Consider the following 144,179-nt stretch of genomic DNA (forward strand, 5'->3'; position numbering starts at 1 on the left):
ACTGAGTCACTCAGATCAAACGAGTACCCAAGCAGGCTTGAAACTCATTCAAATTCAAGTGCTTCTATTTGTTGTCTTGATTGTTTCCCACTCATTCCATTTGGTTTGGGGAACCTGTCAAAATCCCATGCCGATAGAATTTCAGATAGTTTGCGAGAAATGCCCAGTGGACAGCCCAGTAAGGGTAAGGATCAGCAGTTCCACACTACTCAGAGAATTTTTATTTTCAGGGATGGATTTTTAGCCCACTTCAAATTGAAGAAAAGTGGTTTAGTGAAAATCGCAGAAAATTTTTTTTCAGAAAATCCGGGGTGCCTGGATGTCGCGGTTCACCACGCGACAGTTGTATTCCAAAACTGAGTCACTCAGATCACACGAATACCCAAGCATGCTTGAAACTCATTCAAATGCAAGTGCTTCTATCTGTTGTCTTGTTTGTTTCCCACTCATTCCATTTTGTTTGGGAAACATGTCAAAATCCCATGCCGAGAGAATTTCAGATAGAGTTTGCGGAAATGCCCAGTGGACAGCCCAGGTAGGGTAAGGATCAGCATTTCCACACTACTCAGAGAATTTTTATTTTCAGGGATGGATTTTTAGCCCAATTCAAGTTGAAGAAAAGTTGTTTCGTGAAAATCGCAGAAAAATTTTTTTCAGAAACTCCAGGGTGCCTGGATGTCGCGGTGTACCACGCGACAGTTGTATTCCAAAACTGAGTCACTCAGATCACACAAGTACCCAAGCATGCTTGAAACTCATTCAAGTGCAAGTGCTTCTATCCGTTGTCATGATTGTTTCCCACTCATTCCATTTGGTTTGGGGAACATGTCAAAATCCTATGCCGAGAGAATTTCAGATAGAGTTTACGGAAATGCTCAGTAGACACCCCAGGTAGGGTAAGGATTCTCATTTCCACACTACTCAGAGAATTTCTATTTTCAGGAATGGATTTTTAGCCCAATTCAAGTTGAAGAAAAGTGGTTTCGTGAAAATCGCTGAAAATTTTTTTTCAGAAACTCCGGGGTATCTGGATGTCGCGGTGCACGACGCAACAGTTGTATTCCAAAACTGAGTCACTCAGATCACACGAGTACCCAAGCATGCTTGAAACTCATTCAAGTGCATATGTTGTCTTGATTGTTTCCCACTCATTCCATTTGGTTTGGGGAACATGTCAAAATCCCATGCCGAGAGAATTTCAGATAGAGTTTGCGGAAATGCCCAGTGGACACCCCAGGTAGGGTAAGGATCAGCATTTCCACACTACTCAGATAATTTTTATTTTCAGGGATGGATTTTTAGCCCAATTCAAGTTGAAGAAAAGTGGTTTCGTGAAAATCACTGAAAATTTTTTTTCAGAAACTCCGGGGTGCCTGGATGTCGTGGTGCACCACGCGACAGTTGTATTCCAAAACTGAGTCACTCAGATTACACGAGTACCCAAGCAGGATTCGATCTCATTCAAATGCAAGTGCTTCTATCTGTTGTCTTGATTGGTTCCCACTCATTCCATTTGGTTTGGGGAACATGTCAAAATCCCATGCAGAGAAAATTTCAGACAGAGTTTCCGGAAATGCCCAGTGGACAGCCCAGGTAGGGTAAGGATCAGCATTTCCACACTACTCAGAGAATTTTTATTTTCAGGGATGGATTTATAACCCAATTCAAGTTGAAGAAAAGTGGTTTCGTGAAAATCGCTGAAAATTTTTTTTCAGAAACTCCGGGGTGCCTGGATGTCGCGTTGTACCACGCGACAGTTGTATTCCAAAACTGAGTCACTCATATCAAACGAGTACCCAAGCATGCTTGAAACTCATTCAAATGCAAGTGGTTCTATCCGTTGTCTTGATTGTTTCCCACTCATTCCATTTGGTTTGGGGAACATGTCAAAATCACATGCCGAGAGAATTTCAGATAGAGTTTGCGAAAATGCTCAGTGGACACCCCAGGTAGGGTAAGGATCAGCATTTCCACACTACTCAGAGAATTTTTATTTTCAGGGATGGATTTTTAGGCCAATTCAAGTTGAAGAAAAGTGGTTTCGTGAAAATCGCTGAAAATTTTTTTTCAGAAACTCCGGGGTGCCTGGATGTCGCGGTGCACCACGCGACAGTTGTATTCCAAAACTGAGACACTCAGATTACACGAGTACCCAAGCAGGCTTGAAACTCATTCAAATGAAAGTGCTTCTATCTGTTGTTTTGATTGTTTCCCACTCATTCCATTTGGTTTGGGGAATATGTCAAAATCCTATGCCGAGAAAATTTCAGATAGAGTTTGCGAAAATGCTCAGTGGACACCCCAGATAGGGTAAGGATCAGCCTTTCCACACTACTCAGAGAATTTTTATTTTCAGGGATGGATTTTTAGCCCAATTCAAGTTGAAGAAAAGTGGTTTCGTGAAAATCGCTGAAAATTTTTTTTCAGAAACTCCGTTGTGCCTGGATGTCGCTGTTAACCACGCGACAGTTGTATTCCAAAACTGAGTCACTCAGATTACACGAGTACCCAAGCAGGCTTGAAACTCATTCAAATGCAAGTGCTTCTATCCGTTGTCTTGATTGTTTCCCACTCATTAAATTTGGTTTGGGGAACATGTCAAAATCCCATGTCGAGAGATTTTCAGATAGAGTTTGCGGAAATGCTCAGTGGACACCCCAGGTAGGGTAAGCATCAGCATTTACACACTACTTAGAGAATTTTTATTTTCAGTGTTGGATTTTTGGCCCAAGTCATGTCGAAGAAAAGTGGTTTCGTGATCCTAGCTGAAGGTTTTTTTTCCGAAACTCATGTCAACCCAGATATCTTCAGATAGAGTTATCAGAATTGCTCAGTGGACACCCCAGTTAGGTTTAGGGTTAACATTCACACACTACTTAGACAAGTTCAGGTCTTGATTTTGGGGCCAAGATCAGTTTTAGGAAGAGTGTTTTTTTTGCTCCTAAGTGACATTTTTTTTTCCGGAAACTCTCTGGGGCCTGGATGTCGCAATGCACAAATCAACATCTAATCAAAGTTTATTTATCAAATGCACACCAATACAGCATGTAGCAGTAGTTGCTGGCAATGAAATGTCTGTTCCACGAGCTCACAAAAATTACAACAATCACAGAAATCACAAAAACACAAAAATCACAAAATTGAGGTTATGAAAATAAGTTTACATAATAATAGATGTAATAGTAATTGAATAAAACTCAATATGAGTAGAGCTGCTATGTGTCCATGGTGTATGCAATATATACAAGTAGTCCGGTTATGCTGAATACAGTGAAAACTGTGTGTCCATGTAGCAATTACAGGTGATTTACTAAAGGAGCTGAAGGTTGTCTATTTAGCAGTCTTATTGCCTGGAGGTAGAAGCTGTTCTGTAGTCTGTTGTACTTGGACCGAATGCTTTGGTACCGTTTACCAGACGGTAGGAGGGAAAACAGTTTGTGACTGGGATGACTGGCCTTCTTCAGACATCTAGCTGAGTAGATATCCTGGATGTTTGGTAGCTCACAGCCGGTAATGAGCTGTGCTGACTTCACCACCCTCTGCAGTACTTTGCGATCCCGGGCGAAGCAGTTCCCATACCAGGCAGTGATGCAACCAGTCAGGATGCTCTCAATAGTGCACCTGTAGAAGTTGGCCTGGATATTTGATGGCATGCCAAACCTCTTTAGCCTACTGAGAAAGAATAGGCGCCGCCGTGCTGTTTTGACCACGATGTTGGTGTGGTGGGTCCAGGTTAAGTCCTCTGAGATGTTAACTCCCAGGAACTTAAAACTGCTGACCCTCTTCACTGCAGTCCCATTGATATAAATAGGTGTGTGGTCTCCTCCCTGGTGTTTTCTATAGTCCACAATCATCTCCTTAGTCTTACTGATGTTCAGAGAGAGGTTGTTCTCCTGGTACCATGCTGCCAGGGTTTCAACCTCCTCCCTGTATGCAGACTCTTCACCATCTGTGATCAGGCCGATGACTGTGTATCGTCCGCAAACTTAATGATGGAGTTTAAGTTACGCCTGGCGACACAATCATGAATAAATAAGGAGTAGAGGACAGGGCTAAGCACGCAGCCTTGGGGGGCTCCAGTGTTTAGAGTCAGGGTAGAGGATATGTTGGTGCCCACCCTCACCACCTGTGGACGTTCTGTCAAGAACCATGCGCTAATTGTAACCCAAAAATGACTCAGATCAAAAGTTGTAACCAAGCATTATTGAATCTCTTTCACTTGAAAGAGCTCTGATCGATGGTTTAGATTTTTTCCCATTCATACTTTTAGGTATGGGGAACATGTCAAATTCCGATGCCCAGAGAAGTCCAGATAGAGCTTGTGGAAATGCTCAGTTGACACCCCAGGTAGGGTTAGGGTTAACATTCACACACTACTTAGACAATTTTTAAGCTCAGGCATGGAATTTGGGGCCCAAATCAGTTTTAGAACAAATGTTTTTTTGATCCTATCTGAATTTTATTTTCGGAAACTCTCTGGGGCCTGGATGTCGCAGTGCACCGTGCGCTAATTGTAACCCAAAAATGACTCGGTCGGATCAAAAGTTGTAACCAAGCATTCTTGAGTCTCTTTCATTTGAAAGAGCTCTGATCAATGCTCTTGATTGTTTCCCACTCATACTTTTTGGTATGGGGAACATGTCAAATTCTGATGCCCAGAGAAGTCCAGATAGAGATTGCGGAAATGCTCAGTTGACACCCCAGGTAGGGTTAGGGTTAACATTCACACACTACGTAGATAATTTTTAAGCTCAGGGCTGGAATTTAGTGCCCAAATCAGGTTTAGGATGAGTGTTTTTTTTTAACTCTATCTGAAAATGTTTTTTTCAGAATTTCTCTGGGGTATGGGTAGCGCAGTGCATTGCGCAGTAATTTTATCCCAAATGTGATTCAGTCCAATCAAAAGTTGTAACCAAGCATTATTGAATCTCATTTAATTTTAAGGGCTTGGATCAACAGTTTTGATTCCCATCATACTTTTTGGTATGGGGAAAATGTCAAGATCCGATGCCCAGAGAGACTCCGATAAAGATTGCTTAAATGCTTAAATGTTTTTTTTCAGAATTTTTTTTCAGTCTCTGGGACCTGGGTGGTGCAGTGCACTGCACTGAAACTGAATCCCAAAACTGAGTCAGTCTGATCAACAGTTGTAAACAAGCATTCTTGAATCTCTTTCACTTGAAAGAGCTTTGATCAATGGTTTTGATTGTTTCCCATTCAGACCTTTTGATTTGGGGAACATGTTGAATTCCAATGTCCAGAGAGGCTTAGTTGACACCCCAGGTAGGGTATCTATACTCAGACCTGGATTTTGGGTCCCACGTGAACTTTAGGACGAGTGGTAATTTGCTCGTATCTGAATTCTTTTTCTGAAACTTTTCTCTGCTTATATTTTATATTGCACCGTTCAGTAGTTCCATTCCAAAAGGGAGTCAGACCAAAAGTTGTCAGAAAACATGTTCTACTCGATAAACTCTCTTAGGTTTGTTATTTAATGTGCGGATAGATGTATAGCCGGAGTCAACATTTAATCTTTTTTGTAATCCAAATGATGCTCTGGCCTGAAATGCTTACTCATGTAAATATCATTTTCACAGCATTCTCAGTAGACTATAAAACATTTTCAAGGAAGATATGGTATTGAAGAAAATACATTTACAATACTTTTTTTCAGTAGTTCTAATTGTTTGTCTCATATGTCCTGGTTTGAAGAACTTTTTAACATTTTGTAGAACAAAACTGATAATTGTAGGGCTTCATAGATTCATTGTAGAATTTCTCTGTAGGTATTTAAATTATTCTAAGTTTATAATTGTAAAGCATCTTCCACAGTAGCTATTTCAGGACAAATATCTTAACCAGGTGATCTGAAGCCCACGGCTACATGTGAACTGAATGTTACAACTCTTAGCAATGAAAAGCTTGCTCACACCATCTGAAACATGCATGGGAGAAGTACCAAAGATGAGGGGCTGTCAGGGAAACACCTCATCTCAGATCCAGTTAGAAAATAGTCTCTAACCCATCTGAAAGATAAAGGAGCATTTGGGAAGTTTGCCAAAAAATGTGTTTTAATTCAATAACATTGTCTTTTTTAATTATCATATATTTCTTTTATCTTTCTCACCTTATTTTACCTTTTTACATATTGTATATTTTCTTACTCCATTCTTGTTTTCATATGTATTTTTTCATTGTCCTTTGTATTCTTACCTTATATCCTTTGTCTTTTATAACATATCTTTCTTATGCAAACAAACACCTTCTTAATAGAAGAGTTTTCTATTATTCAACAGTTAATCAACCACAACAGTGGTTACTTTGATTAAAAACATGCATTGCAGTGATTATAGTGAGGATATATGGGGACAAATGAACATTAAGTTAACTAACACTACCACAATACAAGCATGACCAACAGTCAGGCTACAAAATACCAAAGGAACTCTTGAAATCAGCAACACCAGGATGTGGTTAAACAGAGGGAGAAACAAGCAAGTTACAAAGAAAATTCCATTGTTTATTAAAACACATGCTAGGTAAAAACATTACAGTCATCTGTTGCATTGAGGGATTCTAATCTACCAAGTACATACTTCCAATGATTAGAAAAAAGATAGAGAAAATGTAGCTGTTTACAGTGCAGAACAGTAAAAAAAAACAATCAAGAGTAGTATTTGTACTAAACCACATTCCACAGCAATACCAGGAGAAGAGATGAGCATTGAAACAGGCTTTAATTTGCTAAGCATATTTAGGTTAAGTATTGCAGCCCGAATAAGGGCAATTTTCACTATGAAAAACACAATCTTCATAGGTACACCTTTGAAGAAAACATAACAGGAAAGACAACAGTATTTCATATGTTGTAGATAGTTACAGTTTAAAGTGAATTTCTCCAGATGCTTACAAAACACTGAAATTCAGTTTTGCATTAATAGTATGTCAAGGTCCTCACCAAAATCATGTAAAACGGCCTACCCATGATGGGCAAGAGTGCTATTAATTAGCAACTAACAAATTTCAAAAAGGTTAAATTTAACAGTATTGAAGTATCTTCACTGGTAAAATACAAAACATTGGGTCTAATACTTCCACAAATGTTACCAAATCATGTCTGTTAATGACGTTTTAAAGTGTTGAGGTTACAGGTTCTGCTAGATGGATATTAACAGCACACAACACAAGTTGAAAAGAATGTGCCAGGCTAACAGTTATACGAGATACCAGTATGTTTAAAAAAACATTCATGATTCCTGCAACTACTTTTCCTTGTGTATACTAAAGACATTTTTATTTTCCTTTAAAGACTGCAAATATTCCATTCTGGATATGAAATCTTAAAATGAGTATTTTTATTTTATAAAACTGGCACCCAACACCTAGCCAGTGCTAAATAATTTTAGCACTAAAATGTCTGTGTGTTATTGTGAAAAGTGTGCATTATTTGTGCACTCTGACTGCTTTCAAAAGAATCATTCCAAACTGTAAAAAACAAATTAAATCAGTCCTTAGAAGTCATTAATAGTGTGAAATTTACCAATCTGTAGAAAACATCTTCTGTGTGCTCACACTGAGGAAGGTCCAGTGAAGAGGACATGAAGTAACTTAAATGCTAGCAATTATCTTTGTGCTGAAAGTGAAAAATGAGTTCCAATCAATATCCACATTAAACATAAAAATATCACATATAATTTTTCTGTCACACAAACTCAGTTACACGGTCATACCAAACTGTGCTATTAAATTACCAATCCAAAAGACCTTTGTGTGTGCACCTTGACTGCTTCCCCACTCATAACAGAGTGCCGTTAAAACGAGGTATGTTTCGATTTTAAACTTTCTGCCTAGATCAAAGCAGATGAGACTTTGGTAAAAGTAAAATCAGACGCTAAAATAATAGTTTAATTGCAAAGTAAAGTTTCACATCATTTTTCTTGAGCAGCTACAGCTGTAGCATATTAGAAAACTTGGTGCTGAGACATATTGTGAAGAGCAGTGCTTCTCAATGCTGAGCAAGAATTAAAGACCTGTTAATACGAAACTGGCTCCTGCTGAAAGCTTTGCTAATTTATTCCAAAATGCTAAAGTGTAATATAAAGGTTTGAATCCTTGCATTTCTCTTCAGATTTTCATTAAAACCACCCTCTTAATTCGCATTCAGTATATATATATACACACGCATGCTGTGGATCAGAACAAATGTGCCATTTACAAAGCACTGATACCAACCCCAAAGGCCATGTCACACTAAAATGAGAATTATCCTTCTTACACATTCTGCATAAAATGTAATTTCTACACCCACATACAGAGGTAATCAATTCACCAAGGGATTAGAAATATTTGTCGACAATTTACCTTAACTCAGTTTCAAATTGTAGCTAGCCCTCTTTTGTAAGTTGCCATCATAACTCCATTAAGAATTACCTCTGGACTGAATATTGAATGCTAAAGTACTTAAACATGGTTAGAATACATTTATGAAGCCATTCCTATCCAAGAAAGTGTTTTGAACCGTATTAGGCAACAACAATACTAAAATTAGGAAAATACTTTGTGCATTGGAATGGACAGTGTAGCAATTAGTAGCATATTTTATGCCATTATGATACCTCCAATTACCTGATCCCTTCTATATCTGTCGTTACTGCCATGAAAAGCCCTGGGTTACAATACACTGACACTAATTTTGTTTCTTGTGGTGGAGATAAGAATTATATAGCTGAATACTCACAGGTTGCTGCATCTAGCAGTTTGAAGGTATATTCAATAATGTAATTAATACTTTTAGAAAAACTATGTGCCAACACTAAGGGGCCTTCCAGAACCACATCACATGATTTTAGAGAGCCCTTTTTAATTTATATTGCTACTCAATTAGTACTGTATATCCATGTGCTTAGTGACTCTCATGTCAGTTTTTTTCAGATTCATTCTGGATTTCTCAGTGATTAAACAAATGGAAAACGCCCAGCGATTAAACAAATGGATTCTACTGTAGCTAAACCAGTCGCAGGATGAGTGCAGATCTCCTGACCTTCACATGACATTATACTCACTCCCTCACCATTCCATACAAACTAGAACTGCTAATTTAGGATTATGCACAGCTTCTCCTCTTCTGTAATACAGGAATCCTCTCAAAAAGGACTCTTGAAATAAAAGATGCAGTGCTTGAATACCTGTTAGTCTTTGAAACAGTTTTATAAAGCATCACAAACACTTGAAAGTCACATGTTCATCACACCTGAAGCAGCCAAGTGTCTTTCTTTTCTTTACCTTTCAGCACGGAATGGGCTGTTACCTATTCCTTTGAGCCTACATGTGCGGACACAGCTCCATACCTGAATATCCCAAACGCTTATTGTATTTGCATTTTAATGGCTCCCTATTAAGTAAGTGATGAGTTCATAGATGTCATTACTAAGAATGCTCTTGGGAATGAAGTGTAGGCATACAGAAATGAAAAATCAGCCTGACGGGAGCAGAGGCTTGTGTTTCTGTCCCACAGAACATATTGTTTTCTTTTCAGCCTTGTTCATTGGTTGGCTTATATTCCAAGCGTATTTTCTTCTCAGAACCACTGGCTGTTCAGAGCTCACCAAGATTCTTCAGGGGAGACGTTTGATCTCAAATGCTGGGCTAATCCACTGGTACTCAGCTGTCTGAAAATATACTTTTCAAAGAATATTGTTTAAAGATAAGTTATGCTACTTCACAGATTACAACAGAAACATTTGGAGAACACATTGTCCCAACTGTACACTCAAAGGGCATCCCTTAAAGGAATCCTCTACTGCAATATACATATATATAAATAAAATCTTAAAACTCTTTGTTTGCTACATAATTACTCCACTTAAAGGACAGTCTATGGAGTGTACAGTTTTGACTTTTGTTCATGCTGAAGAGTCCTGTAATCTCTTAATACTGCCCAATGCTTCCTGATCCAAAACACAAGTTCCTTCTTCTTAGGGTTACACCTGAAGAATTTGTTCAGGTCTTAAAGAAGATGGTAGCTCAAAACAAAATGATGACCTCGGTCAACATAAATGTAGACATGGGATAATCACCAAAAAGGTGATTAAAATCTTCACCTCTCACTTCCTTTTCAGTGACCTATTTTCATTGTGCACTGTACATAATTGCATGTCCTTTTGAGACCTTTTAAGAACGATAAAAATATCAAGTATATATAAATTTGCACAGTGTCCATTAAAAAGATAAAAGATTAAAAACAGATTTCAAGATAAAGTGCAAAAAAAGAGCACCATAGAAAGAAAAAGAATAGGCAGTTCCTATGGCTTCTTCAGATCCGAATTTGGTAGCCAACATCATTCAGGGTGCTGAGCTCAGCAGGTTTCCTATCCAGTGCCGCAGGCCTGCAAAGAAAACATAATTCACTATGTTTCTGGATTTATCCAGCAGCCATATCACCCAGCAGCCATATCACTCTGCAACTCACAACTGGCAACCCACTGAAGCTAAGCTGAGCCTGGTCAGTACCTGGATGGGAGACCTCCTGGGAAAAACTAAGGTTGCTGCTGGAAGAGGTGTTAGTGGGGCCAGCAGGGGGCGCTCACCCTGCGGTCCATGTGGGTCCTAATGCCCCAGTATAGTGACGGGGACACTATACTGTAAAACAGGCGCCGTCCTTCGGATGAGACGTAAAACCGAGGTCCTGACTCTCTGTGGTCATTAAAAATCCCAGGGCGTTTCTCGAAAAGAGTAGGGGTGTAATCCCGGTGTCCTGGCCAAATTTCCAATTGGCCCTTACCAATCATGGCCTCCTAATAATCCCCCTCTATGAATTGGCTACATTACTCTGTAAAGTCCGCATTACCTGTAAAGTGCTTTGAGTGGATTGTCCAGAAATTATTAATTATTCATCTAATTTCACTAGAATGGTAGCTGCAAACTTATTAGGACGGCTATGAGAAGGGCATATCAGAGTGGGCTATCAGAGTGGCCAGTGGGTCAAAGGACTCAAAGCCTCTGGAAATCAAAGCCCTGGCAGTGCTGCTCACAGACTCTAGACCCTAGATGGAGCTCAATAGTGGCAGCATGAATGGGCAAAAGGCAATCAAGATCAGGTAGGAGTACAGCCAAATGGTTAATCCTTCACTTGCTGAGTAATAGTGAAGAATGCTGACAGTAAGTGGGTGTCTGTGGGTTAATGCTATATTTAAAGGATAAATGTAAATCTAAGAACACTGCTCCAGAGCAAATACTAGCAGATCTTGTCAGAAACAAAGTGTGCCTCTACTGCTCAGTGCCAATATGCTAGTAAAAACAGCAATTAGCAATTTCACAGGGGTTTTAAATGCTATTTTTGATACATAAAATAGAAATAAAAAGGAACTACAGAATTCTGTGAATCACTACTTAATCCCCTGGACAAAATCATAGCCCCTTATGGCAGGATCCACTCTGCTTTGTGTTTTCAAACACAGAGAATTGAAGAAAGTTCATTGACTGTAGCAGGTTTCCAAATGGCATAAAGACAATACAGTCTGCTGTTCTGTCACATGAGAAAATCTCTGAATCTTTTTTTTTTGCTTACTGGCCTTTTGTAAGCCTAGATTCCACTTTTCCATGAATATCTAATTTCATTCATGAATATGAATGAAAAAATGCTATATTCATCATCACATCAGTATAGATTAAGAGTAATGCTACACTTTGATCTGAAGTCCTTAAATTATCTCGCCAAACAATAAAACAGAGAGCAGTGCTGAATGAAAGCCTTAAAAGTTTACTTTTTCCAGCATACCCTTCAGAGAAATACTATTGTGTTCTTTTAATTGAAGGAAAATATTTTTCTGTGACAGGTAATCATGAATTGTGACTTGTAATTAATCATCTACTGTATAGATCCTGGAAGACAACTGGAGTTTTAATCAGAGCCAAATATATTAAATATTTTTCTCCCCTGTAAATTTTGTTCACCATATTCATCTCAGTTCAGAGAATGAGCAGAGTGAGAGGAATTTTCCAGCTTCTCCCACCTGCTCCTCCAATTAAAATAAACTAAGTAAAATTTAAATAAGATATTTAGAGCACTGCAATGGCAAAAGAACCATCAAGGATGAAGTCACATACTGTGTATCTAGGAGCACAATGTAAGACTTCTAAACAATGAAAGGGAAACAGCTGATATACTAAATGTGTATGTAATTCATGAGTTCCTTCAAGGAAGAAGTCAATATGTCTCAGGCAGGGGAAGGACAAAAATATGTATTAAATAGTTTTGGCACAGAACAGGCAGACATGTTTTGGGTACTAATGCACTAACAAAGTAAACCCATTAGATTTCTTAAGAATAAACAAGGTGAAAAACAAACCAGAGGGCACAAGTGGAAATTCTGAAGAACACAATTTAATACTGAAAACAGGAATACTTCTTTATCTAAAGGGATGTGGGAGTGGAACAATACCCAGACATGTTGTTGAAGCCGATACCCTAGCATCTTTCAAGAGATTGCTGTGTAAGATCCTTGGATGAATTAACTGCTAACCAAAACAAGCTAAATATGTAAAATGGCCTCCTCTCATTTGTAAACTTTCTTATGCTTCTTATTTTACTTTATAATTATACTTCTCAACTGCTTTCCACTGTACAAATACTGAGGGACTGCTCAGCAGAAACAACCTGAGACAAAGATATACTGGTATCCTCCTTTTATAAACCTAATGACTCATAAAAATAGGTCTATGTTGTCAAGGTGCATAATCAATGGCTTTATATATCCCCTAATAATTGCAGCACTTATAAGCCTTTTAATGTAAGCAGTTCTTCAGTGGGCACAAATTCATTATATATTCCATTACTCATTTCTCTTCCCTGAACATTTTTAGACATTAGTTTGAATGAAGCTAATTTGAAATTGGTCATCCTGCAGTCAAAGACCACAACTGATTGTATTAATGTCTGTTTCCACACATGCGGATGTCATTCCCGAATTCCACTGTAAGGTGATTCATTCTTCCTTAGAGGGTCACCTCATTGCTGAGGGTAAGCTCAGTACAGCAGGGGATTTTCTAGTTTCTATCACCCCATTCCTCTCATTTCCAAGAGGAACCAAGTGAATGTTCTTTTGTTTCTTGTTGACCAGGGAGGATATGACAAGATACTGTGGAAAGCAGCCCATGTCTATCTATGTGGATGCTTTGGGACACTTGGGAAGTGGAAACCAAAAGAAAGAATGTGTCATGCAAGACAAAGGCCGCCAAACAACAATTTCCCATCCGAGGTCAAAATGAAACAGTGTCTTTGTTGTGGAAGGCTGGTATTCCCATTGTCTTTTTTCCCCACACTGTTCTAGACTGTTGACCCAAAGTAAAGCACAACATTCTCACTCTGCACACAGCCCCTGAAGCAGCTGTAAGCAGTAATGCACTGCAAAAATGTCACAGAGCAGACAGACCTGGGGCTGACTCAGCTCTGCTCACTCTGCCATAGATTAAGACTAAAGCAATCCTACTATTCTTGCAAACAGGAAAAATCCTTTCTTTAAGAAGAAGTGTGTGTAATACAAAATCAAAAACTTTGATGCCTCTTTATATTAATCCAAGTGAAAAGCCAAACTGCATTACACATATGATTTGGTATTTTTTCATGAAAACTTAAACCTAAAAGTGAACTTTAATTGTAAAAAATGAGGTATAACAATTTAACTGTACCTGACATTAGCTGTATTTTACAGAAACAAACTCAAGTGATAAAAAACTGCAAGCTGCTAAACAGTGCCACAGAGCACACACCAAGGCTATGCCCAATTAACATTATCATCATTCAGCTGTCCTTACAACTGACTAACAGCAGTTATGTTCTTTAAACCCAAGCGATGCGTTTTCTAACTATTGAATCTTCACAGCTGATCCCAAAGGGACTTTTAAGAACACCGCAACTATACATTTTGTCATTTTACAGAAAGCTATTCTTAGCATTTTTATGAACTGGTTTACACATATGATTTGATATTTTTTCCATGAAAACTAAAACCTAAAAGTAAACTTTAATTGTAAAAAATGAGGTATAACAATTTAACTACAGTTGTCACTTGTGCTAAAATACAATGTGGAGGTTTATAAACATGTTTAGAAACTGCAGTCTACTACGACATTAAAGTGAAGCCCCAGTGAAAGGTGCAGTGCTGACAGCTTGGTATTAAATAAATCTGAAGACTGGAGCCTGCAAGCCAACAGCTCCCAAAGCAATAGTCTGGCTCATGGCACACTCTAAAACAAAAAAGCTCCTGAAGGATACTCATGCCAGTTTGGAAACCTGAGCAAACCTGAGATTTTAAACTCTTTTCTCTTAAACAAAATTATTTTCTCACTGCTAACATAAGGATATAAATAAGCACGTGTTGTTGATTGTTGCCTCTCATGTGAGACTCTTCTATTGTTTTCAAGCAAGGCTCAAGCAGAACAGAGGTAAAACTGAAATTTGACCCAGGTTCTTATTTTGACCATAACAATCACCTGTTTAAAGTGCAGCACACTAACCAAAGGGATAAAGGCCAAGTTGGTTCGAAGTTGGCAAAGACTTATCAATAACCGTGGATTGTAACAAAAGAACCATACCAGAGACTAACGGAAACACTACCATCTATGCTTCAAGAGCTGCTTGGAAAATAAAAGAAAGAAACCTTTTTTCATAGTCTAACTTCGGGATTCGTTTCTGTAATGGCACAGTAAGGGAATGATGTCTCAGTGACTGTCTGGGACTCTGCTTGCACTGAAATAATGTATTATTAATGAATGATTACACAGCATTGCCCTTGGCTGCATTAACAGCACAATTTCAAATGCTGGCAACCTACATTTTAATACTCTACAATCATTTGAAACGACATCTGTGTATATTTGTACTAGTAAGGGTCATAGCAACACAGAATCTATCCTAGAAACACAGAATGCAAGGAATGATTACACACCGCTCAGAACACCCGTCCAGTCAGTTAAATACTGACATGGAGTTTATGTTCTCCCTGTGTTTGCATGGGTTTTCTCCAGGTGCCCCAGTTGCCTCTCACAGTCCAAAGACATACTGGTAGGTAAATTTGGTTCTGGGAAAACTGGCCCTGATGTGAATGTATACATGTCTGTGTGTGCCCTGCAATGGACTGGTGTCCCGTTCAGGGTGTATCCCAACTTGAACCCACTGCTTGCTTAGTTAGGCAATGGCTCCCACAAGCCTGCTTTGGATAAAGTGGTTAGAAAATGGATGGATGGAAGATGAGTGTGGAAGGTGGGAGGAAACCAGAGCTCTTAGCAACAAACCTACATGAGTACCATACAGACGCACCAGCTCTCCAGGACTAGGAATACCCATTCCTGTTTTTTAGCGAGTGTCCACAAGACTAGGCTCTAAACTGAAGCACAGGTTTCAATGTGACCACATGCTCGCATTCCTTCACACTTTTAAATATGAAACACTGACCACTACCCATGTTCCTTCCTTGCCGTAAATATCAATGGAGGTTTTTGTCAAAGTCTCTCGATTGTTTCCAAAACTCTCAACAGAGGTGACAGCTGATTGAAAAATTAAATACTACAATTATTTCATTCACTTTAACATCTTTTCTTCCTACATCACTTTGAATGCCTTTTCTTCTTCTCATAATACATTTGGAATGTACTGTATCATATCCTGTACCTGACATTAGCTGTATTTTACAGAAACAAACTCAAGTGATAAAAAACTGCAAGCTGCTAAACAGTGCCACAGAGCACACACCAAGGCTGTGCCCAATTAACATTATCATTCAGCCTCCCTTACAACTGAGTAACAGCAGTTATGTTCTTTAATCCCAAGCGATGTGCTTTCTAACTATTGAATCTTCACAGATGATCCCAAAGGGACTTTTAAGAACACTGCAACTATACATTTTGTCATTTTATAGAAAGCTATTCTTAGCATTTTTATGAACTGGTTCATGTATTAATAGCATCCATTCTACCCAAATGAAAAGCTCAAAATGCTTTTCGAGCTCTAAAAACAATTCTGAATTGCTGATAGACTCCTTTCATTATGTATTTTTAATTCGAAAAGCATAATTGCTTACAGGCATGTTTTGTACTTTTTAAACTGTTCCAGCAACACAGCAATTATGGACAGTAGGGTAATACTAAACCACAGAACAAACAAAGTGTAAAGATTTACAAACAGCCAGAAATATTTATTGTTTTCAGTTTTCTGTACATTTCTTGAATCCCAACTCTTCATGATATATTTTACAAAGAAGTGTATTTAGTGTCTTAAGTCTTGAGGCAAGGTACTAATGACAGGTAACTTCGAACCTGGAATTAACTTGAAGATGATGCCCAGCTGGAAGCCAGAGTTTTAAAGAGGTGAAGATTTTAGAGTACTTGTGGGGGAAAAAAAAGACTGCCTGTTGATTAAAGGGGATGCAGCTCTTTTGTGACATCTTGCTTTCATGCCTGAGCTATGATTAAGTGGGCTCAAATTATCTCCCTAATTAACATCTCTGAAAAGATGGCAAGTGGAATGCTTAATGTGTGTTGAAGAATAGCTTATAAATAATTACAAGCAGGTGGGGAAGAAGGAGACAGTCACAGACTTCGGCCTCTTTGTGCTATCTAGCATGGCGAGGTACCATTAACGTGGCATCACTAGATTGCTGGGACTGCTACCCACTAATTTTGCTGTCAGCATCTGAGAAGTATATGTCTCTGTTTTGCGATTGCCCCCATTATTGTAATACACTGTCCGTATCAGAAACCACTGAAGAACACCACTTGGACGAGTTTCAGCAACTAGCAATTATATGTGCACTGTACATCTCTTAACTCAAACCTGCAATAAAAGATTTAGAACTGCAATGAATGAATTAACTACCATCAAGCAACATGTATTTAGCTCCTTGGGGAAAAACAATGAAGCATTCCTTTCAGGCATTACCTGTACACTGTGACCCACAAGTGTAGTGTGACCCACAAGGCTAAAAGGTCTAATTGGGACTTGACTAGTGACATTTATTGCAGCTTGTAAATACTACTGCTGTACTGGAGGACAGCATGGTGGAGCAGTGGTCAGAGCTTGAATATTTCAAGCTCTGCAATTTTTCAGTTTAAAAATCCTCAAGTTCATCAACTGTTACATTCTTGACATTCCTTTAATGCAACATCCTGTATTTGACGTAACTTGTTAATGCTAAAGTCAATTCCTCACACACGTACTGATGTTCCAAGCACTAGACATGCATGTGTGCAAACATTAGCATAGCAAGAACCCCAACGCCCAACTCCAGGCACCCTCTTCTGGCCTTGACCTCCCCGGGTCTCCACCCTGACCTTCATGGACATGACAGACCGAATGTAAGACATAGAAATTCAAGAGTCTGAAGTGAAAAGCAGGAGAACAAAAAAAACAGCTACAAAGGAAAGGAGTCGATCGGCCCATCTAGCTTGTTTAGTGGTTAATCTAGCCAATAATCTCTTCCAGCTGTTTCTTGAAAGAAGCCAGGGTATCGGCTTCAATAACATGACTGGGTAGGTTGTTCCACATTCCAACAACCCCTTGGGTAAAGGTGTTCCTCCTGTTCTCATTTTTAAATGCACTCTGCATTTAGTTTCCACTTGTGCCTTCTGGTTTGTTCATGAATGCCCTCATCTACAAAGAACGGGTCTGAGAAAAATTCTCATTTGCATTACCATATAAAACAAACAAATGATCACCTATTTGTGTTTGATTTTTCCCCTCTGTAGTTTTGTCTGCAATAGTGAAGTACTTAAACCTAAAAAACACTAATAATACTGCTATATGCTTTAATTTTCCAAATCACATTAGATGTGTCTAAATTTAATGAGAATCTGACAAATGTAAATGTCTCCATTCATTCCGAAAGCAATGTAATTTATAAGAAATAAACTGACTCACAGAAAACTCACTTTATACTTTAGGAGCAAGAGGGTTGCTCATAAATAATGAATTTCAGTGCCTGTGAGCCATTTGTTTATTTAATTTAGTATTCTCAAAGACTGAAACACCTGAAATCAGCGGTGAAATGACTTACGATTTGTCGCGCCTGTGTAGGTGGCGTCTTTGGGGGCTTAACTGCCTCCGGCATGGAGACAGAGACTTGCCTCTGGTACGTTCTTTGACTGGAGACTGTGCTATGGAGGACTTCAGGATCTGTCAGGGAGAAGAACAGGTGCTTTCAGCAAGTCCCCTCACACGTCACGACGAGCCGAGGAGAACGCTAGCCAACTCCAGTCCCCTCACTGCAGTAGCGCAGGCTTCACGGCCACAGACGTGCCTCAGGCTTGCACTTCAGATGAACTCGCATTTCCCTGTGCTTCAATAAAGCTTTACTAGAAATTAGTTTCTGTCTTAAAGGGGAACTGCAGCACTATTTTCACATTTCAGGGTTATAATGAATCGGCAATGATGAGTGCATTTCAGACCACAATGAAACTACCAAGTACACAGTAATGTGTACAACCACAAATTTACATCACAAGTAACGAGCTGACGAAAAGGCTAGAAGTTTCAATGAGTGCATAATGCCATATTGCTGTCATTGCCTCCTATTCAGAATAAGAGTACACAATTTCCAGTGATGTGAAAGCAGCCCTATTACATTGTAAACATGCTTTAGACCATGCATATTTTGCTGCTATATTGATAGTAAATTATTTTCATTAATCAACACAAAAGTATCTAAAAAACATGTCTCCTTGTATAAGTATTATAAAAAAGAGCAATCACCCAAATACACTCAAAATAATTAACATTGTTAGGAAACTTCATTTGCTTACAGCGACTAGGGAGCAGGAAGGGCTGCTTTCACGTTGCAATTTGCGAGAACTGTTGCTCTCATCCAAACATGGTGACCATACAGTACTTTCACAAAGTTCACAATTTTACACTTAATTCAAAATTTGTAAAATTTTGTGACATCATCTTTTAATTTATTTTGTTACCATGATTTAATAACTAGTCTGAGAAATTGGGACCCTTTTAAGATGTTTGCTTACTAACAATCGTTCTGTAAGCACAGTCAATTAAAAACCATTGTACGCTTAAACAATCCAGTCAAGAGCAGTTCCTAAAATGAAGATATCAACCTCCAGATTAGATCCAATATGAATGAAACAAAAGTAAAGGATGAGAGAGAGTTTTTTTAAAACTCGTCATTGACAAAACACCACGTTTTTCTGTGTGGAGCAACTGGCCCTGAGCAAGCAGAAACATATGGATGTCTGTTCTATATTAAAGAAAAACAAAAACAAAAAGGTAATATATATTCATTCTGTGCTAATTTTAGGAGAAGCTTGCTCTTTTTTATTGCATATTGGGGGGAGAAATGAAAAAAGGTATACACCCTCTGAGATGCTGAGAAAAGTAGAAACCTTAAGAGGAATTTGCAATATACCAAGGAATTTGTGAAGTTATTTGAATTTATTGTTTATGTGGGAGTAAATGAAGATGTGAAGATGGCTGACAAATACAACCTAGACCTCCAAATTCATCACTCTAGTGTGAACATTAGAATGCTAGCGGTATACACATGATCCTAATAACACTCAACTGCAAGATGAAAAATCGCCTGGGGAAAAAATTGATCTGTTTTGGATGCAAAGTGTTCAATGGAGAGACATTTTCAAAAGGCACTTGTATCGATCAGCCTTAACATAAAAGTTTCCTCCATACTCAGCAGTTAACCCTGGAATTAAACCAAGGATAATTTGAAATTGCACTACAAAACTTTGATTCCTTGCTATTTTCATCAGGAATAACCGAGTTTGCTGTTACATTCCCCGACCCTTAGAAGGGCTCCCTTACCATTACCAAATTCTGAGAGCTTGGAAGTTTGTCAGCAGTTTGACAGTTAATGGCCGATATACAGTGCAACAGTACTAGCAGGATTTGTTTTGCTAGCAAGAAACAAGCAGCAGCCCAGAAATGACAGCTTACCACTCAATGATTTGTTAATCTAAAATAAACTGTGAGCTTCAAGTTACCTTCCTGAAGACAGCTGGCACTAGGCAGCCACTGAAATATGTTTCTGATGATCATTATTTGCCGGAAGCACTTTTAAGAGTCATCTAAGAATCATTGGAATTTGAGGATTTTTATCAAATAGATATTAAAGCAGTGAATGACATGACAATTTCATGACTGACTTAATGAACAGACTAAAACCTGTATGTTTTATATTTTGGGATTCCTGAAAAAACGCTGCATCTCAGATGTTTTAAGGAGCCATTGAATTGCCCAGGTCTTTATGACTTCAAAAACAATTATTTAAAATGAATGGATATGTGTGATCATAACATATTTTCAGATAATCATTTTTCTTTTTCAGATACCTTTGGAGAAAATCTTCTGTATTCCCCCACTAGCACCCCTTTGATGAATTACTAGGTAAATACTTTTTTTCTGAAAACAAGAGGGTTTATCCACAAGCTAAGAAGAGCTCATGCACTGGCAAATAAGCATCTACAGAGACAAGATCTTAATTTGCTGCAAGATTTGCTTTCATTTAAACCAATACGTCACAGCTTTTTTAGTTCAAAAGTTCATCTGCTATACTAATATTCAATGATGGTGATGAATGTGCAAGAAACAAAATTGCTTTTCTCTGGTGGGGAAAATGAAAACATGATAACTGCAGTCTTGGGGTTTATATATAACCAAAGTTGAACAGAACCATCAAAGCCACTCCTGAAAAACTTCCCACAAATTCATACCTCTCTCTATTTTTCTCTGGTGGCAAAGTCTCACTGACCTTCATCCTCATGTCCCTGGCATGCTTCTCCAGCTCCTTGCGCATGTCCTCCCGGCTCACCTTGCTGGAATTGAGCACCAGATATTTCCACTCGATGGGCTGGAAGACGTGGGGGTCATGAGGCACGTAGAGGCCGATCTTCACCTTCTTGACCGTGTGCAGGTAGCGCCGGTAGGACTCCTCGAAATCAAAGACTAACTCGGACAGCGTGCGGAAGACCAGGGGCTTGTCCATCAGGTCAGCCCGCCGGCTCATGCCCAGAGACCCATAGCGCCCGTTGCAGTACACGCCCAGCACCACGTGGTGGAAATAGTTCCCTGAGAACTGCGTCTTGAAGCTGATGGGGAAGCGCTCCACGGACGTCAGTCCATTGGTCAGGTAGCTGTCAGTTCATCAGGGTTAAGGGTTTCATAAGCCTTCTGTGCGCGAGGATCAATCGACTGAACAGCATGGACAATAAGAACACTGTACCAGCAACTAAAGAATTGTAAAATGAGAAACTGAATTAAGTAAAAAGGGTGCATCATTCTGTATGCATTAAAGGTCTGGCTTTTGAAATATTTTTATGATTGCAGTTTGAGAGGTGGTCAGGAAAGTTACTGGGATTGATTATTGTTATGACAATCAAATTGAATACTGTATTAGCTTCAAATAGTCTTGATTATTGATATGAATTCTCAGTCCTGGTTCTGTTGGTTTTGTGCCCCTTGGCCCTATAATCACCACTGCTAACTGATGCCTGTAATTGATATGCATGCTTGTTTAGGTTTTTGTGCACCCAGGCCTGGGCTTCAGAAGATGTTGCTCCCTTATATAAATGGACATAGATAGGAATTATAAGAAGTATCTGACATGTAGACAGGGAGTATGTACTTTTGCTGAAATCCAGTGAGCCACATTTTAATTAACACTCCTGAATGAGGACAATAATGAAATGGATTAATACATTGGGATTTTGCTGACACCAACCACAAATCCCATTCACCTTTTTAAGAAATGAAAATAAATTACTCATATGGAAAACTGAAGTCAATTTGCGTGCAATTAGGAGCTCAGCTAGTGCAACAGAGATAACCAAGTCCTGAGTACGAGCTCCAATCTATGCCAGACTGAGGAGTTTTACAAACTCTGAAGTCCAGAAACAAAGCGGTGGCTCTGTGGCTAAGGATCTGCGCCTGTGGCTGGAAGGTTGCCAAATCGTATCCCGCAGCCGGCAGAGGAATCCTACTCCGTTGGGCCCCTGAGCAAGGCCCTTAACCCCAGCTGCTACAGGGGTGGTGTACAACAGCTGACCCTGCACTCTGACCCCAGTCTTCTTGTCTCTGAGTCTCATGGAGAGCAAGCTGGGGTATGTGAAAAGAAATTCCTAATGCAAGAAATTGTATAGGGCTAATAAAGTGATCTTATCTTATCTTTGTTCTGTGTCTGAAACCTGATTAAAGACCTGCTCTGGGAGTGAGCTTTTGTAAAAATCATAATTAAAGCAAAAATGTATTGGGTTTGTGATGAAACATCACCTCTAACACAAGAATATATCAAGAGCAACAGCCATTTTATAACAACCCAGTGGCTTCTCAAACTTCATCTCAGCAACACGAGACAGGGGACATGTGTGTTGTCTTTTCCTAACTGGCACAGGTTTCCAGGAGCAAGATGGATTAAAAAACAATTAGCTACTCTTAACAGGGAGTGTTAAAATAATTTGAAATCTTTTGGTCTTTGAGCAAGACTATCTCATGTTCCACTCGCATAGAATGGTGATTCCAGACAGAAGGCCTTCAACATTCCTTATTCACTTCTAGTCCTTTTCACTGCCTTCCCTGCATATCAACAATTTGAGACCATAACAGCAATAGCTCCTCAGCAATTTTGAATAACCATCTGTTCATCAGGCTGAAGCCATGCTCCACAGAACCCCTTCCCCCACAGAGACTCCAAATGGACGCCTTAGTGTACTGACTTCCAGATCTCTTTATTACATCATGCTCATTAAATAATTATACCAAAGAAAGAATGCACAGTAAGATAAGGAAGAGCCCCACGTGCAAGTAAAGAGCTGTTTTGAATACTGCATTGCAGGAGACAATGGAAAGCACAAAACAGTAGCTTTTTCTTCCTCTTCATGTAGTCAGCACAAGACATTTTAAGACTGAAGACGTAATGCCTAAGTCTATGTGTAGAAGTGTGATACAGTCTTCTGTGGGTAGGTTTAGCACCACATGGAAATAAAACTTCACATAGATAATTGTTACCCTACAAATAAGGCTATTTATTCCCTGGCCTTCAAAGTTGTTGTTTCCTGCAATGCATCTGTATAAACACACAGCCAGTCAGGGAGACAACTGAGTATTTTTACTATTATTTGGCACATATTCACTTGCTTTGTAATTTTTGTTGTATGCTTGATGCCATCGTTGCCATAGCATACACCTAGAATTACAAATTCATTAAAAAAAAAATTGAAGGAGTCAGTCTGGTTAAAGTTTTAACCCATTCAATGTGAAGCTGTCCGATGAAAACCAATGGGGACCTCAATCATCTTTTAAAAATGTTAGACTATGACAAAGCACAGAAGGCTGATAATTACAACTACAACTATAATTACAACACTTTAACATTGAGCTGCAACAGGTAATTTACATTGACATTTCCTAATTTGCAGTAAGAATTCCTATTTCACTTTAAGCTTATTACCCTTTTAAATAAATTATCAAGTTACTGTGCACACTCTTGAGGGGCAGGCAAGTACACTGTGAAGGTTAGCTTGCCTAATCACATGGAATAAAACAGGAACTCTGAAGAGAAGGATGCACACTCTGATACACTCACATTAGAAATCCCCATTTTGAGAGAGGTCAGAGCTCTCTTCGGTAATGCGTTGTAGCTCTATTTCTCTGAGAAAGCATAGAGTTGAGTGATGATTTTAGGACTTCTAAAGTTCATCCGCTTCTCTGCTACTCATTCCTGATCCTGGAGTGCTGCTGGGCCTTCTGTATTACATTCCACCCTGATGACTTCATTTACATTGATTGTTCACTTAGCCAATTCATATTAGTTCTGGTCTTTACTCAATTGAGGATTGTGAGTTACCTAAAAAACTGGTGGACTGGGACGCTTTGGGCCCTGGAGTGAATATCACTGATCCACTATCTTTGAAACCATATCAATTCAGTGGTAATTTTAATTTCAATCAATCAAATTTTTATCTTGTACTGACATTCACAAACAGTTTCCACAGAGTCCATTACAGAAATGTGTACAGCAGATGTTTTAGGTTCAGATATCATAAACCAACCATTTGACAAACAAACAAACTCCCAAAGGGACAAAATTAATCTTTGGCATCCAAGGCTCCATACATTTCAGTTTGCCATAGAGGGTCCAGAAAATTGGCAACCTAATGCCCTTTAAAACAACTTTCATAATCAAACTTTTAACTTTAGATCATCAACCCTGTTTTATCTAAATATTTAAGAGTATATAAAAGAAACGGCAACAAATGTAACTCTGTTCTTAGAGCATTTGTCATGAGGTTGGTGATTAAGCAGTAAGACAGCAAAAACAGCTGTCTCAAAATGCAGCAGCTGTGAGAAACCCGTTTAGTCACTGCTATCAAATTAGTTGCATATGATTTGACTGAACTGTATCACAATACATACAGAATGGTAATCAATGTGTAAGTGTGAATGGTGGAACAGATATCTAAAGAGTTTGAATTCTAATCTGCCAAGCAAGGGCTATGTTACCTGGAAGCAATGGAGTTGCCACGGAAACGATCTTGAAACTGCATGGACTAGAAGGCCAAAATAATTGAGAATGTCTCCATATATTAAAAGGATCTTGAGGTGGTCTTATTCTGACAGCTGAACTTTTCTATTTCAAAGCAAGTAAAATAGCACTACATGTTTCCAGTTCATTCTTCAAAACAAAATCTGGTTATTTTGTGGGAATGTGCTGTGGGACGTCTTGCACAGAGATGAAGAGTGCATCTGTGAAGTCAGATGAGGTAGTGCCTATTGTAGAGAAGATTGGCTCACAACTGACATCTATGCCTCACAATTTATGTGCAGGGTCGAGTGGTTGGATACCAATTTACACTCGACACACCATCTGTTTCAATTCTCAGAAAAGGTTGGTATATAAAGATACCAAATTTTAAATTATAACTTTTAAATTATTCATCTGTTTTTGTAAACATCACAGCAGACAGCAGTGCAGAAACCTAAATATGTAGTTCTGACCTACATAAAACTTATTCAAATATTAATGCTGTAGAAAATCAGTAGTAGACAGTAGTAGATACAGTAGTGAGTATAGTCTTAAATATGAACTGAAAATGCAAACCATGATAGTAACTTCAACAGAAAAGTCCAAACAATGCAATGATATTCAACAAGTCGGTAATCTGTGTCACTTCAGAAACAAATGTCTCATGCTTGCGGATTTAATATTCTGACTCTTGGTTTCCTAGCAACCAAGAAGCCTGTCACGGGATGTAGACTAAATGGATAACATCTACCAAATCCGATCGGATTTTCATTCAATTTAGAAGCTGTACCAAGAAAGTACTCTCCCCTTTGAAAACTTGTGGCTTCTACAAAATGAGTTAATGGTAGAAGCCTTTCTTTTTTAAAACAGCAAAACTTACCTTTCTCCAGAAATGAGCATTAAAAGTCCAGCACAGAAGAGGCTGTAAAGGTTTGTCCTGAGCCATATAAAACAATCAGTGAAATATATGGTTACAGAAAATGACATATGCATAAATTTGGCCAACAATCCATTTTCTAACCGTTGATCTAATTTAGAGTCACAAGCAACAGACACAAGGAAGGATACATTCCAAGAATAACAGCTTCAAGGCATTTAATTGGGAGGGATTCTCTGGTCATCTCTCTTGCAGTCTCCATTAACCTGGAAAAATAATATAAATGTGATTGTGAATAATAACATACCACTGTTCGCAATATTGTTGTTTAAAAAATGACTCAAAAGATACATAGATCCTAACTATTAACACAATTTATTGAACTTGTGGGCTTGCCAAGTTGGTGTTAAATGAACACTTAAAGGAATAGACTACATTACAGGGCTGTAGACAACACACTTAGGCAGCTTTGTAAAGCTGTTATTCCTTGAGATTAAACAAAGCAGTTAACATGCAGCAATAAGATCACTACAAGCAAGTACTGGAACACTACATTCATGTGATTTTTTTAATATATTATTTTATATTTAGACATTCTTGCTTAACATTTTATTTTCACACAGGCAGGGCATTTAAGTGTTAGGAGCCATCTTAGTTGGAGGTTACAAGAGATACAGGTTTTCTACGAACAGTGTTTGAATGATTTGCTATATTGTAATTCACTGTGAATAGGGGCATCAGTTTAGCAGACAGATCAGACAGGTGGACAGTAACTGATATAATCAAATCACGGGGCACTGTCAGTCGTGATTTTCACACATTCATTCATTATGGCTTGGCAACAAACGAGGAGCTCAATTAAAATGAGACTTGAAATTACTCCTTTCCCTCCAGATTTTCTTTCAATGCGCCACTCCTAGATAAACCACAGAACTTCATGGGCCTAAGAACAAAATGAAAATGCTTACAACCAGGGAAAACCCTCTTATTTTAAAGATTTCACAATCAAATATTTGGAGTAGTACCTATCAAACTGAATCCCTTAATGCTGTTCGGATTGAGGTTTCCCTACTATAGAGAATTTGCACTGCCAGTGAAACCAATACATTTGATAAGAGAGATGAATGCACTGAAAAGGCCTTACTCACCCACTGAGAGGTCTCGTCTTTCTAATTTCAAAGAACTGCGTTCCTGTGTGGTTGTATCTGTCAGCAGAAAAGCTAAGGAAATTAAATACATCGGGAAGCAAGCCATTTTACTGCCAATTTCACAGGGTCTCAGTTATAAAAGTTCAATAAGAGTGCCTCTCCAAAATATTCAGACCCTTGCAGTTTTTACGTTTTGTTGCTTTAAAGTCTGCAGTGACACTTTAAAAGTAGCAACTAATTTGTTAGAAAACTTATACTCTATGCAAGTTACACTCTACAGATTCAAAGCAAAAAACGAAAGACAATTATGGAAAAAGATAAGAATGAATACTCAAACCCTTTGCAGTGACAAACCTAAATGTAAGTACACAAAATTAGCATAAAGAGCCGCACAATTAGCTGAGTAACCTGTCTGTGTGCAAACATGGTGGTTCCCTGATTTCACAATGTCATGCATGGTTTCATGTTTGCAGAGCATGTAAGGCAAGCCTTAAGAAAGAAGACAATTCTGTCACCAAACCATTTCTGGCGATATAATCAATGACAACAGAAAAATCAGATTTCTGGAATTAATTATTTTAATTATTTAGCTCACATACAAATTGGAGGTAAACTTCCTATAAAAGATTAAACCTCTGCACTAGGACTAGATTTTTTGGTTTTCACTTCTGATATTGGAGCTTTTTTAGAAAAATAATTTTAAAATTGAGTTTTGCAAAACTTAGTAAAAGAGATTAAATGTGAATAGGTGTAAATTGTGAGTTAAGGACAGCAGTGTGGCACAGTCGTTAGGGATTAGTAACTGGAAGGCTGTGGCTTCAAATCCCAACTGTGACACCACTGTTATAACCTCGACCAAGGTACCTCACCCACACCGTTCCAGTAAAAACCCCAGCTGCGTCAAGTTTCTTGCCACAAAACCAAAACAAATTAGGAAAAGGACAAAATGAAGCAGGGCTATGCATGAAATCTTCATGAAACTGGCTAGAGGGAGTCGGTGAAGGGTCAATTTATTATACCACTGAATTTATCAAACATCAATGAGTCAATAGCCTTAAACTCCTAGTTATAAGAATTTGTCAAATTTGATAGCACCCAAATAAACGAACTCCAAGCAATATATCAATTCAATCTAAATAAATTAAGGTATTCACACAAAATCCTTGCCTTTTCCTCAAAGTTCCATAATGGTCAGTCTAGAATGGTAAGTCTGGAATGAACAGATGAGAAACAGTGCAAAAAGGATACTGCAGCATCTTCATGTAATTCTGGATGGCCTGCAGCCAGTCTGGGACAGACATAGACGGCTTGAAGTTCGGTACCGATGGCACAGGAGGCTGCAAGAAAAGAAGGACTCCAGTAACTCTTTGCTCCATGGACACAAGCAGAACTTTAGATCTGAACATCTGCTTAGGTACTTGGGAAATCAGTAGTAAATTCTTGCTCAATGTAGCATCTCAAACCACAATCGGTGTGCCAAGCTTATTTACTGGTATCACTGTCAAATAAGCATAGTTTAACAGATAATATAATTACACTGAGATTAATTAATAACATGGTTTAAGTGGGAGATTGGCAATACTGAGTTCTGTTGCTATATATACACATGCACAATGAATTAAATGGTACCTATATACAGTACATTATTTTCTAAGTAACACATTTACAGTGTAAAGAAGATTATTTTTTTTTCATTTCAGGCTGTTGGATCACAAACTGTTACTTTGGACAGGGTGTGTAGACTTTCTGCAGGCACTGTATATTCTAAAACCTAAAGACCTCGAAACAGTGGCTAAAAAAAAAGGTTAAAGAAACGAACAGGAATGATTCCAGTATCTCACTGCAAACATCACTCTGAGCAAGACAAATCAGTTTTGATGGAAGATATCAGAACACAAATAAACCAGTTACTGGAAGAATTTTTTTTTTAATGTTATTAAAGCAACTTCGTCAGGGTGATGATGAGTGTTGCAACAGCACAGCACCAGAAACACATTCAGTGCTAACACACTTTCCCAATATAGCACATCTCCCGATAATTCTATTCCTTCCCAACAGATGCTTCCTTTGGCTTGAGTGTCAGCTATTAGATTTAAATATTAACCATTTCCTTCCTCTGGCTGCATGCAATTTAAGTGACATCCTGTAGACAGTAAACAGACTGGCAGGCTCCTGTGAAAACAGTGTCAAGGCTATGATTTCCTGTGAAGCACACAGCAGTGTAGGAAGCTCGTTTCAGGATACTATTTTTATGCAGCAAATGAAAGTGAATGTCTGAAATGTACCAGAGAGAGTGTTCCTTCTTTTGTACAGTTGTATGTATTATTCCAGGGTAGAGGGAGAGTTTTTGTCCAAATCTCCACACTGATGATAATTTGTTTGTGGGATACTACATTATGTAAGAAAAACATGTTATGCTTAAAAAAAACCATTAGAATTCTTTTACCCTTCTCATCAGGTTCTGTATTGTTTTATTTTTGAAGGATTTAAATAAACCTCTTTAAATCTCTGCACAATGCAGGTGATGTGAAGTGGAAAGACTTCTTTTTAACAGGATACCTTCTAGGAGCAGATTTTACACAAGTGGAAACCAGATGAAAGTGCCCTGGCGATAGGGAGAACGGAAGGCACTTCTTTACCTAAAGGGGTTGTGTGAGTGTGAAATGAACTACAGTCATGTGGTAGAAATCTGTAAAGCAGTTTAAAGTGCAGAAAAAGTGTACAAGCAAATCACAATTTTTTTAAAAAAAATGAGGAGCCAGAGGAGAGGTGAAGCAGTGCATTGGTTAAGGCTCTGCACGGTGAAGATTCAGGCCTGGATCAAGTCCCCGTTCCGCTAGTGATTCAGTTTTACCGAGGAAGGTAACAGAACCTTCTCTAAGATATAACTGAAAAAAATCAGAACGAGCACAGCAGGAGAAAAGCAATAGTAGACGAAGGAACCTTCAATATGGATATATCATGTTTCCTTCTCTACACCACTCTCTAAGCATTGTAGAAGAGTGGTTAAGATCTGCAAACCTATGAGCTTTTCATGAACACACAAGATTTCTTACTTCCTATGTATTGTCATGCTTTGGGTCACGTCACACTCAGCAGGTAACAAGGAGTGAATCAACGGGACACAAGATCTTGTGTTCTCCACATAAGAAAGCATCAGAATCAAAAAGGTTAATAATTTGTTTCCTTAATAAACAAAGGGGAAAGTAGTGGTGTACTTCTAGAGTGGTCCAACAGACAATGGTGATACATTCCATTTCCCCAAAAGATAGTATACCATCACTGGGTATAGTGTATTTGGACAGATACTGTTGGTCTAACCTTGAATGAGGTACTTCACACCAGTTGTTCCAGTCCACCCAGTTACAAAAATGGGAACTAGAGTTGCTGAGGGGTAATTTCATGCAATGCACCAGCAACCCATCTGGGAGCCACATCTCTCTAGTCCACTAAACGCTGCAGAAACCTCTATGTGCTCTGACCTAGTGAACCAGTGTGGCTTCTTAAGACATCCAGAAGGTCTGTCCATTGAATTCTTAAAAGCATACAACTTATACAGCACCTACAAGATTGAATAATATGCCCAATGAGGTAGGAACACAAAACAGCTGTGATCATAAAACTAAACAATAATGCCTTTGCTTAAAATAATTAAATTGTTCAACCTCAATCCGAATAGCATCGCACAGGGTAAAGTCAAATGTCATTAATATATTATAAAGAAAGAAGCTTCATCCTTGAAACAAGGACATGAAACCCAGGGTGGCAAGAAACACTTGCCCCCACTTCCTGCAAAGTTGCTACTCTATAAAGTTGCTACGCCTTTTTTTAAGTAATGGACACTAAAGTAAAACGTAGCACATTCAGTTTTGTGTAAATTCTGTTCTAGCCATCTCACAGTTTATAGAGATCCAGACTTTTGTCAAACATCTATGAAGCACTAACTGCCTAATCATGATGAGCCACGTTACTAATTTATGTCTTCCATGTGTTACCTCTTTCCATACCCCAGGGAAACAGGAAACCTTCGGGGCCTTTATATGGTTCCATTGCACTTTCAAAGAGCTGGATTATTATTCACTGTAGATTTATTTTGGTAGGAATTTTGTTTTAGCAGTATGTAGAAGTGTAAATAAATGTAACCCTGGGTTTTTCTGGAATTCATTATAATAATAACTGCTTACACTTACAAAGCGCTTTTCTGGACACTCAAATCAAAGCGCTTTACAGGTAATGGGGACTCCCCATTTATGACAAATGACCTTGCCCTGTGCAATGCTATATTGAATACAATGCAAGATTGCTTGTATTGTTTTTAAATTTATAGAACTCATTCTATTAAATATGTTTTTGTTCACATTTCATTGGCAGTATGAAACAGAGGGCACTTTACATGTACAGTATATAAAACATACAATATCTGTGTAAAGATACAGTAGAAGCAGAAGTTCATACACGAATGGTTTCCAAATTAATTACAGTAACTGAAAACAGGCTTCTTTCGGCAGAGTGTGAACTAATTTATCAAACCTAAGATACAAAAAAAAACCAAGAGATTTTAAAATCTACAACAGAATACCTGCTATTTGTTTTAACTGTTTAGCATCAGTCCAGTATAGTTTAAATTTTGTATTCTCAATTCCCAAGCAACAAATACTGCTCCTCTGCAGTTAACAAGACTCAAAGAGGCGAGACAGACACTCTGCAGAGATGAGAACAGCACTGAACTTGAGCCTGATGGTGCTGTGGACTATAATTTAGATTAATAGCATTTGGGGGGGAAAAAATCTCAGTTTCCATTACAGAACACATTAAACATTATCATCTTTAGATGGGAAACTTCAGTGGAGCACAACTGCTGAGCACATTTGAGTTTTTGATACCTCAGCATTCCTTTGAGCTATAAATGGTTTAAACATGGGCTCTTACATTTGGACTGCCATTTGCAACACAAGTGCTAACCCCAGGCACTGCCCAGTGATATCCGAGTATTTCTTTTGGGGTCTCCGGCTGTTTGGAATGTGACTCTCTGCACTTCAGCATGTCAGTGCTGGAGGTCATATCCATGTCCTTTTGAGCTATGATCTAAAGCGAGGGTATACATTACCCAGGCAAAATCGCTAAAATCAGAGAATGACATACTGGATGAACAACAGCCTGACCAGGCACAAATTGACTCTGATATTTGATCAAACTGCCACTATATACAGTGGCTCACTTCGCAAAACAGATACCACTTATTCGCAGTTGGTTCACTTGGGTCCTGTCCCATGTGACCATATGCACTGTAAAAAACCCAACAGATTCATGGAATGTTCAGATGGTTCTGTGGCATAATGCGTCAGCTGGTAACACTGGAGAACGCCGTAACGCTGGAGTAGTCTCTTATTAAAAGAAACAGGCATGTCCAAATGATTTTCGCACAACAAGCACAAGTCTCGTTTTTCTCTTGTTGCCCTCTTCCCTGTGGATGCCCCAGTCATTAGCTCACACCCAAGAGACAAATATTTCCTGGAGTAGAAAGGCTCTCTTGCGTTTCACAAATACAAAACTAGCCCTCTGAAACAAATCCATAATTAGCTGGGTGAATACTAATTTAATTCTCTCTGAATGGGTTGAAATTACTCTTGCCACCAAGAGATTACTCCATTTTAAACACACAAGTTAGGAAGCCGTTCAAGTACACTGGATGTTGCTGTCCCCATCATTTAACCGTGGTTTACTTCAAACAATAACTCACAAGATTATAGGCTCCGTTTGCATGAATACAATATATACCTCTGACCGATGCATTTTGTGCATATAATTAAACACATAAAACACTCCTGTACCTGTTTTTTATCCGCCAAAACATTTTAATTTCCTGTCGAGGTCAAAATGACAGCCCCTTCTGAACGTTTTAACCTTTTTCCACCTTTTTCCTATTCTAGTATTAGTTTATACTATATTATTATTAGTTTTTTCACCTTATTTTCATCTTATTGTTCATCCTATTAATCTAATAATATTCTAAGCAATACAATAATCTTATCTATAATTGAAACAGTAAAAAATTAATTTCAACTAACCACGACTGTGAACTGAACTATAAAGTTAACTTGTTAATTTCCTAGATACCTACACGTCATGTGGGGTCTTAAGGCACTGGCATTCCTGCAGTTTCCACAGGAAAATCGAGGAACCCAACCCCCATCCCCTAAGGCAAGTCCAGTAGCTCCAAAGCTGCAGAAGGATCTCCCTGTCCATATCAGATCTCTCAGCAAGGCAGTCAGCACTTTCAAAAGCCCCACCTTAAAACCCATTTACACTATATACACGTGTTTAACATCTTTTAACTCTGTTTACTGTTTGTCTACAGCCATCTCTTTTATTATTTTGTCATATAGTACCTTGAGATGATACCGTAAAAGGAGATATACACTGAGTGGCAACTTTATCAGGTACATCTACCTAATAGCGAGCTGGTCCCCCATTTGCCCTCAGAAAAGCCTGAATTTGTTGGAGCATGCACTCAAGCTGTTGAAAGTGCGGCACAGGGATGCTGGCCCATGTCGACTCCGATGTGTCCCATAGTTGTTGCAAATTAGCTGGCAGTGGATCCCTACTCTAAACAGCTTATTCCGTCTCATCCCACAGATCCTGTGACTGGGGAGGCCACTTCATTAAGCTGAATTTACGGTCACGTTACTGGAACCATTCCAGGGTTTTCCTAGCCTTGTGGCATGTAGCTAATCTGGCTGAAAAAGCCCCTGCACAGATGGGCACACTGCTGCCATGAAGGGATGCACCTGATTAGCAGTGATGTTCAGACATCCTGTGGCACTCAAATGTTGCTCTACTCATATCAAGGGACCCAATATGTGCCACAAAAGCACAACACACATTATCACACTGCCACTATCAGCCTGCATTGTTGACCCTCAGCAAGATGGATCCTAGTCTTCTGATCAGTGAAAACAGCAGGAACATCATCAGACCAGATAATGTTTTTTCAGTCATTGAGTGTCCAGTGTTTGTGCTCCTTATCCCACTGCAACTGCACCTTTCGTTTTTCCCCGAGAAGCAGAACCTTGTCAGGTTATCAGCTGACATACAACATCTGTGACAAAGTACTACAAGTTGTACATTGGCTCCACTGTAGTATTTAGCTGTTGGTTGACTGACTGTAGCCCATCTGGTACTCTGCACAGGCTGTGTCAGTCCCATCAGCCCCTTTTATCAACGGTCTGTTTTGAACCACCGGGCCGGATGTTATTTGGGTGGTGGCCCATTCTCGATACACCTGTGACTCTGTCATTCATGAAGACCCCAGCACTCGTGTTCCTGATGCATTCATGCCAGCACGTCTTAAACACAGTATCATGACGCGGTCATATTGCACACACACACGACCCAAATGAGTACATTTCAGACTACAATAACAGTAAAATGTACACAGTAACTTGTAAAACCTCCAAACTACATCACAAAATTGATGGAATTTCCAGGTACGTGCGGCGCCAAGTTCTGCGATTCAGAACTAGGCAACAAAACTTCCATTGATGTGTGCGACATTATAAACAAGCAGGCTTGTGAATACATCTTTTAAATCAATTGAAATATTGCCTTTGATTTCGAGAGTTGCGTTAACATGGTGACTTACAGTGCTTTCACAAAGTTCACAATTGTGCTTAATTCAAAACTTGTATTTCTTTTTCTATAACATCAATTAATTTGTTACCAAGATTTAAGAACCAGTCTGAGAAATTGGGACTGCAGTTTGCCTTTAAGGCTGATGATAAAGGCCAGTGACTGGGAGGTACAGAGTGTTACACCCACTGCTTTGCCTCCAACTCAACCAACTGGCTCCAGGACAAGACTAATTTTCCTCCTCACAGCACTGTTGCAAAAGACAGATTCTGATATTCAAGAACAAAAAAAACAAAACTAGACAGAGCATAAAAAATTATAAAAATAGTAACTACATTGTACATTTCCATCTTTCCTGCACAGAAGTAACATTGTTAACTAATAGAAGTTAGAATAACATCCATTTTCTAATTGCTTTATCCGATACATGGTCATAGGGCGATAGGGTACAGCCTATCCCAGCATGCAACTGGAACGTGGCAGGTTACACTCGGCATGAGCCCCCAGTCCATCACAGGGCACACAACGACACAGACATTCATACCAGGGGCAATTAAGCTACCAGTGTCTTTGGACTGTGGGGAAACCGGAGTACCCATAGGAATCCCACAAGAGCACAGGGAGACATACAAACAGCACCCCAGTAATTGAAACCAGGGCCCCAGCTCTGTGAGAAATAACTACTGCACCACCATACTTGTGGGAATTCCATTTCTCACAATTCATTACACTCTCTTTTCATCCGTCTTAAGCTTCTTCAATAATCTTAATATGTTCAATCCTTGAAACCTCTAGCTCACAGACCCATAAATACAAACTCATTACATTCCTTAGAAAGGCCAGAACCTTACTTTAAGTTTGCTGCTGCAGTCTGTTGCCACTGATTTTCCAAAACAATGAAAGATCTCAACTGGGATTTTAAAACAAAATGATCAAAGTGCACTGACCTATTTTTTCCTGGCTGCGAAATTTCCATTTGAAAAAAAATGTATAAAGACATAGCTGACTGTAAGAAATGTTTGTTAAACTGGGTTAAATAAGCACATGCTGATGCAAAACATTTAATCCTCTACAACCACACAAAAACACAAACTTTATTTAGGATTTAAGAAGAAACATTCTTTTACAGACATGCATAAAGGTGGTTTCCCCCCCTAAGAAACGTGCTTAACAAAATAATAAAACACTAATGATTAAATAAAAATTAGACAACACTCTTTTAAGATGAAGCCCACAACAGTAATTTGTTTATCCTCATTGTTCAACTTGATCAAATGTGTTTAAACCAGATTATGACTTAAATTATCTGACTCCTAATGTCAAGTTACTGTGCTCTTCCCAAACGCCACTAGTAATGTCAAATAAAACAAAAGATCTCAGAGTGGAAGGCCTTATGTATCTTCATGAAAATGTTGTAGGGAATTAGAAAGACTTAGTCCACAAAGCAGTAAATTAATCTTCACTGGAGAAGCAGGTGTTTGAATTACTAACAAGTTAAGGCACAGGTATTCATTCCAAGTCCTGTGGGGCTGTAGTATCTACTGGATTTTGTTCAGTTCCAGGATACTTCATGATGTGATCGGAATCAACTGTTTAATTGGGCCATATCACCAATTTCCTGGTATTTATTCAATAAGACCTGTATGCATTCCATGCTGGTGTTTAAAATGCATCTATATCATTCATGCCCTCTCACAATCTGTGTGTAAATGTACAGTGTCCTTGCCCTAAAAGTGACATTCATTGCAACAGAAGAGACTGACCATAGCTGTGCTTGAAAATGAGTAGACAGCGCATATGTTCTGCCCTCTGGGTGGCCAACCAAACCAGCCTGCTTCAAACCACCAGTGAGTTGTGCTGCGACATCCAGCATCCCTACATTAGTTACCTATAAAATCTGGTGGACCGAGTTCCTCTGGGACCAGGAGTGAAATCACAGCAGTAAGGCTTAATCGTGGATTTAAACAGCTCACACAGAAAAGCGCTCTACAAACCTACAGTGTCATCACTGAGCAGAAAAGCCAGGACCTAAACTAAAGCTCATATTTAAAAGTTAATAAAAGGATGCAAGAGGGATATATTCACTTTCAGTGATATTGCAGTATTCTGGCTATTTGGTTAGGGGCACAAAACATTTCAATAGGTTCTAAATTCCTGTGTGAAACACAATAAGCATTCTTGAAACTCATGATCAGCCATGTAAAGTCTCCTCATTTACATAATCTGACAATGTGTATGTACTAGGTATGTCCATCTTGTAATGAAATGAAAAGAGTCCGGACTGTTCTAGAGCTCTTGAGCAACAAACACATGATTAAATCTGATTATACACTGTATTTATCTCCCAAGGACAGCCAAGCCTGGCTCTGGAGAGTCAAATTCCAGCAGGGTTTATGGCTTACCATTAAATCTTCCATTTCTAAACCCACGAAACAATTTTGATTTGACCAATTAAGATGATTTGTTCAGTTTACTTAGGTTTTGAGACCATAGGAAATGAACATGTCAAATCCCTACAAAGGTGCACAGGTGGCCACCCAAGATTGAAAATCTACTTACTAAAATGATCAAAACCTTGTTCTCAGTCTTGATGTTTGGTAACTACACAGACTGAATGCCCCAGCTGCTCACAAGCCTTTTAAATATGTGCCGCCCTTTCTCAACTGTCATGTAGATCAGGAATCCCCAGTCCCTGTCCTGGAGGTGCCTACAGGTTTAACCAGCTCATTACGGTTTAATAGGGCAGTCCTTACGGTGCTTTAGAGAGACCTGGAAGGACCAGGTTTGCACCAGCCCTAAGGGGACTGGATGTGGATCCTCTCACTTGTTTGGATAGGTTTGTACTTCCACCTGAACTAATCACCATCATTCATACCTTACCCTGCATATTTAGACCATATAAATGCTCATCCTCTGTATGGGGGAAGCGTAAGACACAGAGTAAAGACGCCGAGACAAATGCACAGGCAGTTTCATTGACAGGACTGCAGTTTCACACGGTGTATAGCAGCACGCTGGCAGTGTCTAGACTCAAGAGCCGCAGCGGTGTTGTAGACGGCAATGGAGATTCGTGTAAATGGCACACTGAGGCTTTGAGAATCCATTCTCAAGCCTGGACCGCGGTAAGGGAAAGAGCCAAAAACACTGTAGACTGCTTTGATGGGATCAGCAGATTCTCATAGTTACGGACCCCCTAAAACGCCGAATAACATTAAAGACGATACATTTTAGATAGTCTTTTTCCAATAATAGCGGAGTGAAGGTCATAATAAACCACCGACACTCAACTACCTTGTTCAGGGCTCTACCATCGTCCGTTTTTTTTCCCGCAACCCCCAATTAGGTTGTTAATCCAGGAGAAATTTTCAGATACCTTACGGGATTTTTAATTATTCTTTTGCCCCCAAAAGGTTTTCAACCCAAAACGGTTTTTGGGATTAAGAGTGTGGTGATCATTCATAAGAGAAATCATTTGTTGACAATAATCGCAGGTTTACGAGCTAGTCCGCTCAACCCTCGTCCTGAACAAGATTTAATACATAGTGTTAGTGATACAAATACCACAACCCCCCTGCACAAAACAAACACACACACAAGGTGGACGTTTTAAAAACGTTCAAATATAGTAACCATTGCCTTGTTCCCCGTCCCAGAACGCCTTTTTCGGGTGACTTCGGTTAGTGAGCTACATCTTTTGTAAATTAACTTCCCAATTGCCCTGAGCGATCCCATGGACAATATCTTTAAAAACGTTCTCACCTGGAAGCGGTATACCAGTAGGTCGTTTCAGGATATTGAACTCGGAGGTTTTGTTGTATTTACAGTAAGGAAACGTACGTCTAGGAGCGCATACTCGAATCGCACGTTTCAAAAATGAACTGTGAATCCCATCGATCAAACTTCACCACAGGACTAGAATCGCCGTGACTTCATGCAAGAGAAGCTTATCGCGATGCACAGAGATGTAACAAAAGCAGTAACTTGTAGCCTTCACTTACTTTGGGGAGATATGCAGCGTTCCTAATTTTGTCCACCATCTCCTTTCCATCGGGGTGAATTTTGGCCACGTGAGTCCACATCCTCTCCCAGGTGAGACCCTCGATGGGAAAGCCGGTTCTGTTCACATAAAAGAGCACCCCTCCGTCTTTCTCCTCTTCCTCCCCAGAGGACCTGCCCGTGTTGCTGGCGGTACCGCTGGAAGAGGCGGACTCCGCACCCGAACCCGAGCTGCGGCAGTTGGTGCTTTTCGAGCGGCCGTGCCTGGCGAGTTGGGCTGCTGGTTTGCAGGTGCCGTTTGAGCTCGACCCAGTCATTTTGCACCCTAATTACTGGCGTTCTCGCCGACGCCGTGCTTATCCTTTTAAAATCACAATCCACTTTTATACTATTTCTCCATTGAAATATATATATATACTGTATACCACCACTTACGTGTACATAAAACCACTTTTAACTTTGGCACGACGAACTTCACGTTTGCAGCGACACTAAAACACTCCAAAATGGAGAAAAAATAAATAAAAATGAACAATGTAAAAGTAACATGCGTCGCTTTGCTTTTTAAAACACGAAAAACTAAAATCCTGCTTAAACACTTGACTCCCTTGTACAAAATATATCCCACATAAAAAACGAATAATTGATTTCCGGAATATCAATATTTTCGTTTTTATCCATCCACAAACTTTATACTTGGGAAAACAAAAATACGATATAAAACGATGTGTTTAATCGTTTTACAAACGGCATACAAACCGAGCCCGAACCGTGTACAGGCAAGAGAGCTGGGCTGCATGAACACGCAAGGATCACAGGAGATTCGTTCAATAACGTTTTGATTTCAGGAGTCCCTCTAGTTTAATTGCCAGCTAATTCAGACCCGTCCGCTCGACCAGCTGCTTCCCTGCGGAGGAAAGAAAAATCCTTTTGCTGCTGTCGACTCCGTTTCAAAGCTGGATTTTCTCCCCACCTGCGTTTCCTCCGGGGTCTCCTTCGTAGCTGTTTTGTACTGTACCGTATTGTTAAAACTCCTTTCATCTGGCGTTCCAATCCATCAGATGGGTAAAACTGTGAATGTTATTCTGTTTCATTGTAACCCGGCAGCCAACAACGTTCCCTCGTATCCTATTGGCTGCGGCAACAAAGAGAGGCGGCACATGTTGCCACTTAAAGGTGTAGATTCCTTATTAGGAAAACATCTCGGGTTGTCATTGGAGGCTGTCCCGGAAGGGGGCGGGGAAACAGGACCCTGGCCTGGTTTGGACACACCAGTTGAGTGAGTAGTAGCGTTTGGAGGCAGAGCACTTCTGAGCGGTTAGATGTGTTAGGTTGGCAATATTGAACGTTTGCCCAAAACCTACTCACGCCTCTGAGTTGGCAGTTTTATTTTAATGTCTAGGTTCTTAATCTTGATGGTGCGATTTCTCCCTTTTATATCAAAACCTTTGTTTTAAAGTTATTATTCGCGCTTCTGTTTTTGCGGGTTACAACCTTAGAGTCTCTTATTTTAATAACTTTGTGTGACATTTTAGTTATTGTACTGTACATAATTATGTTAGCCGGTCTCTTTTTACATAACGTGTTTCTAAAGTTGGGATAAGTTTCGATGCTTTGGATAACGGTGTTTTAAACTGATAATTCTAAACAGACGAATTAAAATAATATTTAGAAATAGGAGTTTTCGTTAATTAATATTGTAGTATAATTGTATATCCAGTTTAAGAAGTTACATATAGGTGACTTTTGTGTTGAATAAAGAAGACTAACTCAATCTGTAGTTTAGCTCCTTTCAATTGGGTTATTTTCCGGAATTTCTGGTAACATTCTAAGCAGCTTTTCCAAATGATCCAGGAAGAGCTCGAGATGGAAGAGCTAGGGTCTCGCACTCAGGGTTGTTATTTGCACCACGTCGTTTCGTCCAAGTGTGAACTGACCCATCGTTAGGCTGTCACAATACTGCCAGGGTGACACTGGTTTTAGCAGCAGAGGAGACGGCTGAAGCCTGGGAATGATTGCTTTGTCAGTCTTATTCTTATTCTGCAGCACAGAGAACGACAAGGGGATCTGATGCATAAGTACCGTATGCAAAATCCTCTAAGGGACTGACAAATATATGTATTCAAAATTGAATTTTCAGCATAGTGTATGTCAGTAGTTCACATTTTTTAAAGTATTTTAAAATATGTTGGTAGTAAATCTAGTCAATTTCAAATGCTTGCATTTGAAAATATACCTTAATCAATGGCAAAATCTGTTCTTGCATGTTCTTGTTAATGTAAACATGTGCCATTATTGGGACCTTAACTAGTTGCTGATAAAACTGTGCTAATGAAAGTTTAAGGAAATATATGCTGTATATGAAAATACACTTCTATATAAAAAATTAAGGAAGTTGATTAGACTCCACTTATATGTATTTATGGGAAACGGCTTCACTTTCTTCCTATATGATTCTCACAATTACCTCAAACCTATTTCACCAGCTAAGAGTTAAAAAAAACCTTTAAGAGCCCAATCAAGGGTGAAACAGCTGTCTGTGGTTGCTTGCTTGCCTTAACAGCCAGACTTGAATACACTGCTCTTCTTAATCCCTTGACCTCAGCTCTCCTGACACACTGAGGGATGTGTTTTCAGCAGCATTCTTTGGCAACTCAGTGTTGGATTGTATTGGATACCTTTCTCAGATGTCCTTATCTAGTTTGTTCCAGCAAAGGTTTTGAATTAATGTGGTCATCCCGTAGAAGGTCTTCTTAAAAGTTTGTGCTCGTCTCATCAGATCCTCTTTTATTTTATGTAACAATGTGGTTTCCTCACAGCCCTTTTATTGCCCTTGCGAAACTGACTCAAAGTCTTCTAACAGGATTCACTCATTTCCTTTTTTAGTTATCTCATGCAAATACTATGTTTTTCCCTGTGCAGTTTCTTTGGGTTGTCTGGAGATTTTGTATAATATTTTCCTTTTCTTGTCTAATTGCATGCCTTGCTTTCATGTATTAGTAGTACAGGGAGCACACAAAGGGTCGGTATCCCTCAATAGATATCATTTATTGTGCAGGGCTATCACACAAGTGATGGAAGTGTTGTTCATTGTGTGCAGAGACAAACAGCATCAGTGGTCTTATTGAAGGACTTAAACCTCTTTTCTTCCACTACATTATTTCCAAAACTGGTTTCAATGTTTCTTGCTGTCCAAAGTCCTGTACCAACTAACTGAAATACTGGTGTTCAACAGTGCTCTTTTGTCTTTCTTTTTCGCTCAGCTGTCTCAGTGAACAAGTAATATTTAAAAGTACTGAATAAAATAAGCTCATTACGAAGCACAATCAACGAATATGATCTGATCTCTTGGTAACACCATTCAGTAAGCATAAAACATTTATTATATAGTTTACTGAGATGGTTTCAAAACTATTTACTTTAGTTAGGTCAGTAATTCATTAACAGTACAAAAGCAGTGAAATAATTAACAAAGAGTAGCACACATCTGTCTCTGTGATATAAGTAGCCTTTTGCATTTGTTACTATTCCATGTCTCCATTTGCGTCATTCCCATTGGGGTGAGTCAGGTTGGAAAGTTACGATCTCTGATGAAGGTAAGATTTATACTTGCTGGTAAGATTTAAAAAAAAACCTTTTATGGGCTTTTCTTACTTAGAAGTTTTGAGTCATAATACTGCAGACGGGAGTTTTGCACCACTGACTCCTCAGCCAAACACACACACCAAATGTCTGAAACTGTGGTTTCCCTCATATTAAGCCAGATCTCTGTTGCAACAATACTTCTTCAGCAGGGTAGAACATATCTGATCAAGAGAGTTTTTATAAGAACATTTTAGGGGAAAAAATACCTCTGCTAATTATTGTGCTGGGGGATGCTGCATACCTGTTTTTTTTCTTAAATTTACTTCACCCTGATTCATCAGTTCAACTTGTGATTCTACTTATTTGTGTATTAGGTGTTTGTTTCTGGCCCTTCTGTATTGTTGGGAGTGATGCAAAGTGGGTAGATCAGACAAGTGTGAAGATTCTCACCTCATCAAGGAGAAAAATACTGCATCACACAGGAGAGATGATGGATGGCCTCCGTTTTGAATGTGAACAGTGAAACATTCTATATTTGGACATTGTACACTCGTTTTACACAATTTTTATTGGAAAAAGTATTGCATTCAAATCCAGACCTTTTGACTTGTTTGAGCAGATCATGTGAAGAGAGTACATGTATAATATCAATTCACTTGGTAGCAGTTTTGTGCTTCCAAGTAATATTTTTCTGTCCTGGGCACTACACATTCCAAAGATCCCTCCCCCCTCCCCTTCCCCAAACCAGGAAAGTTAATCACAAATTGCTCCCAGATTTGAAACAACACTTTCATTTTAGTACAAAGAAACTGCATCTGAAGTGTTCTGCGGTGTCAATTTTGTCTAATTGGACACGCAGCACAAAAAATTAAATCCTTTGAATTCCTGCATTATCGCTGCATTTTCCTTTTTTTTCCAGTTAAAATGCCAAATTAAGTATTTATAAAGTTTCTTATTATTGAAAAACAGCATTCATACAATGGACTGGACTGTCCAGGGTGCATCATGCCTTGTGCCTGTAGCTCACTGGGACAGGTTCCAGGCTCCTCCGTGACCGTGTACTGGGAAAAGCAGTTAGAAAAATGGATGGAATATTCATAATAAAACAGCCATTAAAATGTCTTACAATAAGCCTACAGTTTAAGAATAAAAAAATGTAATTTGGAGGGTCATCACATTTTCCTGCTAGGCTGAATTACTAATAATAGATAGATTTGTCTTGCTTACTGAAGCACTGTAATACAAACATTTCTACATATTATAAAACACAATTCAAATTACAAAACTGTATTTCAAAATGTTTAGAATTTGGTATAATATGAAGGTAGAGGTAGATACAGATACAGGTAGAGGTAAATACATATTTTGCTGCTGTTGGGAATATTAAGACAAAACTTGACAACCTACTTTAATAGTAAGAATATAGAGATGTAGTTCAAGTATGTAGCTGCATCAGCATGCGTAGGCTGAAAAGGAACAATTAAAGGTTTATTTCATGCTGAAAAGAGAAGAAAAAAAACACAACGTTTCAGCTGTGGAGCCTTCTCTGGGACTCCAGAAGCTGCAAATTGCTGCAAATATTAGGCTGGGAAAAATTATAAGATGAGCAGCAAAGTCAATGGGGCAAATTAGATTAACCTAAATGCCCTCTACAAACAGGAAGTGTGTGGCTCACCACCTCCACTGTGAATTTACACTACTCCCATCTGGGAGACGCCTATGTCGCCAGGTGTAACAGTAACATTGAGGAAATCTTTCATTCCCACTCTCAAACAATGTAACTAACTATCTTATCTCCTGAAACTCTGTTGTCATGAATTCTCTGTTGGTCATGTTTTTGTATTGTTGTGCTGGGCTGTCTCAGAACTAATTTCCCCCAGGGGATAATAAAGCTTCAATTGAATTGTATTACCATAGAAAACAATAATATGAAATTAGTTCTAATTAATCTGATTAGCTTTTCAGGGATCATTTATTGTGTTGTTTTCTAGATCCACTTTAGTTTATTGAGAGCACTATGATGTATATACTAGTTTTTTTTTTCTGGTTTGAATGTGTTGTAGGTAATTTAAGTCTCTTTATGTCTACCAGTAGTTTCAATACATAACCACAAGAGGGCAGTGTTGGGGAAACAAAATTAATAACCAAATAGTCCAAAAGATTTTAGTTCATAATACCAGCGCGGAAGCGTTAGTTGTACCAGCAGCAGCAGTGGGAGTAGGCGGTGGTTACTTTTTCTAATCTCAGAATTGCTCGAAGTATAAAAATACAACTGTTCTAATTGTGGATTACAGCAGTTGGGCATAGAAAATTATAGTGAATATAATTTTCAGTGTAGAACTACACACGCCTTTCTTTTGAGCTGTACATTTTAAACCCAGCATTTTCCCTGCTGGGTTTACAATAACCGTGACTGGAGTAAAGAGGGGAGAGTGTAAACATAATGAAAATTTCAATGAAATGTGCCTGATGAGCAGTCATTATCAACAATTAAATGTCCAGAAATATCATTTTGTTTTGTTACAGAACTCAGTTAATACATTTGTGTAGTCCCATATCAAACGTATTTTACACTTTTATGTTGTAGGATACATTGAAGTCGTAGACAAGCATGAATTAAAACACCTCGTTTTAAATGTTATTGTTGGCTCAAACTGTGTTAGCAAGTGACTGCACCAGTCTTATTCAGTAATGCCAGGTCTCACACTGTATGTCACTTGCAGACCCTCAACTCAAGTAGGCTGTCAGCTTTGGAGCGGCACTGACCTCATTACTCAAAATAAGTGCAGCCACCATAATGTCCAGCCACTGATACAGGCCTCAAAACAGGATTATTTCAGATGGTGTCCTTTCTTCACAGAGTGGATATTTCTTTTTGTAACAAACAAAAACAAAATCAAAATAAATGTACCTAAATGTAAAGTTCAGCAAGTATAAAATACTTTAAAATAATTAGATCTTAATTAGAACAGGCCAGCTGCAGAGAGGAGAGTAGTTTCTGTTGACGTCATTCAATTCAAAGAGCTTTATTGGCTTGACCCATGCATTAGAGTTTTGCCAAAGCATATACAATCAACATGATATGTACAGACATTTATAATAGAAAACATCTCATTGGACATTTACATACATCACAAAAACGGGCTCACTCAGTGTGTTTCAGGTAGAGACAGGAGATTACATATTGAGTTTCCTCCCCCTCTCCCAGTGGGATTGGAAGCTGTTGTGACCGTGGCGGGTGTGTGAATTCTGGGATTAGATTTTTTATTTTAGTAAAGAATGATTTCAGAGCTTCTCGTAATGTAGTAAAGAGTGCCTCTCAATCTCTGTTTCATCCTGCTGGGAGTGGGAGTGCAGCCTGTCCTCTCTGGGCTGCCAGGTCTGCCTGTGTCGCCCAGTTTCAATGGCCAGGCAGTGGTCACTGAGCCTGTTATTTCTTAGGTTCTGTTTCTCTTTGATAGTCAGATACATAGCTAATATGTATTTTGTTTTTAGGGTCCTTTAGTGTTCCAGTTTGTGTTGTGCTTGTGTGTGTGTCTTAGTGGGTAAGGAAGTTTTATTTGGTTTGTGCTTGTTTTTTTATTTTGATTTGTGTTGTTTTAAATGTTCTTTTCTGAGGTTGGTTGGTGCCAGTCAGCTTCAGGAGCTTCTGGCTGAGGGGGCTCTTCTCTGGGCTCAGGTCTTGGCTCAGCAGGGCTTTGTGGTGACAGGAGTTTTGGTTAATGTCTTTAGGCATAACCAATATTTAATTGCTCTTTTCTGTACGCAATAGGTTTTTAACCAATTTGGACCTGCAAGAATTGTTTGGTGTTTTTTTTTTGCACGTGGGGCAAATTTTTTAAAGAACTCTATGTGCAGGGCTTATATGGGATGTTTGTCTCATTTAGTGTAATCCTGGTTTGTGGCTAGACCTCACACTTCACTGACATATAGGGTAAGGGGTTGGATTATACTTTCAAATATTTACAACCTTCTCCTTCAGTGCCCTCACTCTGAGGTCAAAATTCCCTCATTGTGTGTTCCAATATAGAGTTGTTCAATGTGAAGTACAACCTGTTCCCCTGAGATCCAACTTTCTTCTGGAAAACAATGATTCCGGTTTTGTCCACGTTTGCCTGTCAGAGCCCAGGCTTGACTGGACTACTCCAGCAGTGCCAGGCTCTGCTGCTGCCCCTGTTCTGTTATGAGGGCAACAGCAGGACCGGGTCATCAGGGTAGAGCAGGAACATGATCTGTGTGTCGTGTAGGCCTATGTGCAGCAGTCTGTAGCGTGAGGCCAGGCACTGCAGACTGTTTTTTTTAAATCAATAAGGCAGGCAAATGTGTTTTTTGGGTGGACGTTTGTTTGTAAGAGTGTGTATGGTGCAAATCTGATCCTTACTGAGTGCAGTATACAGCGTAAAATTCAGATCAGCCTCCTACCAAACTGTTGGGCTGTGTCAGTATGTCTTTTTGCTGGCGTGTTCTCCTGATGTACAGTGTGATCTGTGTTCAGAGAGAGGAGTTTGTGTCCTGACAGATAAGACACTAATAAAGGAGGAGTCCAGGTCAGTGACAACATTGTCTACCACACTTTGGGAAGTGAAACTTCTCAAAGAGTCCCCACTGGTCCAGGTAGTGATGATGTACAGACTCAGCCTTTGACAGAGCTCAAGCCCAGTCTTGATGATTTCACTGTGTTGGCTGCACCTTGTGTAAAGTGATTGGTGAGAGGTACAGAGTGGAATGTCCAAATATATGCGTTTCCTACAGTCTGGCAGCATGCCTGTTTGTGCCCTGAGGTTACCACAGAGCAGCACATTTCCCTGGCACTGGGCATGACAGATGCAGACTGTGGAGAATTCCCTCACTGTAGGTGATTCTGCCAACGGAATGTAGACCGCACACAGAAAAACCTCATATTCTGTGCAGAGGGACATCTCTATTGATTTTGAGCCCAACACATGACTCTCCTCTCTTCAGGGGCTGTATGGACTGACTGAGCTCTGCTCTGTACCACACAATGATCCCCCCCAGAATCCCTGCCCCGAGTTACTGATTGAGGTCACTAGAGATTATTGAAGCCTCAATTGTATGTTTGTAGGTTTACATAAAGTTTGATTGATTCATTAGGTAATTGGGCTAAGTGCTACAATTTTAAATGGGGTTAATTTAGACTACTTGTATATAAAGGCACAGACGGGGCAGCTGGCACAGAGCAAGTCTCTGTTTCTTGGGAACAGAAGATTCTGCTAAATTCAGTCTAAGTGCACAATATCATTGTTGTTTGTTGTGATTCCAATGTGCTCTGTCCTCACAAGCCACCTGTTTAGAGGGAAGTTTTGCAAAACGTGATGGCTAAATCAAAACTTTGACCCACTCACTACCTGAAATTTCCTGACTTGGAATCAAAGGAATTGTAAAGCACATATGGAAGACTGTCACACAACATTTTAATACAATATCAAAGACCGTCCTGGATTAAAATTACTGTAGTTACAGTATTTTTTCTATCCAATGGTAAACATCTACTAGAAATTAAAAGGCAAAGCAACAAAATATTATTAGGCCACTATGACCTATTTTTACAGCATATACACTGCTGTGCAAAAGTCCTAGAAGACTCAATCAGGACCTACAATATTTGTAATGTACATACAATTTGTAAGAGTATCATACAAGTTCCTACTTTTATAACGCATTTGACTGTTACAAACACAGCATAGTTTCAGTGAGACAAAACCAAGCTTGTCAGCGATCTTCAATTTAAGAGCCAATGTGAAGTGCTGCAGTAGTTAATGCACTCCATCTGACAATGAAATCTAAATGACTAATGTCAAGTGGTTTTCATTATTAACATAAATTATTAATGGTTATTGTATACTACAAAGTGCTATACTCCCAGGATTAACTGTTGGCTCCAAACAAAATGCATACACTTTTAGTAGAAAATATCCATGAAATGTGATTCTGCCAAAATAAGGCAAATCAGTAATTCATATCAATTTAAGCACCTACATTTTGAATACATGGCCCTGAGTGAAATTGGCATTATAATACAAAATGCTCAAGACTTTTGCACAGCAGTATCAGATACAATGTTACATTATTATTCACCTCACCTATGCATAGTCCAATCCTAATTTAACAAAATGTAGAAGTTGAAGTATTTGTCTTCATTGTAGTCTGTCTGCTGACAATAGTTAAAAATGCTGTGCATTAGATAAAAAGACACCATTAAGCTCCTTTAATGCTAACTGTAGCAAAGATGTTTAGACATGAAGTTTAGACATTTTTCTATAAAGGGCAGCATGGTCAGCACAGACACAGGTGTGTTACTGGGGAATTGCATTGTCATATGTTTACACTGAACAGACTTTCTTACAAAATCGCTTTCAAGGATTAGGCATTGAAAACACATGAGCTCTTCTTTTGCAGTTGCAAACTGTCCTTTGTCTTTCACACAAATAAATCCTGGACACAAAAAGTACATTAAGCATTTTATTAGCAGCGGGAAATTTGAGTGTTGACCTCTAAACCATACAAATCCATCTTTCCGTTTTCTATGTAGGGTCACGGGGGAGCCGGAGCCTATCTCGGCAGGCAATGGGTTCAAGGCAGCGTACACCCTGGAAAGCATGACAGTCCATCACAGGGCAGACACAGACACTCACACACTCACACTACAGCACATTTTGCCATGGATTGTGAGAGGAAACTAGAGCACCTGGAAGAAATCCAGGTGAACACGGGGAGACTCCATGCAGTCCACTTCATGCAAAGTCCACGCAGATAGCATGCCAGGTGCGTAATCGAACCCAGGACCACAGAGCTGCGAGGCAGCAGTGCTAAGCGATGTGCCACTGTGCTGAACAGTCAGGCAAATGTTAAAGAATAAAGGAAAGTAAGAACAAAGGTACAATCCTTTCCCTTTCCATGAATGACTAATTTATTTAGAAGATTGCTGAAGGGACTACAAATTTGGGAAGCCTGGTTCCAGAATCCACACTGTGCGTTAAAGTAAGACTGACTTATCTACTGACTGACTTATTTACTGTATCTAGTCTGTGCTTTTTAACCTCTCACACCTGCTCCAAGTCTCAAGAGCCAGTTTCCACTGCCAAGGTCTTGTCCATCCAGATCTGTCTCGCTCATGTCTGTCACACGACTCCCATCCTTTGTCTTGAGGGTGGTGAGCCCATACAATGGCTCCATGTGGCCATGTCAACCTCAGCGCGTCCAGGTTCTGTGGATGGCCTGGCCACCAGGCGCTCGACACCGAAAACAACCCTCAGGCCTGACTCCAGGAGTGGATTCCGGTGTCTCTGATCTGGTTCTCTCAGTTCTTAATGGATCCATTACCGGAGTCTATGGATCGTTCTTTGTCTGGCCCCTCACCTTAGACCAGTTTGCCAAGGGTAACCCTACCAGGAATGCAAAGCTCCCAACAACATAGCTCTAAGGCTCCCGGGGGCACTCAAACCCCTCCACCACGTCAAGGTCACGATCCCAGGAGGGGTAGTCCTGCTGGGACATTTCAACTCTCACGTGGGGAATGATGGAGAGAGCCAGATGGGAGTGATTGGGAGGAACAGCCTCCGTGATCCAAACCTGAGCAGTGAATTGTTACCGGACTGTGATAGTCATGGACTGTCCATAATGAACACTATGCTTCAACACATGGTGTTTAGAAGTGTACTTGGTACCTGAGCACATTGGGTCATAGCTCAGAGATCAATGACATATGTTCTGGAAAACATAGGTAAACAGAGGGGCAGAGCTGTCAACTGGACAGGCTGTCAGCTGGACAGATCTGGGACTCTCAAACAGGAAGTGAGGGTGTCCTGGGATTGCCTGTCAGATGCCTCTGGGCGGATTGAGTTCAACTCCCAAGTCCAGAACAGCATCTCCTCTATCCCAGGGGATAATGGGGACATTGAGACCAGTCCAGTCTCTGTATTTGTGGAGCGAAGGGTGTGTCTGCATTCTTGGCGCTCAAGGTGAGTGTCAGACTCCACCAAAGGCTCCTGTCCTGTTCATGAGTTCCATAGACAGAATATGAAAGCTCGGCCAAGATTTGGAGTGTATCCAGTCTGGGAAACTGAGGGTTGCATCTCCGCTGTTTTCCAATTATGTTACCCTCTTTGTCTTGTCTGACTGTGATCTCCGTAGTGCAATGGAGACGTCCGAGACAAATGTGACATGGTCGGGATGAAGGTTGGCACCCCTAAATCCGAGGTCATGGCTCTCTCCTGGAAAAGAGAACCTGCTCTCTTCAGGCGAGAGGGGAACTGCTGCCCCAGGTGATGGAGTTTAAGTACCTCAGGGTCTTGTTAATGCAAATGCTGTCCTGACCATGGTGGTGAAGTCGGAACTCAATTTTCGGATGAAGCTCTGTTTTCCTATTGATCTAGATTCCCATCTTCGTCTATCATGAGCTTTGGGTAGTGACTGAAAAAATGAAATTGTGGGCACAAGCAGCAGAAATGAGTTTTCTCCGTGGGGCTGCTGGGCTTATTCTCTGTGACGGGGTGAAGCACTCGGCAATCCGAGAGGACGTAGGAATAGAATCATTGTTCCTCCGGATCAAAAAGAGGAGATGAGATGGTTCAGACATCTGGTGAAGAATACCCCCCAGGCCCCCCTGCTGGAGGTGTACCAGGCACAGCCCACTGGGAGTCCCCCAGGATGAGCTGGAAACTGTTACAGGGGAAAGGGAAGTCTGGTCTGCCCTGCTTAGCCTGTTACCAGTGTGACCCTTACCCTCACTGAGTGGGTAGAACACGGAGGATGGAAATTCGTGAAGGGATAAAACTGATTTCATTTTTATACAATGATTTTAAAAATGACAAAAACTTCATAGATAAAATAAAATCCTTCTCCATTCCTTTATAATTTGAACAAATGTCATCCTCACATGAGGTACCATATAGAAAAAAAATCTTAAACCCAGAACTACCATTATTAAGTTATCTGGCCAACAATTTTATACAAAATAAATTCTATGTACCCATTTATATAGCAAATAATATTACTGGAGCAACAGATACAGAACCTTTCTCCAGGGCACACAAGTACACTGGACTCCCAGACTTTTTAGTTATAAGTCCAGATCCCTAGTTAATACCCCACAATGTTGTTTTGACTAACAATGCATTTTGTAAAGGGCAACAGAACTAAGGTTGACTTTGGAACAGGTGCAAATTGTTAAGGTGAAAACTCTTTAGGTTATCACAGTGAAAGGTAATGTAAATATATATATATAATTTTAGTTCCAATTAATTTATGATTAAGTCTTTATAGAGCACAAGGAATATGCTGTACTTAGTGCTTCTAGTTTTTGGAATCTATGTTTCAACCATGTACTGTATATCACTTTAAACAACAATCAGTGTTTTTTAAATTTTCTCTCCATCTTAATTAAGAGAAAAGGTTTTCAATGCTTAGTTCCAGCAAATCATTAAACTTTTAAAGGTGGTATTTGTGATATTCAGATGGAGAACACATACCCTGTTGTTCTGTCATGAAATTAAGTTTGTGAGATGGTCCCCTGTTCAAAAAGTGCTTAAATTAACAAAATCTAATAGATTAAATAACAAATACTTTCTGTTGTAGACATAATAAAACAACATTCCGTATTAGTAATACGGAAAATGTCAGCTAATATAAACCCTTTTTCAATACCGTTTTAGTCCAATATAGGGTTATGGTGAGCCTGAGCCTCACCCTGTAAACAGTTTGTGCAAGGCATGATAATGGATGGGACTCCAGGGGAGTTCCAGTTCTCAGATACACATGAAAAGAGGTCATCAAGCCCACTTGGAAGCTAGTATCAAGTGAGGCCAAGAAACTCATTCAGTTCCTTCTTGAAGAAATACAATGTTGTTTGGCAACAACAAGGCTGGTAGCATGTTCTGTACTACCACAACCCTTTGCACACAGAGGTGTCTCCTGCTCTCAATTTTAAATGCACTTCCATGCAGTTTCCACTTGTGGAATCTACATCCACAGCAGGAAAAACACACAGGACCATTCGTTAATCCAATCAACGTGTCTCTGGGAGACATACTGTAGCAGTGGTAGAAATCACATATAGCTAATAGGAGAACATATGAGCTCCACACAGAGCATGCCCCAGGCTGATATCAAACCCAGGACCCAAGAGCTATGAGACGGTAGTGCAATCCAACATTCCACTGTGCCGCTCCTGCAGCAAACAACCTGTAGGATATATTAGGCTCCTGAAGGAATGAAATCTAAAGTCAATTGGATTGAGTGATCAACAGCATGTTACCTGCATTCCAACAATTAGCAGTCCAATTAAAACTTAACTTAAGAGCAACTAACTTTACCAGAGTTTACCAAATTTTTGTGGTTTAATTAATAAACCAAATCAATAATTTCAAAGGGACAGTTCATAACACTGGAAAAAAGAAGCCCTATTTGTACTTTTTTAACTGTTACAGATCAATAAAATTAGCAGACATCTCTGATTCTCTAAAATACTCCTGTTTGAATATTATCACTCTTTCTTCTCAGGAAACTTTCTATGTCTGGTTCTCTTCATCACCCCTCTCATCAAGACACCTGTCAGTCCTTAACAGTGACAAGTACTCATCAGCAGCTTAACATTAAATAAACGCATCTCTCTTAAACAGACTGCAACAAACAAGCAAATAATAAAAAGACAGGACTTTAGACCTAACTAAACCAAGAATCAATTTCCCAAGAGGCAGTGCAAATCGTCTCCTCCGTTGCCCAAAATAATTTTAGACACAATGTTTATTCTCAAAGAAACAGTACAGTAATATAAATTAACATTTTTAAAAAGAACTTCAAGTAACCTCAGGCAAGTTTTTTAGTAAGTCAGATCTGATCCACTTTCCTATGGCACCGCTTGCTGTGTCTCCTGGGATTCAGAGGGAGGTCTCACGAGAGATGTCCGGTGAAGAATTTACCATGATGCCATTAGCTGATTGGTCACAAGGGCACTCAGTTGGAACCTTCAGGAAAATAAGCAGAGGACATTAAAGGCAGAAATCTTTCATTTCCTAATGAAAAAATATGCCCTGATATTTCACGTGAATGCACTGCCATCTCTTTGTTTCCCCAATTAAAATACCCAGCTCTACTTCCAGAACAATGTCTGAAAACCACCTGCAGTTCTATCTCTTTCACTGGACCTCTTAACAATGAAAGAGTGTGAATGATCTAAACATCAATTTATTTATTTATATGTAACATTTATGGTCTGAAAGGTAACCAAGAAATGCCACTCTTTAATTGGACGACATATTATTCTGTATAAATGATCAATAATGACGTGAACACATTTGACTGCCAGACCTCTCTGCGAATTCAGCTAACTTTATGCAGTTCTAAGCAATAACATGTAATGCCACCCAATTTTTTGTTTATCTTCAAATTAGAATACATATGGATATAAACTGTACTGTATATACAGCGGTGAGGTGGCTCTGTGTCTAAGGATCTGCACCTGTGGCTGAAAGGTTACAGGTTCATATCCCATGGCTGGCAGAGGAATCCTCCTCCGTTTGGCCCCAGTGCCTGTAAACCCAACTGCTCCAGGGCTGCCGTATAAATGGCTGACCCTGCACTCTGACCCCAAGCTTCTCTCCCTGTCTGTGTCTCATGGAGAGCAAGTTGGGGTATGTGAAAAGACAAATTCCATATACAAGATATTGTATTTGGGCAATAAAGTGATCTTATCTCTTATCTTATAGAGATGCAATACAAGGTACAGAATTGTATTCTACCGTATAAATTGCATGGAAGTTAAATGAGCTGTGATACACCAAAAAAGTAGTACTAAAAAACTTTTTTGGTTGATAGCTCACATTGGTTGTGATGACTAAGGAGAGATGTCACATGACTTACACTTTGAAGAGATTTGTTGCCAATTCCTATATTGACGTTGTGCCGTTTCAGTTCAGATTTTATTAAGGCTGGAAAAGAAAGGAATTAATTAAAAGCTTAATCACATCAGTATGAAGAACTGCTAAAAGCAAATTGTGTCAAGAAAGCAAATATTCTCAGAATCCTGTTCTCCGTCTCATTCCAATTAAGCATCGAGGAGTCAGTGGTGAAGGAAGATATCTTCGTGGTTATGCAGATGATTTCAGGCACCGCTCAAAACATGCGCAACAGAAAGAAATGCAGCATTTTTCCGCTCCCCAAACTGCAATGTGAATAATTAGTTCCCATTCATACAAACTCCTTTTGATTTATATTCTTGCTTCTTCAAAACATTTAAAAAACATTGCAATTTTAGTTAAATTCAAACACCAAAAACATTCATTAATAGTGAACAGTAATACAAAACTGAAAATTAGAATAGTGGATTGTGAAATCCCCATCAATGCATTTTGGTTATCATACACTAATAATTGTATATTCTATATATTTTATATTATTAATAATTGTATCATTTATCTGGTTTGTTCCAACACATTTTGAAAGTAATGTCATGTCATGAATGAATGTAATGAATAGACATGTCAGCAGGCATTAGGATACGGAGGACTGAAATACAGTCTGTGAGATTCCCTCATAGTTAGATCACAACAAGGCCACCAACCTGTTAAAATCATGCCTATGAAGATCCAGGCACAGAGGAATATATTCCCAATGAGGGGACTGTAATCTGTGGTGAGCTTCCCCTGTATAAGTGTGAAAATGATCCCAAATATCTGGAATGACAAGATGATGTAGCAGTGACAACATGTGTGAAAGAATAAGACTAAGAATAAAACATTGGCTAAGACACAGCCTTTGAATAGTGGAATGTAAGTATCACTCTAAATACTCTTGGTAGACCCTCGTGTACACTTTTCCGTTTTCTAGCAAGTCATGATTCAGACTGATTAGGTTTTATTATTTAAATGCACAACACATCATTAGTCTCAGTGAAGGGATAACGCTTGACAAATGCAAGTTTTTAAAGAAAATAACCTTTCCTAAACAACATACAATAAGATCAATAGACTGAAATCGTTTTGAGAGTCACTAGCATGTTGTGCATTATTGATTTTTAAGGTAATGCAATTTCTAATAGTAAATTTAAAATTTTGAAATTAGAAAATTTAGATTTTCAGTACTACCTACAGTACCAATACTACCTACAGTACCAATGGTACAGTACCAATATGAAATCTTATTTTTTAGGGTCTAATACAGAAAGTCACATGCATTCAGTAATGCATTCTCGGAAAAACTACAGATTCATTTAATGTGCCGTTAATGTTTGAGAAAAAGAATTTTAAAAGAGTATTTCTAAAATTGGATTAGTTTAATTTACAATACATTTGTCCATACAATTAGGCCTCAGTGTTCATTTGGTTCTACGTAGTGACCAGAAGGCTGTGACTGCCCTGCTATTAAAAGTTACGCCAATCGACTTACCAATAAATCAGGCAAGTTTTAAATTTACAGCAGAAAAAATACACATCTGCAGGTAGGATTTATTCTGCAGCTTACTGCTCTGTTTGTAAGTGTAAAAGTTTGACAGATTTACCTGCGCAAAAGCATTGAGGAGACCAGAGGAAGTTCCTTCTGATTCTGGATATGTAATTTCCACACCAAACTCAAACCCCAAGGGCAGGTAGCCAGTCATGAAAAACCTATGTATTAAAGAAGCCATAGCAGTCAGTAATGGTTGCTATTCCCTATGGGATACCTGCTATTCTGTTCATTCCACATTTCATTACAGAATTGTGAAGCCTTTATAGCATAATAACATAATAACAACACACAGGTTGCAAATCATGAATGCTTCCGCCAGGCAGTCCCTCCTTATCTTCGTGCAGTACATGGGTCGTAGCCAAAATGTTGCGTTAAAAACAAAAACTTGGCGATTACAAACTGTGTAGGTAAACAAAGTAAAAATATTTGTAAAAACAAAAAAAAAATGTAAATGTGGCAGAAAAAGTTTTCTTTTAAAATCGCAAGACCTAACACCTCTCACGTGGAAGAAAATAAATTCATGTAAACAATAAATCTGTTCCCCAACCTGCATCAGTGTTACAGACAACTAATGCTGAGGCAACATTTTTAATATGTCACTATTTCTAAGCTAATTTATTACTTTAATTAATGTGAATTAGAGCATAAAACAGCACAGCCTTGCAGTGTTGAGGTCCTGGATTCAATTATGGACCAGGGGTGCTACCTGCGTGGAGTTTGTATGTCCTCCCCTTGTTGTGAAAATTGGCCTTGGTGACTATGTGTGTGTGTTTGTGTCTGTGTGTGCCCTGCGATGGACTGGTGTCCAGGATGCATTCTGCCATGTGCCTGTGACTTGCTGGGATAGGCTCCAGCTCCCTTGTGCCATAGAGTGGTTAGAAGATGGCTGGCTGGAATAGGGTAGCAATTCGCACGTACATTGGATAGGACGAAGCAGTGTGTTTCTGATGATGCACTGTCCTGTCTCACCTTACTTGTAAATCTGGTATCCCAAAACTGATCGCTTAACTTCCTGTCCAGATGTGTAACCCCAGATGTACCATTCACAGACCCACATGGATCATAAGGCAAGATACATTATTAACATTCATTATTGAATGCAATATATTTATATTTATAATGTGCCATACAAATGTTTGTGTACTGTTCTGGTTTGTTCTTTGTATATGCTGGACTGTGAGTAACTTTTCTTAGTGCACTTCTCACTGAATGTACTGATTGTTTTGTATTGTTGTATTATTGTATCATTTCGTTACACTGTGCTGTGTTAAGCTGCTGTTGCACTGCAATTTCTCTCATGAGATCAATTAAGTATCTATCCATCTATTTTTCTGAAAACTTAGTATGATGCTCCTCGTGTTTTGACTACTGATCCATTGCAAGTTATATCTTCAGAAGACACTAGCGTCTTGCTCAAAGACGTAACCCCAGACTCCGTTTGGGGACTTGAACCTCTGCTCAGAGCTCTAATGACTATTCCACAATTCTCCCCTTGAGATCTTGGAAAAGAAATCCCTTTTGGAGTCTGTTCTATTCAAAATGACCGCGCACGAGTTCGTTTTCTCACACTTTTACGTACTCTTTCTACCTTCTGTCGCTGAACTAGCCCCAGTAAAATAGCTGAACCAACAGCAACAGTCCAAGGTATTCACTTGTTCATCACTGAAGAAAATGCCCGAGTCACAGACAGCCTTACCCAAGGACTCCAGCTGTGATGAAGACCGCGATCAGGTAGCCCAGGTCCAGAGTGAAGGTAAACACCAACATGCAGATGAAGGACAGGATATAAACTATTAAGGTGGTCTGTCTGAAAAACAGACATAATACAGCATTAGTTCAGGTGGGTAGCTGTATCAGCATGTGTAGGCTTCACAGGAACAAGTAATAGGTTTATTCCATGCTGAAAAGAGAAAAAAAGGAAACCAACTGTGACACCCAAAGAAGGCTCCACAGCTGAAATGTTGGGTAGCTTTTTTTAGCAAAGTGCCAGGTACAATTAATGATGAAACCAGCTTCAATAACATGACTGGTGAGTATGTTCTATACTCCTGCACCCTGATTATGGATTTCAGACGTTACATCACACAAAGAACGTGCAAAACATTGAAATGTGCGAAACTTTGAAAAAGTTAAAAATGAGCACAGTGCAATTGTGTGTGGGCAATAAGTCTATTAATCTCATTTCAAAGTTGAAGCAGTACATGATCTTGTTAGTTCCAGAACAATAAACCTCCTGTTCAAACCAAATTCCTGAGAGACTTACAGATCAGGTATTAAAGGCTCATTACAACTAAATTGAGCCTCTGTAATTTATATCCATAACAGATTTTGTAAGACATAAATGCCCTGTTTTTGTAAAGGTATGCTGGAATTGTACCTGACACTTGACTAAAACATGCTACCCATTTCATCTCCTATCTTTTGTAGCACTACTTATTAATGACTTACTGTAAGACAGTCCATGAACTCTCAAAATCCACTCTATGAAACTATTCCAAATCATAACTCCTTGTGGATTTGGGATGCCTTTCATAGAGAAATCTGAAAAATAAGGTAGTCTGTATTGTCCTCACATCCTGTTTGTTAACAAATGAGTAAAATGGTACATACTTGTAAGTTTTAGAGTAATCCAGCCACAGCCCACAGATGATAGAGCCCACCATTCCAGCAACTACCAGGGTTAACCCAATCTGTCCAGCTTTCACTTCTGCGCCCTAAGTGGAGTGGTCATATTAGTATAAATAAGCAGGTGTCAACACCCTAGTTAGAAGCCATTCTTACAGCATGCCTTTGAGCTCATGCCACGTTAATGTGCTTAGAAAAGCATTAGTGAAACTGTGGCCAATACAAAACTTATAATTGCAGGGCTTCTGCATTTCAAAAAGTAAACATAAAACCATAATAATTAGGTCTCCTCATTCAATCCCACTGATTGGAAAGGTTTCTCATGCCACATCATGCAGACGATTAACAGCAAGAAAAGACAGAATGATCAGTTGTCATTTTATGTTGAGAGATTACAGACGATCATAGTGGGGAAACTCTGCACAATTCACCATGATTTAAAAGTGTTTGACAGTCTGGACTAGGAATGAGCATCCCTCAGACTGTGAGCAAATGTGCTTGTCTTTAGCTCAGTAACTCTATGCGTAAACTCTCAACATGTTTTTCTAACAGTTCATTTCAGTTTCTTCTGAACTTGCCTTGGTTTGAGTATTGGCCATAAACTTTGAAGACTCTACAGTAACCACATGGTGCTGAACATAAACATAATATCCCTAGGAGTGACTGAAAAAGTGTTTGGAAGTGCATGCAATATATATGATAAATATTCAGGAACAAGTAAAGGTTTATTCCATGCTGAAAAAAGAAGAAAAGAAAGACGTTTCATCTGTGGATTGCCATTTGGGTGTGACTCCAAAAAAAGGCTCCACAGCTGAAATGTTGTGTTTCATATCTTCTCTTGTCAGCACGGAATAAATCTTTACTTGTACATTAGCCTACACATGCTGACGCAGCTCCCTACTTGAAAAATATTCATGTTCAAATATTTCCAAACACCACCCGATAGTTCTCACGATCAAAATATTTCCTTGTGTAATGCGAAAGGAATAGAATAGTACTGTAAAAAAGATTTAAGATGACTGGAAAACATTTTCATGAATCTTACAAAACCAAAAAACAAATGTTACAAAATGTACAAAGCTAAAGATATGAAAAGCATGACTGCTTCCAATAGTTCCAAATAAAAGTGGAAATTAGCATTTCAGCAGACAGAGTCACACATACCTCATAGTGTGCAATGATCATCTGATTCAGGAGTGTTGAAACTGAATAAAAAGAGCCTGTCATTATACCTAAGACAAAAAATTAGTTATGTTATTTTCATTTTTGTAACCTCATTTAAGATATAATCTGAAAACGTGCTCCTACATAATGCTGACTGTTAAGGGCACACAAGTTAGGTTTGTTCTACTGCCCAAATGTTTCAACCTTAATTTACTTTATTCCAAAAGAAGTAATTTGTCGAAACATGTGAAAATAAAGAAAAGATTGTGATCATCAAAAGGTCTCATAAGTTCTAATAATGTGACCAAAATAAAATATACTGTTAGGTGGATGCAATATATGCATCAACCTGATTAATAGCAAATGACTGTGAAGAACTTAAGAAAACAGGTAATAGAGGTCTACAAAGCAGACCATGTGAATCTCATATTCCTTTCATGTTACTTCAACCCCAAGTTAATATTTCAAAAGCTGTGAGAAAAAGGAACATTAAAACCAGGTTGCCAAATGACAGATGCAACCATTAAGAAATGCTCTGTTATCTGAAAGAAATCAAAGGTTGGTCTTAACCTTACAAAAGACAGGAAAACCATTCCTTTCAAAATTGAAATGCATTTAATTTATAACAGGACAAGAAGAAAGCAGTGCAAAAATAATTATCAAGAAACCAGGCAAAAGAGCACTACATGCTAAAGTGTGGTGAAGAAGAGTGCAATTGCTGTGAAGCAGACTGAAGCAGAAAGGGGTTTGGTGAATCAATGTGAAACAAAGGCAAAGCAAACGATATGCAATGTGTACATACTCTAGAGCCACAGAAAAGCTTTACAAATGACTATACAGATTTTTACAGCTGGGGTTATTTATTTCTAGTTAATCTCGGTCGGGGAACATCTTTTTCCAAGCCCTGTAATAAAGAAAAGGCTACATTTATGTTGAAGAGTTTAAAGCTAAGACATTAACTGGAAACACTCACCATAGCTGACAAGCAGGAGCAGAAAGGGACAGTTCTTGAACAGGTTGACAATAGACTGCTTGTAGGAGTAATCTTCAGGAGGACTGTCGGGCAGCACAGCCTGAGCCTGACTGGGCGGGAGTGGAGGCTTATCTTTAATTACTATAAAATCAAAAATAAGATAAGGATTTGCAGGAAATGTGAAATGCTGCTTCACAGACATAGTGATTCACTGCACTGGTATTTCCAATATCATCACCCTTGTGATCACATATAAGAGCCTTTTTATAAAGGAATAATTCCTCTGCTGTTACAGCTTCTGCGCGTAATAATGAAGGCTTATTTTATTTTCATGTACATTTTCTTGTTAGTTACAAAATACGTGGGATTTTGGAATGGGCAGATGTGCGATAGGCTGGACAAGACATGTCCTGTCTGTTTTGACTGCTGTGCTGCTAGAAAGAATCAGTTCTCTTGACTCTGAGTTAACCTCTGCTGTGTGACACCACAATACTTATTTCAGGCCATCGTCCTACAAGGGGATGATACTAATACTAATTTAAAACTAATTGCATACTTAAAAATATAGTGAATACAAAGTCTTTAAGCAAAGTCAAACTGAAATCTCCTAAAAGGAAATCTAATCCAGGCAACAGCAGCAAAAACACTGAATTTCAACTACTGTTTCACCGTGGAAGATGTTGAATCACTGTAGAATTTGAGTGTCGCCCACTGTGAGTATTCTTGTCTTCAATAGAGTAAGGAGACTTAAATCAGCAGATCTCGGATTATGTGTTTGACTATACAGTACTTATACAATAAGCCCTCGCGATAACCTGAAGCTAAGCCATTCTGTCCCTTATGCATGAATGTGAGAACCTTAAAGCCTGTGCAATCTACACACCAGAGTGGGCGCATATGACAATTTCAAAAGGTTGTTACATAGTACTTCACTGTGAAAGAGTAGCATGAGTGATTTGCCCAAAGATACCTAATTATTACTATCAGAAGGAATATATAGCATCTTCATATTCAAATCCATCAATTTTATACAAGGCTAAGTAATTAAGTAATGTGAATTTGGTAATTAACTATAAACAAATCACAGTTAGGGCAGTTTTTAGGCTTAATCCCCATGCACACAATTCTGCAATATTAAACACTTGTTTTGTGAAAATTTGTATGCAATCCTGCAAAATTTCATAGTGAAACAAGATGTATCTAAATTAAATGTTACTATTTTTGTCGCACAGCATTACTAGAGTTCTAAACTATACAGTACTTGCTAAGACCAGAAAGCAGACTGATTATCCAAGACATAATAATCAATCACAAAACCCTGCAAGACAACCACAGGCATAGAATTTGAAGCTTTCAACAGATCTCCGACCAAAAGTGAGTACTGTACCTTGCACACTTTTTACAATGTTGTCCATAGAGGATAAGAATTTTTGTACATTTTTAGTACAGAAGTAACAGTTGAGCCAGGCTCAATGAATGACCTCTCATCTGTGACCGTTCTTATGTACTTTTTGACCATGCCTATGCGGTTTTAGGCAGACATTTTTTAAAGTTCTTCTTTCAATGGGAAAAAAGCATGTGATTTACTTACCAAAAACTGTTAAAATAAACAGCAGGGTTGAAACTGCAGCTGTCCCATAAAACATGATGCTGATATTGTGGCCCATGAGATTTTTATCCTCCACTGTGTTTGGTACCAGGACTGGTGGTAGTAAAAATCCAATAGCTGTGCCAAGCTGGGGAATAAAAATATACTGCTGAAGACAGAATGATAGTTTGACCTTCCTCAGTTAATACTACCATAAAGCACTGGGCTCTATGTAGCAGAGAGCACCAGACCTCTGGGTTTTAGGGAGATCTTTAATCACTGGTAAAACATTTTTTTATTCTTTGCTAATGAAGTCAATAATTGCTTAATTACATTTTACAAGAACATGGGTTTGTAAAAAATGAAAACCACAGAAATCAGGGCTATAAACCTTTACCTTAGTATTGAATATACTTTTACATTTAAAAAATGTTTCTAAATTATTATTGTTTCTACATAGAACTAGATATTGATATCATGGACTAAGAGTCTCTGAAACCTAAAACTTTGACCCCACACTTTCACAATGCAAAGTCCATACTAGAGCACAGTGGCTCATCAGTTCGGAGTTTATCCTGGTTACTGTTGCTTTAAGCAGGCTGTAAAGATGAGACACCCTCCCCCTGGACCAGAGACCCAGCAACGCCGGTGCCCATCTACTATCTGGGTAGACAGGAGCATCTGCGGTATAGAATCTCACCCAGAGACAAAACAGCAGTGTCTGCATGTCAGCCGTGAGTCCAGAAGCTTACCCATTAATCTAGGCTGTCCACTAAATCAATTAAGGATGGTCTTTTTAGACACATCAACTGAAGCTTAATAATAATTGGGGAAGAAAATGCTGTTAAGTATGAAATGACGTTGTGTTGCAATGGTTAAAGCTCTGGTGTGGACTTGTAACTAGGAGGTTGTAGCTTTGCATCCTGGTTGGAACATGGCTGTTACGCCTTTAATCAGGATTATTTTATTAGAAAAACTTGTATTTAAGTATTCATTTTGCTTTGGGGTGGTGTTTTAAGATCCCACCCTGCTCCACTTGCTCAAATTGTTGTTGTATTGATCCATGTGATGCCTCCAGCATCCACATGCTTCACTCCAGGATAGATGTAGAAGTCAGGACAATCCCTAGAGCTTTCACAGGCTACCATATTAAATGAGTGAGCCGCAGGACCAAAAGCACTGTTCTCTACTGATTCTTGGTATTGCGCTGTAAAAAACTGTGGAAAAAGCCAAGTTGTAATGAATAAATGTTTCAGCATAACTAAAAACCTGGGGTTATATCCGATTCTGGCTTAACATTCGACCCACACGTGCAGCATATTGTCGAAACATCTTTGTTTTCACCTCAGAAATATCACTAGACTACGCCCTATGCTAACTGTGGCTAGTAAGTAGATTAACACATTTGTGTTCTTTCAAATTGACTACTGTAATGCTGTACTCGCTGGGGTATCCAAATCTTCTTTGAACAAACTGCAGTATGTCCAAACTTCAGCAGCCAGAATCCGGATTCTGACCAGGTCTAGTGCAAATGATCACATTACTCCTATCCTGGAGTCCTTGCACTGGCTTCCTGTCAAATTCCATGTGGACTTTAAAATCCTCAAGCTCACCTACAAGGCTCTGCATGGCTTGGCACCTCAGTACCTGTCTGAACTATTATCGCCCTACTCCCCGCCTCGCAAACTTTGCTCTTCTAATTCTGGTCTCCTTACTGTCCCCAAAGCCCGTCTACATTGTATGGGTGACAGGGCCTTCTCCTGTTATGCCCCCAAGCTCTGGAACTCTCTGCCCAAGGATATAAGAGAGTCACCTTCTCTAAACTCCTTCAAATCCAGACTCAAAACCTTCTTCTTTAGAAAAGCCTTTACTTAACTGGTTCCATTCTTCACCCCTCTGCTTTTCTTAGTACCACCATCCACTGTCTCCCCTGTATATTGTAATTGTGTTTTATCTTGTGTATTCTTTTCATTTATTGTTGTTGTCATTCTGTAAAGTGCTTTGAGAAGCCACCTTTAAAGGCACTATATAAAATAAAGTTCATTATTATAAAAAGGGCAGCACATCAAATTAAAAAGCATGCCTCATATTAGAATATTAAAAAAGAATATTCTAGACCTTCAGTCAATAGTGTAAATTATTGCATATTTAGATTTAAATTATTTTTTAAACAATGTATAGCTTCAGGAATAAAAAAAAAATACAGCGAAGGTCAGCTATTATGTCCGGCTACTGTGATGGAATAATACTATGTTTTGCAAGAATGTATTTCAAACCTTTTAATATGCGTTTATCGAGGGATGTCCAAACTTCACAGAAACCCCCACAGGTGTGCGGTAGAAACACTATGCTGAAGAAACAATAGATGCATTCCATGCTGAAAAGAGAAGAAACGTTACGGCTGTGGAGCCTTCTTAGGGTGTGCATCGTTTTCTTTCTTCTCCTTTCAGCATGGAATAAACCTATTGTTCCGTTGCAGCCTACGCATGCTGACGCAGCTACTAACCTGAACTAGACTGAAGAAAAAGTTAGATATGATGCAATACTGAACCAACCTGGTTGCCTAAAACAGCGGTGGCACAGGCTGTTGATACTTCCTTAGGGCCAAACCACACCGACGCAATTCTGGAAGGCAGTCCGAGGATGAACACCTGGGCTATGGAACAGATAATCTGCGCACACATGGTCACCACGAACAGGTCGGGACCCACACTTGCGCATTTCACCCACGCCCCAATGCAGTTCAAGCCTGATCCCAAAAGAGCGGTGATTTTCAGTCCTTTTTTATCCAGCAGCCACGTTGCCGGGAATATTAAAGGCACATAGGCGACCATGTAGACCACTGACAGCCAGTCAATCTTGTCGCTCGAGACGTCGTAGTAGAAGGTGAAGATATTGGTGATGATGCTGTACTGGATCCACTGAAAGGCGTTGACCAGGGAATAGAGACTGAACACCGCTAAAACAGCAAACCTCCGGCAGTAAAGTTTGGTTTGCAGAGGTTTCTCCTGTTCGGGAAGCATAGCCTCCTTCTCATCCGGAAGTATCTCTTGTTCGGACGCGCTAGCATCCACTACGATGACCTTAAATGTCCCATTTGTATTCTTACACGGGTCCTCATTCAACACCAATGTCGTCTTCTCCCTCGGTGTCTCGCATGTAGCCGTGTCATTTTCGTCAGGTGCGCTGCCATGCCGCTGATGCTCCTGTATTATCTCGCCTGCCACCATGACGATGCAAAAGAAACGCGCACACTTTTTCTCTGCCTGATACGCAAAGAGCTAAAACAGAAAATCGGAATTGCTGCTATTAAGCGTTTTCCAGATTCAAATAAAGAAAAGAGGACGAAACGCGTAAACGGAACATCCCTTGACGAAGACGAATACAAATGTGAAAAAAACTTTATTCTTAATTAGATCTAAAAATAACTACTGACAATCGAGTTTAAGGATCCTACTATAAAAAAGTGTACATTCAGGCTGTTTAGAAACGAGACCATCGTAAGATGTATATCGCACAGCTGTAGCGAAAGAACCTTATCTGTAAAAAAATAAATAAAAAATAAAACTGCACTCAAAAGTGATCGAACATACTAACAGGATTGCAGGCTAGTGAAGCGATGAGGGTTTGTACACGATGCCAAACTGCTACCTCTATTGTCCACGAGCGCCTGCAAACTGATTGGCACAGCAATCGACCAAATGTTGCGCGAGACGAGGCCTTCCGATGCGCAAAGCCACCAATGGAAATAAAGAGGAGTGCGGAGCTTCTACTGACAGCAGAGGGAAAAGAGGCGATAAAGATACTGCATTCGAAGTGAAATGTGCGAATTACTTCCAATACAGCAGGGGCGATCCTGGCATGGATATGGATACATTGCAACACCTTTCAAATCAGTTATCCGAAAAGCGGACGTTCATATTTAATGATTTAAACCAAGAATGATAGAACTTGTATCATTTAATAGTTTCATTTCGCAAAAATTGAAAAAGTGCGTTTTTAATTCGCTTAATACCAGTTTTGTCTATAGATCTATGTAGCATTAGATACCCATGAAATACTATTTTCAATTGAATAACACAGCATACGGAAATGTCTCGTTTAAAGCTACTCCTAAATAATTATGTGTTTTAGGCAACTGACAATATTGTTGACAGTTCCATCTTATGTATGAAAAGATACATAAGAACCAGAAAATGGAAGCTCCTGCAGGCATTAACTTTAATGAAGCCCTAACAAATGTCCGTATGCTTTTCTTCTTATCCGACACTAATCCTAGTTTAGCCCAGTATCGTAGTACCTACTGTAGCAAACTGAATGTTTAAGAGGCACTCAGCTAGACAGCTATTATGTCCAACTTCACTGCAATAAATTGTAGGGGTATCGTTATTTACAGGAAGCAGGAAATCTATTTGTCAGGACCCATCTTAACGTCCTTTTTACATACTGTAAATACTTTGAATAGTAATAGCGAAACCTTTGGTACCTGAAAGCTATTTGTAAATTAAACAAATGCAAATCTTGTAGCACAATTATGACTCACGAGCAGAGGCGGTATTTCAGGAACTAAAAACACTGAACCGGTTAAAGCCAATAAATAAACACGTCTGTCATCGTACTGTTAATTTGTACAGTGACGAAGTTGACGTATGCTGTGACAACGTTGCAATAGTTCAAAAGCTCTTTAATTATGTCTATGTTATAGACCATGTAATTCTAAGCAGCGCTTTGGGACAAAACGACTACGTTCTGGAACTTTCTGAATAAAATCGTGGTTAATATATCACGAATATGATCGGATTCCCTTAAGAACCTGTGGCTTTTACTGTAATGTCCAGTCTTCACGTATTTAAAATGTAAGCAAATGATCTGATGCTTTTGTTTAACCCTTTTGTAGCTGGGTTATTTATTTTTGCGTTTCTTGAGTATTCTATAGTTTTATAGGTACTTGCACATGTTACACTGGTAAAAACCTGCATCCTAACTGGTTGATAACCACATCTTTATATCTTCTAGAAAAAAAAATCACACTTCCAAATAAAGTGATAATTAAAGTGATCATTTTAAATTACTACATCGACTACATTAACAACCACAAATTAGTTCATCCATTTCTTAATGTATTTCAGGAAGGTAATGTTTACCATCACCTCACAAATAATGTTAACTCTTTTCACCGGCTGAAAGTCTTTCTGTTAAAGTGTAACCCCGCGCCACAAATCAGTCTTGCTCTGGTTGCTATAGACGCGCATACTGTAGACTCGGGTTTCAACTTCCATGGCAACATCGCGGTGCTCTTCTGGCTACTTCTTCATTAAGCTACAGTGATCGGCAATTCCGGCAAAACACAGGCGAAGCAAACACGAAAACAAGATGTCCCAAGATCCGGGGCAGGCTCTGTACGAATTAAACATGCAGAGAGAGACGTGGTGTCGGGTGGAAGCAGATAGCAAGGGGTTCTGGAGGCGAGCGCAGAGAAAACATTTCGCCCGTCATTTACAGTGCACTTCCGATCTCAATGCGCACAACACGCACAGCCCCAGTGACCGGTCTGCGTGGATGTCTCACGCAGCGACGATCCCGGAGAGAAGACACTTCCCCGAGAGCTGTAAGAATCAGAGATTTACGAGCGACGTGCAGCATAACATTACACTACTTTTTGGTCAGTTCACACAACGACATGTCTGTTTTTTTTTTGTCTTTGTTTCTAGATATGACCTTTTGCAAGTCAGTAAAACATCAGCAAAAATTAAAAGGTGAAAAACTCCCAGCACAAACATGTAGACTCAGTATTAATTAAATAAAACGCAAAAAACGTAAGTCATTCAATAAATTAACTATATTAGATCATTTAGAAAATAAAAAATAAAGAGAAATGAAATAAGGAGCTAAGGAGCTTGACAAGTCAGATGTTAGTTTTCCCCTCTTCTGTACAACTGAAGGGTTTACAGCGTAAGCGGTAAAAAAAAAAAACAGTTATAACTTACAGATTGTTAACACACATACATGTAATACTTAATCAAACTTAAAAAAACATATCAATGATGTAAATCTTGCACGACTTTTCTTCTCAACTTAATCCTACACAACGAGTACCAAACACTGAATTTAACGTTTGTGAATGCAGGACTTACTGTACAAGAAAAGCTATACGCGTGATTGAAAAAAAAAACATTAAAAAAAGAAAAAATAAAGTAGCCGTAATTCCATCTGACGTAAGTTAAGTCCTCTACCATAAGTCCCAAAATAGAATCAAACGCAAGTACTTTGCAGTAATTGATTTATGTTTTCTTCTAAGAAGTACAGATACAGTATATTTTTGAAACACCTCAGATTGGTGTAGCCCCTTCAAAATATAAAAATACTTTTTTTACAATATATTTGATACACAAATGGTCCTATGGAGTTAGAACTTTTCTTTTAAATTTTGATTTTTTTTTTATCTTTACAGATAAGGTACATCTGGTGTGACCCTCCCAAGTAAAGCTACAGCTTCCAAGATGTGCTGGAGAAACAGAAAATGTTTAAAATTATGTATCCTTAACTTTCTAAATTGTGTATTGGACAAGAGCAAAATGTTCCAAAACATATGGAAAAAAATACAGCAATTTGTATTACTGGATAGCAGATCAAAAATGTAATTAGTATACTAGCTGTAAAAATGTCAGAATAAGCCATTTGACATAATAATAAAACAAGCAAAACATGTGTCTTCCATCATGTCTCCAATTATTGCAGGCTAAAAAAAGTACATCTAATAGTAATCATTATAGTCTATAGTAATAACACTTATATTGCACTTTTCTGGACTCCAGAGTGCTTTACAAGTAATGGGGACTCCCCTCCACCACCACCAATGTGCAGCCCCACCTGGATGATGCGACGGCAGCCTTAGTACACCAGTACACTCACCACACATCAGCGATCAGTGGGGAGGAGAACAGAGTGCTGAAGCCAATTCACAGATGGTGATTATTAGGAGGCCACGATTGGTAAAGGCCGATGGTAAATTTGGCCAGGTTTATTTTGATGGCACCAGAGAGTTGCGGCCTCAGTTTTATTGGGTTGTCCCATCTGGAGAATGGCGCCTTTTTTACAGAATATTGTCTCCGTGATTATTCTGGGGCATAAAGACCCACACAGGCCACAGGGTGAAAACTCCCTATTAGTTCCAATAACACCTCTTCCAGCAGCAACCTTATCTTTCCCAGGAGGTCTCCCATCCAGGTACTGACCAGGCTCACACCTGCTTAGCTTCAGTGGGCTGCCAGTTGTAGGTTGGTTGCAGGTATAGCTGCTGGCTATATCTAAAGATATGCACTTAATGTGAACAGCAGGTCTAATTCTGTTTGCATTTGACAAAAAACTCCTTTCTATACGATTAATAATTGTCTTTAATCCGAAGCTCAAAGTAAAATATGTCCCCCAGCCCATTCTTAAAAAGAATCACCATATTATTGTTATATATATATAGGTTACCTGATGAATGTTGCAGTACACAATAAAGTCTGCTTCATTTACATATAATCACTTGAAGGTAGTTTGTCTTTAAGAAAAAAAACTGCACCTGTTTTTCCAATCTGTTTATTATTTTTGGTTTCATTTATGCAAAGTGGTGGAGAAAATCTGATAAACCTGACACATGACTGTTATATAGGCAAAATAATCACATGAACGTAGTGGTATGCATCTGCAGGAGTATAAGTCCATTGGTATAAACAGCTGAGAGAATTCAGATCAGGATTCTCAGGTTGATGTTATTCTTTGTTGCAATGTCTTCTGGATCCTAGGGAACAGTCTGAATGCATTGTGTGTAGTGACCTCCATAACCTTCTCTGGCAGGATTCCTTTAACTTTAGCAATAAACTGACAGGAAATCTGAATATTCTTTGGCTCATTTCTTGCCTGTAAAAAAAAAAGTTGAATATATTCCCACTAAGAAATGTTAAAAATATACTATTAACATCACAGATATTCCATGGGGACACACAGAAATCACTGGGTTGTAAAACAAAAGGTACTGTACAATGATGAAGTAGGCAGGCATTTCAAAGAGAGAAAAGAAAGTGCTAGGAAAATTGCATCCAGTCAAGTTGTAAATATGCTGAAGGCCTCATTGCAATAGGGTTAAAAAAAAAGCTGTGCTACCACATTTTCCATTTCATCGAATACTGAAATACCATCTATTCAATATAAATATGAATAAGATTTTAGATTACTCCTTCATACATCAAATTTACAGTTATATTCATAGTTTCTTGGGTTATGTTTCAGCAATTTTGCAAAAATATTTCTGCATACATTTTCTTATTTTTAGCCTTAACTTCCTAACTGCCTTCTCATTTGTGGGCTTGAATAGAGATATTTTCTGACAGACATCAATAAAAAAGCCACTAAACATAGTTGCTAAATGCTTAATGTATCATGGAAATGGTTTAGTAAACTAGAAAAAAATGGGTCAAATTCTCAACGGGTGAAGACATTTACATATAAAACATGGACAGACACACATTAACATTTTGTTGGTCTCTGTAAAGGCCAACAGCATGTTGATTCTGTCAGCTACAGCAGTTTAACAGAAAGTTTAGTTTTTATGTTGCATATTAAATGCTCAAAAGCCAAATTAATCTGTTGTGCTCATGAAAAGTCACATCACTGCAATCATGTTTTAAAGAATGTAGATCTTTTAAAGTTTGTTTTGCTAAAGTCATAATAAAGTAGCCTGTTTTGCTTGCTGGTTTAAACTCAAGAGGACTCACCTCTTTATGTAGTCCCAGAGCAGGTGAATCAGTTTCAAGGCAAATGTGTTCCATTGGAATCTGTTTAATCAACTTCACACGCTAAAGTCAGTGGAAACAATATTCAAATTACTTATTTAGACTATTTATTGGTTATTATGACCCATGGAGAAAACAATTATTTAAACTTCATTATCTGCTTACATACCAAATACACATCTCCCTTCAAATGGTAATTAAATGTAGAAAAATCCTGTTCTGACAACAGCACAAATGCAAAAGCACAAATGTTACAGTGTGCTTGTTCCAAAACCACAGGTCTGCATGAATATCTGGGCATATTACTATTAGTATATTTACTGAAATCATTTCTGGTGGTTGCATATTTGGGTTAAGAAAATTCTTTGTCTGAAGACAGCATTAAGACCTGGTGCAAAATTAGAAATGTGACAAACCAGTTCTGGAAAGGATTTTAATAGTAGCTAACTTGCTACTAAAGGCTGTCAAAGGCCTATATGATTTGTAAATAGAGACAATGGGTGGTAATTAAACCACCTTAAACATACTGTTTGTAATTATTAGTGGTGCCTTACTCCACATTCTCACACAGGCTTAATTAACAATAATAATAATTGCTTACACTTATATAGCGCTTTTCTGGACACTCCACTCAAAGCCCTTTACAGGTAATGGGGACTCCCCTCCACCACCACCAATGTGCAGCATCCACCTGGATGATGCGACGGCAGCCATAGTGCGCCAGAACGCTCACCACACATCAGCTATCAGTAGGGAGGAGAGCGGAGTAATGAAGTCAATTTATAGATGGGGATTATTAGGAGGCCATGATTGGTAAGGGCCAAAGGGAAATTTGGCCAGGATGCCGGGGTTACACCCCTACTCTTTTCGAGAAACGCCCTGGGATTTTAAATGACCACAGAGAGTCAGGACCTCGGTTCACAGTATAGTGTTCCCGTCACTATACTGGGGCATTAGGACCCACATGGACCACAGGGTGAGCGCCCCCTGCTGGCCCCACTAACACCTCTTCCAGCAGCAACCTTAGTTTTTCCCAGGAGGTCTCCTTTCCAGGTACTGACCAGGCTCACACCTGCTTCAGTAGGTTGCCAGTTGTGAGTTGCAGAGTGATATGGCTGCTGGCCATAATTAATGGATCTAATAGGTATATAAAGCAGTGGCGTCAAACTCATTTGTTATATCTGGCCAGATGTGATTAAAATTTAGTTCAAACAGAACATAAATACCAGAAATACAGGTCTGCTCCTGAATTCTCCCAGTTTCAGGTTTGCATCAGACTTTATTTATAACCACTGTCCTGTTCCTTGTACTATTTGAAAATCAAATTTCACACAAGGATAGTCAGGATACTGAAATGAGCACCTGATGGAAAACCTGACTTTTTCAGTCACTGGTTAAGAAGATCTCAACATACTGTTTGTAAAACACAGATGTTTCTCTAGGCAGTGACAAAGTAGACATTCGACAATTTCAATATGCACACAGCATTAACAGTTCTGTACCATATGAACAGGGCCTTAAAGCTTGCCAGCATTACAGGTATTGTTATTATGCATGAAAAGCAGAGCACCATTTAAAGCTCATGATTAAGCATACCAATGTAAAAGAGGAAAGGAAATTCCTAACCTGCTCATTCCTACAGACTGCAGGCGGGAAGGAGAAGAAATATCCTGCTTGCACACCCTCCATCGCAACTGACGGCTTTCCCGCAAAGTTATGCAGAAGAGCATGCTGAATGCCTACAATAATAGCACAAGCACACAACTGAACAGCTCATAAATATAACAATGCATTTAGAAGGAACAAGTAATAGGTTTATTCCATGCTGAAAAGAGAAGAAAGAAAACACAACGTTTCGGCCGTGGAGCCTTCTTCAGAAGTCAATAACGATGCACTTAGCCTTGGATTTACTCTTGAATCTTGTGTATATATTTATTGTTCTAGATTTCTTTGCAAATCATATTTGTGTTGATGACTTCAAAACCTAATTTGTTTTACATATTTCCAAAATATTTTATCCAACTAATTGTATTTCCAATGCACCATATTTACTATTTTGAATTACAGTTTAGATCACTTTGAGTAAATGACTTGGTTGCCTGGATAAGTATTAAAATCAAGAGTGTATCATATTGAAATACAATAGTCATTTATAACAAAGTCTAATATATCTCTTATCAGATATATTTATATTATAATTAATACTACACTTTAATATTACAATATTACGATTAATATTACAATTACTGTAATTATTTACAGTAATTACTGTACTATTAATCTTTTTTTTAGAATATCACATTTTAATATCAGCATCTATCTGCAGGGGCCATGAGCTCTACTTTAAACAAGGTGAGACTTTGCTGCTGTTCCTTTGGAAAAAAATGTTAAACAACTAATTATGTAAAAACTACTGTTGGAAAAATATGCAGTGCATATTGTTGGGAAAATATGTATTGCATTCTTCTTCTGTAACAGAAATCTGCTTGTTGTTAAGCATTTATAATACATATATATTTTCTGTTACACTTTCTGTAAAACAATGTATAATGCATACATATTTCTTTTTGCAAATCAATTTAGGTAAATCATACAATACATATATTCAAACTGAATATTATGTTCAACCCTATAATGATTTCTACTCATTGAACCTTGGAGCTTTTTTAATGTTGCTATTGGCCTCAGAGTGGCATCTCTCACCAGCTTCTTCCTTACCAGGCCACTGGTTAGGAGGAACCGATTGATCTAGGCATGGTCTGGATGATATCATACACTTTCCACTTCTTAATGATTGACTTGACCATGCTTCAATTGGTATATAATCTTTGGATTTTTATACCTGTCTCCTGATCTGTGGCTTTACACAGCTTTACTCCTGACTTGTTTTGAAAGGCTCTTGAACTTTATAATTGAATCTTTGCTTGAAATTCACTGCCTGATTAACTGTGCTTATTCTGAAATCATGTGTGAACCACTATTAATCCACACGGAGGCATTAACAGCCAATCAACTAATTGTGTGACTTTTTAAAGCAGTTTTCCAGTAGTTACCAGTAGTTAATGTGGTGAATAGATTTTTTAAAATATTTTCCTTTGCAGATTTTGCTGACATTTAACTTTTTTCATCCATAAAAGTGTACAGGTTGAGCATTCAGGCTTCAATTTATAATATTCACTTTTCAGAAAATGAGTTCACATCATTTGTCAAAGAAATGGTATGTTGTTGGAAAGGAGTCAACATTCTTATGAGGTTTTTGAGTCCAGAGCTTTTGAGATAAGAATGAAAGCTATCAGGTTTTATTATCTCAAAGCATCCCAACCTTGCTCTTTCAGAATTGCAATGGTGATCGCTGCAGCTGAACGGGAGTGGACATTTCTGTGAAACCAAGAAAAAAACAATTTTCAATTCATATTTGTGCAGCATTTTTCAAATACGCAGTTCAGAATAATATGTGTAAGTAGTTCTGGGATGTTTGTCCAATTCTGTGTTCATTGCTGCATGTTGATTAAACCTTTAGTAATGGAAACATTTTCAGGCCCAATTACTGTAAGTTCATAACCAAGAATACAATTTTGTATTACTTTGATAACATGTCTCTTTCAGGGTATTGCAGTACTCAACCTACTTTTATTGGCTGAGCCATTCTGGAACTCCTGGGGCAACATGCTTTCTAAACAAGCTATCATTTGATTTGGAAAAAAGAGTGGCACATGCTTTGCTTTCAGTGATGAACATACTGTACAAGGGAAATATCGGGAATACTATACTATGAGCATTAAACCAGAGTAGATCAACCCGAAGTAAACTGTCAGTTCAATTCCATAATGATGAATCAGAGATATTTCCTATTAAATGCATTAGTTATTACCCATTCTTGCTGAAGCACACAGTGTATTTTGGATAATCACGACAGAATGAAAACTCCAATCATAGATGAAATTCAATTATATCAAGTGATTTAACTAATGTAACATGATCAATAAAAAATTGAGAAAAAACTGGCATTCTAATTTGGATCTCAAATGAAACTGCAGCTCTACATTTGAATACTTTGAAAAATACTGAAAAATACCCTTTTTCAGTAAATGTCGTTTTATGTAGTATCAGTCCTTCTCTTTTAGAAAGGAGCATTTAAGTGCACATTGTATAAGAAAATAAATAAAACAATAAAAAATGTAGTAATAGACATACAACGATAAAACAGGATAGCAGTTACAATATTTGTTTAATTCACTTTTGCCAACACATCTGTCATTGTGTTTAAAAAACCTAAATTGTTTACTGTAGAAAATTGCATGGGAGTTAATTTAAGTAATATTTCTTTCCTCTAACAATGTACTATCTAACAAAACACTCACACTGGCAAATCAAGTTCCTTGGCAATTTGCACTTGCTTTCTGAAGACTCTCAGTTGTTCCTCATGGTGCTGTGCGTCAGGGGCATACCAAGGTGTGTAGTCGAGACCTATCTGCAGATGTGGAGGAAAAGCTTAGTCTGAATTTGTTTTGAAAAAACTGTAAAACACTGTCTGAGCCTTAAAAATACTTAAAGATACATGGAAGATTAAATTTATAAGATACATACACTACAATGTACTTTTAATCTTTTCAGATATATAATAGATGACTACTGTACATACAGTACCTCAACAGTCACAGCAGATATTTTTTATAATTATGTACAAACCCTCAATGGCAAAACACATTGAGCTAATGTGGCAAAAGTGGAATAGCTGTGCTGCATAAATCTAAAAATTATTAATTTACATTGACGTACCAAAAGCATGACACTCCACTTTACAATCTGCAGGCAGGACAATGTGTTTCTTTGCAGTGTCAGTGCGTAGAGTTCATGCAGTGATAAAGGTCTTCAAATATTTTCTGATATATTGCCTATTTTAAATGTCAAAAACAGATGCTTTATGTTATTAGGAAATCATTTCTGTTATTTAAAAAGTCGTTAAGGCCCAGTTTTTTACCTCACCAACTGCTACTATTTCATCCCTGTACTTCTGGAAAAAGGGCAGGGCTGGCTCCAAATCCTGGAAGACAGACCATTAGCTGTTCTTAATTTTCATTCCTTCTATAAAAATGAAACCATATGTATTCGGTAGATAAAACAAAAATTTGAATAACCCAATATTAATATTTGATAGGTAATTGGGGGATGGGATCAAACCATGACAATTCCACAGTTCAGTTTTGGCACCAGTCCTAATTAAAACTAGATGTTAAGGGAGTGTTTTGCTGTGTGGAAAAACGATGACGGCAATGTTTCTGAATTGGTAACAGGTGTGCAACAAAAGCAAGTTCATAAATTCCGTGAAATGTTATTCTGTGCTCGGATGTGATGATGCATATGCATTGTGTTAACACATCCTAGCACTGTAATAGCAATGCATAACTGAGCTCTAATATTCCAGTGCAAAACTCCATGACTAAATAACTCAAACAGTTATTCACATTAATGCCCACCAATCCGCCACTTCTCATCCGTTAAGACTTCTTTTGCACAAATGTTAGTGATCATCCTCACCCTGATACAGAACATGTCATAAGAGCAAGACAAGCATGGGACATATGTCTTCAGACCCTTCACAAGTGATTTAAAGGGGAATTGCAGTCCCAGTTTCTCAGACCAGTTATTAAATCTCAGTAAAAAAATAAATTAATTAATGATGTAGTAAAATTTAATCAGAATTCAGAATTAAGCACGATAGAGTGAACTTTGTAAAGTACTATATGGTCTCCATTTTGCTGAGAAACCCTTGTCTCACCATGGACAAGAGTGTGAGTTTGAGCAGACTGTGACATAAGGCAGCCCTTCCTGCTCACTAGTCACTACAATGGCTAGTTTAATGTGATGTACAAGCGAATAAGTACAGGTTGTGCAGCAGACATTTCATCACGTTATGTTCCAATGTGATCTGCATGCAGAGTTAACAAGTAGAATTTAGATATCTATTATGGTATATATGATGACATGGCATCAAATAAGGTACAGTATCTATAGTATGTGTTGCATTATCACTGTACAATTATTGTTCATCAGCCTCAACGTGCAGGGCCATACTGGACAGAAAATGCAGGCTACCTTGATCACACAATCACTTCTCCATCAAACCTTGAAATTGGTTTGAGAGATTAGTGATGGTGTGGAGTACAACTAATGCTGAGTTCCAATTAGGATTTGCTGTTGCACAAACTGGTCACACTGCCCTGTGCTATGTGGGTGATTTCTTGTCATCAGTCCCCCTCCCACCCTTAACGCAACCCAGCAAACACAGACAGCTCACTCTCCAAAATGACAATGTTCATCCCCAAAAAACAAGGCATACCTTTGTGCACATAATGTTCAAGAGCTGGATTGGCCTTCATGATTACCCATCTGTTCTTGTGAGGTCTTATGAGACACATTGGATTGCAATGTACAGCTACATTGTCAACTACAGAGCATTGCACAGTTGGTCCAGGCATAGCTGCTCTCCATAAGCACTTGTGTGTCATCTGTCTGTTGAGTCATGTAAACTTCAGGCATGTGCAATGGCAGGTCACACCTGCTACTAGATATCTGCAACCACTGTGTGGTTTCATGAAATCTGTTACATCATGGCCAACTCATCTCACCTGTGGCTTGTGATTGATTTTTTTTATTGCACAGACAAACTTTAACTGAAACTAAAGTATCAATATGTATTGAAATATAAGGTGAAAGGACATCACTATTGATAAAAACAAGACCCCTAACTTTGTTTTTCACTTTTCTTCAATTTTTTCTTTCATTGTTTTTTTTTTGCCTTTCTGCCAACTTACACTGTGTTGAAATAACTTAAATGCTGGCGAACATGGAAGGAATGTGTAAAAGTAATTAATTTCAACACCCTTAACCAACTCCCATCGGCTGCTGGTGGTATTTTTATTAACCTACATTACTACCAAGAGTAATATCAGAAGATTTAATTGCATGTTTATGAACAAGCTATTCCAAAGTATTTAGGATCTGGTGCATGTATCCTCTGTTACATTTTTTTCAATTCAATGTAAATTAATTTATTTTAAATTACATAGTGATAACTATGTGAGTTTCACTGGTAATTCTGACAAAGCTTTGTCTAATACAGAAATCACAATAACAATCAACAGGAACTGAGAGAGCACTTTGCTAATAAAATGTTTTTCAATGTCACTGGCAGACCGGTAATTACTGTACCTGTATATGGTGGACAGGGGGAAAAAGGCAGTACACGATAAAGGTAGCCTTCTTCAAGAATCAAATTTAATTTTCTTATATAAGAAAATAAATGCAACAAAATTCTCCCACTCCTTTACACACACTAGTGACATTAATTCCACAAATGCCTCCCACACACACCACTGGCTTTGGCTCCTTCATGATGAATCAGCCGCAGGTATGTCTGCTCTTACCTCCAATCTGACACTGTGCTGGTCCTGGGAACCCCACTTTTGAATTGGGTGAATTCCCAGACATGGACCCACCAGAGCTGGATAGCTGAAATATTAAGAATAACACAAATTATGGAACTAAATTAAATAAATTATAGCAGACCTATTAAATTTAGAGTTACATATTCTGCACTGATATTTACATGTAAAAACTATGATAAACCAAGCGCAATACACATGTATTGTATCAAAATGTAATGAAACTATACTTGTTATTGGACTTTCATTAAAATTCTGTCAGTTTTAAAACAGATTTTGGTGTTCTGTAACAATGTTAGCAACATTAATGTAATTATAAGGTTTCATTATCTTTTTATTTTTCAAATAAATGTCACAGTACATGCTGCCTAACGTCGGACTCTTGGCTTCACCTTAAACATTCTCCCACAAGAAAAATGGAATTCATCTAATTCGTTGTAGCTTATTGACCAAATACTGATAATATGTATAACCGTTTCCAGCTGCAATCTAATTTTCACAGAACAATAAAAGTGTTCAGTATGGGTTTTTCGAAAAAAGGACTAACTCGACAGATTCCAAGCATTTGCAAAAATCAAAATTATGACTGGCTGATCATCAGATCAGCTTCCACGCTTCCCACTCCGTGTTTCTGTCACCTGGCAGAAATCTAAATAAAAGAGAAATGCACTGTGTTGGATAAGACAGTCCATATTTGGTAAAAGGATGTAAATCCATAAATCAGGGGATCTAGAGTTTTGCTAATCTTGGACCAAAGTCCTGGGGGGCTAGGAGTGACAGAAGGGTGATTGGAAATAAGGGACAGGTGGTGTCCTTAAGCTGTTCAGCGACCTCCGTTCAGAAATCAGGGCCTACAAGCAGCTGAATCTACACATACAAAGACACCCATGGTTGGGCATTCTCAAAATAACTCAAACTACTGTCCGCCTTAGGAAAAAAAAAACTGTAACCGTGACTTTTAGTAAAGACTGCTGAAAAGAACAATAAAGCAAAACATAATAAAACACAATGTTCAAAAGAAACGTTTATTTCATGTGAAAATACAAAACATATTTTCAGTTAGCTCATAGTAAAAAAATATCCTATATTTCATTATCACACATATAAGATATAGTGAACATTAAGAACAATATAAAAAATAATACCAGTACTTTCTGCTTGAAGTTGATTTAACAATTATGATCTGATTTTGGAAAGCAAGGATATCTGTCAATTAGTGTTACATATTGAAAATTAGCCTGTGGAATCTCAGCCAAAGACATTCTTCTTTCCATGACCTGATGATTTTGGTCAGAAATGAAATGGAATATAAAATTCAGCACTGACCCTTGTTCTTTGGTCTTTCTTACCTTTTACTAAGTTGAATAACTCTTTCAAATTCTTTTACTTCTTCTGTTACTGAAATAAAAGCCTTAACTCCAGTCTGCAACGAAAAAATCATTAATGAATAGTCATTTATTTTTAGTAGTAGTATTATAGTTGGCTGGTTAGTAGTATTATGTTGGTAACCGAGAACAAAACAGTCAATGAGCTGTAAAAAAACAAAAAGGTTCTGGCTCACTATTTAAATATCAGTTTAATATATAACACCAAATATAAAGATTATAATAAATGTTAATCTATAAAATCTGATTACTATTTGACAAGCACATACTGCAATATATCATTGTTTCCACTAGGTGTTGCACACTACTGTGCATAACTGTATGTACAGATTCTGCTATTATTTTAGATGTAATGTGTTTTAGCAGCACTTTGATGACAAGTAACATTGATTCGGTCTCTTGTTGTCAGATTTATGAACTGGATAATTAATCTAATTTTGCTGACTGACCTCTTTTGCTCTCGTAATAACATCTTCTATGTCCTGCAGAATGTAGAAATAACAAGGGTTATAAAGAGGAACAACAATAGACATAGAGGTTTACCTTCTAAAGCTCAATATCATGATACAAAAGCGCCACAAAGGGGCAGCTGTACACTCACACAAGTCACTCTGCTCCATATTTGTCCAGGGCAGTGAACACAGCTGGCCCCGACAGTGAAAATCTATTTCAAAAGACTCCCACTTTTGCAATCCACCCAAAACCGTATCCCAGCACTTGCTTAAGGGACCAATCAAGAGCAAAACTCTAACTTTAGCTCCAGTATGTTAATGAGAAATAGGATATTTAACCCACCCCCAACACGCAGGTCAGTTCGACTTCTGTTCTCTCCTGTTAAAAGTGGTCGTCAACCCTTCTGCCCAGCAAGAGCCATGGCCCCCAAGGCAGCCAAGCGACGGACAGGAGCCTCCAGCACAGTCACCTCTATCTTTGACCAGACTCAGATTCAGGAGTTTAAGGAGGCCTTCACGGTCATCGACCAGAACCGCGATGGATTAATCACAAAGGACGACCTGCGGGACACCTTTGCGGCCATGGGCTGCCTGAATATCAAGAGCGAGGAGCTGGACGCCATGCTGAGGGAGTCCAACGGACCCATCAACTTCACCACCTTCCTCACCATGTTCGGGGAGAAGCTGAAGGGTGCGGACCCAGAGGACGTGATCACCTCTGCCTTCAAGATCCTGGACCCCGAGGGCAAAGGCACCATCAAGAAGGATTACCTGCAGGAGCTGCTGCAGACCCAGTGTGACCGCTTCTCGGACGAGGAGATCAACAACCTATGGGCTGCTTTCCCCCCTGATATCACTGGCAACGTCGACTACAGGAATGTGAGCTATATCATCACCCACGGTGAAGACAAGAGCGAATGAGCACACTTCTTCCAAGGCATTCTGAGGAACTGAAGCTGGGGACCTACTTTCTTTTTAGCTTAATGGGAATCTAGCAATCTGTCAATACCAATCACATTAATTATCTGCTACATTGATTTTCCTTATGTTAAGAATGAATGTTACTGCCAGATGTCATCATTTAAAACATTTTCACTGCAATTTGGGAAATTGTGAAATATTACTTTAAAAAGCAATATTGCAATCTCTAGAACATGAATTGCCTTTTTGATGATGCGGAAATAATTAAGGTTTAGCAGTAAAAAATGAGAGCTCAACTGGAATGAAAATGATAAAACATTAAAGATTTGAGGATGGTGACTGTGAAGTCATGCTCTTGTGGACTGATTACAATATAACTACTATATACATTTTAGAAATCTGTGAATTTGGCTTTGAGAACCTTAATGGATCCATCGTATTTACTGTTACACTGAGTTTGCGGATTAGCAGTTAGAAAAAGAAGGGGCTGGCTGTGGCAACACTGTGCAAGTCAGGAGCTCGGAGTGAACTGGAAGGGTGGCCATCTTGAATAACTCTAGTCTACAGATCCCTTGTAAAATGTATTAAAAGGCAGTGGAGCAAAGCAGCCTAAATACAAAATGTGGAGCTGGAGATAAGCTTGAAAACTGCCTTTTAAGTGTGTCTCCCCCTCCAGGAGAAACAGGGAGACAGCTCTGTTGCTGTCTGTGCTGTACCTGTTCTTTTGATTAACACTTCTGCTCATTGTAATGCCTTAAAATGTATTTAAAAATCCTATAAAATCTGTTTCAGCACAATAGGGAGATGTGCTATTGCAATATGCAGCTGTTTTGTCCACCCTTATGATACTGTCATATCCTGTTTACAAGTATTTGTATTGCATTTAAACTAAAACATACAGGAAACTGAGTTATGCATTTCTTTTCAGTGAGAAAACAAAAAAGACTATTTCTAGAAGGTTAAGATGAAAACCAAAGAATGTGATTTTCTAAACAATGTACAGTCTGTAATTAGTCTTTACATGTGTACTGTAATGTCTCAATAAAACGATAAATCCCATGTTGTAATACAAATTCATCAGCACCAAAAACTCCAAAACTCGTGGTTCATTCCAGCTCAGAACATAAAATCACTATTTTTAACTTTTTCATGACTGAAAGGTCAAGAGATAATAATGTCTCAAATTTCAAGCGGCCAACGATCGTATGTGTGCTTTACGAAATGCTTCTTACGACTAAAAAACTGGACAAACTCTGTCTGTATAAAATTACATTGTAAAATAAATACAACATACACACTACATTGTATTATATTTACACGTAAATATATTTCGTAATCGTAAATCGGCGCTGACGAAGTCACGGGAAAGTATTCCACGTTTGGAATATACGAGGCAGAGGTTGTATAAACTGTATGTCAATTTACCAAAATATGTCCACGTCTTTCCCAACGTTATTGCTGGATAAACAAAACATCTATTTTCATTTATCTCCGCGACTATCTGTTGAACGCACGTGTTCAACAGCAGAACAGAGATTTGGTATTTCCCATACGTTTTACAGTACCTCTAAAAATTCCGGAGCTGAAAGATGACAGTGGCAATCAACCAATCCCACCACAGCCATTGAAATTAAAGTTTCACCACTCGCACAGCATTCTGGGACAGTGTAGTTTCTTTTCCACATTTGCATGAACAGTCTGGCAAGCTTGAAAGCCCGGACGGCGGCGTAAGAGTCACAGACTGCATTCCTTTCAATGGTGCAAGGATGTCTCTATAGTCTCAAGAACAAAACAGGGTTGTTATAGATGATCTTTCCACAGTGAGAGAATCAGTGCAAATACGAAGATTATATAAGAAATAAAAAATCCGTTCATGATCCAGAAAAGCATATACATGAACACACAAGAAGTGGGCGTGGAATATTAAAACAGTTAAATGCATTTATATATATTATTTTCATTTTATATACGTGTATTTCAGGATCATTTAATTAACCTACCATTCTCGCATTTCACGCATTTTTGTGTGACATTTTCTGACAATATATATAACTTATTTTGATGAATTCTGAAATTTGGATTTTTATGGACAAATATAAAAACAACATTTGACTTGGCTGCTGTCATATCTGAAAATGCATTTGATTAAATAGATTAAATAGATTGGAAATACGTGTTCATGGTATTATGGAAGACTCATTTGTAAGGTGGGTTGAAATGTTACTGTAGGTCTGTCCGGAAATCACATTTTTAACTAAAATGGTTTCCTTTCTCAGATACTTATATCTGTTCCAGAACTTACCCGTGTTCCTTATATCCTCATTTTAAAAAAAGTCAGATTCTATAGTTATGTGATTCGTCGGAAATGATAAAATGCTTCACATTTCCTAAGCTCATTTGCAAAAGCCAAAGAATGCAAAAGGTTCAATTCTTCCTGTTTTTCGTCATTATTATTGGGCTGCAAGTGCAAGAGTCATGACAAACTGGCAAACTGGCTCTCCCCAAAAATTAAAAATGTGGTTAGACACAAAAGCACAGACCAACATTAAAACCTCTCTCCCCGCTCTGCTTTTTTTGTGAAACCACGGCATAAAATGGCATTATACAAGCATTATTTTGAGGCACAACCTGAGAGAATTAAATCAGAATAAAAATATGTACAAAATAGCATTAGTTTATGCTTCCATTTTGTTACAACTATTCCTTCACTCGTTCACAAAATGATAAAGTGTTTACAGAATGGAAGAAAAAGGGACTTATTACTTTTAAAGATTTGTACAAAAGAGAAAGATTTTCCTCATTTCACAAGTTTAAAGACAAATTTGGCCTCTCACAAACACTTTTTTTCTAAGCACAATGAAGTATCTGTTAATCACCTATAAGATGCTTTCTGCAAAGGAGCTCAATATTGAAAGTTCTAATGAGGTTTGGGGAGAGAATATTCACTGGTGTTCTATGAATGCTAGACACAAAACAACACAAGGTCATACAGTATGTGGACTTCAAACTAAACTGAACAAGATCTATTTTTCAGTCTGTCCTTTATGTGACAGATACAGGTTCTCTGATGGTACACTCATAAACATCTTCTGGCTGTGTCTCAAGCTACATAAATTAGGTAGAAGTATCCCAGTCACACGTTAACATGTTTGGGAAGAATATATTCCTCCAAATCCTGAATTAGGACTATGGCTGTTGAGAGGCTACATTGAGACTAAAAAGCAGAACAAGCAGCAATTGATTGGAATCCTGTCATTGAACCCTGTTTCAGTGGTGCTGATTTTCTCAATAGCATTGGAGAGCATTTGTTTTATAGGACAGGCCTCTGGAGCAATTCTATAGGATCTGGGGAACTTTTCTTTTCTGGATGTTTTCTTTTATTGTGCTTTTTTGTATATCTGGTTCTTAGTTTTTGTTCACCTTGTTAAAATTTTAAGAACTTCTTAAATACAATACTTAAAAAACATTATACACAAATTGGTGTTTCATGTTCTTCTTTATTACACTGTTTATCCCCACACATAACCCATACCATTCCCACAGAATTGTGCAAAGCGGGTTCTGAAATACATGTTTCCAGTACAATCATAAATCTTTATAAATTGACGAAGTGCTTGTTTGGATTGTTTTAACACCCTGCAATATAGGGTATCATCTTCACTGTCATTCAACATTACAGTAACTTCAGCTCTCTAGATGACCCAGTATTTCAGTTCTTTATACCTCTCCATTTGGTCATTTCTGTGTGTGTTAAATTCCAAACATGTTTTCAGCAGCTATTTTTTGTAGGGCGTATATTTCAGAGATTAAAAGTAATGCAAATCTCATGCTGTATGTTTTCATCTTCCCCATCTGAATGGTGAGTTTAGTAGAGGAACTACAGCAACAGCTAGTTAGCTTTCCTGTTTATAATAACAAAGAAGTGAAATTACCAGAATTCGATAAGAGGAAGAAAATTACTTTCACAGTATATTTAGATGGCCATTGATGCACAGTGTAACACTTACAGTAAATGCCATATGATCACATTTCTCATTTACTTTACTCAGTGAACACAATAAGAAACTAATTCTTTTAAAATGGTAAATTAGCATTACAACTAAAATTCTGAAAAGCATTTGCAACAGCAAATCCAATAAAAGATTTACAGTGACTTAATTCGCAAAGTCAGAAATTAAGCAACAAGGAAAGATTATAAGAACCCCCATCGACCATCTGATCATACCCGTTAAAACAGAGCTTGTACCCTCTTATGCTACTGCATTAAACCCGCATGAGCTTCTGCAGTTTTGGGAAGAGTTTCAGGGCATTCTGGGTTGTCACCTCCATCACCATCTCCACTGGGATGCCTTTTATCTTAGCAATGTATTCTGCAGGTATGGAAATATTCCTAGGCTCGTTTCTCACCTGCAACACAGCCAGCCAAGTCATTAACTCGGTTACTGTGTGTGGAGGAAGTAGTAACTCAGGCACAGCACAGTCCATATGCAACTGATTTCTTGACAGGTATCATTCTCTATCTACAGACCTGCACAGGGCATGGCTTGGTTCATTTGTAAACCAGAGGAAAATGGAACCCAATGTGGGTCTTGCTTTAGGATTTACAATTGATATGCTTAAGACCAGCAGCCATATCACCCTGCAACTCACAACTGACAACCCCCTGAAGCTTAGCAGGTGTGAGACTGTTCAGTATGTGGATGGGAGACCAACTGGGAAAAATAAAGATTGCTGCTGGAAGAGGTGTTCATGGGACCAGCAGGGGGTGCTCACCCTGTGGTCTGTGTGGGTCCTAATGCCCCAGTATAGTGACGGGGACACTACACGGTAAAAAGATGCTGTCCTTCGGATGAGACTTAAAAATGAGGACCTGACTCTATTTGGTCATTAAAAATCCCAGGGCTCTTTCGAAAACAGTAGGGGTGTTACCCCAGTGTCCTGGCCATATTTCCCATTGGCCTTCACCAATCATGGCATCGTAAAAATTTCCATCTCAGAATTGGCTTAAACACTCTGTTCTCCCCCTCACTGTTAGCTGATGTGTAGTGAGTGTACTGGCGCACTATGGCTGCCGTCACATCATCTAGGTGGGGGATACACATTTGTGGTGGTGGAGGGGAGTCCCCATTACTGTAAAGTGCTTTGAGTGGAGTGTCCAGAAAAGGGCTGTATAAGTGTAATTAGTTATTATTATTATTATTATTATTATTATTATTATTATTAATATGTTCAGGTAATAATTAAGGATATGAATTTAGCATTTAATATGTAGGGTACTATTAAACTAACATAAAACATTCCAGCACAGTGGATGCACTCAACACAAATACGCACTATCATATACAGAACATGCCTCACACCATCTGCAAAAAGAGCATTTACCTAACCAAAGTTTCTTCCCTCATTCCTAATTTATTATAATAAGAATAAGAATACAAATATAGTGTCCCCATCACTATACTGGGGCATTAGGCCCTACACAGACCACAGGATGAGCGCCCCCTACTGCCCCCTCTAATACCTTAATACCTTTACCAGCAGCAACCTGAGGTTTCCCAGGAGGACTCCCATCCAGGTTCTGACCAGACTCACTCCTGCTGAGCTTCATACAATGTCAATTTCTACACAATGTCATTTTATACATAACATCATTTGGCCAGACTCACACTCCCTTAGCTTCAGTTGCTTGCCAGTTGTGAGCTGCATGGTGACATACAGTAGCTATATTTTCTAATTCACTTTATGTCAATGCCTTTTCCTCTCATATATCATCTCATTTTCGAAGTTCCTGAACAGAGCATCACTGATGTTGCAGCTACAGTGCTTTAGAAAAACTGGCGTAGAAATCGGTTTACCTGTTTTTCTGGTCCCAGTGCAGGGGAATCAGTTTCCAGGCACATGAACTCCAGTGGCAGTTGCTTCACTAATTTTTGCTTCTTAGAAAAAAGACAAAAGGTATTAAAGGTACTCATTTGGCTTCATATTTCTCAGCAGTACTTTCACAAACAGCTGCATGTAAGAATATCCATCCATTATGCAGCAATGTTAACCACTGCAACACTCTGGCATCATATGTAAGAACAGACTTACTGTTCAGAAAATTTGTCAAATATGTATTTTATTATATCAATAAGTAATGTATTGTACAATAAATGTCAGTATATTAAAAGTTATGCAGCAAGTGTTCTGGTCAATCTGAAGTATATCGCCATCTGCTTTACTGCTCTCTTTGCTTCAATATACTGACACCATATCATATTTGAAAATTATTTTTTACTTGGATTGGACTAAATCTGTCATTCCCATCACCAAATACTGGGGTGCAGCGATAACATCAGTCTATACTAATGTCAAAATAGTGAATGTTTTCACTCATAATATGAGAGTGAACCACAGTACATGCACATTGGACTCAATTCAGATCACCTGTTCACTCCGTATGATTGAGGGTGGGATTGAAAAGAAATAGCCAGCCTTGATACCCTCCAAGGCCACTGAAGGTTTTCCATCAAATGCATGAAGCAGGACATTCTTCGCTCCTAGATTGCACACATTAAAGAAATCGAGAGTCAGAGCAAGACTAAGAGACCACTGAAGATCCCATTTAAAGTCAAGGAGCAGGCAGAGTCAGGTTTAGGAACTTGGAGCCATTATCATAGCATTTTAGATTTAGGATGCCAGAACAGACACTGCTATATATACTCAAGCAAGACTACTGGATTCTACTGCTCTAAAGTGTTGTGAAAGTTTGGAAATAACATAACATCACTTTATTAGCCCTGTACAATTTCTTGCATTAGAAATTCATCTTTTCGCATACCCCAGATTGCTCTCCATGAGACACAGACACACAGACAGGGAGAGAAGCTGGGGGTCAGAGCGCAGGGTCAGCCATTGTACAGCGCCCCTGAAGCAGTTGGGGTTAAGGGGCCCAACGGAGTAGGATTCCACTGGCGGCTGCGGGATTTGAACCGGCAACCTTCCAGTCACAGGCACAGATCCTTAGGCACAGAGCCACCGCTCCGCCCAATCACATGTCCAGTTATTTGATTGAAGCATTTATCATGACTTCCTTAAGGAAAAGGCTGGATGAGATACTTGGATCAATTAGCTTGTAACTAGCAAACAAGCTAGAGAGGCTGAATGGCCTTCTCTCGTTTGTTACCTTTCTTAAATCTTACCTATTGTTCCATTCAATTAGGGTGTGGCAGGGAGCCAACTAGGTCTGCTAAACTCATCTACTTTGTGAAGGAATTTAACCATAAACCACAGTTTTCCAGATACAGCAGACAAGCACATGGGGCAAACAAGTTCAGCGGGAGAACAGGCTGAGGTACAGTTGATGAGTCTATTGTGAGAAAGCAACTTTTTGCCAGTACCTTGTTCCTTCAATAGATTAATTGTCGGTCTTCCAGCAGATCTTGAATGGACATTTCTTAAAAACAGGCAAAAGTATTAATTACAGGTAGATGTCAGAGAATCAGCCTGAATCAGAACTAGAAACAAGTTCCAAATCCAGCTCAGGTTTTACTTTAAAAAAAAGCTTCAAACTCCAGTTCTGGTTTAGATTTTGAACCAAAGTGGAAAGGTGTCCCAATGTGTTTGTATTCCCTGGCAGAAACAAAAACCTCCAATATTTTAATTTGAAAAAATTAAAAACACACTGAAGCAGTGATTTATATCTTGTGCCTTCCATATTCCATATATCAGAATTAATTTTTACTCTGTACATTGCCACACCAACAGTAATTTCTTCTCATAGCACTTCACAAAGAAGCATGTTACCTAAAGATAATTAAAAAGGCTAAACTCCCATTTTATAGACTTCAGTGCGCAGCTGGAGTATGTCCTATTCTTTCTTTGCGAGACTCACAGTGGTAGATCCAGTCTTTTAGCAATCTCAATCTGTCGGATTAACACCTGCCGCTGTTCATCTTTTTGGTTCTCATTGGTGACAAATCGAGGTGTGAAGTCCAACCCAACCTGTTTGAGATTGAAGAAGAGCTCAGACAAAATGTAGACAGCTGAGAACATACAGCTCTTTGAATGCACTGCCTCCACCAATACTCCCTGTCTCCTTCTCTCACATATTGCATTGTACTAATTACTCTTTTTAAAAATGTTCAATTGAGTTACCAAGTTAACACTTTTGAAAAACTTAATGCACCCTCCATTTCATGTGCAATTAATGTTTGGTCCAAAGAAAGCACACCAAACTGCACACCAAATCCGTCAGCAGTCTGCCCCCATCCTTCACCCAGCTGGTTGCTGTCTTCATGCTGTATTGTTTGTGGCCTGGACAGAGGCATTTTTGTTTTATCTCAAAATATGTTACCCTCCATGCGTCTTCAGCAATTCTTACTTAATGGGAAATTAACTTTTGCTTAAAGAATGCCTTTAAAGGAATGCACACCTTTTTAAATTATTTGTTTTATTTTTTTTATTTCTTATTAATCTGAATATAAAGTATTTTTTTTCACACTGAGATCAGATGATTAATATTTTGGATACTATGGTTATCTCACCTCAAACAGATTAAGTTGCTTAAATGCTGAAAGTGTTAAATTAGTACCTCTCCTATGGCTAAGAGATGATCCTTGTATTTTTCTATCAGGGGTAGGGCAGCATCTAAATCCTGTTCAAACAGAAGAAGAAATGTATCTTCAGAGCACGTTTAGCACATGTCTGTGAAGATTTAGAACCAATATTAGTAGCTCTTTTACATTTCAGCGAGGAGATATTTTGTGCTTTAAAGAATTATATAAAAGGGTATTGATGACACCATAACCTTATTCAAACAGCTTTAATTGCAAGTAATCACAGCCCTCTGCATCCTGGGAAACCTGGTAATCTACAGGTTTTAACCTTATTAAGAACAAATTATTGTTGTAAAGACAGACATCAATCACATCTGTGCTCCAGATCCACCCCTCCCCGCCCCCAGTCTCCAGCCCCTGAAGGCTGGTACCTGAAGTGTCGCCCCCCTCTGAGGCACATCCTGGACTGGATGAACACCGAGTGAGGGCCACACAAACCCAGGGAACCTAAGATGATAAACAATGTAAGAAACCTGACCTATCTAAAATATATTTAATATAGTTTAGATTTAGATTTAATATATTTTGTATGTGGTATATATATTTTGCTTGCTTCTTACATCATCTTACATAGGAACAAATCCTTACTCTGTATTATGTCTTCATGGGGAAAAGGCTGTTAAATTTCAGAGAGGTGCTCTGACGAAAGCTCAAATAAAAAATTAGTTCTGGAAGCCAGACTTTTACACATGCATTGAAGAGAAATAATGTCTGGGAAGGTTATCCCTGTCGAGAGTATTTGAAGTTGACATCTGCGTGATCTGCAATATCAGTAAACAAAGTTTTGCAATAATTTGCCCTGACAATTATAGGATAAGAAACTAAATTCTACTCCACAGTCAATTAGACATATAATAGCTGATCTTAAATAACTCTTCCATTCATGCATGCACACTCCAACAAATTCACATTTTAATGGGATAAAACAAGATGCCATAAAAACTTACAGTTGGGTCACAACACCTTCATCAAAGCAGATGAGATTTTGATTATTTTCCTACTCACTTAATAAGTCATGCAGATTATATTTTTAGTGTTTTATAATTGTATTGAAAGACAATTTTGAAAAACACATAGCTGATATAAGTAAATACAGTGCCTCTGCCCTCTCAATGAACTACACTGTTTATTTGCATATTGCAACATTATTCACCCCTAACAGGAATGTATGTAAAGCATGTGAAGTTTAACTTTCTATGCCTGCTCTTTTCACCAACTCATTCTTTACATTATTAAAAACAGCACCTGCTAGAGAGCTCTATGATTTTATCAAATTCCCCAGCATGTTCAGCTACTGCAACCAGTGCTAGAAGTCCAGCCTGTAGAAAAAAAGAAAAAAAAACATCACTCAATATTTACTTATTTGTCACAGACTGTTTATATTAAGAACATAATGAAGTAAAGCTCAAAGTCTAACATTTTTTGTTGTATTCTGTATTTATTTGTGTATCTTTCAGTATCTTGTTTCAGTCGGAGTGGATCTAGTACTAGTAGCAATTTACTCCTGTCTAAGAATTCATCATATATTGGAGCTTGTTATTGTCTGTCTGCCTGTTCTTGGACAGGTACTGTATTTCAAATCTAGTTGCTTTTTTGATCTATAAGTTCTGGTAACTTAGGAAACATACTATTAAGTTTCTTGTTATCAGGTCTATAACTTCAGAATTGTTTTCCCAATCTATTGTATGTTCTGCTGTCAGTAGCCCACAGTTAGTTACACTTGAAAGTCCATTATCCTTTACAATTTTACCCCAATGACACTTTGAATGGTTTTGCTCTATGGAAAAAAAGAGAAGATTCATTTACACAATACTCTTCATGTTATAGCTCTATGAAAGTATCACTAGTATAAACATTAACATGGATGGAGGGACACTGGACTATATATTCATTTACATGCTTTCAAACAGCAGTAGCAATTTCCCAATTATCAATTTCCCTTCGGGATCAATAAAGTCTTATCTATTTTATGTACAGACTGTCACAACATAGGACATTTGGGACTGGAATCTTTGGGATTCTATCCAATCTCCTAAAAAGGTACCCTAGAACCCTTATTTACACAATTCATCATCTCTTAAATCCAATTATAAATTGGAATACCCACTACTTAGGGGTAATTCAACTAAATGCAACCATTTTCTTGATTATTTTCAATTTGATAACATCTTAAGTTTGATTGTGGATCAATCAATTCCACTTCTGAGAACAATGTATATACTAATAGGCTTGATGCATCTCACCTTGCAGCCTTTCACACTGACTCTACTTATCATCTATCTGTAATAATAACAAAACCCACGACATGTTATTTAATCTTATTTCTTGCATTCACATTTTGCATTTCTCTATTATCATGCATATTACCGATGAATCTGGTCAATTATGTTGCATGGTATTGGTATTGGCAGTGGCAGTGTCATGAAGCAGGTCCTTTTAAAAGGATTAAAAAGATGAGTTTGTTCAGCCTGTCAAGAGCAGATCATTCCTACAAGTCCAGGAATGTACCTGGTCACTCTTCTCTGGACTGATTTCAGAGCAGCAACATCTATATAGCACTCTGGCGACCAATAGTAATATTCTTAGTTAGGTCTTACTAGTGAATTGTACTATTATAACATCTCTTGACAGTATATCCTAAAATTATGTTAGCCTTTTTTGTTTCTTGTCCAAACTCATTAGAAGATGTAAATGATGCATTAAAATAGGTATTTTTCATAGACAGCTTCTTCAAGCTCAGTTTTAAATAAGATAAATAAATTCCTTAAACTTACATAGTTTCAAGAACAGGTGAGGGGAAAACATGGCCAGGAGACTACAGTTAACACCCCTACTCTTTTGGAGAAATGCCCTGGGATTTTTAATTAGTTCAGGTGGGTAGCTGCGTCAGCATGCATAGGCCGCAAACGAACAAGTAATGCTGTAGGTTTATTCCATGCTGAAAAGAGAAGAAAGAAAACAACATTTCGGCCTTGGAGTCTTCTTCAGGTGAAGAAGGCTGAAGAAGGGTCCACGGCCAAAACGCTGTGTTTTCTTTCTTCTCTTTTCAGCATGGAATAAACCAATTACTTGTTCCTGGGATTTATAATGACCACATGACCTTGGTTTTACATCTCATCCAAAAGATGGCGATTTTTACAGTATCTCCATCACTAAACTGGGGCATTGGGACACAGACTGCAGGGTGAGAAGTCCCTACTGGTCCTACTAACACCTCTTCCAGCAGCAACCTTTCCCATCAAAGTTACTGGTCAGGCTCACACCTGCTGGTTAGCTTCAGTGGATTGCCAGTTGTGAATTGCAGTGTGATATAGCTGCTGCAGATTTCCATTTTGTCCTTTATAGTTTACGTTTTTACTACGTGTAATACTCTCCGCTTACATTCAAAGCCATCATCCAAGTCTTTCAAATCTTTTTGAAATTTCTTTGCAGTTTCTACAATGTTTGCTAATCATTAAAGTTAGCACTTTTCTAAACCCTGTATTTATTTAAAAAAAAACACACTAGGCAATACAAAATACAGAAAGGGACCTTATACCCCCAAAAAATGTTTTTACCTTTTTAGAGTTTTCTATGACATCTTCAAGGTCCTGAAAACAAAAAAGAGCAGTTGAAAAATAAGATTTTAAATTGCTCAAGATAATTCGTTTTTTCAGTGTTTTTCTCCATTGAACTAAACGTGTAAAACTCGTAACTCGTAATTGCATATAATTACGATATGTGTAGGCTTACTTCAAGAATATTAGCTCCCAGGGTCGTGTAATTGTAAGTCAACAAAATGATTTACGAAAGCAGCTCCTTACATTATCAAACTCCGTAGCCGATATATGACAGTGACAGTCAATAAAGCCTTTCATTCGCACGGATGAAAAAGAACAGTAATATATTCAGGACAGATACCAATATCGCGTTTAATATCTTATGAGGAAAAAAGTTTTACTCGTAGCAGTGCATGATTATCAGCGTTCCTACTCGCGGAACTATATTCATTCTACTGTTGTTTCTCTCGACGCTGTTTAGTGAACCTCGTGTCAGTCCCCAGAGTTTCCGCTTCCGGGTTTTTATTAAATTTGAATCAAAGGCGCTAAACGTAGGCTTCTAGCTTGTACTGTATGTAAGTTGTGGGGAAACAAACGCGGATAAAAGGTGAGGTGTATTTTAAGGATAGAGAGAAAATGACTGACGCTGAGGAAGATTTTAGAGTGCAGTGCTCCTCGAAAAGGTCGGTTTGCGAGGCAGTGCAGCAGTACGGGCTTCTGCTGGGGAAGGTCTTGGACAGACAATCCCAGATCTCGGAAGAGCTGAGGAGTCGGGCGTTGCAGGATTTACAGTGGGTGAGTGAACGATGAAAATATTTGGTGTCAAACGTGAAAAGGCGAATAACGACAGGAAGGAAATTGACTTTTCGATGGGGGAAGAATTGGAAATATCCTTCAATAGAAATCGATGTCACCGTTTTGTTTTGATTTGCTGCTGCCTTTATTTGTGTTAATAATGCGAACCGCGAACTAAACCAAGCTTTGATCTCAAACGGGGATTCCACAGTTAACAGACAAAGACGGATTTTTTTACTATCCAACAATCAGTTTTATAACCACTTCATCCAATTCAGGGTTGCAGGGGACACTGAACTAACTCGACAGTCTGCAAGCAGAATACGCACTGGACAGGACGGTATTCCATCACAAGGCACACAAAGATACACACATGCATACTAAGGGGCAGTTTTTCTCGGCAAGCAACAGGTGCAAAACAGGGTAACATCCTGGATGGGATGCCAGTCACACCAAGGCCTGTTTTCCCAGAAGCCAATTAACCTGCCAGAAGGAAACCGGTGCACTTCCATGGTGAAAAGAGGAGAAAGAAAACACAGCGTTTTGGCCATGTAGCCTTCTTCAGGTGTTCTTCTTCAAGAATGGATGACATATTGAAGATAACTAACTCATGTCTTATAATACAAATGTAAATGACATACACCATAAATATAAACAAATGTGTGTTTTATTTCTGATAGATTTTTTCAATATTATGATTATTTCATTTAAATGATAAAATGTATAAGCATTTTACTTTGAAATTGTAGTGTCTCTAGAATCTTAGCTGGTCATGGCCTACGTATGCTGATGCGGCCGCCTACTAAAACTACTTCTTACTATGAATTTCCTTTAAAAAAAGTATATAACTTAATTTTCTAGGTAGAATATACTAAACATCAGAGAAATATGAACTGTTATATTCTATGGCTGCTCCAAGGCTGAAGTTTGTCAAGATAATGAAACAAAATATGATTTTTTATTTTTTAGATTCTTGAAAATAAGGTAAATGAGTGGTGCATGGCCTTAAGGGGCAAATTTGTCCTCTTTCACCTGTGCTTGCAATACATTGTACTCTTTATCTTTAACTGGAGTCTTGTTAAAATCATTTTATAAAGCATTTATTTTTGTTTTATATTTTCTTAATTGATTTGTTGAACCATTTCCGTTTCTGGGGATAAAACCCAGAACCCTACCTTGTTCATCCATTGCATTGCTTAAATTGCACCTTGCACTGTAACAATAGCATCTGCGCTCTTATCTAGTAGCCTGATCTTGTCAGATCTAACTAGCTGGCCTGGTCAGTTTTGGCATGGGAGACTTCTAGGGTCTCTCCTGAGAGAAGGTTGTTGACCAGCAGGTGGCACCCTTCCCTCTGGATCAGATTTTCCAAACCAATGTCCCAATTTATTCACTATTGATGAGATGTTAAACCAATGTTCATAGCAACTGGTCTTTAAGTGTCTGAGCTACATTCCATGTGTAAAATTTGGCCTTCCAAAAGTTCTCTTTTAATTGGTTAATTAATTTATCACTTCTCTTCTGTGTAGTACTACTGTATGTTGCCCATGTAGTGCAGCTCTTCACTAGAGGGTGAAGTTGTTCCCCTCATGTACGAAAAGCACTGTATAAATGAAAGCAATTTATGTTCATTTTAATAATAACAATTGCTTACACTTCTGTTGTGCTTTTCCAGACACTCTACTCAAAGCACTTTACAGGTAATGGGGACTCCCCTCCACCACCACCAACGTGGAGCATCCACCTGGATGATGCAACGGCAGCCATAGTGCGCCGGTACACTCACCACACATCAGCTATCAGTGGGGTTATTAGGATTATTAGGAGGCCACAATTGGTAAAGGCCAATGGGAATTTTGGCCAGGATGCCGGGGTAACACCCCTACTCTTTTTGAGAAACACCCTGGGATTTTTAATGACCACAGAGAGTCAGGTCCTTGGTTTTACATCTCATCTGAAGGACGGCACCTTTTTACAGTATAGTGTCGCTGTCACTATTCTTGGGCATTAGGACCCACACAGACCGCAGGGTGAGCGCCCCCTGCTGGCCCCACACCTCTTCCAGCAGCAACCTTAGTTATTCCCAGGAGTCTCCCATCCAGGTACTGACCAGGCTCACATCTACTGAGCTTCAGTGGGTTGCCAGTTTTGAGTTGCAGAGTGATATGGCTGCTGGCTAATTAGGCTCTGTGTATTTGTTGCAGTATGTAACCATAGGTGAGTATAACGCTGTTGTATACAATGGTTCTCATTGCTTTTATTTAATGTAAGTTGCCTTGGATAAAGGTGTTAGCTGAACAGTAACGCAAATAATTGCCATTGACAGAACTTCGAGACTGCCGTTCAGAAGAACGTGGTGATCAATGGCGAATCTTGGGATGACGCGCCCGATGACCCAGTTAACGGTGAGATCTTTCAAGATAAAAATACGACAAGTTACCTATATTTTTTCTTGGCCACACGTGATCTAACAGGACATCAGTACAGTAATATTTTTTTTTCAGTTGTATATTAGCTACAGTTTCCTGACTTGCAGTCCAAGTCTGTCTGAACTGAGGTCACCCAGCTCCCCAAGGTCCTCATTCTAATCCAAAAGTGGGAGGAGATTTGGACCAAGCAGGACTTTGAGCAGTAAGAGTGCCTGTCCCTTGGTTTAATGCCACATCACACCAGTTTCTCGAGCCAGTGTTTTGAAGGGAAGCCCTTCCTGAAAGGAAAGAAGCGACCTGTTCCTGAACTGGCATCGACGCAGGGAGAAATGAGGGATTTCTGCATTGGCGCCTTCGAGGGAATTCTAGAGCTGTGAGGAAAGGGGTCCGGTTTTGGTGTCTGTAGGCCCTAGGCACTTTTACTCTGAAATGTGCAAAAAGAGGGGTAAACGCCAATTGAATTATGTCGATCGACATGATGCACTTTAAACTATTCTAATGCTAAACCACGTGATTGGGTGAGCGAGTCGAGTGACCATCGCTTTGATACTTCTAGTTTCTAGAACAGCCACTAGATGGCGTGTGATTATTGATTTGGAGCACCTAGAGTCGATCGCAAGCATGTTGTTTCAGCTCATTTTTCATTAGCCCTAAAAATTTCGAAGGCCCTAGGCACTGTGCCTACAGTGCCTAATGGGAAACCTGGCACTGGTGAGGAATGGAATGGAGTTGCCCTGGAGAGCACAGCTGGCATTGGCATGCCACATCTCCCTCTAACTCCCATAAAGATCGGGAGATGAGTTAGGGAGTAAAATAATTCTCCAGCCCCAGAGGGAGATAGAGATGTCCAGGCTGTAACACTCAGCAGCTGGCCAAGGAAACCGCCCCTGTGAAGCTGAAATTTACGAAGCGAAACGAAAGGTGGTAGGAAGGGGGGCTCTTCAGAACAGAACAGTACACAAAAAAGTCTTATTGCACAATATGACTATACATTTATATAATATATATATATAAATTTATATATAATATATATAAATTTATATAATATACATATAAATATATATCAATTTATATTTATATATATTTTGCATATTGTGCAATATGACTTTTTTGTGTACTGTTCTGTTCTGGTTTGTTCTTTGTGTGTTCTGGACTCTGAGTAATTCTTCTTGCACTTCTCACTATCGTTCGTTGCATTGTGGCTGTGTTAAGCTGCTGTTGCACTGCAATTTCCCTCACGGGATCAATAAAGTATCTATCTATCTTCTGAGAACAGGGTCTAAGAAAAAGCAAGCCCTGTCTCAGGACAAAACTGAGATGCATCTCTGCGTTTGGAGATCAATAATCCAAGAGCAGGTTAGAGAGAGTGCACATGTCCAACCGGTCATCTAAACCACCATGGAAAATTCCAGCCATTGGGGGAACCTCAAGTAGCAGCAGAGCCAAATATTGGGTGGTGCTGATAAGACCCTGAGGGTGTGAAATGGATTGTTTTATCTGAAATCTGAATTCTCTTATTGAAAAGAAAAGTTCTGTGTGGGATTATCCACAGTGTAATTTTTTTGTGCTACAGTTTGTTCCTTATGGTATTACTTACAGATGAATAATTCCTTGGACATGTTAGAGAATCAGTCACATTTTAAGAGTACAATTTAGATACTTCCTTCATCACTTTTGCAATTTAGTCAAATTGTTGAGAACATTATCCTCAATGAGTTATATGCAATCAGCTAAAATGAACAAATGCGGACGTTAAACTGTGGTAGAGTGTAGGATGTACTTATTGTCAGACTGGCTTCTGTTGTTGGAAATAGTCACCACATGTAAAAATAGAAGTAAGGACAGAAATGATGCTAAAAAACCGATCTTTTCACATGTGTGTCATTAAATTTTTCCCTGTCTAAACATGGTTTTTGGTTATCATGTTTTCAGACAATGATTCTAAGAATCTGGATGACTGGCTGGATAGAAAAATCTTGGAAACAGCCCTGAAGCGCAAACAGTGTCCCAGAAAGATCCTGCCTTACGTTGTCAGGTCATTGAAATCCGAACGAGAAATCATGGTAAAATCTTTCTCTTTTCTCTTGCTGGTGTTTTCCAGGTTTTATTTTGCATGTCATTGATATTTTTATGTTTAGAGCAGAAATAGTGTTAAAATAATTGCCATAAATAAGCTTTTAACAGTTTCAAATAAATAATATTTCTCTTGCATACATTGTTTTATTCATTGAATTTTCTTTGAATTGCTTTGAATAGTTCTCAGATAAATTACAGTGCCCTTTTCTAATTTGTCTTCCTTCTCCATTTCTTTACCAGTAGTAATAACTGTGGATAGCCCACTAACAACAAAAGACATGAACTAGAAAATACTAAAACTAAATCTAAACAGTGTCACTTAAACCATTCCAGATTTCTGTATGGAAACTTAGTGGAGGGACTTCTGTGAAGCAGACGTTAGGTGAATTGATATCTGAAAGCTAAAGAGCTGTTTGTAAAAACTGCTGAGAAACATTATTTTACTACATCCAGTAGTAGATCTCTACAGCTTATGCATTCCTAAACAAGTTCAAGTTATGCAAACTAGGCTACAAAAGGTCAGTAACAGTTGTGTCAACAGTGTTTATCAGGGCTGCATGATGTAAAATACAGAACACCGTTTGACCAGTAGGTGTCTCCCGTGAGTTTATTTAAATAGCTTAAAACGTAGGAAAAATGTTTATATACATGTATTTATGTGAATACGTTTAGCTTTAAATTTCCTTGTAGAAAATCAGTTAAAATTTTCTCGTGTTTAAAGAGCGAAAATAAATGTTTACGATATGATATGGAAATGGCTTGCAATTTCATTGTAAACCTTCACTTGTTTCTAGGGATTGTATAGGGAAACGCTGAAACCAGAAGAATTTAAAAAGGATCCTGTGCAAGGTAAATTTCCTGTGATCAATTGGTTTTGTTTTGACAAAAACTATCCTTATGCTCTTGTTGACATGTTGCATAAGGAGGATTAGACTCCTAATCGTAAAAGACATAAAAGAGGATTCAACTTTTTGCAACTTTGGCAATACGTGTAATGATAAAGCACATTAGATGGAGGCAAAAACAGTGCTAAAAATATGCATTTACATTTTAACATGATGATCCATCTTAACCAATCCACATACTAGAATAAAAAAGGTGAGGCAGGAAACTAAGTCTTTAGCAGAGACACTCCAGGCCTGTATAGAGTTGTGTATAATTAGTTCATTCTGGCTGTGGAGCATTCCAGATGAATAGCATCCCAGAGCCAGGAATTGTTTTTCTTTGCAGCTTTGACGCTGTGGTAATTATAGATTGGTGATCCCTGCAAATATCAACTGTGTGAACCCTTGAATCTATCAATTGTCTGCCCACTTCAGTTCAGTTTATTTGTCATTTGTACAAGTGCAATGAGATGCCTATTTGCATGTACTGTATGTGACACTCACCACCACCACACGTGCTAGTGAGTATCACTAGTTAATTTAAATGCCTTTAAAAACGGTTTAAGGTTTTTTGCTACATTTTATTTATGTTGTGCCATAAAATGTGTGGAAAGCAAAAGGTTAGAAAACTTTCGTACTGACTTTGCTTGCTTTGGAAAGGAGGAGGGAACGCTCCTGTTGAAGGCAAGCTGCTGCAAGAGCACTCCTACTTCCACCTCACAATCTGGTGAAGCTTTAGATGTTTTAGAAATTGTTTTATATGAAACACTTCATGCTGGTATCACCAGAGACGTTTACCAGTCTGCCTCGACTTAGTAGATGTTTTGATAATACTTTCAACTGAGCTTCTCATTATATCTGTGTTAGTTCTGTTATTAAAATGTGTGGTGATTTTGTTTCTGCCAAAGGAGTTGTTTGTAAAAGGGCATTTTGTGTCATTAAATTTAGATTAGCAGAGACACTCTTGACAAGGAACAGCCTCTTGCTGATGCAATTGCTATACTTTCTCATATTGCATCATAATGGAAATTAACCTCATGGATTGTGTGATAGCGTGTTGATGTGGCTTTGCTGCCTCCCAGCCCTTGAGTCATGGGTTGTATTTTGACCTGGGTACCTTGAGTGTGGAGTTTGCCTGTTCTCCGTGTGCCCCACGTGATTTGTCTTTGTGACAAATGTGATTTGTCACTGGATCGCTACTTTCCTCCTACAGTCCAAAGACTTTGTTGTCTAGATGAGTTGGCGTCTCTGATTTGATCTGCACGTGCGCACGTTGTACGACGCAAAGTACTGCATTTCCGTCTAGGGTGTATCCTGCCTTGTACCCATTGTCTGCTGGGTTAGGCTCCAGATAGTCATTGAATTGGACTAATTTGAAATTGAAAATTAATAAGCTTGTTTCCAATGCGGAAAACCACACCATTGGGTCATTTGACTGGATACGTACTGCAATGGTCAGGCTTCCCATCAGGATGTACCCTGCCTAGCGGCCATTGCCTGCCAGCTCCCTCGCAACACTGTATTGAATAAAACAGCTAGAAAGATGGATGGACTGCATATGCAACCATTGATTGACAAGCCACCATTTGAACCATCCTAACAAGATTACATTTATAGTATTTGGAAATATGGCCACAACTACCATAAGATTTATCTAGTAATCTGAGAAGATGTGTTTTAAAAAGCATTGCCACCCTGCTTAGTTTTCATGTACAGTGATTCACTGTCACTGTTTTAAATTATCTACACATCTGGCATAAATTCAAATTAAACCACATTGTTTAAAAACTGCTTAAATCATTTGCTTTAAATGAAATGCTGAGAGCAATGTGTTATTGTTCTGTGGTTCCACATGTTGCTTTGTGGATACAGCGGTTATGGCTGGAGTTCTGGTTCCTTATTTTGTGAATGCTGATGAAAACCCCAAACAGTCTTTCCATAGATAGAAAATGTATCTCCTGTGGTGCTACTTCAGTTTAGAACTGCATTATATGCAGTATATGCAATGCTGGGTTTATATATCAAGACTACAGGTAAGAAGTTGCCATTTCCTAGTATGAAGCCTTGTTAGTAAAAAAAATCCCCCAAACAGGAAATTCCCTGAATGCAAGAGCTGTAGCAAATGTCACCATATTTTAGACAAAGTGAGTCTGGTGTGCTGTTACAAGACAGAAGGGAGGCCTTACTTGGTCTCTTGTTTCATTGTTAAACACAGTGGGTAGTTTTAAAGTACTGCTCCCGGGCTTAAAGACTCTAAAATGCAAAAATTCTTGTGTAACTCACTGACTTTCTTCTTTTCCAAACTTCACCCTGGTCTTTAAGATTGGGTCAATTTAATCTGGTTCAGGTCCCCAGATCCAAACTATGTACCATGAGCGAGCATGGTTCTCTGTCTTCGGTCCTCGCTTGTGGAACAGACAGATCTTGAAACCCTTCTCTGCCAGCAAGCCTATCAACTTCCAGTGCTTTAAACTAATTTCCTGTCCCTTTCCTTTCTAATAAGTTCCCTGACCTATTTTAGCCTTTTCTGTATAGTGAATCACAATGTGTTTTACGTAAATGAAATTATTATTATTATTATCATCATCACCCTGCATTTAATAGTTTAATCTCAGATTATTATTATATTATTGTCTTATTTCTGAGAATTCCTTCTGTATCACATGGGGAAAATTATGTGGATCTTCATTTTTAAAGAGATTGTTCAGTGAGGAATTTCTTCACATTCTTGAAGCAGTAACACAATAAAATAAATGGACTGTTCTTGTTGTATGATTTTTGTCTGATTGAATATAATTCATGGAATTAATGTGACAAAATCTACCAAATTAAAACCCAGTGTAGAAATCATATGTGATTGGAGAGAGACCCCTCAATTCATTTACATAGTAAGTCCTGCTTCAGTGTTCCTTCCTTTGGCAAATTCCTAGTGGTGCTATATAAATAATTCAAGTTCAATTGCAAATTGGCCAAAAGGCTTGGTTGTAAGGATTTTTTTTTTCCTTGGGGTTTCCTGCATTTCGGCAGTCTGTAGGAACCTCCTCATCTGGGCTTTAGTTTCTGTTTTAAAAAAAGGAAATTTCAAAACATTCTTCTTAAACCTCATTAGTGACTTGACACACTGGGTTTCATCAAGTTCTCCTCATCCATTTTAAAGGGGATGTACAGATTTGGTTGGCAGAGAAACGTGACTTCCTTACCCGGCAGCCAAGGGAAAATTGGGGTACTGTAGGTGGCTGTCTTTGGTCCTGATGTCATTTCCCATCTGCATGTAATCGATTCTCATTCTAAGAATCAGTGTAACAAGAAGATCGTCTGAAAGCTCCCAACTAATACAGTTGCCAAAAGCTTGAATGTCCAAACAAAAAAGAATGAGTAAACCTAATGTTAAAGAAAGATTTGTAGATTCAGAAAAAAAGGTTACTTTGACAATCGTACTTCAGGTTTTTGTTTCTCAGGTAGCTAAATTAAAAAAAACAAACAACTTCCCCTTGATAGTAATCTAAAAGGAGCTAGAAAGTTCAATTGGGTACTGCAGAACCTGACTCCAGAAAAGTCCAGAACATTTGTTAACGTGCTTGGAAAGTTTAAAGGGCTGAGGCTCTTGTCATTGCCAGTATGGCAGCACTGGAAAAAATAAACTGTAGCTGTAGATGTCAGAAAATTGTTAGAAATTAGGAGAAAGGTTTCATGCTTTAACGTATTTGTTGCATTGATATAATATTTTTCACCACAAAGGATCCTAAAGTGCTTTACATATGGAAGGGAACACATTTCATCCAGAGTAGGTGTTGTGATTCATTGGTAGATGAAATGCTTCCTCTCCTATATGACGGTGGAGGAGTGATAACTTCTTTATACAGTTAAATAAGAGGGAACATTAGGTAGGAAAGGTTGTGCAAGCCTGGGATGGAATTTAGCCAGGACTCTGAAAGGTTTTCTACATAATAGCTAGCAACCAACCTTCAATGTGTCCCATAAGTAACAGTTGTGCTGTTAATGAAGTGTTTAGTTTAGTAATCAATTATGCAACAATCAAAGAAAAGATTACAAAGTAATTAAGTGGTTTAACTACTGAACAAAAATTGGTACAAAAGCCTGAAGTCACTAGACCCTCCAGGAACTGGGTCAGAGACCCCTGCCTTATAGTTTAAAAACTTATTTGATTGTTCTAATCAGATTTGTTGAGGAAGTATAAAACCGAAATTGAGCTATACAGTTGTTGTCTCTGGAGAGGTCAACAAGAAAAAGAACAGCATATGTACTGTTAAATGTTGAGATGGTACTGTTCTTGTACAGGACTGTGATTCTTCGAGTTGCACAGAAAGGTTCATTCCTTTTTTTATAAAATCACTTTATTAGCCATATACAATTTCTTGTTTCATGAGTTCCATGGCACTCTGAACAATGCTGGCCAGTTCTCAGACATTATCCCTATGTCAAACTCAGTACAGAGTAGCACTGCATTGTCAGAATCTATTTCAGCATGTTTGTAGAGGAATAAAATAAAGATTTTATGAATGATGTAGTCACCAGACCTAACTAGTTGATCTTTGGGTTCACAGACTCATTAGAAGTTGAATGAACTTTAACAAGTTGGCCTTCACATATGGTTGAAAATCTCTACGGAATAATCCCCAACTCACTGACAATTATTTTAATCATTTAAATTGCTAAAATTGCCCCAAATAGCTTTTTATTTGAAATAGGATTTCGATTTCCTTGTCTGGCTATGAATATTTGTGTGTTTTTGGAAAAATAGATTTAATAATTGTAGATGTATATTTCTTGTAATGTTATCTTTATTCATTAAGATGTGCTTCTTGTTAAGAAAAGGCCTAGAATTAGCATCAATCAGTTGACTTGAAAGGTTGGGTCCCACATGGTTTTATTTAAACTGTTAGTTTCGCTGTAATTTTTACTACTATATGTTGACTGGACCCCATCGGTTTATATATACAGAAGCTCCCACCATGGAGTTATTCTCTGTCTAAAATCTTAACTCAAATCAATATTACACTTTTTTCTATCGACAGTGATCAAGAGAGACTGCATATATTATATTGCCCCAGCCATAAATGTTAACTTCAGCTCCAGTGTCTGTTATCCTTTCTGGTTAGAATAAATATTATCTCTTGTCTGTCGACTGTTTCAAAACAAGGTGTGTAGGAGTAGTCGGAAAATGGGGATCTCTTTCAGATTCACGGAGAACAAGTCTGTTCCTTAAAGAAGTCTCATTTTGAACGATTACTGAGCTCTGCACACAGTATTGTAATGACGTGGGCTGGAGCAGCTTTCCTCTTATTAAAACTGCATGAAAGTAAAATTCATTTGAGACATTTTTTTAGTAGCAACAAGGAACTTGGAAATGTTCATTTGGGTGTGCCCACTGCTGCAATGTGGAGTGCATGATATGTAATAGTGTTTCACCTCTGACTTGATGTACAGCCAACAGGCTGACCGATAATATCTGCTGCAAACCAGGAACCCACAGAAAGCATGCTGTTAGAATGCTGAAAAACGTTATTCAACAATTGTAGCCAAGGCTTTCTTCCCTTCAGGCACTGCTCCAGTTTGGAAGCTCGCATTGTCTGTGGGTTTGCATTCTGTTTCCTATCTAAATGATCCAATTGAGCCAATCGCTATTAGCTTAACTCGACCGATTTAACTTTTCACAGGTCTTCAGCTGTTGGTGATATAAACAGTCCTAACCTAGAAATCTTGCTGGATTCTAGCCCTTGAGAACTGGAATTGTGTTTAAGCTGTGAAGGGTTTAGATTCAAGTACTAAATACAGCAAAGTAACAGAACTCTTCAACAGTAAAAACAGTAACCAGTGGAAGATCAGTATTTTCTCAAACGGCATAATGACAGTGAGTATGGATTTTGCCAGAACTCTTTGAACAGTGCAGAATGCCTCACATTGTGCTGTGTTGCTTACTTTAACCTTTTTTGAAAGATTCTTGTTTTGTGAATGTTTTTTTAAAGGTAAAATGTATTTTATCTAAAACAACAAATCAAACAAACATAACTTGTTTATGGTTCTCATCAAAACAGAAGTGTGTGATTACATACAGCTCAATTATATAGATAATTTTTCATTTGCATTGCTATAGCTTCTGATTTTGTGTCCTAGAAAGTGGCAGATTTTGTTGTTGCGTTTTCAAGCTTCTATTAGGAATTAAATATATTTTTGGAAGCACTCCACTATTGTACTGAAGATCAGTCTGCTAAGCAATTACTTGAACACAGTCATGTTCTGTATATTAAATCTTGTTAGATATTAGAGAATTGTACAAATTTACACATTTAGCTTTTTATACTACTGAAACCTACTTACAGACACAGTAATGTCACAATGCTATTGACTGTACCCCAGTTTTACTGTGGTTCAGAAGTTTTAGTAATGCCCACTTTCATCCCTGAGGTCAAATTCTTCTTAATGCTGTGCTCATGGAACACAGGATGTTCTGTATTTCCCTACCAATACTATACAGAAATTACTTTCTGGAATGTTTTAGTCAACAGAGATATAAGAAAAGATAAAAAAATAAAAGAAATCTACATTTAATTTCCCTTAATGTTTTATTTAGTATATAGCATTTCAAGGAATTAGTACAAAATGAATATACAAGTACAAAGTGATCTGAAGGGAGAAACTTACTTTTTTTTTGGTCAGAGTGATACACATTTTGAAAAAGCGACACAGAAACAGGTTAATTTCTCTGTATTAGGTGAATCCTGGGAACTTTGCATACTGTAGTTCAGGAATTACAAAGGAGTGAAACTGAAAATCTATACACTTGCAGCAAGATTTTTTATTTCCCTCTTTCATTTCCTATTAGTTTTAGGTGTTGAAACAGCTAGAGGATAGAAGATTCCCACACAGTGTTTCACAATGGCGTAATATGATCACATTATGATGCAGACCCTACATGTAATCAGTTTATTTATTAGTTTTAATCTGACAACATAAAAATCATGATGCCTAAATAGTGATTGTCCTTTTTTTCTGCAATTTCATTTCTTGCTCTTACAGAAACATTCGGAGCCTGAAAAGAAACGCTGCATCTGTATCATTGTTCTTTAGATCTGTGATCCATATCATGCATCAAACATAACTCTGCTCTATTCTGGTTATGCATTTTAAGTATGTTTGGATGTTAATCATATATTTTCAGCATCGCTTTTATTGTCTTAGGCATAAATGATCATACTCAAGTGACTTTGTTGTATAAGTACTAAATCACCTAAATAGTGAGTGATTATCAGGTGCTTTAAAAGCAATGAGCTAACCTGTTGAATGTCAGACCTGGTTGAAACCCAGAAAGAAAAAGAAAGATAAAGAAACCAATTACTTCACTGATCAAGAGTACAATGCCTTCATGCCATCATTGTGTTGGAGATGAGGTTAAATTTCCTTAGGTGAACTTGCCAGCATTGGAGCCAAGAGATTGATCTTCGACCAAGCTGATGGATGTTGTCAAGTAAGGTGTAGACGTGCAGAATGATATACTTATTGTTAGTAGTGATGGAAGGCAGCCTGGTCTTGCATGCTGTTCCTCCTGACAAGACATTCCAGCAGGAAAGTGTTCATCGTCCTTGTACAGTTGCTGTTTGTGTAACAATCACTTTCTTGCAAAATGAGTGTAACCATAATGCTGTGGATGTCCTATTTACCCTACTGAACATTTTATGGGTTGAACCAGGGCATGTAGCATCTTGCCCTCAGAGGCCAATGAAGAGCTATTAGCTTGTGGCTCTCTCAGTAGACACCCGGTTGATGACAAATGTTAATAAGCCTACTTTGCCTGTCATGTTTTCATTGTAGTTTTGTTCATTTACATTTTTAGACGCTGCACATTCTCAAAGAGGTTGTCTTTATTAAAGCCAAAAGGGCAATTTAAAGGATGACTTACTTTTAATTCCATAGATATTTCATCCACATGTTTTCAAATCAATGCACTTAAAATAAAAAGTCCAGCACTGGAACTAATTAAAACCTAAATTCTGAGAATCTTGTTTCATTCCTGATTTTTCTTATTTATCAGAGTTTGTTAGAGGGGCTGCAGTTCATACAAGCTTTAAAGTGTACCATGCCTCCTTGCCTTGCTTTATCAAGAATTTAATGTTTGTATTAAGATGATGTATAGGTTTTAGAAGGAAACACTGAAATAATTTCTTCAGCAAGAAAAACTACAAATGTACTTCATACAAAATACTGAGAGCCAGTATCCTGATAACACACTAGATAACAGGAAACTGATTTGAGACCTTCTCCAGATGGTAGTAACTTCAGTTGGTTTTAAAAGCCTTTGTCCTGTGTATTAAAGTATTGAATGTATGGTAGCAAAGTTGGAGCAAAGTTTTTGTAAATAAGAAACAGCTGTGCTAACAACTTCTACGTTTGGGATAAATGTGTCTTTGTGTACATGCTAACTAGCCATTTGAAAAACCGGCACTTTGGGTGCTGCAGCAGGATCACAAGTCCCATTTGTAACTATCCTGGCTTGAATTTAAACTTATTTTCTTATGCCGCAGACATGACAATGGAAAATGTTTTGGATGCTGCCCCTGAGATCGCCCAACAGGCCAGCAATGTCGATAAGGTAGGAGATCGTGGTCAACATTTTTTTTTTCTGAGCCTTAATCTCACCCTGCTATTTGCATTGTCCCAATCTGGGATTTTTAACAGTTTACTGGTAGCAGAGAGCTGGACAGAGTGGCGGAAGAATGCGTGGGCCATAACACTTCAGCAGCCACTTACGTCTTCACTGAGCTGTGACTAAGAGATTATTCTGGGGAGAAACGAAGCACTATCAAAAACTGATCCTTGGGTTCAAATTACTCTTATTAGATTTCTGAGTTCTGTACATATGAATATATGACGGATTTCATCTCTCCAGGAAAGAAAATCTGAGCATTTTTTGTGCAAATAAAATCCATCCGTTGTCTGAGAATCTTACATTTTCGTTCACAAGTGGTATTTGCTGTTTTATATCGCTTAAAAAATGTTTTTTTTAAATGACTAAATGCTAACTTCTCTTTATCTAAACCATTTTATTTTCAGTGATTTATCTGATAACTGGAAATACCGGAAATCCTCATTTAAATTCCCAAATGCTTTAATTATTAGCATTTTTGGCCTTGGTGTAAGGCTGTGTGCCAGTGCTGTCAAGGAACTCTGCACAGTTCTAGCTGTTTTCAAGATGTACCATTAATTTCATGTCCTTTTTTTGGTATGGAACCACAACGGTGAGTGGGGTTTACAATGCCCAATGTGCTCATCTTGGTCATGAATTATCTTAAAGTTTTGGAGAGTACTGGCAAAGTTACAGGAACCACAGTGGAATATCAACTGCAAGTACTCACTTGAGGTTGAAAACTGTTGTAGCACCTTCAAAAAGAAACTTGAAAGTGTACTCACAAATATTTCTTTTCTTTTTTTCTCCATACATGAGCCTTGTATCAATAATGACCAGGGCTTTCCCTGTTTTAGAATCACTGTTTACTGATCAATTCTGAAAGCTTTCAATGCTTAAAGTTTCAGTTATTATAGCAGGAGAAAACATCAATCTCAAATGTTTATCCACATTATGCTTAAAGTACTGAAGTTATGGCTTAACTGAACAAGTTTTGATGTCATGAACTGTAACTCAGCGTTTTAATGTTCCTAAATTAATCATTCATTCATTCTTTTATTCTTTATATGCCGGTATTTGGTATAACATGATAAATAATAAAATTGTCCCCTTTGACAAAGTAATTATCTCAGATTGCTCCTGTAAGTTGCTCTGGATCAAAGTGTCAGACAAATAAGTGCACTGAGTTTATACTCCCTTGTAAACAAGGGAATGGATACTTAATCACAATTTTTAAATCTGCTTTAGTTGTATGGTCATCTTTGCTGACTTTTCTCCTCATCAAAATTAAATGTGTAGTGAAATATAGTATTGCAAGGTTCACACACCCATTTGATAATTAGATAACTTAAATTAGAATATCTCAATTATTATATCCAAACATTACAAATATGAATGTAAAGTGGTTTTCAGACGAGGGAAACCATTCAGCTAATCTAACTCATTCCAATAGTTGACTGGCGCATAACACATTGCAATAGGATTCATTTTATATTTCTTAATAAATAAACAATTGCCAGGGTGAGCATGTTTACTATTAATGGGGATTTTACAAAATGGCCACATTTCTGGAGACATGAAGTCTGTGGAGTGCACAAGTACTTGGAGTACTGGATCAGTAGTGTGTTTAACATTAATATAGTGTTTAACAAGTGACATTCACTGTAACAATAAGGCTGGGCCCTACCAACTTAAAATAATGCATTGTTGACATTATTTTAACCTGTAACTTACTGTACCCTGTAACAGTTATTAGTGCTATTAGTCGCAGGGGAAAGTTGTTTCAGTGAGCCTTGGATCTGCTTGGTTTAGGAAGGTAGTGTATAATATGATCATCTCACTGAACCTGACAGCTCAGTCTCTGGCTGTTGGTGAGGGTGAATATAAGAAGGAATTGTGTTAGTATGGACCAGTTTCAACAGCACATTTTTTTTCCTCTTTTTGTTTTTAAAAAGTGCCTTAAAGCTTTGCTTCAGAAAGCAGAAGGCTTTTGCCAGGCCCTGAACCAGCAGTCCAAGCTGGAGTCATCCAACGTATACAAAGAGGTGTTCTCCAGGAGGGCGGCGCCGGGGGACAGTTCGTCTGGGGTTCGGCCTGGAGCACTGGAGGACACCCCTCCTGACAGCAGCACCAAGGCCGTGAACAGACACCCAATGAGGAAGGCTGCTGTGGAGGCTGACCTGGAGGGTGCCTACACTTCCAAATCAAAGAGACAGATAATCTTGGCTGAGAGTATTGAGTCTGAAGACTTGAAGGGAGGGGAAAGTCAAAGTTCTTAGGGATTGGAGTCTCTTGGTGTCTTTTAGTTAAGGGTTCTTAAGAGAATTCAAGTAAATTAAAAATATTAAATGGGAAGTACCGAGACACAGAGATTAGCCACACAGGCTGGGGTGTCCTGTGCCTGCTGCTCTCGGGCCCAGCTTGCACTCGATGCTTCAGAGATAAACCTTGTTGTCAAGGGTTGTCATGACCCTCATCAAGAATAAGAGGCTTTCTGATTATAAATGCCTGGCTGTTTATTAAACTATACAGTACTTACCAGTGATATTTTTTGTTGGCTTTATAACTCTGTCTCATCCTAGACAACAGAATTAACAGTTCAAAAAGGTTGCCAATATTTATGTTGTGAGAATTTGTCTTGAAGGTTAATTTCCTGCTAAGATACGCCTGATGCAATAAATGTGAAAATAAATTATTAATAATTAACTAGTATAATAAAAACATTGGTAACACTTTTCAGCTGGAGGATGCCAGTACGTATATTCTGTGACTGCATATTAGGACTTGCATCAGAGATGGAAAATACGTGTACAGTGTTTGTGTATTTCCAGAATACGATTGCATGTTTCACTTTTTAATGTCCTTTACATACAACATAAATTTTCCTTCATAAAGTTTTTTCTAACACTGCTTTTCAATTATTTAGATGTATTTCTGTACAAATGTTTGAACATTTTGCCTGTAATTTAATTAAACAATTTATCTTGAATATTACTGAGCCCTCCTGTTCCATGGGTTAGTCTCTTGATTGAAAATATTTCTATTCCACGATTTTTGTATGCATAGAGCTAATTAATAGAAGATTGCAAGTTTTCTAACAACAAAAAAACTGTATTATGGTTCCTAATACATTGAACATAAAAATCCTAGAGAATAGTCTATCACAGCAGAGCAAATAATTTGAATTCTGCAGTCAGAATGATACTAATCCAGCAATGTTAGTGAAGGAGTCCAGTATAATCTTTGGACCCTTGCACTATCTCCCTTTCGTACCATGTTATATACGTCAGGGTGCAGTATGCTTGATCTGGCTGGAGCACAGTACAGCTTTGTCGTAACCTCCTAGGACATATGTTCTACACTTAAAAAGCTTATGTATTATTCACCTCGTTCACTGTAGCACCTACACCTTTTTTCTCCCTGGGTGTGATCCAATACCACTAACTCAACAGTTTTGTTTCCTGCTCTCACCATTGGCTGTCATTAAATTTCCTCTGCTTGTTTCTACTCCCTCACTCTGGAGTTGTTTTAATAAGCTGGCTTGGGGCTGTGTGCTGTTACTATTTTTTCCTGTGTATACTGCACATTGTAACAGTGTAAACTGTCTTTACTCTTTAGTAAATTGAGCACGTTAATCCATTATGTCTACATCAAAATCATCATGCTGTGTATGTAATATCAGTAATAAGTGCTTGTGCTTGGCTTTTTTGTTGTCACTGTTTCTTGAAACTTGTAGAGTTTTGTATATACTGTATTGTAATTACTGTACAAATTTTGTACTGCCACTGAATAAAAAAAGTCTTGCTTTTGAGTGTCAAAGTTATATTTTTATATTAAATTTGTAATTTAAATCTAATTAAAGAGAATACCTTTATTACCAGAATTTAAAGCAAATGTTTGGCACTTTTAAATTCAATCATTTTAGTTTAACAGTTTTCTGGCTGTTTAGAACTTATTTGACAGAAGTATATTTTAAGGGGGATTATTAAAGATTTCATATTGTTTTGCCAGAAGTGGGCAGTAATATCGGGTAATTCCTAGCAGTAAAGTGTCATTGAAGGAAACAGTTTGTGTATGCTTTTATAATTTAAAAGCTTCACATAAGGCTTTAAGATAGTGTTTACTATAGTAATTAGAGCTTGTTGATTCATAATATGTTAAGTACAATTCTGGTCAACTTTCACTACAATATGCTACTAATATTAGTGCTGACATGATCATACAGAAAGAATATTAAAAAAAAATTCCAGCAATATTGAAGCATTAATTACACCCCATTCCTTAAATATTATGTAACTGAATTCAAGATTAGATTATCTAGAATTCAATTACTACCTGATACATTGTTTACTTTTTATTTTTCCTATGTACACTGCACACTAACAATTTTGTGTTAAAATCAATATTTTGTTTTTAAAAATACTCTGGATCTTTCTAAACTCTAAAAATCATCTGAATAAGGGTTATTTGCATTTTGTTTTGTTAGTATTTTTATAAAACCTCGTCTACATCCTATCTGTAACATACATATAGTTAATTTACTTTCACAGATAACACTTGTAGAAGTTAAGTGATGCGAAATGTTTCTGTTTGTGGCCTTTTAAATCTGAAAATGCTATAACTTTTTTATTGTTTATTGGTACATAAAATGGTGTTTTTAACTATTTTACAGTTGGCTGCTGTCAAAAAACTACTCCACTTCAGTAAGGTGATACATATAACGTTTTGTTTTAAAACTACATAATTTCTAAAGATGTTTTTTTTTTGTTTATCCTCATAAAATTAATACTTTTACAAGATATATTCCTAGCCTCATAGGCCTTTAATGCCAGTTTTGTTTAAATTTTCTTTTATCCTTTTTTTTAACATCAGCGAAGGAAGTACCTGTTTCTCATGTTTGTGCTAATTCAGTAGATTCTTAGAACATGTTTTGACATTTTTCTGAAAGTGACAACTGTAGAAGACACAAGACAATGAAAGGAACATCAAATGCCAAAAGAAAATGATGTGGCAGTCATGGTATAACATTTCCATTTAAGGTTAAATTTGGTTTCAGCAGCCAGTTTCAAAATAGAAGGTGGAAATTTAGAATGTCAGAATCTGACACGTGTCTGAGTTTGTAGTCCCCAAAAGTCAACACGTAGCAATCTTAATTTTAGCCACACCGATCAAGAAAAAGAGACTAGTTTTTGATTTTTTCTTTTTAATTTGAATAGCCAAGAAAAGAAACACACATTTTGTCTTTAAGCCTAGGTTACTGTTCTCAAAATAACCTAAACTGAGGTATTAACCTACAGTATCTATAGTAAGATACAGGATACCTATAATAGACTTATTTTCATTCTAGACATTTTAGGTTTCAAGGAATTTTGCTTTGCTCTTTTTTTAGAACAATTACAAACTGTTCAGGTGGTTTGATCAGAAAAGGGAGAGCTCACACACTACGTTGGTATTGTGTCTAGTGAATAAGTGATAAGTTTATTTGACAAAAAAGAGATGCAAGCTGGAAATGACTCGGATGCACAAAATGTTTATTTAAGCAAAATAAATATGCTTTTGGAAGTCTAACAAAACAAGCATTTTTTTGTCTCTTTTGAAAGTACTGAGCTTTGATTTTTCTCATGGATTGCTGCACTTCCTGAGCTATTTGACTCATCTATTAAGAATGCTTGATTTATTCTGTTAAACTTTATTTTTGCTGCACCTCAATCCAGTTTACAAACATGGATTAAATGAGATTGGAGACTTTCTGTCCTGTACCACATTATCAATGAATCTGAAGCAAATTTCTGTACTAATTTATACTAGCAGCTACATCACATGAAAGCTTGCACCTGGCAGCCCACTGAGGTTAAGCAGGGTTGAGCCTGCTCAGTATCTGGATGGGAGGTCTGCTGGGTAAGCTAAGGTTGCTGCTGGAAGAGGTGCCCTCTGGTCTGTGTGGGTCCCAATGTCCCAGTATAGTGATGGGGGGCACTATACTGTTCAAAATATTGCTGTCCTTTGGATTAAATGTAAAACTGAGATCCTGACTTATTAAAAATCCCAGGATGTTTCTTGAAAAGAGTAGCCATATTTTATTGGCCATATACAATTTTTTTAATTAGGAATTTGTCTTTTCACATACAGTGCCCCAACTTGCTCCCCATGAGACATACAAACAAGGAGAGAAGCTTGGGGTCAGAGTGCTGGGTCAGCCATATATACAGCATCCCTAGAGCAGTTGGGGTTAAGGGCCTTGCTCAGGGGCCCAACATAGAAGGATTCCTCTGCCGGCCACGGGAGTCGAACCAGCATCTTTCCGGCACAAGCACAGATCCTTAGCCACAGAGCCGTCTCACTGCCCTGTTTATGAGCTGTGAAATCAAAATAAACATCCACACGATATGACATCAGATCCACTGAGTGCAAAGAGTGCTGGTTCAGACCCACACTCTAACCCCTTCTACAAATCTGTCCAAAACAATGTCTTATTATTACTGTATGACTTGAAGTAGTACTTAATGTACAGTAGTTCATGTAGGACAGCTTGCCTGACTTCCTAGCCTCATTAGAGTTTCGAATGATCCCTTCATATGACAGACTGTAACCCCATCAAACATATGCACATATATGTAACTAATTATTCAATGGTAATGGTTTGTGAATTGCTTTATATTTCATCCGTAATTTATTTTCTCTTTAACCTAGCGCCCGAATTAACCACTTCCCAGGGTTTCTATTTTCTTGCGAGCCGATGAAAGATCAATCCATTAATAGGATAATTTTCATTTTCCAGCTTCACTGTCAGTATCACTCAAATTCTTTAAAATTTGCGAAATAGTCTACACTAAGAATGTTTTCAGTACTACATGGGCAACGACTTTTTATTTGCTGTTTGGCTAAGTGTTTGAATATGAGGTTAATTACTGGTACGCCGCCGTGTAAACGCACATGCTGTGTAAACACCAAGTGCTGTACCAATGAACCCTTAATGTTAAGTTCGCAAGACCACGTGACTTAGAAGAAATTTAGAGCGCAGTTTCAAGAAAGAGGTAATTTGCGTTTCAAAGAGTGAAACTCCTCGGAAGACATCTGATTGCATCACCGAGACACGATTTGAGACGAGCAGGAAAAGCGATGTTACCTTTTCCCAGTCTTATCACAAGAGTTGTCGGGGATGGGTTGCACTTTTTAACAGAGGTTTTTTTAAAAAAAAACTGAGCCCAAGAGCTCGCTCCCTGTATTTTGTGCGAGGGACTCTTCCGTTTCCGACCCATGCGCTTTCATGTTCATAGCTGTGATGTCTGAAGGTGGGCTTGAAAGTGAGCTTTTGCATGTAAATGCAAACAGCCTGAGCATTTACCGCAGATGTGAGGTAAGATCAAGCATATTTAATGTATGTAAAACAAGATGAAGAGGGTCTATTTAAAAGTACAGTCATGCAAATAACTACAAAACTTTAACAAGTTAAAAGGATTAATGCCATGAAACGGTTTTAGGAACAAAAATATTAAACAACAAACAAATATCTTCCACATGATTATCATTCGCAAGGTTTCGCTGATGCTCTGTAGTTGAGTGTCTTTTCAATATAGATAATTTATCGGTATGTACGGAACGTTGACTGTCATCTAAAGAGTGAGAGAAAACGTCCAGTTTGGGAATTCACTAAACTGGGCAAATACGTGATAAATACATATGTGCATTATATACACGACGTCGGGAAAGCTACTAGTTTATGCAGGGTTCCTTTTTTCAAATTTGCAACATTTGAAGTAATATTTAAAAACTAGTAACTAATGTTCATAGTCTTTCGCTATGTAAAGTTACCTCATAAAATACATTTCCACCAACGTATTGATTTTTAAAAGTGTATGTGTAACTAACAACTGATTATTTTAAAAAAGAACTGTTTCATCTTTAATAAAATCACTCACCGATGTTAATATTTTATTCTGTTATGTTGCTACAGGGGTAAAAAATTTAGTTGCTCATATCACCTTATTCGTGTTGTAGTTTAGGACAGCATTAGCTCTTTAATTGACCTGTGTGGGACAGCTTCAGAGTACTTAAGATTTCTTTGTTGTTATTTAAGATTAAACTGTCATTATCTGAACAGTTTTGTGCCAAAATCCTTCTTTTAGAAGAGCTCTATGTTGTCTTCAAGTCATACATATATTTTGTCATAATGTAGAATATAAAGATCAGTAGTGGTACACAATTATTGGAATATTTTATGCCAATTGATGCTTATTGTGACAGTAATTAAAACTGATGTTTATTGGGATGTGAATGAAGCTACTTAGGGATGTTCATTTGTCAATCATGAAAGTCCAGTTGAAAAGACTTATGCATTTTATTACAACTAAAATAAAACTATAAAACTGACCTTTTAATCATGCTAAATGACTTGTGCAAACATTTTCAACCATTTCATTCAAACATTCCACCTGTTTTTTCATGAGTTATGAAAGATGAGCTGTTGTTGAGAGGTCACTGGCAGCCATAGAGTAGGAATACTAATGTTTTCAAAAGAGGGCTTTAAAAAAACAGGTTGCAGGGTTGTGCAGAATTTGTGTTGCGCTTGCTTTACAGCTTTTTGCACTCTTCTGCGTCCAGGGCCATTTGGTCTAAAGGTGTCTTAATGCCTTGTGAAGCATTTACATTTTTTTTCTTGTCACTGTTTAGTCTCAGAGCTCTGAGGACGATGACAAAAAATTAAAGAGGCGAGAAAAAAACAGAGTTGCCGCTCAGAGAAGTCGCAAGAAGCAGACGCAGAAAGCTGACAAACTGCATGAGGTATGTTGCCTGTAAATCCTTTCCATGACAGTCAGATTCTAAACCTGTTTTGTTACTCTGGTTTGTTGTATCCACTACTATGTATATGTAGAGGAGGCACCAGGGTGGATCTGATTAATCCTATTCATTTTAGTGGTGGCTTTCTGAAGAGGTTTCTGAAATTAAACACGAAGCCTTGCGGTGAAAAGCAGTAACTCTGTCACGTATTACAACGTGTACATGCCAGAAGGTATTGTAATAGACCGGCCTGACAACTGAACCCTTCAGGTTGCAACAAGACCCCAGGGAAAGCACAGTGTCAAGTCCTGCCTACCACTGCCGAAATTCATTTCAGACCTCACTGTGCAAATGCAAAAAATGCATTTGTCTGTTTTTTGGTTTTAAAATGTAAGGGATGCATTGTTCATCTCATTGTCCATGAGTAACCCCCAAGTGAGATTAGGTGTTTTCTTGGTGTTTGTTTTGTAGTAATGTGTGGCAACAGAAGAAAATCTCAGATGAATAACATAAGCTTTCACAGCACAAATCTGGTTTGAAAAGATTTGCATTTTTTTTAAAACGCATGCCTGCTCAACTCCCAGAACATCAATGTCGCTCTAGTCTGGATGAATGTTCCACTTTTTTGTGAAAAAACAGATGTGCATAAATATAGCAACCCTGTTGCCTGTTGATTTCTCTATGGTATCTAAACCTGCAATAAGATCATGCATTTGTATACAGTCCTTTGACTTGGTGTTTACTGTATCATGTGTTCCTCATGAATGGTTTTGAAGACATTTTTGTACCTTTATTTCTTTTCCATTCCTCACCCTTTGTAAAGGGAAACTACTCCCTATTTAAAAGACAACATCAAAATATGTCTGTCTTCATAAACAGTTAACCAACAAGTATTTTTTCTTAACTTATTATGTGATGGTGATGCTTGCACAGCCGGAAGGACTGACTGGCCTTGTTTTACTTGTAAAGTCATATATTATTCTTTCCTTCTCTGCCTGGCTTCTGATTTCCAGAACTACATTAGTCTAGGAAAATTCCAGTAATTTACACTTCCAGCCCTGCCTCATTGACATGTCCTGACATTTATTTTTAAAGTTTGCCGGATACTGTGATAAGAACAATATATACTGTAAGCCATTAGCCTGAAGTTGAGGTCACCACACATTTGAGTGTAAGGTAAAGCAGTGAAAACCTTTTAAATAATTTAAAATGATTTAGGTGCTGGCTGGATGAAAAAAAAATCAGGACTAGAAGTGAAAAACACCAGGCTGTAACTATTGACTCTTTAAGTTCTTTGGCCTGTTCATAGCACTGCAGTGTGAAAACTGAGCTCTGTGGAGCAGCGATCATTGATGCACATGCAATAGGGAGCATGAAGGACATTTTGATGAAAGGTGACAGGGACTGCCTACACTGCCAGTTTCTTAGGCTGCTTGGTACACGTTTCCATCATCTGTGTGAACATGTGCCTTATGGCACAAGTTATGGTTCCATTGGTATGGTTGCCAAATTATCGTGCCCCGTAGGGCACAATTTAAAGCTATGGTTATTTAAATTGGACAGCTCACTTTATATCTTTTGAGTTGTTCATCACTGGTTCCTGCTCTTCGCAAAGTATTTTTAAAACTAGTTGGAGTAGAAATGGGAAGAAAAAGGTATAGCAATACTGAAAACACTTAGGAACGCAATTTTTCTTTATGGGGGCTTTAAAGTGCTGTGTAATGTGAACTTGTTACTTGTTCCCCTGCTCTCGTTCTAGCAGGCAGTTCTTAGTCTTTTTAATACTATTTTTGTACAATGCCTCCAGGAACAGCTCTTTCTTCTGTTATATCAACAGTTTCCATGATGCTGTTTTCACAGTACAGCAGGACGCATGTTGGTCCTGTTGATTGAATACAGTAGGTGCACAAAAGGAATAGGTGCAGACAGGAAAGTAAGAGCCATCTAAGAGTGGATCTAAGTGAATTTGCATAGTGCTAAGGTTTCTCAAGCAAGATGAGCTGATGAAAGAATAACAGCAAGTAAAGCATTCACTCAGGGTGCAGGCTCAATTCTGTAGTCCAGTATTGTCTGTGAATTCGATTCCTCAACTGACGAAGCAGAGCTAGCTGAGTCCCACCAGGGTTGAGCACATGACCTGTAATTTTATTGGTCACCCAAGTGATTGTGACTCCTTTTCTGTGAAGCACAGCTGAAAGCAAGCCAAATGGTGTGAGACTCAACAGTGGGATGTGTCAAAGGAGTGTGTTCTGAGTCCTAGTACCTGATCAAAGTACAGGATTACGAGCAGTAAGCCAAGCCTGTCAGTAAATGGAGTTAGGAAATAAATTCTTGCTCTTCTCAAAATACTTTTTAAAATATTCACCCCTGCAGCAGCTCATTCTTCACAAATCAGAGGGTGTTCTGCCTGGCTTGACCTTATAGGGCCAGATTGCCAAAACTGCATACAGGCAAGTAAACAGCAATTTGTTACTTGCCTTGTTACTTTTCCTGTAAATTCTGCTGTCTTATGACAAATTTTTTTTAGCGGTTCTAAACTGGAAATGCATAAAAAGAAAAATTACAGTGTTTATATAGTCAAAAAGACTGAGGACAGATTGAGAGCTGAGAGCTCTCAGATCTACTAGGAATTGGAAAAGCAAGGAGCAGGACCCAACATCAGTGTAGTGTTGGGTTTTTCGGCCCCAAAACACGCTATTAAATGAGAAATATATATTATATATGCTTTCTGGATCTTTTGACTTATTTTTTTTTATAATTACAATCAACACAGTAAGTGAAAATTTTTCCTGTGCCTTTCATATTGTAAATACAGAAGCTCTTTATTCCATGTCGTAAACATAGAGTATAAAATTCACTGAAGCATACAAAACAAATCACACTCATCGTACGTCCCGATAGGGCACCTTTGATATTCTGTTTCTTTTATGTCTGTTAAATCTGAAGTCTGTTAAACCAAGGGTTTACTGTGTGACATAGCAGTAATCAGGAAAACAATAAGGTTTTAAAACAAATAATGGCTTTCCCGTACTCCCATGCATATGCACAGACACACTCTACTCTTTGGTCCCAGTCAAAAAAATAATCACACTGGTCAGCCATTCAACAGTAAGGCATCGTGGGGAATTGTGCATCTCATGAAGCTGTTTGTTTTCAATTATTGCATAGCAAAAACGTGAGCTGGAAAGCACTGTGATGCCTTCATGTCTCCTGGGAGTGTGGCATCAAGTGGCAGCTCCGACCAAGAGGCCCAGCAGGTGACTCATGAAAGCTGTCTGACATTTCACCTCCAGGAGTACGAGGGCCTGGAGCAGGAGAACAGCTCCCTGAAGAAGGAGGTGCAGAGGCTGACAGAGGAACGCAGGTACCTGACCGAAGCCCTGAAGGCTCACGAGCCCCACTGCCCACTGGTGCACTGCCCCATGAACCTGATGCCAATATCAAGGTCAGACATTATCAGCAGCTGCTTGCCAAGATAAGGACAGGAGGGACGTCAGGGAATGAAGTCTGTCGCACAGGAGACCGTCGTAAACTTCAGAGACTGGAGTGTGTGGTGTTTGTGTGTGGGTGTGAGGATAAAGCTGTAAATTAAAAACAAAATAAACTGACAGAAAAAAGTGGGGGGATTCCTCAGTTGTCTGACAGAAAGCAAGCATCTTTGTCCAGGTGAAAAGAATACTCTCCTGCTCAACAGGAAGGGCCTGTTTTCTGCAACTAGGAAAGACTGGTTTTGTTTTAATCACAGTCAGGCTAGATACAGATAGTGCTCACTGTGTCTGTGTGTTCTCTTCAGTATCTTCTGGAATTGTCTTGTTTAAATCAATCAGGAGCAATTGCTGGTCAACAACAATGTGTTAAAATCAGCATCATGTGCGAAATCAGCATCATTATAAAAAGTATTCACAAAGTTACAGACCTGGAATGCAATTAAACAATTTTGTCTTGTGAAAGTACTCCTGTATTTGGTGTGCTATTTTTTAAAGAGTGCATATTTACTGTACACTAAAGCATGTTAAAGGTGAAAAGGCGATTTGACTTGCTTTAAGCGCTAATTGTATTATGATTTGCCTCTGTAAAAGTGACGTCTTTAAAGTAATATTTTTCCAGTTGATCACAATGTTTTTTTGTCTTGAGAGTTGAATGTATTTATTATTTATAAAACATGGTTTACACTGGTTTTATGATTGCGTCTTTTGTGGTAATTATTGTTATATATCAGTATACAGCCTTTGAATCTGCAGTATGTTTTAATATTTCAGCTATTGTCAAAAAATGCCTAAAGCACAGATAAAAATAAAATTAATGAACCTGAAGGTTTGTCCTTTACCATTGTATATGACATTTTCTTGCCTTTTTTGCTGTAAGAAGATGTACTTTTCAGTTTATCAGTGTTTTCAGTTGTACATATGATAAATAATATCCATAATATAAATATATGTTGTCTGCAAAGCCATGCTGACATTAACATGGTTTCTACTTACTAGATTTGTTTTGCATATATACAACTTTCAAGGGTATGAAAAAGAATCTTCTCTAGCAAATCAGGTAACTTGAAAAATGATAAGCACATTTGACCACTATGTCATAGGCTGTGAATAATTAGCCATGTAAAGTAGTTGATGTGCTTTAAACCTCAAACACCATCTGTGTAGCTAAGGTTTTGCTATACGTCTGACACAGTTTCATAAAGAAACAGATTTGTCATTTTTTTGACATTGACATTCCTATAGGCTGTCCATATGTGTGGATAAAATCACCTTTTTAACGTAAGTACATTTAAAAAAGGTAAGTTGAGCTTGTCTTGTAGTTCACATTGATGTTTTATGAGGTGAAACAAAAAATAAATACAGGACAGTTCCAACAAACAGAATAGTGAAACAAACCAAAATAATCCTGAATCTTGACCTCCCGATATCAGTATGCAGTGTCTTGCAAAAGTATTGAGACTCTTAGTCAGTTTTAATTTTTTTTTGCTTTAAAGCTTGCTGTCATTACATGATGAAGTGGCAATAAATGAAGTGCACAAAACTACCTTAATGAGCCACACAATGAATTGAGTGGCCCCTGTGTGTTGACTGCAGTGGTTCATGTGGTTTTAGATTTAACTTGTCTCTGTGAGGTTCCTTGGTCAAGAACTGAAATTCAAACAAAGTCTCAACCATGAAGACTAGGAAGCTTTCTAAGCAAGTCAGGTATAAAGTCATTGAAAGCACAGAGCACAGATCAGAAAGGTACGAGAATATTGAAAGTCTCTCAATGCCACAGCATGCATAGTGTGCTCATTTACCAAGAAATGGAAAGTGCAATGTACTGCCCAGGTTCTACCTAGATCAGACTGTCTCTTCAAAATGAGCAACTGGGTAACGACAGAAGTAGTAAGGGGGGCTGCTGTGAGGCCAATTACAACTTGGAAAGAGCTACAGAGTTCAATGGGAGAGGAGAGAAAACATTCATCAGCTAACAATATCCCAGCCACTCCACAAAGCGGATTTTTTTGGGGGAGAGGAAAATTCATCTCAAATCCAACAGGTGGTTTGCAGCAAAGCGTTCATGTAATTGATCATGCAAACATGTGGCAAAAGGTGCTGTACTGAGACGAGACAAAATTGGAACTTTTTGGTGTAACTGCCAAGTTTCTGGCACAAAACCAACACAGCACATCTCTCCCAGTCAATTCGGGGGGGTCTGCTTAGAGTTCATGGCACATGAAGGGACAAACCACATCCTTGCCTGGGGGAAGTCAAGAGAACTGGTTCTGTCGGCAAGAAAAAGGGCCCCAAAGGAGGACAGGGAACATCCAAAAGACACGCCGGAGTGCCGTAAAACACGGACATCTCCCACCCGTTTTCACAGGTAAACTCTCACTGAGTGTGAAGGAAGATGTGAAGCAGCCCGAGTGGCGACAGCCTGTGGGGCACGCGTGGGAAGTGTCTGACTCAGATCTCGGTAGTCCCATGTTTCCATGGAGATCTGAAAATAGCTGAGTTTTGACGGTTGAATTTTTGTACCTCCAGGTTAAGAGTGGTTTTGTCCCTTCCTTCCAAAGGTCATGGAATCAATTAGTAAAGCTGTTATTCACGTCTAACGCTATATGCCACCCCAGCAATGACATTTAGAATGTAATTTGGGCAGGTGTAATAAATCCGATTTTTAAACAACAAGGCACCAAAGACTTAGAAATGATGACATATTACATCTGCCAAATGCTGAACAGACAAGGTGTCACCTGACATGCTTTTCAATGAGTGATTCTCTTATACGCACACACGCCCTGTTGAAGAAACCTGCTTTTTTACTTTTCAGAGAAAACAGCAGGATTGCTCAGTGCGTGGCTGATTTGCAACCAGCTGCAGCCTTCCCCTTTCGTTTGTGGATGGAAGTTGAAAAGAAAGTCTACTGATGTCAGGTGAACCGCTCTAATTGGAACAACAGGGTATTGGTACAGTTTTTCCATTTGGCCCCATTTGACAAGTCTAGAGTAGTATTACACCATTGTAGCTCCTGAGAAGAAAATATCACATGGACACAGCTTTTGGTCAATGACGGCTACTACTATGGACAGATTGCAGCTCAATGTCTTGTTACGTCCAGTGCTGTATGTAAGAGTAAGGTCACTGCTACTAATCAAAATGATCAAGGACAAACATCCAGGCTCTCTGAAAATGCTTTCATAAATTGCGCAATAGGTGGTGATTGAGACCAACAGATGACCTTGCTGCAATAATGGATATTTAAAGTTTCTTAAAAGAAAACGTAAGATATACCTGAGAACCAAATGGGCTCAAGGGGCTTATAGCTAGTTGGAAACTTTTACTAAGGAGAGGAAACCAAAATGAGCGTAGCTTTCATGATGAAACTTTGATTTCCATGATCTTGTCATGTGAAATTTTGTTTCCATAGTGATTGCCACATATCTCTTTTATGGATTCTCTGGACCACAATGGCATTGTACCATGTCAACATTTCATTTTTGTAAAGTGTAATTGAGGTCATCAAAAAATATTTTATCTTTTTTTTCCCAATGGAAAGCCCCGGAAGGTACAGTATGAGGAGCGGTAGTTGTAGATGAAGATGAGCAATCCCTCTGTTTTAGAATCCTGAAGATGCTGCTTTTCACATTAAAACTATGTGTCTGCTAAGAGAAACCTACTTCTGCTTTAGTGGCTGTCCCAATCAAGAATAGATGCAGTGGTTTTTGCGGTCATGTGCGGTTGATTCTACATCTCGCAGTGAAAATCCGAAGCAAATGAAAGCATTATAAACTCACTCAGTAAATCCCTAAGCAATTAAATATAGAATCTCTCGGGTTGAGAAACGTAACACAATAATTTGGTTTTGATCAAGTGTGGACTATGGTTTTTTTAAAAGCCTTGGTTTTTGAAGCTTTTTATTCGATTACAACTGGAATTCTTGGCAGAATGGGAGGAAATAACTATATATTGGATTCTCTACATAATTACATGTCCTAGAGTTGCCTTTTCTTTGTGTGATAAAAAAAGACAAAAAGTAGGCACTAGTTACCTTTTCTGGTTTTCATGTCCAGAGATGCGCACCTGATCACCACATCTCCACCTCTTGGCTTGCTGCCTTTGAAAGGACCTGATGAAAACACAGTGGCTGGATGCGGCTCCCTCTGGTGCTGCACTCAAGTGTTCTGATACTGTTCAGGCAGGCACCTCAGGATCTGCCTTTCAGAACGCATGTGCTTTGAAGGGAAGAAGAGAGTTTAAGCAGGTGATGATTTACGCGAATTTATGCACAGAATCCCTGCAGAATACCAGCTCTTCCCTTTCAGTCATGTGTGGAAAGCTCATTGAAAAAGTGTCCCAAGTGAGAAGAGTCAATAATGTTCATGAGGATCTTCAGTCAGTATCAGCTGATAACCACATGATCAAGATGGACCAGATGGCACCTTTTCACCTGTGGCCTATCGTGTGCTCTTTGTGCATCAGAACACTGAATACTTGTATCGGCTGTGAAAAGAGTGTGGTCTGAATTTGGTGTTAGAGAATATGTGTAGGATATCCTGTTGGCACAAAAATAGTTGAACTTCCTATCCAGGTAATGATGAAGTATACAGTATGTTTGTTTTAGAACACCTGTCCACATCGGCCACCCAGGCTGTTTGCACATTCGGAAGCTTTCTATCTACATGGAGATCATACATTGTAATTAACATGATTCGATGTGAGAGCACATACAGAGAATTTAGTTTTGTTAAACCATTTGCAGGATGTGGGTTTTACCACCTCAGTGCCTTACAAGAGTATATACACAAAAACTAGAAGTGATTTTGTTTTGTTTTTTTTACATGGACCATCAAGTGTAGGTTATTTCAGTTTTTTTCTTTGTTCACTTTTCTTTCTGCAGACACCAGTGACAGCCCAAGGTGCACCAGTTTTAAATTTAATAAGAGATGAAATCATGAGTGCTATTTACCACTAATCTGTTCTTAGCAGCTAGAAGAAAATCTGTTTATCTTCATGAAGCTCATGCGCATTCATGTAATGTGCTGCTGTGAACAGGAAGTGATACGGACATTTTAAGAGGCCTAGAACCAGCACTTCTTATTTTCTCTTCCAGTTTTCTTTTTCACTTTGAAAACAGGAGAGAACCAGCCTCATTACTTGCACCCCAAAGGGATCTGAAGGTCAGAGAGAAGTAAATTCTTCAGAACACTATGCTGTTCTTGTAGATGGCTTCTTTTGCTATATTAAAACTCTTGAGTTTCAGTTCACAGCTGTCCTCAGTTTAACATAAATCATAGTAATAGCAAGAGCCAGAAAGCAGAACTATATAATAAGATTGGAGATCTTCAATTCAACTGAAAAGCAGACTTGCAAAACACATAATCTATTAACTATCAGGCACTTGTTTCTCAAGCAACTTACTGCACCCATTTATACAGATGGCCATTCTACTTGAAGCAATCAGAGTGAATTAACCTAACCCTATCTACTACTCAACCCTCACTAATTTATTATTATGTCCTTCATTATTTAGGCCTTCTGAAAACCCAGAAGGGGTACGTGTTGCATGTGATGCTGTTTGATGATCAGTTTCACTCAGAAGCCAAGTGCGTACACGAATGCGGTTGGAGGAACAGTAGTATAACTTTACGCTTGGTTTGTAAAGGAGCACAAATCTAAAAACAGCCATGCCAGGAATTCAGCTTGATGTCTTTAGTTTAACCTTGTAAGTGATGACTCTGCTAATTCCAGGAGCCTTTTTCCTGCTTTAAACCCCACGCTGCAGTTAAAATGTGTCTGAAATAATATGATTGGATATTATTAAAAACCGTCCACTGTCTTCTGTCTCATTTGCTGTGTTTCCCTCATTTGATTTTGATAGTGTTCATCTGTATGCTTCTGCTGAGGTCAGTTGATCTTTATTAGCTACAATTGTCAATGAAAATAAAATCTACCACAGTGTCTGATTATCATACCCTGTGCACACATCACTCTTTCAGATTTTTCAGTTGTTCATCCAATTATAACCGATATTGCCAGCAAACCAAGGCTCTGGGGTGGTGCCAACAACATTTAAATTAGATATGAAACACACCAGATGGGCTAAGCAGAAGATGCAACTGAGTCAGCATCGTGGTCTATGTTTGTACACTGACTGAAGTTGAGGACAAGCGGTGTTACTATTCTGAATCCTTTTTAAAAGTGAAGTTGTTGCCCTCTAGTGGCAACTCTTCAGAATTGTCTCACTAGGAAACAGGTTTAATTAGAGAAATTATTAGTTCTGCTCAGGATTCAGTGAAGTAGCTACCTAATTTGGATTTGAAGCAAAGGAGTCTCTGTAGTCCTAAAGGACAACATCGTGTATCTCACATTTCCTCATCCACATGGTGTATAAGCATGAATGAAAAATCTCTGAGGCAATTGTAATGCCAGCAAACTGCATAAGACAAACTCGAAGAGCCCATTTTGCCTATGTGTCCTCTTTAATGGTTAGTTAATTGGTCCATCCAGGTGTTTCTTGAAAATAGCCAAGGTATCAGCTCCAACAACATGACTGGGTAGCTGGTCCACACTCCTACAGCCCTTTGGGTGAAGGTGTGCCTCCTGATCTTGTTTTTAAATGCACTTCCATGTAGTTGTCACTTGTGCCTTCTGTTCATTCTGTTCAGTTTGTGTTTCTCTGTTCATTCTGAAGAAGTCTGCAGATTGAGGATTGAGGAGTCTTGAGGAGTTTCAATTCTTGTAGAAGATTCCCTTGGTTCAAGGTTGACTTCCAGTGAAGGACATTCCCTTAAGACCTGGAATGTATATCTCAAGTAGGTGGCTGCATCACCATGCGTAGGTTGCAAAGGAACAAGTACAGGTTTATTCCATGCTGAAAAGAGAAGAATAGAAACAAAACGTTTCAGCTGTGAAGTCTTCATCACACCTGAAGAAGGCTCCACAGCCAAAACGTTGTGTTTCTTTTCTTCTCTTTTCATCTTATATATCTGTTTACCTTATGGTATAGAAGATGTAAATGACATGTCAACAGAAAGAGCCTTATTCGTAAGTAATGAACTCTTACTTGAGTAATGAAACAACATATATAGTACCAAGACCAAGAAACACTCCTTATTATTAAGTTTTCTTTAACATAGCAAATTAACCTGCCTGACATTTTATTTCAGTCTGCATGTTACATGCAGACGTAGCTTCCCTCTGTAATGTTCCCCCTACTTAAAGCACCTCCGCTGAATTCAAGCTGTAGTTTTAGGGGGTTGCCTAATGTTTATATCCCCAGCTGCATATAAAAATTGGACTTTCTTATTCAAGACGCTTAAACTTTGTGTTTTGCCTCATCACCATTCAGGATGAGGTACAGTAACTGCATAGACTTTATAGATGCCTTATGAAAGTAATCCACCAAGTGCTTTTATTGGGAAGCTACTGCCTGCAGCTGGTTTGTAAATAATAACATCTACCGATGTGGAATGAGTAATAGGTTTATTCCATGCTGAAAAGAGAAGAAAAAAAACACAACATTTCGGCGGTGGAGCCTTCTTAGGGTGTTGCTCACACCTGTTTTCTTTCTTCCCCTTTCAGCATGGAATAAACCTATTACTTGTTCCTTTGCAGCCTAAGCATGCTGACGCAGCTACCCACCTGAACTACTTCAATCTACCAATATGGCTTGACATAACTCCCACCTTTCTGAACCAACTGAAACAATTATAAGAAGAATTTAAAATTCCAGTAATGAGATAGCTGTCAACCCTTGTTAAATCGAACCTTTTAGTAATGAAATGGAAATGGCATACTGTATGTAACAAATTAATTGTTTTTTTTTCTTTATTAATTTATAAAGGAAAAAAAACAATCTGCCTCAGGGTGAGTTTGAGCCCAGATTGCGAGTTTAATCTGTCTATGGATGGGTGATACTAATGCTACTCACTTCCTATGAACCATGTTATTGTGCTCTACACCATGGTGTAATAAATGGAGACAAATCTACCTGGAAATTTGTGTTAATGAAACTGTGGATAAAGATGGTACAAATAAAATTAAACATAAGTTAATACTGTACAATTAGAAATACTTGAAACACATGACCAACGACTGACAATTTTACTTGTTAAATGTATGTACAGTAACTGTGAGATGCCTAATTTAAGGAATATCGCAAATATTGCATGCACCACTAATTCTGTATTATTGGTTTTTAATTAATTGTTTAGCTGCTGTATATCCTTAGTTATTAGAAGAAAATTTTCATCTAGCTTCAAATTATAGAATCTGTGAATTTTTAAAGAAAAATGCAAACAGAATACATGTTCACATTTTTGGTTAAGAGAAGGCTGGAGGAAGGATGGTCTCCTTATATTGAAAAAAATCTTGTCTAAATATCATGAATAAAACCCTCAATGTTACCAAAACACTGAAAAAATGAATTCTTTGGAAGCATTAATCTCTAAAAGGAAGCTATAATCAAACACACTGTTTCAACACCATTTACCTTGATTGCGTTTGGTTTCATTGAGCTGAAGTGAATCATTTTAAGGAAAGCTATTCAATGCTTCTAAACAGATGCACGATAATAAAATGACTTATTGTGCAGCATTCAATTAATGCTAAAGGTGTTCACGCAATAGCTGATTCAAACCATGACAGATCCTTTACCACAAGAAAATTAACCAAATCACAGAGAAATCCTCAAACTACTTGGAATCGTGCCTCAGTTTGTGGTGTGATGCTGCCACTTTTGTTATGGCAGCAAAGCAATTCACTTCACAACTGAGGCAAAACTTTCCTATGACTCGTATCCTCTGCAATGTTATCACTTAATTAACACACTAAGGAGAAAATGAAAGGAACAGTGTCTCCTTTTAATGCCAATATGAAAAATTTAATAACTTCTGTCTTCCTGTCTGCGGTGTTGTTTGTAATCAAATAATGAAACTGTTCACATGTAATTTGTATCTACAGCTATTATAAACACAATTTAATTAAATACATATACAAATAAATACATTAATACATATACTGTCGGGACTAACTTGTTATTATGTAATTATATTGTAGTAGCTTTTAACAGTAAAATTTAGTTAAAGAAGACATGGTAACAGGAGTACAGCTAATGTATAAAATAATATATCAGAAAGTAATTCAGCAATTCAGATAAATTATTAAAATATTCAGTATAAAGGTGAACATTTATAGTAATTAACTGACGTATAATTACTGTAAATGTGACAGTTTAAGATTTGCATAACCTGTTCATTGGGAACAATTTTATTAACATTGTAAACTGCTGAAAGAAAGATGTGTTGATTGTTTGAGTTCTGTTGCTCTAAGAATTAACATACAATAACGTGCCCTGTGATTTCATAAAAACATTCGGAGCCCACTGTTTGGTATTTCAGTTGAGTTACAACTGCCAAAGTAAACTGACTAAAGATCTACCCGATTTTAATTATCAAGAACAGCAAAAGATACAATTACACCCTACTTGAGTAATTAGGATCACCTGGCTGTTGTCAGCATGATTGAAAGTAGTCTCTCTGTGTCTGTGAGAAAACTGCCTAGACAATAAAATATCAGGTACTCATTGAAGAGGACATAGCAAATTGGCAAAGCAGAGAACCTAGCTCTCAACAGGTGCCAAACCACAGGCAGTAGGGCTCATTTTAAATACTAACTCAGGCACGTAAGCAGCAAAGATAGCACAAAGCAAGAGGCACCAGAACTTGTGAAAGCAGGAGAAACCGTGGTTGTTATGACAGCAGGAGGTGGAATCAACAACTGGTTATCAGCATGTGTTCTGCTGTGAAAGAACTGCATGAATGTAGTACAATCCTCAATTGATGGAGGAAAGCAGACAATCACTGTAGAGAATTTTATCAGTGGTAGAATAAAGACTATGGGAATGCTGCTCTCAATAAGGACTACCAACGTAATTTGGCCAGAGTAACACCCCTACCTTTTCTAGGGAAAACCCTGGGATTTTTAATGACTGCAGAGAGTCAGGACCTCGGTTTTACATCTCATCCGAAAGATGGCACCTTTTTACAGTGTAGACTTTACTGGGGCATTAGGACCCACACAGACCGCAGGGTGAGCACCCCCTGCTGTGCCCACTAACATCTCTTCCAGCAGCAACCTTAGTTTTTCCCAGGAGGTCACCCATCCAGGTACTGACCAGGTTCACACCTGCAGAGCTTCAGTGGGCTGCCAGTTGTGTGTTGCAGGGTGATCCATCTATTTTCTAATGGCTGTAACCAATAAAAGGTCAGGGAAGACCCAGAGCCTACCCTGGCAAGCAACAGGCAGAAGAAAGGATATTCCCAGGACAGAATAGTTCATAGCACGGCACACACACACACCAATTTTTCCGGAAGCCAATTTATCTTCCAGTACATCTTTGGGCTGTGAGAAGAAACCAGAGCACCTGAAGGAAACCCATGAAAACATGGAAAGAACATACAAATTCCACACAGACAGTACCCCAGGAATGGAACCCAGGGCTCCACCCCTGCAAGGCAGTTATCCTAACCATTGCACCACCATACTGCCCGTTAACACAATACTTGCCACACAAACACATTATTATTGGATGTTTAGAGCCATTTACAATAAAAAGGCATTATTATTTGTGATGCTGATTAGAATGTTCATCAATCTGTGACAAGAGACCACTTGTCAATATTTGGTAAATCAGTGTCATTGTTCAACAGTATTATAGAGCCCTAACTAGCTCATCGGATTAAGATCAACAGAAATAAACATATACACAACATGCAAAGTAATATTTGTATTAATCAGCCTACATATTATCTTACTGGTCCAAATAATTCAAAACTACACTACAAACACTCGATGCCACCACTGTTACGTTCCCTCCCCCATTTTCCTCATTTTGGCAGGTTAATGAATTCTGGAATTAGATTTGTTATTTTAAGGAAGAATGTCTAATCCCGGAGTTTTCCGTGCAGGGCTGCAGAAAGTGTCTCTCTTTCTCTGTTTCTTCCTGCTGACGGTGGGAGCAGATCCAGTCCTCTTGAGTAACCAGCTTTGAATGTGTCACCCAGTTTCTATGGCCAGGCTGGGTTCACTGTAATAAAGGCTGGGCTATGTATTTTCGTTCCCAATTCCTTGTTCATAGATTTCTAAAGGGTAATCGACAAACGGTCATTTACAAACCTTCATTTGCAAAGGGGCTTTGGGCTCCCTCTTGTGGTCTTAGACCAAACTTCAAGCCTTTTTGGATGCCTCCTTGTCTCATTATACAGGTAGGTTAATAACCAATAGGTACTGACTTATTGATAAAAATATAGATTGTGTTTTGCAAACTGATTTTTACAGGCACATGTTATAGTGTCTTTATTATACAAACAATAAAGTAAAAAGAGACTTTGCATATTTCACTATTACAATGATATTATTGTCATAGATGTGAAATTTGGATTTAACAATTTTGGGGGAAATATTGATATTAATTATGCTTATAACGTGCTGAACATGATTAAAACCCTGAAACAGTGGGAACAATAAACACTTAAATATTTCTCAAGCTTGCTGTGCTCATGATGACCCAGTTTTTCAGCTGTGGAATAATTACAAGCAAATACAGATACCGATTATGGTTCATGGTTATCTGTAGGTATTTGGTAGTACAGCATCACTAGATAAGAGTGTGTCAAGCAGAGAAAAAAAACACTTTTTTGTCACGCAGCTAGTTTTTATTTGTTCAGGCTCTACTAGCTTGATCTTTGGTAAATCAGGGTCATTATTCAACAAAATTATCAAGCCCAAACTACCCCAATGGGTCAAGATCCACAGACAAAAGTACACACAATATACAATATGCAGCCTGTATATTAGCTCAGTGCTCCAAATAATTCAAATTCAAAGCCCCCTTCAGTTCTTGTTTGATAGAAAAACAATGCTTAGTCCTTAGTGCATGCTAGGAATGGGATCAGTAGGTTTCAGCTTTTTTCTGTGAGTTTTTTTCCTTGCTATTGAGAGTGCAGTTGGGAATGATCCCAAGACAGTACCATACTGGCTAGAACACAATTTAGTACGCAGCTCTGTACTAAATTATCAAATTAGCTGAAAAGCTTACAAGCTTAGTGTAGTGTGAGAGCAAAAGAACAACTTAAAAGACAGGTATATCTATTTAAAAAACAACATTAATGGACAAGAGCACAAAACAGAGTGATATTTCAAGTATTTACAATAACTCTGAATGTCTTTGTACCTTTACAGAACCAAATCTTAGCTCCTTTTCTTTCTCCGTAATGATCAGGTCCCCTGTGATAAATAAGAATAAGATTCCTTACACCTACATAGTGCTTTTCTGAACACTCCACTCAAAACACTTTACAGGTAATGGGAACTCCCCTCCACCGCCATCAATGTGCAGCATCCACCTGGATGATGCGACAGCGTCGGCAGCCATAGAGTGCCAGTACACTCACCAGACACCAGCTATCAGTGGGGAGGAGAACAGAGTGATGAAGCCAATTCATAGATGGGGATTATTAGGAGGCCATGATTGGTCAAATGGAAAAGGCCAAATGGAAATTTGAGCAGGACCAGGGTAACACCCCTACTCTTTTCAGGAAACACCCTGGTATTTTTAATGACCACAGAGTCAGGTCTGTTGTTTTACAATTCATCCAAAGGACTTTTTACAGTATAGTGTCCCCATCACTATAATGGGGCATTAGGACCCACACAGACCACCCCCACTAACACATCTTCCAGCAGCGACCTTAGTTTTTCCCCAGGAGGTCTCCCGTCCAGGTACTGACAAGGGTCACAGCTGTTTAGCTTTTGTGAGTTGTCAGTTGTGAGTTGCAGGGTAATATGGCTGCTGACTTAAAGAGCTTGTGAAAGAGAGACAAACCCCATATAAGTGAGTTAGAGCCATTACTGTAAATTAAAAGTCAGTCATACTGAAGACAAAACTGCTTTCTAAACCAGTGTTAATGCTATGCGATCCTTTCTGCCTGTACCAAACAGATCCATCAAGATGTGTCTTACCTTTATTTTTTATTAAAAAATAAATATTTACACGTATTTTTCTAACTTTAAAATGTGAATTTCTGTCTAACCTTATGAATTCTTTGTTATACTATGTATCGCTTTTTAATGGGTCTCTGCCTATTTAGGCAGCAGTCATATCACCCAGCATCTCACAACTGGCAGCCCACCAAAGCTCAGCAGGTGTGAGCCTGGTTGGTACCTGGATGGGAGACCTCCTGGGAAAAACTAAGGTTGCTGCTGGAAGAGGTGTTAGTGTGGCCAGCAGGGGATGCTCACCCTGCGGTCAATTTGGGTCCTAATGCCCCACTATAGTGACAGGGCCACTACTGTATACTGTAAAAAGGTGCTGTCCTTCGGATGAGATGTAAAACCAAGGTGCTGACTCTCTATTGTTATTAAAAATCCCAGGGTGTTTCTCAAAAAGAGTAGGGTTATAACCCCAGCGTCCTGGCCAAAATTTCCTATTGGAAGACTTGAAGACTTGAACTTTATTGCCATATGTAACCGGTGCTGGTACAATGGAATTCTTACTTACAGAAAGTCTCTCGATTGTAAAACAAGTGTAAAAAAACAAAAAAACAAAGTGCAAACAGTGCATCAAGACAATGTACAAACAAACAATAGACAATGTGCAAGTAAACATGCAGACAGTTTGAATGTAAACAATGACTGGAGACGTATAATAAATAAATTACAATGAGGTAGATGGTGATGGTGTAGGTGTGGTCCGAGGGGGATGGCTAAATGTGTTCGCCAGTCTCACTGCTTGTGGATTGAAGCTATTGAAGAATCTACTGGTAAGTGTCCGTATGCTCTTATATCTCTTGCCTGAGGCCAGTGAGGTGAAGAGCTGCCCTCTTTGGCACTTACCAATCATGGCCTCCTTCATTATTCTGTTCTCCTCCTCACTGATAGCTGATGTGTGGTGAGCGTTCTGGAGCACTATGGCTGCGGTCACATCATCCAGGTGGATGCTGCACACCGGTGGTGGTGGAGGGGAGTCCCCATTACCTGTGAAGCGTTTTGAGTGGAATGTCCAGAAAAGCACTATATATATAAGTGTACGCAATTATTGTTATTTGTAATTCCCACTCAGAGAAGGTGTGTACAGTATGTACTGCACCACCACTTCACAGCTCTCTTTTCTCTGCACTGAAATGAACAATCAAAATGCTCATTGGTCATGTAGTAATCCATCCTTATAATCAAACAATGCTATCATCTCCGTAAAATTCAATAGCAAATATCAAACTGACATCAGAACTTCTTTTGGAAGCAGTGAGACTTTGCTAACCCTAAATGGGCACATCTGTCTAAGACCATTCTAAGAACTTCAACCTGATCTAATTCATTTTCTGGAATTATAAGATGACAGAAGCTTGATGACTCCATTGATGTGCAACCCCTTTAGTGTTTTCAGGGCATAACAATGACTTCATGTTTTTTTTAGTAGGTGTGTATTGTAACTCTCAGAGAGAATTCATAGGCATTTTATGACCTTTTTAAAATTGCATCTGCACTCTGTGGTTGAAATGCTTATATACGACCTAGCCCAAATGACATACTTTAAAAAAATCCCCTGATCAATACACAATTGCAATATAAATGTAAATGTCAACCAGTTTTGATCTGATCATAAAAAGGTTAATTTCAAAGGGAATGCCAACAGTGAGTTCCCACCATATTGCACTCCAACTAATTTTATGCTTCGGTTTAACTGTTGGCTCAGTACCAAACTCAAGAGAAAAAAAGCATCTCAGTGCATCGGAAATACACAACCGTTCTCACACACTGTAGACCAAAATCAAAAAAGGTTTCCCTCTTCAACAATTCAGGTTCTGTTTGCACTTTGTGTGTGTTGAGGATCCTGACTGTTCAAGCTATTTAACCTTCAATCCTTCCAGTCTATATACACATAAATAGAAAAAGAAAAATTAGTAGGAGCAATTGAATAATTCAGTTTTTATTTCAGAATGCTGCAGCTTAGTGTGTTTGGAAATGCTGCATATTCTGTGTTTGTCTAACTGTTCTTATTGGTTTGACAGTTTATTAGGTTATGATTACATTTACTGAAGAAAGTATGCCACAGACAGAAAAGTCCCATTTGTTGAGACATGGGAAACTTAGGGGTTGTTGATATGAGATACACAGGGCTGCCCACATCTCACCAAAAAAAACGATTTAATTGTAGAGCCAGGAAATGTAAATGATACCTCCTGTAACTGTAAATGTTGCTTGTGGGTCTGTATGTATGTGAGTCAGTCTGTTAAATTGTTTGGTCATTAGAACATTGTAACTTACTCATGTACCGGTATCATGGAGGTTCGTCCTACTGGGTTCCCCTTGGTTGCTCTTGCCAGTCTACATCACTATCAGCTCTGTTACTGTATATTCACAACTTCCATTTTCATATACTCATTTCAAAGCAGATAACGTCTCCACTTAAGCAATTATTATTATTGTTGTTGTTGTTGTTGTTGTTGTTTTAAGAGCAGCATTGTGGTGAGGCAGCCTGAAAACCTTTGGTTACTGGGTTCAAATTCCAGACTGGTGTAGTATCTGTGTTCAGTGTGCACATTCTTTCCGTCTTCACATCAGTTTTCTCCAGGTACTTTCTCCTGCCTTTTAAAGACTGCTGTCTAAGTTAATGGGTGTCTTTAAAGCATCCATGTGCATGAGAATGTGTTCTCATGTTCTAGGTACATTTCAGCCCTGCACCCTCTGCTGGTTTGACAGGCTCTAGGCTGCTGTGACCCACACTCTGAATGAGTGGCTTTCCGATATTGGGTGGATGGATTCAAAAAAGATAAAAAAAGAAAAAAGTGAAAGTTTGCAAAGAGCAGAGACTAAATGACCTAACCTTAACCTAATCTTGTGGCTCATTCATAACTTATGCACTGTTCAAAATGCCATTTTAATCTATATTCCTAGTGTGTTTTACCAGTGTGACTGTCCTCTCCTCCCTCTCTGTCCTTTTTACTGTCTTCTTTGTTCTGTTATCTTTATGGACTGCATTCATTTCTCTCCTTATATTTCTGCCTTTAAGATATACAGCCAGCAGCTATGTCACCATGCAGGTGTGAGTCTGGCTGGTACCTGGATGGGAGACCTCCTGGAAAAGCTAAGGTTACTGCTGGAAGAGTGTTAGTGGGACCAGTAGGGAGCATTCACCCTCCTGTTTGAGTGGGTCCTAATGTCCCAGTATAGTGTCAGGAACACTAAACTGTTAAAAGGTGTCATCCTTTGGATGTGACATAAAACAGAGGTCCCGACTCTCTGTGGTCATTAAAAATTTCTCGAAAAGCGTAGGGGTGTTACTCTGGTGTTCTGGCCTAATTTCCCATTGGCTTTTACCAGTCATGGCCTCCTAATAATCCCCATCTATGAATTGGCTTCTGGCTTCATCACTCTGTTCTCCTCCCCACTGCTAGCTGATGTGTGGTGAGCGTACTGTGCGCTCTTTGGCTGCTGTCGTATCATCCAGGTGGGGCTGCACACTGGTGGTGGTGGAGGGGAGATCCCATTACCTGTAAAGCAGTTTAAGTGGAGTGTCCAGAAAAATGTTATATAAGTCTAAGTAATTATATTAGTAATAGTATTACATTAAAAAAATATAGCTTTCTGTTACAATTGAACACATCTTCATTAGTGTCCAAGCACTTTTTATGTTGTTTTGTTTTCTTTTAGTCAAAGGCAAAGGAGATATGGCAGCAAATACTCCCCGTTTCCAGCTGCCTTAATTAAATACACATCACAGTACTAGTTTATTAAAGGCCACAGTGAGTGAGAAGTACAGTACTATAATCTGTATCGATGTTCACACAGCTGCACCGTATGGCACATGAATGTCTGATGATACAGCAACATGATACTGTTGCTGACCTGTGTGTGAAAATGTCTTCCTCTGCTGGTGTCAACCGGCAGTAGAACTGTGTAGGCGTGTGGTAATGCACCCTTGCCTCACTGCTCAGAAAAGGAAGAGCTGCCTGTGGTTAATCTTTTACATCACCGAAAACCAAAGTGCATAAACTATGTCATGCTTCCTTTCAGTGGAACTCCATGAGTAACAGTTGATTTGAAGGTCAACTCCTCATTGCCCAGCATGGTCCCTTTATCTTGATGGATATCCTCACTGAGTTTAATGTCTGTCTGTCCTCTGACTAAAGGCAGGCCCAAACCAGCACTTCAAATATAAAAAGAAATAATTTTGGACAGCTCATCTTGTGAAAATCCTCTGTCCAGTATACTCGGTGAACATTTGAGTGTGCCACTAAAAGACAGGGGGTTAATGTAGATGGTATGAAACCAGAGAATGCCTACTTATATTCTACAGCAAAGTAGAGAAATGGCAGTCTGATATTGGACCAAGATAATTTTACTATTTCCTCAGGTATTTGGGGAATAAAAAATATTAAAACTTATGGTGCCAATGCTGCTGGCGGCTGTGTCAGCCCAAATCCAAGTCTTAACTATTTCCTGAATGTCTTCCTTCACTTCTGCTCATGCTTTAAACCCAGGTTTTGTGTACCTGGGTTGCATAGTGTAAGTGTCCCTGTGCCTCCCACAAGCATTGGAGCTTCACACATCAGGCCCTCTTCTCCCAGCTCAGCCAAGACAATTAGAGGAGGAAAGAAGAAGTGGTTGAAGGTTACTGGAAAAAACAAACATGAAGAAATGAAACATTAGTATCAATCTCCTGAGAGATTATGGCCCTTGACCAAACCAGATAGACAAAAGGTTGGCACAAGGGGGCGGTACGATGGAGCAGTGGTTTGCATTGTAGCCTCACGGTGCTGAGGCCCTTTGGTTCAATTCAGGAACTGGGGTGCTATCTGCACGGAGTTTTGAATGTCCTGTGTTCTTGTAGGTTTCCTCCAGGTGCTCTGGTTTCCTACCACAGTCCAAAGACATACTGACCCGGATGTGAATGCGAGCATGTTTGCATCTATGTATCTGTGTTTGCGTCTGTGTGTGTCCTGCAATGGAATGGTGTCCTGTCCAGGGTGTATCCTGCCTTGCGGTCATTGTTTGCCTGGATAGGCTCCGGCTCCCCCGTGGCCCTGAATTGGATGAAGCCGTTAGAAAATGGATGGAAGAAGTGTCACAAGGAAACAAAGGGAGAGCTCACCCTGTGAGTGAGTCACACTCTACAATCAGATATTGATACAACACACACTGGCCACAATCTTCACCTGCAAGGGTCACAGAAGATAACCATCCTCGCCTGTGAGGGACAGCTGACTAACACCACCATTGAAAACACAAAGATTTCTGCACAAATTTGAATCCCTAGATTTCCTTAGAGTGGTACAGACAAAGAAATTGTGCCTTACAGTAAGATAGGTAAGATGTCAACAGTGAGGAGGAATGACCATGGTGAGTTGCATAGAACATTTTTGTTTCAGGTATGAAAAAAGCTCCACGGCTGGAACATTGTGTTTCTGTTCTCTCTTTTCAGCGTGGAATAAACCTTTACTTGGTCCTTTGCAGCCTACGCAAGCTGACGCAGTCACCTACTTGAACTAGAATTTTGCATTTAGGTTGGCTAGGCCAAATAATTGTATTGGGCGCAGCAAGGCCTATCACTTTTTTGCATCTGTGAATTGAATTGTTACTTGGTCCATGGTATGGGTTGAAGATGCATTGCTGAAGGGTTAAGGGCAGAAGATGATGCATGAGTCATGAAAAGACTAATTTTCGGTTTGTGTCTGATGAAATGTATTACTATAGGCCTTGAAACACCTCACCCTCCCTTTGTGTCCACTGTCCATGTAGTTTGTTCCAGGAAGTCAGCAAATTAGAATTATTCTTTTCTAAATAAATGCAAAGTTTCCAAAGAAAGTGTTACCATACTAATAATTTTCAAATGTATCCGTTTCAATAACACATGTAACCAATGTAAGAGCAACAGGTTTATAGTTTATACTTTTTCTAGATAAGTATTCAATGCAAAATTTATATTGAATGTATTATGCAAGGGGGCTGTTCTAGTAAGGGTTTATCAATAACATCCCCTCATTGATACAATACAGTTGCAGACAGGTTGAACATTTATGTTTCCTTTCACCTAAACATGGCTGAAATCAACCCTGATCTTGCACAACATTTTTGGTGCAGAATTTTAACTGTAAATTTACTGCATTTCAATAAATAAATGTCAGATTTATAGCACAACTTGCAGGATACGGCAGTATAATTAATGCTGAATGAATTCATCTTTTTTTTTCTGTGAGCAGAAAGAGTACTTAGAAATAAGCTTGCACAAATATGAATAGTCCAGGACCATTTCAATAACCATTTAGTCCAATACAGGGTCGCTATGCACCTTGGAAAGGTCTCCAGTCCATCACAGGGCACATATCAGGGGTTTATTAGGAATGGATATTAATTTTAAACATGGTGTTTCAAAAGGAGCTCATAGTAGTGAGAGGTGTTGTTGACGTCCTAATAGGTGGGAGGACATCTGTTGTCCTCAAGTTTCTTGACTTTCTCCAGGGAGAGCAATGTGAACAGCACAGGCAGCGGCGGGTGTTGGGATGATCTTTAGGATTATAGTGAAGCCTCTCATTGCAGTTCTCAGTTGGATATTGACAAGCCAAGTGTGGTCCACACTGCTGCAAACATCTGGCTGTGGAATCTACAAGGGTCATTGCTGGTGGCTTAAACACTGATGCTCATGCTTCTTTGTTTGTGCTTGCCAGTTTCTGGACCTACAGTAGGTGACACTTCGACTTCAATTGTCCAAGAGGATTCCCCTTTCAGGGTGGTTAAAGGAGGCTGGTTTTGGTCCGATTTCATGTGAAATAGGTCAAAGTGGAGTTATGTCTAATTAAAACGGACTAATAAATATTGCTGATAAACAACAAAAATATACAGCGTGGGGGAAAATTGTTCCTTTTCTAAATTGAAGAGGAGATGCTCCTAACTTATGACACTGACTAATAAAAAGAGGATTTTTAACATATTATTATTTACAGAAACTGTTTGCTTGCAGCCCAAGTAATGTAATTAATAGTTTCCTAGTATTTGTCATTTTGATCTTATGTTTTTAAAGCCTCCGATTATTTACAGCTATCCATCTTTCAAACCTGGGTATATTTTTCTCACTGGCGTGTAATATTGTCCGTCAGTGCCCCTCTAACGGTATAAGTCTTCTTAGCAGCTTTGTGTTTTAGTATTGCTGTGTCATGGATTGAAAACCCTTTAAGTGGGTATTGTAAGATGGGAGTAAGAGAAGCAGTCGAATTATTGACTTTCATGCTTCACGTGTGCCTGGACCGACTCCTGTTACACCCAGATGCCTCCAGAGAAGGAATACAGTTTGCAACACCACTTCATCAACTGGGTTTCGGTCTGTTCTTTCTCCACTGTTGCCCACAGCACCCAGCTGCACCATAACCTAGCTTATAAAAGTAGAAAGAGAAGACTGTCCCATTTTCTGCAGCATTGTGATGAGATGAAGAGCTAAGTAAAATGCATACACATAATTTATACCCATATTTGTTTGTGCCTAAATAAATTATTATATATTTTAAAATAATATTGTCATATATATGAGTATGTATCAAATCATATCATTATGGTCTGTTGTTCATTCTACGTGGGTGATTTTTCATCATTATTCTGGACAGACAGCCTTGTGCAACTTCTTCTTAAAGCTTATTCTCAGACAGGAAACATGTGCCATGGGGTTTCCAATCTTGGTCCCTGAGGGCTGGTGTGTCAACAGGTTTTCAGGCCAGATGTGCTCTTAGTGACTTGAATCTAGTCATATTTGCTTAATTTGATCAGTTCAAGGACTTTACCAGCAATCAAGGGTCTGGTGCTTTAAAAGGGGAACTACAGTCCCAGTTTCTTAGACAGGTTATTAAATCCTGGTAACAAAATGTTATAAATTCTGAATTAAGCATAAAATAGCCCTTCCTGCTCACTAGTGACCGTAATTACTAATTTAATACAATGTATGAACAAATAAGGACAGGTTGTGCAGCAGATATGTTCCAACATGATCTGCATGCAGTAAACAAGTAAATAGTATTTATCGGCGATATGTTAAATTAAATTCATCTGCACTCACTCAAATTGGCAGTCTAGTTAAAGTATCTAAAAACTGTTGCCTTGTATGTGTCGGCTTCATAACATTATATATAAATTAATACAGCAGCAAAATGTGCTTGGCCAAAAGCATGTGCTTTATTGCAACAGAAACAAATATTTTTCAAATACTATTTATTTGGGATAGGACATGTGTATTGAAATTTGTTCTGCTTTGGAGTATTACGATTATGAAGGCTGACATTTGTAATATGCAAAATATTTTCTTTTCAGATACTGAAAGAAAACTTGTACTCAAACCAGGTGCCGGTCCCACCACTTTTTCCCATAAAAAGCAACCAATGAGAAGAGAATGCAGTTAGAGAGTGATATCATTGACTGATGGAAAATCTGTCTTCACGATTTAAGTGATCCTTTTTATCAGACTTTTGTTCAAGATCTAAATTAAGATGTGCATTAAATATGGTTTTAAGACTAATAGCTATCTGATTAAAATATGTATTCACAAGCCTGCTTGTTTAAAATGTAATGGGGTCATTTCACGTCACCAGATGCCTCATTTTGAATCACAGACAATAAAGGCAATACGGCACTGTGCATACCTGGAAATGTATACTATTTTTCTATGTTAATTGGAGATTTTATACATTACTGTGTACTTTGTACTTTTATTGTGGTTGAAAATTAACGGATCAATGCCAATTATTTATAACCCTGAAATGCAAAAAAAAAGAGTTGCTGTTCCTCTTTAAAGAAGCCTAGAAAACACTCAAACTCACCTGCCATCCAGGACCAAGATTGGGGTCCCCTGCTCTATGCATTTATATCTATTGCTGGGCATTATATTCTACCGCTGCTATAGTTTTCCATGTATTTCCCCCCGAGCCGGATTGAAAAGATGCAAGAGTACTTTGTCAGTGCAGAAAATGGAAATCTAAAAAGAAAAATTGAAGGACAAAGTCAAGCCGAAGACGCAGAGTGTCAAAACTTGGCACACATTTACTGTCTTGATCAGCTTTGATTTGGGTCTATCTTGCAAGAATGCCATGTGTTGGAACACAAAATCACATGTAACTCTTTCAGGAAGATTAACTTCCCATAGGCAGTTAAATGTTCCCCATTTCTTAATTTATAAATTTAGTTCCTGTCTGTTTTTCACTAGCAGCCATGTCACCCTGCAACTTACAATTGGCAACCCACTGAAGCTAAGCCTGTGTGAGCCTGGTCAGTACCTGGATGGGAGACCTCCTGGGAAAAACTAAGGTTGCTGCTAGAAGAGTTGTTAGTGAGGCCAGCAGGGGGTGCTCACATGTCCTAATGCCCACGTGGGTCCTCATGCCCCAGTATAGTGACTGGGACGCTATACTATAAACAAGTGCCGTCTTTCGGATGAGATGTAAAACTGAGGTCCTGACTCTCTGTGGTCATTAAAAATCCCAGGGTGTCTCTTGAAAAGAGTAAGCGTGTAACCCTGGCGTCCTGGCCAAATTTCCCATTCCTCCTAATAATCCCCCTCTATGAATGCTACATTACTTTGTTCTCTTCCCCACTCCGATGGCAGGTGGAGCGACGCGCCGGTTGGAGTATTCTCGGTCGCATTAAATGGCAGCGTCAGCTCAAAGATTTGGTTCAAACCACCAAATGGAGACGGGCGTGCCGACAAGCGGACCCTGTTGATAGGGATGAGAGTTCCTGTGTTTTTCTGTTCCTGTCTGGTGGAAAGAAAACATTATGATAAAAGCTCAAAGTACAATAACTTTGTTAAATAAACATAATTAAGGAGAAGCCAAGTACTAGTATTTCTTTCCAATTCATTGACATTTGCAACCTATTTGCTTTATGACAAAACAAGCTCTAAGCAAGCTGTAATTGCTTCACATATATGGTGTTCATGCAGTAGGAATTTTTCAAAGTAAAGTTTACGCAATCATGCTTGAATTTGTACTTCCTCTATAACATCATCAAATGCAGTTTTCACAAGATTGCAATCTATTCCGCCAACCTTTTTAATCCTGGAAATAGAATAAACCCATGCTGTTCAGATATGGGCAATATTTCTTCATCATGGCAAATAACAGCTAAGATGTGCAAATTTCCTCATCCTTTAGAAGTGTATTTAAACAGCTGTGGTACATAAGATGTGAACTGAACTGAAGTTGCTTCAGAATTTGTTTCCTCCTCTCCCAGTACATTATGGACACAGACATGTCAGCAAACAATTCTCATTCACATAATTGAGCATTACACAACTGAAATTGAGACAAGAAACTTCCTGCTTGAGAGATTTCTTTAATTAGGCTTGAAGATTAAGCTGTTCTTTTGGGTGGGGAATTCCACGGGTGTATTAAGTGGATTTATTTTATACAACTGGGTATGCTCCTTTGCCTCCTGACAAGTTAAAGAGCTATTAAAGACTCTTGTTTGTTTTCCTCAATGGCTTTAACCCTAATACATATCTACTAGTAAGACATCACAAATCGTAATAACTGTATATATATGAAAGGACACTAAAATATAGTCTTTCCAATCAGGAAAACACACAAAAAACATTACTTAAATTATTAGCTCTTACCCAGCTCTACTATACTCCTTTCTACCTTATGTTTCCTCGATTTCTCCTGTCTCCACCTCACACCTACAGGTAGGTCATGTCAACTTTGTCCTTACGTTCTCTGCCTGTTCAAATGCTATAAGTCCCTCTTTTGCATAGACTGAATGTTAAGGCACATAATGTAGATACATTCTTTACAATTAAAATCTTGTTCCCGATTGAAACAATCAATAATATGCAAATAATTTGCAAGTGGCTTTTGGTAAATATATTTAAAAGCTAATGTTTTTCCCTTCGTATCTAAATTTAGAATGACCTACTGGTCTCTCTCCCTCGTCAATCTCCACTCACAAAAATCTTTCAAGTGTCCTCTGAGATACAGTATGTCATCATGATCTGAACATTGATCCACAGCATGTAAAGACACCTTCCCTGCTCACCACCTGTCCAAAACCCCCTCTGTCCTTCTTACATATCCCTCCACCAGAGAGCTCCAGCTCACAAGAACCATTATCTCATGGGCAGGGCTGAAAGATGACTGGGCGTTTCTGGGACATGAACATGTTGTGGCTTATCTCCTCAGTGTTTAATTACATCTACTGGAACACACAATAACAAATCACATAGAAACAATTCCAACATTTCCTTTCCGTGAAAAAAATTACAGCCTTCTTGACACAGCTTCTACAGCTGAACAATTTTAAGCGCTAAAGATATCTGTGACTTCAAGCTGACCATTTCTGTAGGAATATATCAGGGAATAAAAGACATGTCACGGA

General features: G+C 38.5%; 8 protein-coding genes across 15 annotated transcripts; 4 read left to right on the forward strand and 4 right to left on the reverse strand.

Annotated features, from left to right (window-relative positions):
• Positions 1-6,499: 6,499 nt before the first annotated feature.
• vash2 (vasohibin 2) lies at positions 6,500-39,290 on the reverse strand. 3 transcript variants are annotated; one of them, XM_015339154.2, is made up of 8 exons: positions 39,157-39,290; positions 38,186-38,303; positions 27,807-27,895; positions 26,559-26,615; positions 25,602-25,676; positions 20,766-21,147; positions 18,048-18,166; positions 6,500-10,385 (listed from the first exon to the last, which is right to left on the reverse strand). In XM_015339154.2, exons 1-8 carry the CDS (start codon positions 39,222-39,224, stop codon positions 10,313-10,315), a joined length of 981 nt encoding a protein of 326 aa, XP_015194640.1. In that variant the 5' UTR covers positions 39,225-39,290; the 3' UTR covers positions 6,500-10,312. The 3 variants fall into 3 exon arrangements, with proteins under 3 accessions (XP_015194640.1, XP_006643030.1, XP_015194641.1); XM_006642967.3 differs by having other exon boundaries at positions 38,186-39,236; XM_015339155.2 differs by lacking the exon at positions 38,186-38,303 and having other exon boundaries at positions 39,157-39,231.
• An 8,945-nt stretch (positions 39,291-48,235) lies between these two features.
• Positions 48,236-65,197, reverse strand: flvcr1 (FLVCR choline and heme transporter 1). The gene is made up of 10 exons (XM_015339144.2): positions 64,135-65,197; positions 61,583-61,727; positions 59,992-60,132; positions 59,019-59,086; positions 57,840-57,943; positions 56,926-57,036; positions 55,282-55,387; positions 54,346-54,457; positions 53,646-53,713; positions 48,236-52,750 (listed from the first exon to the last, which is right to left on the reverse strand). The coding sequence occupies exons 1-10, from the start codon at positions 64,807-64,809 to the stop codon at positions 52,664-52,666; spliced, it is 1,617 nt and encodes a 538-aa protein (XP_015194630.1). The 5' UTR covers positions 64,810-65,197; the 3' UTR covers positions 48,236-52,663.
• Positions 65,198-65,636: 439 nt separating this feature from the next.
• spata45 (spermatogenesis associated 45) lies at positions 65,637-68,287 on the forward strand. Of its 4 annotated transcripts, none has more exons than XM_069198073.1 (3): positions 65,637-67,187; positions 67,291-67,395; positions 68,031-68,287. In XM_069198073.1, the coding sequence occupies exons 1-2, from the start codon at positions 66,953-66,955 to the stop codon at positions 67,377-67,379; spliced, it is 324 nt and encodes a 107-aa protein (XP_069054174.1). In that variant the 5' UTR covers positions 65,637-66,952; the 3' UTR covers positions 67,380-67,395; positions 68,031-68,287. The 4 variants fall into 4 exon arrangements, with proteins under 4 accessions (XP_069054174.1, XP_015194632.2, XP_069054180.1 ...); XM_015339146.2 differs by having other exon boundaries at positions 67,291-67,335; XM_069198079.1 differs by lacking the exon at positions 67,291-67,395 and having other exon boundaries at positions 65,637-67,241.
• An 860-nt stretch (positions 68,288-69,147) lies between these two features.
• On the reverse strand, positions 69,148-82,381 carry LOC138216033 (putative deoxyribonuclease tatdn3). Of its 2 annotated transcripts, XM_069198034.1 has the most exons (10): positions 82,125-82,379; positions 79,636-79,668; positions 79,151-79,224; positions 77,784-77,868; positions 75,338-75,400; positions 74,718-74,827; positions 73,679-73,734; positions 71,983-72,095; positions 70,339-70,419; positions 69,148-69,484 (listed from the first exon to the last, which is right to left on the reverse strand). In XM_069198034.1, the coding sequence occupies exons 1-10, from the start codon at positions 82,248-82,250 to the stop codon at positions 69,326-69,328; spliced, it is 900 nt and encodes a 299-aa protein (XP_069054135.1). In that variant the 5' UTR covers positions 82,251-82,379; the 3' UTR covers positions 69,148-69,325. The 2 variants fall into 2 exon arrangements, with proteins under 2 accessions (XP_069054135.1, XP_069054139.1); XM_069198038.1 differs by lacking the exon at positions 79,636-79,668 and having other exon boundaries at positions 82,125-82,381.
• On the forward strand, positions 79,996-81,618 carry LOC102690979 (myosin regulatory light chain 11-like). Its single transcript, XM_015339151.2, has one exon. It carries the CDS (start codon positions 80,059-80,061, stop codon positions 80,557-80,559), a length of 501 nt encoding a protein of 166 aa, XP_015194637.2. The 5' UTR covers positions 79,996-80,058; the 3' UTR covers positions 80,560-81,618.
• A 1,655-nt stretch (positions 82,382-84,036) lies between the features above and the next one.
• Positions 84,037-93,132, reverse strand: LOC102689155 (putative deoxyribonuclease TATDN3). Of its 2 annotated transcripts, none has more exons than XM_015339149.2 (10): positions 92,960-93,132; positions 92,714-92,746; positions 90,402-90,475; positions 89,528-89,603; positions 89,132-89,194; positions 88,433-88,542; positions 87,939-87,994; positions 86,986-87,098; positions 86,415-86,492; positions 84,037-84,966 (listed from the first exon to the last, which is right to left on the reverse strand). In XM_015339149.2, the coding sequence occupies exons 1-10, from the start codon at positions 93,011-93,013 to the stop codon at positions 84,823-84,825; spliced, it is 801 nt and encodes a 266-aa protein (XP_015194635.1). In that variant the 5' UTR covers positions 93,014-93,132; the 3' UTR covers positions 84,037-84,822. The 2 variants fall into 2 exon arrangements, with proteins under 2 accessions (XP_015194635.1, XP_006643029.1); XM_006642966.3 differs by having other exon boundaries at positions 86,415-86,495.
• Positions 93,133-93,219: 87 nt separating this feature from the next.
• On the forward strand, positions 93,220-111,331 carry nsl1 (NSL1 component of MIS12 kinetochore complex). Its single transcript, XM_069198046.1, has 6 exons — positions 93,220-93,490; positions 95,817-95,895; positions 97,852-97,982; positions 98,790-98,844; positions 107,420-107,487; positions 109,476-111,331. The coding sequence occupies exons 1-6, from the start codon at positions 93,332-93,334 to the stop codon at positions 109,797-109,799; spliced, it is 816 nt and encodes a 271-aa protein (XP_069054147.1). The 5' UTR covers positions 93,220-93,331; the 3' UTR covers positions 109,800-111,331.
• A 3,204-nt stretch (positions 111,332-114,535) lies between these two features.
• On the forward strand, positions 114,536-120,473 carry batf3 (basic leucine zipper transcription factor, ATF-like 3). Its single transcript, XM_015339120.2, has 3 exons — positions 114,536-114,877; positions 116,191-116,301; positions 119,592-120,473. Exons 1-3 carry the CDS (start codon positions 114,788-114,790, stop codon positions 119,775-119,777), a joined length of 387 nt encoding a protein of 128 aa, XP_015194606.1. The 5' UTR covers positions 114,536-114,787; the 3' UTR covers positions 119,778-120,473.
• Positions 120,474-144,179: the final 23,706 nt, after the last annotated feature.

Source organism: Lepisosteus oculatus, chromosome 2, assembly GCF_040954835.1.
Source record: "Lepisosteus oculatus isolate fLepOcu1 chromosome 2, fLepOcu1.hap2, whole genome shotgun sequence".
NCBI lineage: Eukaryota > Metazoa > Chordata > Actinopteri > Semionotiformes > Lepisosteidae > Lepisosteus > Lepisosteus oculatus.

What these genes read in the sequence shown, in the direction of transcription:
- vash2 (XM_006642967.3), bottom strand. Translation starts at nt 38,500, where the DNA reads ATGACTGGGTCGAGCTCAAACGGCACCTGCAAACCAGCAGCCCAACTC. An exon ending in AAGACGAGACCTCTCAGTGG is followed by an intron (nt 25,677 to 26,558) that starts GTGAGTAAGGCC and finishes TTATTTTTCCAG; the next exon opens with GTTAATGGAGACTGCAAGAG. An exon ending in GAAGCTGTTATTCTTGGAAT is followed by an intron (nt 21,148 to 25,601) that starts GTATCCTTCCTT and finishes ATGAACTGACAG; the next exon opens with CTACCTGACCAATGGACTGA.
- flvcr1 (XM_015339144.2), bottom strand. Translation starts at nt 64,809, where the DNA reads ATGGTGGCAGGCGAGATAATACAGGAGCATCAGCGGCATGGCAGCGCA. An exon ending in GATTACTCTAAAACTTACAA is followed by an intron (nt 57,037 to 57,839) that starts GTATGTACCATT and finishes TCTGTTTTTCAG; the next exon opens with ACAGACCACCTTAATAGTTT. An exon ending in TCCTCAATGCTTTTGCGCAG is followed by an intron (nt 54,458 to 55,281) that starts GTAAATCTGTCA and finishes TTGTCATTCCAG; the next exon opens with ATATTTGGGATCATTTTCAC.
- spata45 (XM_069198073.1), top strand. Translation starts at nt 66,953, where the DNA reads ATGTCCCAAGATCCGGGGCAGGCTCTGTACGAATTAAACATGCAGAGA. An exon ending in AAGACACTTCCCCGAGAGCT is followed by an intron (nt 67,188 to 67,290) that starts GTAAGAATCAGA and finishes CTTTGTTTCTAG; the next exon opens with ATATGACCTTTTGCAAGTCA.
- LOC102690979 (XM_015339151.2), top strand. Translation starts at nt 80,059, where the DNA reads ATGGCCCCCAAGGCAGCCAAGCGACGGACAGGAGCCTCCAGCACAGTC.
- LOC138216033 (XM_069198034.1), bottom strand. Translation starts at nt 82,250, where the DNA reads ATGCAAATGTGGAAAAGAAACTACACTGTCCCAGAATGCTGTGCGAGT. An exon ending in CAGCTCCGGAATTTTTAGAG is followed by an intron (nt 79,669 to 82,124) that starts GTACTGTAAAAC and finishes TACATTCTGCAG; the next exon opens with GACATAGAAGATGTTATTAC. An exon ending in TTATTACGAGAGCAAAAGAG is followed by an intron (nt 79,225 to 79,635) that starts GTCAGTCAGCAA and finishes TTTTCGTTGCAG; the next exon opens with ACTGGAGTTAAGGCTTTTAT.
- LOC102689155 (XM_006642966.3), bottom strand. Translation starts at nt 93,013, where the DNA reads ATGAAAGGCTTTATTGACTGTCACTGTCATATATCGGCTACGGAGTTT. An exon ending in TCATAGAAAACTCTAAAAAG is followed by an intron (nt 90,476 to 92,713) that starts GTAAAAACATTT and finishes TTTTTTCTACAG; the next exon opens with GCTGGACTTCTAGCACTGGT. An exon ending in ATCTCTTAGCCATAGGAGAG is followed by an intron (nt 88,543 to 89,131) that starts GTACTAATTTAA and finishes AATCTCAAACAG; the next exon opens with GTTGGGTTGGACTTCACACC.
- nsl1 (XM_069198046.1), top strand. Translation starts at nt 93,332, where the DNA reads ATGACTGACGCTGAGGAAGATTTTAGAGTGCAGTGCTCCTCGAAAAGG. An exon ending in CGTTGCAGGATTTACAGTGG is followed by an intron (nt 93,491 to 95,816) that starts GTGAGTGAACGA and finishes TGCCATTGACAG; the next exon opens with AACTTCGAGACTGCCGTTCA. An exon ending in AGGCCAGCAATGTCGATAAG is followed by an intron (nt 107,488 to 109,475) that starts GTAGGAGATCGT and finishes GTTTTTAAAAAG; the next exon opens with TGCCTTAAAGCTTTGCTTCA.
- batf3 (XM_015339120.2), top strand. Translation starts at nt 114,788, where the DNA reads ATGTTCATAGCTGTGATGTCTGAAGGTGGGCTTGAAAGTGAGCTTTTG. An exon ending in GCATTTACCGCAGATGTGAG is followed by an intron (nt 114,878 to 116,190) that starts GTAAGATCAAGC and finishes GTCACTGTTTAG; the next exon opens with TCTCAGAGCTCTGAGGACGA. An exon ending in AAGCTGACAAACTGCATGAG is followed by an intron (nt 116,302 to 119,591) that starts GTATGTTGCCTG and finishes TTTCACCTCCAG; the next exon opens with GAGTACGAGGGCCTGGAGCA.